Source organism: Motacilla alba, chromosome 9 (genome assembly GCF_015832195.1).
Source record: "Motacilla alba alba isolate MOTALB_02 chromosome 9, Motacilla_alba_V1.0_pri, whole genome shotgun sequence".
In the NCBI taxonomy this organism is placed as follows: Eukaryota; Metazoa; Chordata; class Aves; order Passeriformes; family Motacillidae; genus Motacilla; species Motacilla alba.
Window position 1 is genome coordinate 23,725,187 of NC_052024.1, and position 140,257 is coordinate 23,865,443.

Consider the following 140,257-nt stretch of genomic DNA (forward strand, 5'->3'; position numbering starts at 1 on the left):
CCCCATCTTTGTCTTGTTTTGTCCCTAGCTCACCTCTTCCCCAACAAACTTCCCTCCTTTAATTTGTTTGGGGATAACCTCAGCCATTAATTGGCTCTGGTGGAATTTCCAACGTGTGTCTGGGGCCCCGTGCTGTGAACAGGGGTTGGTAATAATTGCTTCAGTCGTTGCAGTGTGCACAGGCAGCGAGGGCAGAGTGCTGGCAGAGCCCTTGGGTGGTGATTCCATGGGAATGCTGGATCCTGGGCTGGAATGGCACAGCAGCAGTGGGGGAGCAGCTCCAGGCAGAGCTCAGTGAGTGGAGTTTGCCTTCCCTGTCCCCTTCACTCTTCCCCCCGTGCCTTCCCTGTCCCCTTCACTGTTCCCCTTGTGCCTTCCCTGTCCCATTCACTCTTCCCCCCGTGCCTTCCCTGTCCCATTCACTGTTCCCCTTGTGCCTTCCCTGTCCCCTTCACTGTTCCCCTTGTGCCTTCCCTGTCCCATTCACTGTTCCCCTTGTGCCTTCCCTGTTCCCTTCACTGTTCCCCTTGTGCCTTCCCTGTCCCCTTCACTCTTCCCCTTGTGCCTTCCCTGTCCCCTTCACTGTTCCCCTTGTGCCTTCCCTGTCCCCTTCACTCTTCCCCTTGTGCCTTCCCTGTCCCATTTACTGTTCCCCTTGTGCCTTCCCTGTCCCATTCACTGTTCCCCTTGTGCCTTCCCTTGGGAGGGCACAGCTGCTCTGGGGAAAGAGGAATTCCAGGCAGCAGCTCTGAAGGAGAGGGATGTTTGTGAGCAGAGGCACCCCACGACCCATCCCAGGCCCTGCAGAAGCTGGACCGACGGCCGTGCCCAGGAGAACAGCACAGATCCAACTGGGATGGGAGCTCCTGGCTGCAGGGAGCATCCCGAGGCCGGTGAGCATTGCTGAGGGATCCGTGAGCTCTGGGCACAGCCCTGGGGCAGGCAGGAACGCGAGCTGGCAGGATTGCAGCCAGCAGGGAGCCCTGGCAGGGCAGCTCACGCTGGCAGCCAGCCACTCCTCGGGGCTCGAGTGGTTTGCAGGTTTGCCTGGATCGTTCCAGGATCATTCCCTGTCCTTCAGGCAGCTCCCGACCAGCCCTGTGCCAACCTCCAAGGGGCTGCAGCTGCAGCAGGAACTGGCTCAGCACCTTCAGCTTCCTCCCCCCCTCCCTGGCAGGCCAGAGCCATCCATGCCAACAATCTCTGCTCAGCCCAGGGATTTTTGCTTTGATTGCTTTAAAAAAAGGAGCTTCAGCTGCTTCAGGTTTACAGAGGAAGGACTGATGGAGGTGAGAGGCTTTGTGTGGTCTCCCACCTCCGTGTGCAGTGCCTACCTGTGCTCCTGGCTGGAAAGGTCTGGAAGCTTTCCCTCCCAATGAAGGCATTTCCAGCTTTCCAGAGGTGCTGATTTGTGCCAAACTCTGTCGTGACACAGCTGGAGGCTGACAGGATGAACTCCTTGTACATATTGCTTATGCAACCTGACCAATGCAGGGCTCTCCCGCTGCCTTAACACTCCATCCTCCATCTGGGAAGGGCTGTGGCCAGGAATGTCCCTCTGGCTGTGGCAGCAGGGCTCCAGCCTTCCTGCTGCTCTCCTCCCAAAAGCAGGGAGCTGCCCTGGGCACCGCTGGAGCCTCGGGGCACGGGGAGTGGCTGCCAAGGAGCCCCTTCCGATGGCCCGAAGTGACAAATGGACCTCGAACCACGAGGCTGAGCCAGTGCTTGGGAATTGGGCTGTTCCCAGGGACATCCCAGCTCCCAGTGCCTGGGAATTGAGCTGTTCCCAGATTCAGCTGTTCCCAGGGATAGCCCAGCTCCCGGTGCTTGGGAATTCAGCTGTTCCCAGGGGTGTCCCAGTGCTCAGGAACTGGGCTGTTCCAGGGATGTCCCAGCTCCCAGCTCTGGGGAATTGGGCTGTTCCCAAATTTACCTGTTCCCAAATTTGCCTGTTCCCAAGGGTGTCCCAGCTCTAGGGAATTCAAGTGTTCCCAAATTGGGCTGTTCCCAAATCGGGCTGTTCCCAAATTTGCCTGTTCCCAAGGGTGTCCCAGCTCTAGGGAATGGGGCTGTTCCCAAATTTACCTGTTCCCAAATTTACCTGTTCCCAAGGGTGTCCCAGCTCCCAGCTCTGGGGAATTGGGCTGTTCCCAAATTGGGCTGTTCCCAGGGATGTCCCAGGTCACTCCCCTGCGATGCTCTGATGATTCCCTCACTGCAGCACGGATTGCTGTGGAGTTCACCCATCCCTCGGATCCTTCCTGGAATTCCTGGCAGGGCTGGAATGTCCCAGCCTGTCCCCAGCTTGGTGGCACCGTGGCTCCTTCTGCTGGCCTGAGACATTCCCACAAACCCCACAGCAGCCCCCGGGATAAAGGATTTCAGCTCCCGCTGCTGCTGTTGTTGCAGGGTTAAACCATTTCCAGAGGTGGAATTAAAAATGTCGTGAAGATTTTAGAATCCAGGAGTCAGAATTAAAGCGCTGCATCAGCTTGGCTGCAGAAACACCAATGCCACAGCCTCAAAAAAACAAAAAAAAAGGGAATTTTGTGTCTCAGGATACAGGACAGCCCTGCTTTAAATAATATGGATTTGTTGCTAATGTAGCTGATACTTGTTTTACACAGAGAAGTGTTTAGTGGGTGATTACACTACAGGAAAAACACCTCACCAGCCTTTCACCCCCCAAAGCAGGATTTTAAGCCTCTGAACAAAATTCCGAGTGAGAGTGTTCCGCTGGAGTTTGGCCTCTGCAGAGCCCAGAGCTGCTGCCCCTCGTGCCCAAGACATCAGAAATGGCCTTTCTGGAGCCCCCAGAGAAGCAGATCTGCTCAGACAGTTCCTAACCAGCCGAACTCTTGTTGCTGTTATTTCTCCAGGGCTGACTGGACGAGGCTTAGGGGAGCGGGTGGGCAAACACGGGTTTTCCCGAGGCAACTTCAAATCCCAGGGATCAGCTCTGGGGGATGACCTGGGTGCTCTGGGAAGCAAAACCTGGTGGGTGCAGCTGGAGCCTTGCCAGAACCACAGACAGAGGTGTGAGGGCAATTCTTGAGGGAGAAATGTGTGGATTTCATGGATCTGGGCAGCTCCTGTGCCTGCTCTGCTCAGCCCTGAGGGAGTTGGAGTGAGGGGGGGTTTTAAGGTCCCTTCCAGCCCAAACCAGTCTGGGATTCTGGGAATTGTCTCAGCAACAGGGAACTAAAGCACTTTTCCTCAAGCATATTTCATGGCCAATCCTGCATTTTTTGAAGCCTGTGGAGTCTCATCCATGGACACAGGCACCCTCTGTGACACCAGTCATCCATAAATGTGAGGCACAATTTAGGGAAATATCCCAAACATGCTGTTCCACGGAGCACAGGGAGTGCTGCCCCAGATCCTGGATGATTTGTGGGGAATTCCTTTGTGCCAGGGTGCACACAAAGCATTGCAGCATTTTAACTCCTCTGAAATAACATCCAGACTGGGAATTTCACCTTGGAACCCACTTCTGCTCCCCACCCAGCAGCAACTTCCAAACTTCTTTGCCCAATGAATTACCATTATTATTATTATTATTATTATTATTATTATTATTATTAGGCTTTTCAGGTCAGAAAATCCCAGTTTTCCTATCAAAATCACAAATATTTTGAATTCTGATTTAATACAGCTGCATGAGAAAAAAACAAACTCTTTTGGGGGGGATTTGGGAAACCTTCAGCCTGTGTTTTACATTTTGTTTTTAGTACAATATTCTAGGCAGATGCAATAAAATTTGGCCCCTCCCTACTTCAATACCCAGATTGTTTCATACTTTCAAGGTTTTTCACCTTTTGCCGGGCTGCTCACACTAAAAACTTCCCTAAGAATGGCTTTGAGCAGAAACAGGAGCTCAGTTAGGAATTCTACAGCCTTTTAAGCAATAATAAAGTCAGAGTCAAATACAAGCCAGACTTGGAAATGAGGTTTTTTTTTTAGGAAAACCAGGAGCGGGATGGATGCTTTTCCAATGCTGCTGGCACTGTAAATGACAGTTAACTTCAGGTGGCACAAAGAGATCACTGTGTATAAACCTAAGCCTTGGAACCTGTGAGCAGTGTCAACATTTGGGGCACAAAAACCCCGAATTCCTGCAGGTGACAGGAGAATTTCTGGCCATCCTCACCTCCCCAGGACTCTCATTCCTGCCTCACCACGAGCGCTCTCTGCTTCATCCATTTCCTGAAGGCAGCAGGGTCATAATTACGTTTTTATTTTGGAAAAAGCAATACAAGCTGTGCTGTAGTATCAGTGTTGTTGTGGTAAATAATTTATTTCCCAGCATTTCACATGGCAGGCTTAGAGAAGAACAGAGGGGCTCGGGGTTTGAGATGTGCAAACAATCACAGAACAAGGCAGTTCTCCCAGTACCTGCTCAGAGAACAATCAAATCCCAGCTCCTAAACCCACAGCACAGCTGGAATTTCACCTGGATCTAGGAATACAAGAGCATCATTCCCTCAGTTATGCAATACTGTATTTTCCCAAAAAAAAAAAAAAAGAAAACAAATATAGCCTTTATTTTTTACAAGCTTTGACCTTTTCACCATCAGAACACTGACATCTGAAACCCTTGTCTGGAGAGTGTTGTCCCCAAGACTTTTTCATCCCTAAAAAAAAAAGACACAAGCCCATCCTGAAATTCCACCCCAGCCCCAGGTGCAGCTGTGGAGCAGAGCCCAGGGCAGCAGTGCCTGCTGGGTGCTGGAGGCCCTGGTGACCCCTGAGCCCTGCTGCTGCAGCTCTGGGCAGCCCTGGGCTCTGCCAGGGCTTGGGGTGGTGCCAGCCCAGGGGGAAGCCCTGGGAGCGTGGCCAGGACGTCTCCGCAGTCCCTCCCCCGTGTAGTGGATGTGTCCAGGTTAATTCTGTTCATGCAATTGCAAACTCTGTATCGTTGTCCATTAGAAGTGTAAACTACTGAAAACTGGGCCTTGCTGATATGAATAAAGTGATTAAAAAGCGGTCTTTACACACGGGGAGGAGTTGGTCTTCTTGAAGGTAGCAATGGGGGGATTTCTTCCTTTTTTGCACTTTCGAACTGGAACTAAAAAGCTTATCTAGAAACAGGCGTAAATCACAGCAGAAATGGTTTTTCATCTTCCCCACAGGGTTCCAAAACTCCTGGGATGCGTGGCACACACACACAGGGCTGGGGGGATTGATGATCCCAGTGGTTCTGGGATGTCCAGATTGATCGTGAGCTCCACTCCATCCCCCTGGTCTGGGAACACCCGCGGAGGCACCAAAGTCATTCCATTTGATATGCACACACAAAGTGCAGCACATTTCCAGCATTTCTCACCAGCTCCTGCAGATCCCACGGGATGCCCAGGCTGGGAACACTCCTGGGAGCGTTGTGGAGATGACGCGTTTAAATAACAAGGTGTGACAGTCCCAGGAGGCTTACACAGAAAACAAGGCTGGGTTGGGTTAAATTCCACGCTGGGCAGAGAACAAATAAAGGAGAGTGGCAATAAAACAATAAAACCAATCCAGGCAGGATTGCAGGAAGCATCCTCCAAGCTGCTTTCTTGGCAGGAACATCTTTCCTCGATGGCATTTCGTACATTCCGGAAGATTCAGGGGGGAATCCCAAGGCTGCTGCGAGCACACGGAAAGGCAGCAGAGGCAGACGGGACAGAGCATTCCGAGGCAGCCTCTGGGTGTGGGATACACGCCTGGGAAAGCGCTTTGTGAATCCCCATTTGTGTTGAAAAGCACTGCAATGCCCTGGAGAAACGCTGCCCCAGCAGGCAGAGTCCTCTCTAGAGGCCACTCTTACAGCAAATTGAAGGTTCTAAAGAAATTCACAATCAAAGGAAGTGTTGGATGACAAATCCTGCCAAAACTGGATCAGTTCATTCGATGTAAGGCCATGAACTGCAATCAAATGTCTGTACTTGCAGATATCAAAGTCGATTTTATACAGAAAGAATTGTTCTGCGTCTTTTGGAATAGTGATGTTGACTTTGAGTAGATTTAAGCAGATTCCCACATAAACATCCTCGAATTTCAGAGGCTTGACGTGGCCCATCAGCTCGTAAGTCCTCAGAGCCAGTTTTCCATCCAGGATGTATCCCAGGCCGCTGCAGTAGGGAGGATACAGCTTGAAGGGATATTCCTGGTAGGAGATGTACCTTTTGCTGTCGAAGCCTCCTCTGTAGGCAAAGTTCTCGATGAGGGGGTACCCGGTGAAAACGTTCTCCGAGGAATTCAGCTGCAGCAGGAACTTCACCAGGTTGGGAGTGTTGATGAAGACATCGGCGTCGGTCTTCATGAAGAACCTGGCGTTGGAACAGAACTCGGAGAACCACTGGAAAGCCATGATGGTCTTCAGGGTGAGGTTGTCATAAGTGTCCACGAAGTCCTGGCGGATGATGTCCCCGTAGAGGATGCTCTCGTCCTCCACCGCCAGCGCTGCCGCCCTGTCCTCCCTCTGCGTGTCCTGCCCCAGCAGGAACAGCGTCAGGATGTGCTGGCCCCACCAGGAGTCCCGGGAGCCCCACGTGATCCTGATGGCCTGCCTGGCTTTCACGTCCCTGGGGCTGGAAGCCACCAGGATGACCAGGAAGGGGTGGAGGTGGGCGCAGCTGGGGCGCTCGCGCAGCGTGAACGGGCGCGGCTGCCGGTACACGGGCTCGTACTCGTAGAAGTACAGAGGGTTCGCGTCCTCCGGGCCAGCCCTGGGGGAGAAGGTTATGTACCACATGGTGATCAGGGAAAACACCAGCAGCAACAGGAAAATCCGTTTCAAAGGTCTCATGTACGAGGCATTGATCGGGACCGGGATCATGGTCGGGATCTGCTGGTGTCCCTCAATCTGTTCCATGAGTCTTGGAGCACCTTCCTTGCTGAGGAAGAAAGGAGAAAGTGGCATTCAGAGTGCTGTTAGTCAAACATTCCCTTTTCCTTGTGTTGGCTGAAGTGCCAGCTGGAGTTGTGAGGTGGTACCAGCCAAGGCAAGCATTCCTGATCCAGCTGTCACAGCCCTGATCCCAGGGATGGCAGCAGGGCACGGATCCCCTGCCCAGCAGGGTTTGATGAGCAGGGCACGGATCCCCTGCCCAGCAGGGTTTGATGAGCAGGGCACGGATCCCCTGCCCAGCAGGGTTTGCTGAGAGGGCACAGAGCCCGTGCCCAGCAGGGTTTGCAGGGTTTGCTGAGCAGGACACGGAGCCCGTGCCCAGCAGGGTTTGCAGGGTTTGATGAGCAGGACACGGAGCCCCTGCTCAGCAGGGTTTGATGAGCAGGGCTTGCATTGAAAGCTCGTGGCTTTCACCCTGCAGATCCCTCCCCGCACAGACCTGATCTCCAGCCAGGATCTGCTCCAAGGGCTGTGATCCAGGGATCTCAGCACCACGCCTTGACTCGACTCCACCTCAAGGACACAACACCGTGCACAAAACCCAGCCAACGCTCAGGAAATGGATGCCCAGACCCTCAGAATTTTGGTTTTTCTGTTAGACACAGGAAGTCTGATTGATCTTCATGAGCTGGAGCACAAGGGACAAGAAAGCAGAATTACGAGCAAGTATTTCATTCTCATTCAAGGCGTGAGCAGCTGCTTGTTCTGAGGGGGAGAGGGAAGGTAAAAATCAATTTCCTTAAATCAAGTGATGTACTAAAGCTGGTTTTGACCAAAATCATGACTGTTTTTACCATTAGCCAGGCAATTTTTGGATTTGAGGCGCACAAATCCACAGCAGGTCTTTCCAAACGCCTGTGGAATCCGTGCTGAAGCTGCTGTTCCAGTGTCAGGATTAGAGATTCCAATGGATAAATCTTCACAAAATTCAGTTTAAAACCAAAATTCAGTTCAAAACCAAACCCCTGTACCCTCATGTAGTTTTATTTCCTTAGAACTACACGTGCTCTATCATCTATTTTACACATCTTTAAGCCAAAATAACTCCAGTGCCTAACTGTGGGAATTCCAAATGGTTTCTGGTGTTTGCAGTAATAATATTTATCCTGCACGAGCACACACAAAGACACAGTCAGGATAATAGAAGGTTTGAATTCACAGCACAATTAATTACTCTTTATCTTCAAAAATATCACCACAGGGCTCAGAAATGTTTTAGGTTTGACAAATAAATCCGACACCCAGAACAGCACTGTGGAGTTCAGGGGAATTTGATTTTCCAGAGCCCACCTGCCTCGTGTTTCTGTGTGGGATCTGATTTTAAATGAATCATCCTTCAAAGGAAGCATTTGGAGAATATTTCACCAACAATGGCCTTAAAACGGATTAAAGCAATTTTATACAAAGCATTTAAATAGAAGAATTTTGGACTGATTCCTCTCAAAATCAGTAATTAACTAATAGGAATCTTCTCTTTTTATGCATCAACCTGACTTCCAGTGGACAGTAGGAGAATACATACTGGAAGAAAATAACCTAAGTTGTGTATCAGTGCTTATTATTTGATTTCAGATCAATAACATTTATTTTGATTATCAACTTTAAAGCTCATCATTTAAAACTGATCCGTTTGATCAATTCTTGGCTGCCTAATGGAAAAAAAATATTATAAATATTTTGATTTTTATAGGAAGAAAAGCCTGGTTTCATGACACTCTGAACAACAAAATTGGAGACAAGTCCTGATCTGCTACATAAGGAAAAATCTGTGAAAATAAACATCAGTTCAGGTCTTTCAGGAAACCCCAGCCACACAGGGACATTAATCCCCACCTTCTCCTATTTGCTTGAAGCAAAGTGAGGCAGCTGAGTCAGCGAGGTCTGAGCACTTCTGCTGGTCATGGTGCAGGCTCTGCCCTTCCAGCCCCTCCTCCACTTCCAGACTTCGTGCTGGCACTTTCTCCCTTCCAGCTGTGGATGGCAGCTCCTTCCCGGGCATTACTTTCATTTTCTTCCAAGCTGAGATTGTGCCAAAAGATAAAACTGGTGACTTTTCAAATAAACGTGAGGCAACACAAGGCTCAGAATGCTCCACAGGGATTTAGATCCATCTCCACCCAGGTAGGGGAATGTGGAATGTGGACATGCTTGGGCAGGAAAAAGGCAGGAAATTCTCATATTCATTAAATATTACTAATTATAAAAACCAATAATCCAATATGATCATTTTAAAATACCATCATAATAGGTGTATAGGAAAATAAATAATTTTTAAAGCTGCCAGAAGAAATAATTTGGAAATGTATTATTTAAGGCTGGCTTGGTCGCAGTCCGGACTGTGGGACGTGTCCTTGCACACGGCAGCAGGTGAACGAGATAATGTTTAAAGTCCTTCCAGCCCAAAGCAGCCACTGATTCCACGGTTTTAAACTCAAAACCAATCGAAACTAGAGGCAATTCTGCAAGACCCCGGACTGCCACGCTCTAATGTAACAAAACTTCAAGGGTTTTATTTTAAAAAATAAAAAACCCTTTAAAAGACCATTACCAGCGCCTCGCTGTCACTCGTTGCTGCCCGCTCCATCGCTGCTCCCGGTCCCGGGCGCCTTTCCGGAGCGCGGGGACCGGCGGGGCTGTGCGGCGGGGCAGGAGGGGATGCTGCGGGGCTGTGCGGGGCTGTGCCGCCCTCTGCCGAGCCCAGGCACCGCTTCAGCGCCTTCTCGGCTTTCCGAGCCGAGCCCAGGCACCCATCCCAGCCCTTTTCTCGGCTGTCTGACCCGAGCCCAGGCACCCATCCCAGCCCTTTTGAGCCCAGGCACCCATCCCAGCCCTTTTCTCGGCTTTCCGAGCCGCGCTCGCTCGCACTGCGCGCTTCCCCCGCACGCATCTCACCACCTTGGGCTGCCCGAGGGCTGCCTCCCCGCTCTCCATCCTCATTCCCATTCCCATCCCCATCCCATCCCCGTTACCGTGTCCCGCTCGGGGCGCTCCGGGCCGGGCGCGGCGGCCGCAGCGGGGAGGAGCCGCCTCCTTCTTCCGCCTCCCCGAGCGGTGCCCGCTCCTCCGCCCTCCCCGGCAGCCCAGACCGGCTCCCCGGCGTCCCTCCGGCAGCCCGGGCCGGGCAGAGCCAGCGGAGCCGCCTCCCCTTGGTGCCTCGGCCGCTGGAAGTGCCCCCAGTGAGGATGCGCTGCCTAATTAGCGCATCCATCACGCCCCGTGGCTTCGGGGACAGCTGGGATACCCTGCCTGGACGAGCAGGGTTTACGTTCAGCCGTTCGGTTTAGGAAAGGGTTACAGGGCAGAGCCGCAGCTCAGATTAGTCAGTGCTCAGTCAGCTGTCCCGGGTTTATGGCTCTGGTTCTGCAGGGGAACGAACGCAAGCTCAGCACAGGGGAGGTGGTCGCAGCCTGGCAGAGCCAGCCCACCCTCGGACCGAGCAGAGGCGGAGGTTCCGTCCGCTCCGGCTCCCGGGGCAGCGTGGAGGGCTCTGTCCTGCGCTTTGAGCTCGGCAGCAGCGCGGGGATCCCTTCCTGAGAGCGGCTCTGGCACGGTCAGAAACCTGCAGAGCCCCACACGAATTAGCTCATAAAAATCAGGCTCTGCTCCATCCCTGCTTTGAAGAGGCGGCTGATGGAGGAAATAACAGCTGTGATCATAAACACCCAGGGCACGTGGAGCACCCAGAGCAGAGAACTGTGAGTGATCTTCACATCGCAGCTGGGGACAGACCATCCATGCCTTGCCCAAGGTATCCATATTTTATTGGAATTGCACCAGGGAATTCTGATCCATTTGACATGTTAACCCTATGTTCTGCGGTTTGCTGCCTCTCCATCTTTCAATTCATTCGTGTCCGTTCATTCATAAAGAAATACAAACACTTTCCTCCCTGGTTTAACACATCCTGACCTGCTCCTGAAAAGCCCCACACGTAATCCATCCGTGTTATTAACTATGAAAAACGTGCAGTAGGGAGTGCATCACTGTCATCTCTCGTTGCCCCCAGTTAGTCCTGCTCTAACCCTTTTAGCCTCGAGAGGAACCAGATTATAACTTGTCTGTCAGGGCTGAGGTGGATTTTACGCAACCAGTGTCGTAATTATCGAAATGATTGCTCTATCAGTCAGCAGCTTGTTGCAAGACCTTTACGTCTTTTTGCTGATTCTGGACTTTCTGAAGCAAAGAGAAATGGTTTCCTGGGTGTAAGGGCAACTCCTGCAGTACTCAGGATGTGTCAGAGCAGCCCGACGTGCATCCACTATCAGGAAAATGAATGGTCAATAGGAACTCATTAATAGCTGACTACATTTTCTATCTCCTCTTGTTTTATTCTGCTACTCAGAGTGGTGGCCAAAATAAATGATCAAGACTTGGTTATTTCCTCTCTTCTTGACCCATTCCTGAAGGAAATCTTCATTGGGCAGCCACGGAGAAGAGCAAAATGAAGGTAACGGGAATTTTTAGTGCGAGGCAGCGGGATCTCAGCGATGAGCAGACCATAAGCTTTGTATTTAGGCTCCACCTTGTGGGGTGCAGTAGAACTCATTCACCAACACAAACAAACTCCCTGAGTTTACAGCCCTGGCAGGAGGAGCCAATGAGGCAGCTGCTTAGAGCAGAGCCCAGGTTTAGTGGAGTTCACTTAGGGTTTCATTGAGTCCATGGGTTGGAACTCACATTCGAGACCACCTAAGATCGGTTTGTGGGAGATGAGACGCACTGATAAATCAGCTGCCTGCTCATTTTGTGGCTATGGACAAATCTTAAATCTTAAATCTCCCCTCCTCACTGCTTGTGTTCATTTCTAGATGCCCTGTGCAGGCTGCCCTGGAGCAGAGGCTGGACAGAGCTCCAGAATAAAGCAGGGATTTATTCAAAGCATCTCCTCCATGGATCCACCTTGGGCAGCACAAGAGCCCAGCCAGGGCTGCCCCCAAGAGGAACCCAAATGGTCCCAAAATGCACGAGCGCTCCCGGGGTCTCTGCCTTGGCTCAGCTCTGCTCCATTTGCACCTTGCAGTTCATTGTCCAGTTCCAGCTTTAGCCCAGGCACTCCCACCCTGCTTGTTTTTCTCTCTGCAGCCCACGCTGTTTGTGCTCCTGGGCTGAGCTTTGGAGCATTTGTCCTTGGTGCCCAGCTGGAGCAGGAATTGTCTTGCCCACCTGCTCTGTGAAGAGCACTTACCAACACTTCACATGAACCTCAGAACTGCACAGAGTCCGAATATAAGATATCAGAATATAAAAGCTAAAGCTTAAGGCATCAATCTCATTTTTCTCCCAGATGGCTGTGGATGCTCAGGGGGATTCTCTCGGAGCCAGGACCTGGCCGTGGTCAGGGAATCCACGGATCAGGCTGCAGGTGCTGGGAATGTGGCTCTGTTCAAACAAGCTGTCAGCCTGTAACCTTTGTGCCTATGCCAGTGGGGCCGTGGTTACTCATCCCAGTCCCACCCACAGGCTTGGCACGGAGCTCCGCGCCTTCCGAAGCCTCGTGGCTCCTTATCACCTCGATAAAAGTGTGTTTGTGCAGAGCTCCGGCTGCTCCAGAGCTCACAGCTGCCTCTTCTCCCTCTCTGCTTGTGCCTCACCTCAGCAGGGGGAAAGGCAGCGGCACAAAGTGGCTCCAGGGAAGAGGGGGAATATCCCTGGAACAGAGGAGTCCCCGGGATAAATGGGCCTCCAGAATGCCAAGCCCTCGGTGAAGGGGGCCAACATCGTGATGCTGGGGCTGGACTCGGCGGGGAAATCCACGCTGCTCTACAAATTCAGGTATAAAGACGTTTTCATAACAATGCCAACGATCGGCTTCAATGTGGATATGATCGAAGCAGGGAAAGATTTCACGCTGACGTTTTGGGATGTTGGAGGACAGAAGAAAATGAGAGAGCTCTGGAGCAATTTCCTGGAAGACGCCGGCGGGCTGCTGTACGTGGTGGACAGCTCTGACAAGCGGCGGCTGGAGGAGTCCAGGAGGGAATTTGAGCTCATTTTAAAGAATGAATCCATAAAAAACGTCCCGGTGGTCGTGCTGGCGAACAAGCAGGATTTGCCTGGAGCTCTGAACGCCGAGGAGATCACCAGGAAGCTCAAGATGAAGAAGTACTGCAGTGACAGGAACTGGTACGTGCAGCCCTGCTGTGCCACCACGGGAGAGGGGCTGGCAGAAGCTCTGCAGAGGGTGGCCACGTTTGCCAGGCAGTACAAGAAGTCAAAGGAGACTTTCATCACCCTGAAGGAACTCAACTCCTTTTAAGGATTTCTATCATCCACTTCTGGTGACTCTTAACATATTTTGTTGGACAGATTGAATCTGGAAATACTGGATTCTGAAGAACTTTTATACATAAATATTTATAAAGGACTTCGACTATATTAAATTCTACTGTTATACCTGCAGATATTTGATATACCTGATGGGATATCTCGTACCTGAGATGGGACTCTGTAGCATTTTATTATTATTTTTTTATTTACTTAAGGCTATTCAAGTTGAATGATGAGAAAGTGGCAGTCGAGCACATGGAAATAAAATAGGTGAGCAGCGTTTAAGTGGCTTAAATCAAATGAGGATTCAATTTTTTGCAAGATGTACACCAGCCAAGTCATTTGGTCAGCAGTGATCAAATGCTGTTTTGTAATAAATGCTCTGTGGATGTGTTTCTTATTTGAAAACAGAGTGGGTGAGAGCTTCAGCTGTAGTTATGTCCAAGAGAATTTGGCTGTTTGTGCATTGTAGAAACAATTCCTGCAGAGAGGTGGTGACGAGCAGGAGGAGCTCCTCACCCAGCCCGGGACAGAGCCTGGCTCCAGTGCTGTCCCCAAGGTGCAGCTGTGACCTCCCATTGTCCCAGAGACCCACGTGCTGCTCCCCTTGTTCCTGCACTGCTGCACTGCCCTCCTCACAGGGGACCAGCCAGGGAACAGCTGGATCCCGTTGGTTTTGTGCTGATTTCCCAGACCTAAGCTCTGGAGAAGCCATGGCTCTCATTGTGCTCTCATTTTTTGTTTCAGGATAACACCAAGGAAGTAGGTGGGAAGTAAGAAGTTTACATGTCATTCTTACTAATAAACAGACAGGAATGTCAAGTTATAAAAGGGTGAAGCAGCAGTAAAATCACCCAGACATACCCTGGTGTCTCATGCACGGGTTATTCAAAGACAAAAAACATCAGCTGGGTTTGCTGAAACAGTAAACAAAGGGAAGTTTCCCAATAGTAGCTGTTATTAATACTGAGACTAATTAATTTCCAGGGGCTAAATCCTGAGTCATGCTGAGACTCTTGCTAAAAGCAGAGCAAATGTCTGGATTTCTCATTGCCCGCTCTGGTGATTTGGACTCAATAGGAAATATCATCTTCTGTCCCTAAAAAGATCTTTAAAAGTCATTAATGTTGGTTTTCCAGGCCAAAAAATTCAATGTTTAAAAGTGTGGTAGTGCATATTGATACATTTATAACTGTTTGCATGTGTATGGGGTGAATTCTCTTAATCTGATCACGCGTCTGTTATAGAGCAGAATTTACTTCTGTGGCCTCAGGACTTCCTCAGGGAGAAACACTCCTGAGAGATTTAATGAGGGTGTACCAGGGTCTCAAATTAGCCAAGAAGCAAGTTCTGAAAGGAGAAATAAAGTCATAAAATAGACCAGCTCATGCAGCTAGAAATGAGAATCAGCTCTCAGGCACACAGGCCCTTCTGCAGCTTATCAAATTACACTAAATGACACTCACATCAACTTGAAGAAATGTTTTACATTATGCTTCAAAGGAAAGGAATAAACTCAATTCCATTCACTTCACAGAATATCAAGTATTTTGAAATTGCATTTTTGAAGAGCTTGGTTTCCCAGAGAAGTGAAGGCAGGCCTGTTACATCTGCCCAAGGACACCCCAACCTTTTGGAATCATTTTAAAGGTTTAAAATAAATATCAGTGGGGCTGGCTTGGAGGCGCAGGTTCTCAGAGGAATAAGATACCTGAAAGCTTAATTAAAACCTCAGTGAGGCAGAGAAAAGTGACCATCCCTTAAAGGCAAGGCTGCTAAGGCACAAAAAGCTGATCCCCACGGAGATAAATGTTCCTTTGGCAAGGGACATCAATCCAGAGCCAGGGCTTCATGGGCTGCTCTGCTCTGGGAGCTCCAGGGCTGTTCCATCGAGCTTGGCTCAGCCGAGCACTCAGGGCTCCCTCAGGATGGGACAGAGATGGAGCGCACTGCTCCAAGCCTGGAGCAAAAACCTCCCTGGCACTCAGCACATCCTGGGAAGGTGCAGAGGAAGGGAACTGGGGCTCCGCTCTGAGCACAGGCTCAACCCAGCGCGCTGTGTGCTCCCACGGGAAGCCTGGGAATTGTTGGACATCTGATCCCATCACATGTTCCAGGGTGAAATTATAACACCCATGGACTTCCAGAGGTTCCAAAGTTTCCAGCTCCATGCCTCTTGCAGAGTTAGGACTGCTCGGCTGAACACCACGAGCAGAATTGTCTTGGTGTTTCAGGAATTCTGCCTGAATTCTTGGTGTTTCAGGAATTCTGCCTTGGTGTTTCAGGAATTCTGTGCTAGAATCCAACCCACAGCTCAGGGATAATTCATTCCTGGATGAGTTTGGCTTAATTTATTATTTCAGTTTTTTACCGATCACTCACTAGAAAACTTTTAGGATTTTTGAAGGGTTTGGGATGCTTTGAGATGGTGAGAAATCAGAATCTGAAGAGCCCTGCGGCAGTGGAGCTGAAGTCTGGGAAAAAGAAGGATGAAAGGCCTTGAAGAGTTGGGGTCAGATGTTTGTTGGGGTCAGATGTTTATTTTGCTCCAGATTTGGGAATTTTTTTCATCCGCTCACTGGCTGTTTTGCATTTTTAACTGCTGCGTTCTGGCAGTCTCCTGCAGGTGTTTTGTAGCTGAAGGGCTCAAACCCTTCAGTGTCTGCTCCTATTCCTTAAAGAGTTTGCTGTGCCTGATCCTTTGTGCCGGCAGAAAAGTCAAGGTGACAAAACGAGTGGGACACAGAATAGAAGGATCTGAACCCCAGGGCCTGCAGGACCCTGTGCCCTCTCAGGGAGATGTGTTTGGATGGCACCATTTAAAGCTGACAGACCCAGAAGATGGGCCCTGTCCTGTTGGCAGGATAAGATCCCTGTGGTTTGAAGTCACATTGAGGTTTCTGAGTTTAGGAATAACTCATGGAGCTCATTGAACATGGGTCCAGTGGGGTGAAATGGGGATGAAATGCCATTTTAAGGGAAGGTGTGGAGCAGCAGAATAATTTGGGTAGCAGCACTCCCTCCTGCTTTGCCTGGGAGACAACAGTCCCATAATTTAGAATCCGGGAGAAGCGTGGTGTCTAAGGGCTGCAGGACAAGGCTCCTCCAGTATCAGATGACTGGTGTCACTCAAAATGTCTCTGTGCCATCTCATTTCAGACAAGTAACTGAACCAAAGGAGAGACAAACAAGTGTCAAACAAGTTCTGAGTGCTGCAAAGGAGACAGCACCACTTTGAAGTGCTGTGTGGGCATTGAACAGGTTTTTTCCCCGAGTAAATGGGCCATGCTGAGTTCTGTGCTGCTGCAATCAGGCTTCCTCCACTTTAATCAGCTCAGGTATCCTGTTTGGATTCTGGACATCCATCTCCTCAGATCCCACAGCCTGGATGAGCCAGCTGGCTGCAATTTGGGATGTAAATTCTGGAGGGTGGAGGCCCTCAGCACACACCACACTGCAGGGGCCATTTGCAAATGGAAATTCATGGACAGTGGCGAGCCCAGACACATTCTGAAGGCAGGGGATTTTAGCAAACGGAGCATTCCTTGCGCTTCAGTTTCTCCAAGATTCCGTTCCACAGCTGTGCTCGGTGTTCCTGCTCATCCCTCATGTGTTTGTGGCACTTGGACTGACACACTTCCCCTCAGCCCTGTCACCTGTGTGTCCCCTCCCTGTCTGCACCCGGCTTTCTCCCTGTCCTTGTCCTTCCCCAGGAGTCCCAAGGGCAGCGCAGCTCCCATGGTCTCCTTATCAGATTTCCCCTGGGTTTTTGGGTTTGCTCTCAGCCCCTCCTCAGGCTTGGAGTGACCTACAGACGTTTACATTTACAGACGTTTACAGACATTTACAGCCCCATTTCATTGTTTTCTGCCAGCTCCTTCCTCCAAGCTCTCCTTTCCCACGATGTATGCAAACCTCCTGACAATGCTTTATGAGCCGTGCCTTTTGATGAATATTTTTTATTATTTCCTTGTTCTCCCCGCACTTATTCATCTGCTCCCTTTTCGTCTTACAGGGTGCTTTCATTGGTGCAAAGATCATCTTTTTGTTCTGTGTTTTTACTTGTGTTTTAACCTTTTGTGGACTTGTTTTTACTTCGTTTTACCCTTTTCACATGCCTGGCCAACGAGAAGTTTCTAGGCCTTGTATTACCCCGATTCTGGCAAAATACCTGCAAAAATAAGTAATTTTGTGAGTTTAATAACCCACCTGGCTCTGAAACCTGAGCCATGCATAATGTTTGGTTTCAGCAATTCTAGCTGGGAACAGCAGCAAGGATTTTATCGATCCAGACAAAGGCCAATCTCCTCTGCGATTCTGCTTGGCTGTTAAAGGGTAACTGTGCCTTAATCAATAGTTTTCAGTTACTTTATCTAAAGCACACACGTTTATCGCTGAAGAATGTGAGTCTCTCAACCTTCCCTCAAGAACTCAGAGAAGTTTTATTTCTTACAGGGCCGTGCCAGGCTGCTGTGAAAATACCTCGTATCATTGGGATGTAACACAAAACATAAAGGCATTCTGCAAACAGCTTCATTAACAGAGGATCAATTAATGCCTGGCTCCTCGTGGGGTGGCTCAGGGCTGGATGTCTTTCCCAGCACAAGGGAAAAATTTTGGATTGAATTCATGTGGATTTCCCTTTGCTGAGGATTAGCAATAAATGGAATAATTTTGGGTTGAATTCATGTGGATTTCCCTTTGCTGAAGATTAACAATAAAGGGAATAATTTTGGGTTGAATTCACGTGGATTTCCCTTTGCTGAGGATTAACAATAAAGGGAATAATTTTGGGTTGAATTCACATGGATTTCCCTTTGCTGAGGATTAACAATAAAGGGAATAATTTTGGGCTGAATTCATGTGGATTTCCCTTTGCTGAAGATTAACAATAAAGGGAATAATTTTGGGTTGAATTCCCGTGGATTTTCTTTGGTTGAGGATTAATAAAAAAGGTTTAATTTACCTAAAATGTCCATGGGTGGTCACACCATTTTTATGTGCCCATCAGTATTTACACATCTTGAATTCTCTGAAAAAGTGAAAAAAAAAAAAGAAATAATTACAGAAGAAGAATTTAAGGAGTTAACCTGGAGGGGTGGTGAGGGAAGATAAATGACAGCAGTACCATGAGAAAGGGAAGCGAAATGAAAAGTGAGAAAATTCTCAGGCCAAAGTACTGAGTGTTGAAGAAACACAAAGAAATAGAAAGGAAAAAAAAAAAAATCTTCCCAGCCGTTAACTTTGCACTCTGGTGCAAAAGCTGAGGCTGCTCCTCTTTTAAAATCAACATTTCGTGTGTGCAGTCCCTCCCGGGGCTCACAGGGGAACTTCCCTGCTCTCCCTGAACGGTCAAAGCTGAAGGCAGCAGTTCCACAGATAAATAATATCAGGCCATAAAGATAATGTAACTTTGGAGAAAACACTGCAAAGGACTGTCTGCTCGCAGCAGCTCTGATCAGTCGTCATCCTGAGTGTCAATAGTTTAAAATATTGAACATATTAAAGTCAAACGATGTGGAAATTAATTATAGTTTAACTCTTCCGTTTTACCTACACAGGAAAATTTACAATTTCTCAGCTGTCACCAACATTGAGCCTTTTCTTCTGACACTTAAGGTTTTCCACTGACTCATTTGGATCACTGATAGTTTAAAATATCCATTTGTTGCCCACGCTAACGGGTAAATTTGTACAGGCTTGGCTTCCTCGCGTGCTGCTGAAAGCCCCTGTCAAGCACGAAGGAAAACCCGAGGAAAACACCGGAAATTTGAGAAATATTATTTAAAAATACTTGTATCATGTGTGTTTCCTCGCTGAGACATCTTGTGGTGTGTGAGGCTTCCTGCAGCTCGTCAAAACGAAACCATCGGGCTGCAAATTCAAACGGAGACCAGGGGAGCCCGAGAGCTCTCCGAGAGGCTCAAAGCACACAGCTAAAAATCGCTTTTTTTGAACAAAAACTGCCTCATTGCAGCACTGATGGGCTTATTCTCAGAGATTATTTTCAATTTGATAAATTTAAATTTAAATATAAGAAATAGAAATAAATAGAAATAGAAATAGAAATAGAAATAGAAATAGAAATATACATGTATATAAATATAAATATTAATATTAATATTAAATATAACTATAGCTATATAACTAGAAATAGAAATAGAAATAGAAATAGAAATAACTATAACTATAACTGTATAACTAGAACTAGAACTAGAACTAGAAATAACTATAACTATAACTATAACTATAAATATAGATATAAATAAATATAAATATAAATATAAATATAAATATAAATATAAATATAAATATAAATATAAATATAAATATAAATATAAATATAAATATAAATATAAATATAAATATAAATATAAATATAAATATAAATATGTTGCTGCTCTTTGGGTAAAGCCCACATTTGTTTTCATCGTGCATTAAGATGAAGTTTTGTGGCACTGAAAATTCCTAACAGTGAGTGATGCCCAAAGTGCCCAAACAAGCAGGTTCCTAAGAGGGAATTCCCATTTTCCCCACGTTGGTTGTGATTTGGAAGAGCTCTGGTTCCCAGTTCACAGATGGGGTGGGATTTGAATATAAAGAGGAATAATGAGCATTCAAAGAAAGGGTTGATCTCAGTGATCTGACGGAGGCACAGATTCCTGAAGCTGCTGAAACGCTGCCTAATTCAGGAAAATTATGTGCCCATTCTTGCCCCTCAAAAGAAAAGCTGAACAGAAATATTACCATTTATCAGCCATCAGAAAATCAGGGAAATCTCAGCCCTGAGCCTTGGGAGAATGGGCCTCGTTAGTGCTGCTGCTCAGAGCACTCATTTTCTCCATTACAGCGGAACAAAGAGAGATGCAAACTTGGAGTATTTTCATTTCTCTGCTCAACACCAAGCCCTGCGCCTTTCAAAATCCCTTATTCAGCCATGGATTCGAGTTTCCTTTCAAAATGAGCCCGAGACACAGCACTGACAATAGCAATCTGCATCTGGACATTTACATTTTTGTTGCATCTTGGGTTTGGTGCTGTTTTATGAGCTAAACTCTGCTCCCTGGCAGTGTTAACAGCCAGGAATAAGAGCTGGAACCTGAGATGCTCCCCAAAATGTCTCTGTTTTCATGATCCTAGCAGTGGTTCTGTGTCCAACAAGAATCACATCACCTAACACCTCCCACCATTTAATTACCTGAGCATTTGTGTAGATTGATTTCTCAAACACAGCTCCCATGATCAGCCTTCCTTCTGGAAACCTGAGGAATTAAGGATGGAAAAGCAAATTCCCTTTCTGCAGTCAAGTAGAACAGGACCCAGAATACTGCAGCTCCCAGACCTGCCAGCAGATCAGAAGTTTTTCCTTTCCTTTTAGAAATATTACTGAACTCCCCCCAAACCAGAGACAGAAGCATTTTGTTGTCCCTGTCCCACCATCAGCACTGCTACAAGGATTTGTTTGAACATGGAAAGACCACATCCCTGGATCTCCCTGACATGGCTCATTTCAGTAACCATTGCTTCATTTTTATCTCAAATGAATTTTTTCCCTTTCCTTTAATAGGAAATCGTGCTGGAAAGGCAAAGCAGCTGGACACCAGCAGGGAAGTGCAGCTCCACAATCTGCTGATGGAGGATTGATTCCTCTTCTTCTTGGGCTATTTGCAGCTGATGGATTTTTGGGATCTACTCCAGCTCTGTACCAAGGAACATTTTTGTCACTGGTCACGTCATGACCCACAAATTTGTCTGCAAAAGCTGTGATTTAGCACATGAAAAACTGAACATTCACGGGCTGAATTGTAGCAAACACACCAATGCAAATGAAAGGCAATCCCCCAATGGAATGTTGTAGGAAATAAAAAGTGATTTAAAGCGGAGTGGCTGAGATCAGAGCAGGCTGTGCTCTTGCAGAGGCACTCTGGAGCTCTGCTGATGCATTTGGCTCCTGCTCGGTGTCATGTGGAGCCCTGGGCTGAGTTCTGCTCACAGGAGCAGATGTTGGGCTGATGTGGATCAGCAAAGGGCCGCTGGAGCCGGAGGAGCTCCCTCCAGCCTGCACCCTCTGGGAGCTGGGCTGCAGCCTCTCCCCTGGAGGACACAGAATGCTGCGAGTTATCCCTGAACTCATCCCACGGCAGCTTCCAAAAAAATGAGAATAAAAATATCTAGAGGCCTTTAACTAGGAAAAAAAAAGGCTCATTAGGGGTGTTAGACATTCAGAGGTCTCGTGGGAGGAGATCCCCGAGGCAGCTGTGAGGACACAGCAGAGCCCAGGGCCCGTGGGGATGAGGCAGAGATCCCAAATAAATCAGGGCCAGAGCAGGCCCTTGGCTGCCCTAACGCCTGAGAGGGGCCAGAGCAGCTCCAGGATTTCAGCGTCCCACACAACCAAAGGGCTAGAAAGGGAAAGGCATTGAATCCTGTCGTGCTGGCAGCACCTGAAGCTGATTTTCCTTTTCAAGCCTGTGCAGTCCATTGCTTTAGGAAGCTGATTTTAAAAAGAGAGTTTTTAAGGACCGCCCTGACTGAAGAGTATTTTTCTCAATGTGCAAATACTTTTTTCAGGTTGAAAAATAGATTAAAAAATAGGTAATGGGTAATAAAAAAAATAGGTAAAAAGAGCAGAATGCAGTGTAACCAGTGGCTCTAAATGAACAAAGCCAAGGGAAGCATGCACAGGAGCTCTACAGCTTAGGAATGAAAATGTTTCTCCACAAGGGAGCAAGCCCCGAGTGAGTGTGAGCCCAGCCTGGGGACAGCAGAGCTGTCCAAGTGTCCGTGGGCCAAACCTGTGATTCCTCCTCTCATCCAAAGCACTTTGGCCAACTCCCATCAAAAATCCCCTTCAAACCTGTCTCAGCACACCAGCTGAAAGATTATTATAAAATATCCTCCCCGCTTCTTTGTTAATACCAGCTATTCCATTTGGATAAACCCCGGGATTAATGGGTGTTTTTCTGTGTGCAACACAAATCTTGGCAGCTTTACATAACATTTTGTTCCTTATAGGAGGGAGATAGGGCTATGAAAAGCCATTTGCAGGAGCTCCTTTCACCTCAGTGTACATTTAGGAAACAAATTTTATCCATTTAATATATGTTTTACTGATAGATTAGCACAAGCATCCAGATCAATTCACATCATTGCTCAAAAGAAGTGTTTAGGATAAGCTGAGAATTAAACATTTTCTAATTGCATAATGAGGTGCAAAATTCACAAACTGTGAATTGTAAACAAAACGTAAGCCCTTTGTAAAACAAATCTATCTGTTGCTTGAAGGATAGGAAGGTGAGCAGAGCCTAATTCCCACCTTTATATTTGCATTATTATTTTCCAAGCTAAAAAAGATGCAAAAAAAAATCAAAGAAGCAGAGCTTTGTTCTGTAGCATCCCATGAAGTCTGAACAGCATCATACCACGAAAATTTGTGTTTTATGCATAATTTATCTTGTTGTGGGCACCTACAGTAAAAGAACTGTAAAAAATCTGATTAATAAAAAAACTGATTTAGTAAAAACCTCATTCAGAATCAAATTTGGGTTTGTTTTTTTTTTAAAGAAAGCCCAGTGACACAGGATGGAGGATCCAGAGGGAAACCGGTGTATCCTTCAAAATTGGTCTTCTGAGGGTTTTTGCACTGCGGACCTGAGGTAAAATCAAACAGAAATAACGTGGCAATAGTTCCTCTGAGAGCCAAGCAGCTTAATTAGATTACAGCTACACAAAATGCGCTTGATTCATCTCTGATTATGCCTACAGTGAAATCACAATATGAATTATGCTTTGGATGATACCAGATCAAAAGACCACGGAAGGATTGTCTTCCTTCATAACTCAGCAAGAGCAAAGCATGTTCTGGATGTTATTATATGGAGTTACACAGAAAGGAAATGGGGTGTTAGGAAATAAATTTTACATTTTTTACATATTTTTACTTATAAATATTAGTAAATACCAATATTAAATATTCAAGTTTACGTATTTTTTACTAATATATACATAGTAAAAGCAGAAAAGTGGTGCAGCAAGGTGATTTTTGGGCAGGGCTGGATTTGGAGGAAGACTCTCCAGGGTGATTCTGTTATTTTCAGGTGGTTACTCATCCAGGAACGGGGTTGCTGCTCAGGTCAGTCTCTTTCCAGGAGCACAGAGGGAAGGGCAGCAGAGGGATGATTTCCCTGCGAGGTCACTGGCACTGCTTGGGGCACTGAGTCAGGCCAGGGTGTGCTGCCTTTCCCATTCCATCCTTCCCAGACCACAGCAAGCGGTGGGATGAGCATGTCTGGGGAAACAAAACGTGGAAAAGGTGGTGATGAAAAGGGAACTGATGGAATAAAAGGGTTTTCTTTCCTTTCATAAATTCCAGGCTGGGTCTTACACAGGGGTATTTTTTAGCATCATATTCTGACTAGTTCTGAGCACTGGGCAGGAATGGGACATGCAGTACCAGAGCCCAGTTTCATTATTCATTAGGATTTCTGCCTAATATCTAATCTAAACCTATCTCCTTTCAGTTCAAAGCCATTCCCTGTGTCCTGTCCCTCCATCCTTTGTCCAAAGTCTCTCTCCAGCTCTCCTGGAGCCCCTTTAGGCTCTGGAAGGGGCTCCAGGATCTCCCCAGAGCCTTCTCTTCCCTAGGCTGAACAATCCTAACTCTCTCAGCCTGTAAATGACACAAAGCACTAACTAAAGATACTATTTTTTAAAAAAATTATCTCTATGTAGTCTTCTACAACATTACTACATGGAAAATCCGCATTACATTTTAAAAAGTAAATAGCTGTATTTAGAAAAGGTCGTTTTTGTCCATCTAGACTGGGATGTGAAAGGGCTGCTGTCCCACAGCAGGTCTGGAGAAAAGCTTTGGATGCTGTGAGACAAGCCATGCCTGTATGGAATACCAGCGGCACTAATTAGCCCCGACTAATTTACCTTCCTCTTTTTTTATTGCAGTGACATCGCTGCTACATTTGTGCCACAGATGGGGCTGCGGTGACTCAGCTCCTGTCACTTTTGGGGTTTTTTTGGAGAACCGTCTAGAGCCAAGCCTCATTCTCTGGGAAATGTCCAGAGATAAAACACAAACAGTCTGAAAAATCATTGTGTTTTCCCCAGGAAATAAACCAAGTTCTCTTTCCTCAGTCTCTGGGGGAACTTGGTGACTTCATTTTCACACTTGGGAAAAGCATCTCCTGTCATAACTTTGACTTTTCTCAGCGAGTATCATGGAAAATGATAATGAGAGCTATCAACAGTGAAGACTTCACAGAGTTCATTTCCAATCATTTAAAAATGAGTAGAGATTACAGCAGGATCCGTGCAGTATTTATTTATTTATTTATTTATTTATTTATTTATTTATTTATTTATTTATTTATTTACATACCCTAGAGAATTCTCCTAGTAACGGCACAAAGGCCATTATTTTCCGGGTAAAATTTCAGACGTAGAAACAAAATTACCATCCCCTCTGCTCTGCAAGTGTATCTCTCTATTGCTTTCAATACTCTTTATCTTTTTTCATTAAAAATTTTAAAGTTTCTGTAGCAGCTTGTTTGTTTTGGTTTTTTTTTCTTCTTTCACTAAAAAATTCTGGGAGATTGGGAGGAAGGGGGATTACTCTTAGCGAATGCAAAGCGTAGTGAGAGGAAAGATGAAGCGTAATTTTCAGCTCCATGATGCAAAGTGTAATGAGGGGAAGGATTAAACTTAATTTTTGACTCCATGATAGAGGCAACGCAAACTTTAGCGAGGAGAAGGATTAAACTATTAACTTTGGGCTCTATGAGGGGACTGATTGTAACGTGTACTGGGGAGAGCGATTCAAGTGCCAACTATCGGCTCCATGAGGGGAGTGAACGCCAAGCGTAGCAAGCGGAAGGATTAAACTGCTAACTGTCGGCTCCACGAGGGGAACGAAGGCAAAGCGCAGTTAGGGGGAAGGATTAAAACATTAACTTCGGTCCGTTCCCGGCCGTGCCGGCAGCAGCGCAGGCGCGGGGAGCTCCCGTCCCGCCGCCCCTCCCCTCAGCCCGCAGCGCCCAAGATGGCGGCGGCGCTGAGGCGGCCCCTCCTTCCCCGCCCGCGCGCGCGCTGCGTCACCGCTCCCGCCCTCTCCCTCCCCGCCGCCATTGGCCGCGGGGCGCGCGCGGCGCAGCCAATGGGCGGCGGCGCCCAGAGCGAGGCTGGCCCCGCTCCCCCCCTCCCCTCCCTCCCCGCCTGCCTCGCTCGCCCCGTCCCTTCCCCCGCTCGGCGGCACCGGCACCGGCCCGGGCCCGCTCCGAACCGCCCGCGCCGGGCCCCGCTCCCTGCGCACCGCGCCCGGCCCCGCTCCGGGCCCCGCCACCCCGCCCCGCAGCGGCTCCCCCTCGCCCCGGCCCTTTCCGGCTCGCCGAGGCCGAGAGCGGGCCCGCCGGGCCCCCGGCGCGCTCGGGCCCGGGCGGAGGCGGAGGGGCCGCGCTCCTCCCTGGCCGCCCCCGCCATGGCCGACAACGAGAAGCTGGACAACCAGCGCCTCAAGAACTTCAAGAACAAAGGCCGCGACCTGGAGGTGAGCGCGGCGGGGCCCGGCCTGAGCCGCGGGGAGGCGGGAGCGGCGCTGCCGGGCGGGGAGGGAGGAGGGAGGGAGGGAGGAAGGAGCCGCCGAGGCCGCGCTGCGGGCCGGGCGCGGCCGGGCCCGGGGGCTCCCGGCGAGGGGCAGCGGCCGGGCCCGGGGGCTCCCGGCGAGGGGCAGCGGCCGGGCCCGGGGGCTCCCGGCGAGGGGCAGCGGCCGGGCCCGGGGGCTCCCGGCGAGGGGCAGCGGCCGGCTCGCTCCGGGGCTCCGCGGCCCCTCGGGCCCGGCGGCGGCCGCGGCTCCTCCCGGGCTCGGGCCGGCCCTGCCCCAGCGGCCCCGCTGCGGCGTGGGCCCGCCGGAATTGCTGCGGGAACAATCGCTCCGAGCGGCCCCTAAAAGCCTGAGTCAGGATTAGGGCCCGGTTGGGTGTTCTGCTGCGTGTCTCCAGGATACCCGGTGGAATAAATAACGCCCGAACTTTCATAGCAAGAGTATTTTATTTTAAAATATACTTTTTCTCTCTCTCTTTTTTTTTTCTTTATATTTCTGCTTTCTCAGATAGTTGAGAAGCCGTTCTGGTCTGTAGTGCAGAGCCCCTGAACTTTTTGGTGGTTCAATTATTTGAGCTGCGAAGGTGCTTCCTAAACACAGCAGGATACATAATTAACTTGGGGTTTCCTTAGGAAATAGTCAAATTTTAAACTAGGTATCAATCCTCGCCTTTAAACACTCGGCCAGGAGTGCTGGTCGGAGCTAAAAATTGTCTGTTCAGGGTTCTGGACAATAATTTTTGGTGTTCTCATGGCTGCTTTTTACGGGCCTCAAATCGTCCCTTGTGTTTTCCGTGATATTCCAGTGTTATATATGAATACATTACAATGTTTCAAAAGTAAAAACTCCTTTATGTTCCCTGTATTAATTTAAACGTCAGCCAAGTTTCCCAGAAGTCTGTAACACCTGGCTTTTTAACCTGTCCAGTTAGATTGATAAAACAGTTTATTACTCAGTTACGTCCAAACTTTTGGCAAAAAAATATTGGGAGTGGGAATAATTAATTGCTCTGTTTGCTAGCAGGGTTCTGAGGTAAGCCCTTGCCTTCGATACTAATTTGTTTGAATATAAATTTTGTTACCACCGAATTATAGGAAGGCATCTTTAGGACTGCACGCAGAATGTGCCAGTGCAGTGAAAAATGGGATTCGGGAGTGGGCACAGGTGGAATTCAGGTGCTTTGGTGCAGCGTTGTGAGGGAAGAGGGCAGAAGTAGGGAAGGTTCAAGATGGACACGCAGGTAGCAGCACGTGGGAGTGTGTCAGAAGGCAGGCAGGCTCTTCAGTCGTTCTTTTTTTTAATTTGCTGCAGCACTGAAATGCCTTTTTCCACAGCCCAAACCCACTGCCGGGCCGTGTTAAATTTTAGAGAGTGACATTTATCCAGCAAATCCTGGAGCACATGCCTGCTCCCTAAAATAACCGCGGTGCAGGGCTATTTTTCATACAATAGCTCAGGCTTCTGGCTGTCCCTGCTGCTCATTAACTGCTTACACATCACCCTGGCCGTCAGGCTGGGGGAATTGCTGCTGCCCACTCCCAGCCCAGCTCCAAAATCCAGCTTGCAGGGCTGCTTGGGCAGAAAGTTGTGTATTTATTTGGCAGAGGAAGCCAACATTTGATCTTTATCTCCTTCACTCCTCCCCCTTTTTTATCTGCGCTGAAATTCTCGTTGGCCCTGGGTTGTTTTTACAAAGCCATCATTTTTTTTAACATTTTCCATGACAGTTTACCCCTAGAGAAATGAGAAATCACCCTAATTTTGGTGAGTGCCAAATGGAGAGGTTTCTAGAGGTTGTGAAAGGTTGCCATGTTGTGAATTGCAAACTTCCTAAAAATGTTATCTCTTAATTCCATGTGCTCACATCAGTCCATTGACAGTTACAGTTCCTGTCACATTGTCCTTCCCTTCCAGGTTTTACATATTCACAGGAAGTTCTTGTATTTCTGACCAAAATCAGGGAATTTCCTACTTTTTATCCCCTAAAGCCCCAAACATTATTCACCTTTTTGGATACTCTAATTGTTTGATTTCTTTCCCTCAATACGCTTCTAAAAACACAAATTCTGGCCAGGAAAAAAGAGGGGGGAAAAAGAAAACAAACCCCAACAGGAGCACCTGTTTTACATAAGATGTTTGACAAAATTCCTTCGTATGCTGAAGTCTTGGGCAAACATTTCCTGCACGGGCACGTTGTGAATAATTGCTGCCGTGCGTTTGGAGGTGACAGATTGCTGGTGACACTGGGAATCCAGGGAGATTCCTTGTCCTGTCCCTGCTTTCTGCTCCTGCCCAAAGGAATACAAAGGTGTAATAAAGTTTGTGGTAGTAATTTGGAGCTGAGGCAGCACCTCTGGGGGGATTGAAGATTCCTGGTTAGTGCTTGCAATGGTTTTTTTTAGGGTCTTCAAGATTTTAGAGCTGTGGGGGGAAAATAGAATTGGTTCAGCACAAAGAGGAGCCTTCAAAAGTGCAGAAGTGGCCACAGGTTTTAACCTCCAGCCCAGAGTCTGACTTGGAGAAGGGCTTATCTGGTCTCTGAAATGAAATTATGCAAATAGTGATCCATTAGGGAGTGGGGCAAGGTGACTTTTTTCATCTTGTCTTCAGTGAGGAACAGGTTTTCCTTGGGCTTTGTTGTTCCCCTTGGATGAGAAAGGTTGAGCTGGTTTTTACTGGTTTTTGTGGGGATGGCTGTGCTGACACATCCAACCTTTGCTGTTAATGGTGACACCACAGATCTTGGAATTAAATACCAGATCTTCACTATGCAAAGGCCAGATAAGTCCAAACTGATCATTGTGGCCGGGCTAGAGTTTTATGGACAAATAGAGTTTAAATAACACCTCTTTAGCCCTGCATTTAGGGGTCTTGATTTGGGGAGGTTTGCAGAGCTTTGGGGTGTTTTATTTGCTTCATTTTCTTTCATCTGGTGATTGAACATTTCATTTTCTCTTGGTGATTGTTGCCTGCTGCAGCGTTGCAATCTGACTGACATTTAGAGGTTTTTTTTAAAATGAAATAAAAAATATTTCCTGCATTTTATTTCTCTGGAAATCCTGGAAGAATCTGCTGAATCTTTTCTCCCCTGCCTCACCTGTGTTGCTGGGCAGGAGATTAAGGATTGCTTGAACAGGGCCAGCACAGGAGAGGTGTTAAATCGAGATTTCTGCTCTGCAATTGAGAGATGCATGAAGGGAAATGATGATAATTCTGTGATGCAGAGCACTTCAAAACTAATTTTGGAGCAGCCATTGCATCAAGATGCTTGAAGATCAGTAATGTCAGGATTTTAAGAGTTGCCAGCATCATTCACTGGACTTCAAAAATGCCAATATTTTTTGAGAACACCAAGGAAGCTCTAGGGGAGTGAAGGAAAGGTGGTGGTGTGAGATATATTGAATATTGCAGGTACTTTGGAGCTTTTCAGCCCTTCCTGTATCCCACACAAAATAGTCTGCTTGGGATTAAATATGGAAGAACTGAAGGAGAGCAGGAATTTCACTCAGTGAGATAAAAATAGGTTCCTTTAAGCTGACTTGGAGTTCTGTGGTGAAGCTCATCCATCTTGTCACTTTCAAACGATACTGAGATATTTGTTTAAGGCATTTTCTCTGCCATGCACAGCATCTCCAGGAAAAATGGGCCTGGTGGCACACGTGATGCCATATTGATTTTTATTTTTTCATCTGGAACTCAGGCTCCCATTTTCATTCTGAAGGTGCTCTGTGACTTCTGGGGGCATCTTGGGTTGGCTTTATGATCCCAAAGCATTTTTATCAGTGGTCCCTAGAGCAGATTTCACTGCTCCACTTTGGAATTGAGATAGGATTTGTATAGGAGGGGAATAATGGATGGGGGAGGGCCTGCATCACTGGCTGTAACTGAGGAAAAAGAGTCTGTTTTCACTAGTCTGTTCCCTGTGGGGTGTGTTTTGTTTTTATTTGGAGTCCCAGACCTCACTGGTGCTGGTAGCAACTTCCTGGGAAGGAAGGAAGGAAGGATGGCACAACCAGCTCATTTTTTATTTACAATAACTGTTGACTTTGCAGTTCCCCAGCAGAAACAATGTGCCCTTGGAGAGCATTCCCTGGGATGAGAGCAGCAGCCGGAGTTCTACAGTTACTCCTGCGCTGTCAGACCTCCCTGGTGGAAGCCTAGAAACGGAGGGGAACATTTTAGAACAGCAAAAAAACCCCACCCCAGGCAGAAGTGAGCACAGGCTGAGTTCCTGACCCCTTCGGGGAAGGGATCCCATTCCAGGATCCCATTCCAGGTGTGTTCAGGAAGGGCTGGTGCATCCCAGCTGCTTGAAAACCCCCAGAATGTCCCAGGATCCTGCAGGCATCACCACCAGGAGATTTTAGTGATAAGCTGAAGGGCTCAGTCATGACTAATGGTCAGAAATAGCCCTTATGATAAATCTGAAGCTAAATATAATTGAAAAAAGGAGGATGGAGGGGTGGCCGTGGCAGGCCGACAGAAATAGATCGGATCATTTGATTTTTGATGTAGCAAATGACAAACAGGACCCAGTGCCTGAGAGAGCCACGTGAATTCCTGACAGAGTGGGGCATGCTTTTCAACTGGAGCCCTTCCCTGGCCTCTCTGGGCTCTGCTGTAAAGCCCTTTCTGGTCAGAGTGGTTTCCTGTGCTGGTGTGAGCTGGGAGCTGATTCAGATAGCTCAGCTCTCCCCCAGAGCAGGAGTAACTCCCCACGTGCCAGGGCACCCCCATCCCTCGTCTCTGCCCTTTCAGCTGCTCTCCAAAAGGCTGCACGAGTCCATCCTGGCTCTGCTTGGCATTTTGCTCTCTCCAGACTCTTCCATCTCTAGCTGGGGTGGTGGCATTGGGAAATCCCGAGGCAGAGCTGACTTCAGTTCTCATTTGTTGAGCTTTTCCTGCTCCTCAGAGGATGAGCAGTGCCAGGTTGCCCTGTAACTATTCTGTCAACAGACTCTGTTTACACAGAGAGTGATTTTAGTGGAGCCAGGCTTTGGTAAATCGTGCTTCAGAGTGACTTCACTGGTGGCTTGTCTTTCATGTGAAGGCTTTTGTGATTCCAAGGTGTGCAGGCAGGAATTCAGGCAAGGCCTGTCAGCTTGTGGCAGGAGGGAGAACTTTCTTCCTGTCCCAGCAGAGAATCCTTTAAAGTCTGATCACCTGCAGATAGTTTTTTGAGTAAAGAATTTTCTAAATGACACATCTGAGGATTTTCTTGTTGTGGTATTTGTTCTGGTCCCTCTCAGTTCTCTCTTGGTGAGCAGCAGCTTTGCTCTGAGCAGCAGTGTCACCCCTGGGGTCTGGGAAGAGCCACCCCTCTCCCAGGCGGCTTTTGGGTGGGAATGCTGATTTTGCTGGCCTGTGCTTTGGGAAGGTGTTAAAGCCCCGTGAGATCATCAGGGGCGTGGTACAGTTCTGCAATCTGATTATCTGAGGCTCTCCTCACATTATTTTATCTTGGACGTGCCAGATCAGTGGAGTTTGGAGAGAACCCGGAGTACCCGAGCCAGGCGGGAAGCTGCAGCATCTTTGCAAAGCCTGGAAGTGCTGGGAGGGATCCAGCAGTGGATCAGCTTCTCCTGGAGCTCAGAGAAACATCCCCGCAGTGGTTCCTGCCTTCCCTCTGCTCTTCAGAGCTGCAGCCACTGTCCTGGGGGTTGGGCATTGCTGGGGGATCCCAGGCTGTGGCATGTTCCCACATCCCTGAGGATCGCAGGCCTTTAACACCTTCCCGAAGCACAGGCCAGCAAAATCAGCATTCCCACCCAAAGGCTGCCCGGGAGAGGGGTGGCTCTTCCCAGACCCCAGGGGTGACGCTGCTGCTCGCAGCAAAGCTGCTGCTGCCACAGAGACAATTGAGTGGGACCAGAACAAATATTACAACAACAACAAAAAAGCCTCAGCTCCTCTGTTGAGGCTCTCCCGGGTTGCTGCAGCTGCCCCTGGCGCTTTGCCTTTTCCAGAGCAGGAAGCTGTCATGGGGGAGGTTGGGTTTTCCCCTCAGCCCCTGTAAAGTTCTGCCCCCAAGCAGCAGGGAACCATCCCTGCTTTGCCACTTGTTCCTCTCCTTAACCTTTTTCTTCGGGGAGTGCAGTGCCGTGCTCAACTGAAATTTGATTTGATCAACTGCACCTTCTTTTTAATAATAAGAAGAATAATGAAGAAAAATGCTTTGAAAGTGAGGTTTTAAGGCTTATCTTCAGATCTTGCTGTTCAGGAGGTTCCTTTTCCTTCTGTCCTGTGCTTGGGGACTTCCAGCTTTCCCTGGGCTTGTCACAATAAAAATGGAGTTGTTTGGAATTTTGCTGTTCTCATTCTCTGCGGAGTTCAAGGTGTAGAATAAAATCATTCCCGACTGATTTATTTCTGTTTTCACTGCACTAGCACAAGCAGCAATAAACCAATTTATGTGTATTTACAATTGATGTTTTACCCCGAGTACTGTCAATGGCAGCTGTAGAGAAAATGACAAAAAATACTGCTCTTAGAATGTCAAAGGTTCTAATTTATAAATAATAGCTCTGGAACTCAGCTTTGCTTGCAGGTCTCTTAATCTGAGCTTCTTTGTAAAGTCATTTTACTGTTAGATTGCCATGGTCCTTTTAGTGCTTATGGTGTTGTTTCATGCTTTCCTTTCCATTTTGCCCTTTGAAAAATATGATTTTATTCCTAATTGCTTTTTTCCTCAACTTGAAGACTTAGGAGAATGTTTTACTATGAAATAACAGAAATATTGTAGTTATTTCCATTTCCTGTAGGATTTCTACTTTTATAATGAAAGTTAAACCCTGTGTGTAAAAGTTTTGTTAAAAGTGCATGAACTGAAATAGTTGTACAGGAACTTTTTTAATTGATCTAAATTCAGATTATAATTGTTTTTTATCTTTATTCTTTCCAGACTATGAGAAGACAAAGAAATGAAGTTGTCGTGGAGTTGAGAAAGGTGAGATGAGCCGGAGATTTTATCCTTTTATTTTATAAAATTATTCTCACCAAGTGGGATTTGACTTGGTTGTTCCTCTGATGAAATGTAAGAGTTTTCATTGAAGACTCCAAAGTTCTGAAGTTATGGGAGTTCCACAGCTTTTGTCCTGAAAACCAGGAGTTTATTTGTAACCTAATTAAGGGAATCATTCTGGCACCTCAAGAGGTTTTTAAAGATTTGGTTTTTCCTTTGAAAATCAGCTGTTCCTGCTCATCTGCAGGCAGAAAATTACTGCCTTACAATCAAGTGTGGAAGAGTGTGAAGGTAAAACTGGAATTGTTGGAAAAAAGGAATCACAACTGGAATTCTTTTTCTTCTGAGCTGAACAGAAAACCTCTGGGAATTCCCGTGTCTTGTTGGAAATGATGACAAATAAACTGGAATGTTGATGGATGTGTGCACATCAAGCTTCCAGCACAAGCTGGGTGCAGGATTTTTAAGGAAGAATTCCCCAAATGTGCTTCTCTGGGCAGTCCTTCCCAACTGTTTTTGGGAAATTTAAGTGTCAGTGATGGTGTGTTTGTGATTGTTTAAAACAGAAGCTTCTCTTCCTTTGTTAACCCCCCCACATCCATCCCCTAAATCGAGGTTTTAAAGGCATTCCACCATTTTTTCTTTCAGAACAAACGAGATGAGCATCTCCTAAAGAGAAGGAATGTTCCCCATGAAGATATCTGTGAGGATTCTGATGTGGATGGGGACTTCAGAGTGGTAAGAATAAACTTGAAGTAATTTCTTCTTTTTGCATCCTTAAGAGACATCTGGAATTTCTGACTGCTTCTTGTCTCTGTTTTCTAGCAAAACACTTCATTGGAGGCAATAGTACAGGTAAGAACTATTACATTCTTGGAATATTCTTCATGGCATGATGCCAGATGGGTGTAAAATCTATTTTCTCTTATTTTAGAATGCTTCAAGTGACAACCAGGGTATTCAGTTAAGTGCTGTGCAGGCAGCAAGGTAAGAACACGCTTTGCTCAAATATCCTGATTTTATTCTTATTTTGTCACGCTCTTAATGTCAGAAAATGTGTTCTAGCTTAACTGAAATTGTATTAATTAAGAGATTTTTAAAAGGAAAATCGAACTTTAAAGAAACACAGAACTTTAAGGAACACACAGACCTTTTCAGTAGTGTGGATTTCCTTTACACATAAATACCTGCATTTATTTTGGTGCAAGCTTGATGCTTCTCCCAGAGTAAAATACAAACTTTAAAGGACTGTAAAATCCTTGGCTCTAAGTGCAGACAGAGCTGAGTGTCTCCTTTGCTGGGTGCAGAAGGAAGAAGCTGGAGGGGTTGGAACTGAACAACTCTTATCTTTTATTTTCCTGGCTGGTGATAAACTTCCAGAGGGGAGAAAGCACGGAATGAGGTGACCCATGGATGTAATGGCTTTGCTTTTCCAGTGGCTCAGTAATTTCACTTTGGGGGATTATTTTCACTTAAAGAGGAGGAAACAAATCCTGTGGGTCTGTGGGAGGAGGAGAGAAGCCCTTGGGAAGGAATTCCCAGCCCAGCAGCCTTGCCAGGAGCAGTTGGGTTGTTGGGGCTCCACTGGAGATTCCCAAACTCAACCACAGGGAGCCTTTACTGAGCTGCTCCAGTGGCAGCACTATCCCTGTTTGAGGGGAAGCTGGATTTAACGATTCCCTGCTCTTTTCCAGGCGGGATTTGTCAGTGATTTGGTTTTTTGTCCATTTTTGCAGGAAGCTGCTGTCCAGTGACCGCAATCCACCCATTGACGACCTAATAAAATCAGGAATATTACCTATCTTAGTGCACTGTCTTGAAAGAGATGACAAGTGAGTGCTGCCCAGACTCACACGCTGCCCCGGTTCCTGCTGTTCAGCTGGTGTGCCCCTGAGCTGGGTGATAACCACTGTGGTTTTTCTTTGTCTGCAGTCCTTCCTTACAGTTTGAGGCTGCGTGGGCTCTGACAAACATTGCCTCTGGAACCTCGGAGCAAACCCAGGCTGTAGTTCAATCCAGTGAGTCCTGCAGGGGCATCTGCTTCATCCACCCTGGGGTTTGGTTGGGATCAGGGTGGGATCAGGCTGTCAGTCCTCCCTGAAGGAGCTGCTGCCAGGTGTTTACCTCACACACCTGGTTTTGCCTTCATTTCCTCAGGGGTTAAACCCACTTGGGTTTCCTAATGCTGAGCAACAGCTGGAAACTCAACATATCTTAGCAGAGTTGGTATCTGCTGGCTTCCAGCTTTCAAACTTGAAAAAAACCTCACCCAAAAACTGGGAATAAAACCAAAGAACCCCTCTGAAAAGCTCCCTGTGGTGAAGAGGGAAGAATATTCACGGACCGGGGGTGCCTGACACTGAACTCTGCCAAAACCAAGATGAATTACAAAACCTGTCCTTCCTATTTTGGGGCATCTGAAACGTGGGAAGGAATTGTTGTTGGAATCTGAACTACCAGGCAGAGCAGACTTTGTTCTGGACTCCAAGCAGGTCCTGAAGCAGAGCTTCTGTTGCTAAATCAGAACGAAGTGGGGCAGGGTTTTTAACTGAGTGAACAAACCAGAGCTTCTTGAAGAATCAAAGATACAGTGAAATGAGTTCTTCCTAAAGTTTAAGAAAAAAATACACAAAATTTACGTTGTCTGCAAGATCAGTTGCTTCTGTTTCTGCAAACTTGGTGTTAAGAGCCTGTGAACTTTGATATAATTTGATTTTCACTCTCACAGGATGTACCTTTGGTAATACTTTTATCTTTTTCTCCATCCTCTTCCTTTCCCAGCTGCAACCTGAGTTTTCTTTGGGAAATGTAATTAATAGATAATCTATCCCATCCCTGATCTAGGACACTTTAAATCTAATTTACCAGTGGATTGAGCACTTTTCCAGTGGTTTCTATAGGTCTGTGTTGCACTCTGTTAGTCAATTTAATAGCTGTGATATATGAAATTATGATTTATTTCCATTTAAATGATGCTTTTTTGTAATTTCTCCATGAGAAATTGTTAATCTGCTTGCTGGAGATATTTTTTCTCCTTGCATACAGGCACTGTAAATACCTTTATTTAGCAGGAAATCCGAATCCTGCTGATTAGTTGTTTCTCTAGTAAACACATTTTACATTAAGCAAAAAATTGAACTAAAAATTTGAAATTTCTCTTGAAATTCATGAAATAAATGGGTTCCTTACAGACTGGGCTGTTGTGTAAGCAAGCACCAAGTGCTGGGGGAGAATAAAACAGAATCAATCCTGTACATGTGGATTTCTTTCCTGCCCTCTTCCTACATTCCCCCTCCATCCCTGCTTATTCTGCAGTTGCTCCATTGGAGTGCCCGAGTTTGGTCTCTGTTGTTCCTTTGCGCTTGGGGCTGCTGCATAACTTAGCAGAGAATTTCTGAATTCAGTCAATGGAACTAAATTTGGATCCTGACAAGCTTCAGTAAACTTGAGACCTGCAAACAGATGAAATGTCAGGGGTTTAATGCTCTCAAGTGCAGCAGAGGAAGGATCATTGCAGTGTTTTATTTGAGTATCGCCTGGGAAATTAGCGAAGCTTTGGCCAGTTCCTAACAGGAGAAAAGTCTCACGTGAGGGTTAATTCTGTGCATCATTTGCTCTTTGGAGATGCATTTTTAACCATTTCCCTGGGTTATGCTTGTGCCTTTCAGATGCTGTGCCGCTCTTCCTGAGACTGCTGCATTCACCTCATCAAAATGTTTGTGAGCAAGCAGTGTGGGCTCTAGGAAATATCATAGGTGGGTCTCCTCCTGCCAGCACCTCCCTCTGGGGGTGTTTTATTAATTATTGTTACTCCTGCCACCTCCAAATTCTGGGGGTGTTTTATTAATTATTGTTACTCCTGCCACCATCACCCTCTGGGGGTGTTTTATTAATTATTGTTACTCCTGCCACCTCCAAATTCTGGGGGTGTTTTATTAATTATTGTTACTCCTGCCACCATCACCCTCTGGGGGTGTTTTATTAATTATTGTTACTCCTGCCACCATCACCCTCTGGGGGTGTTTTATTAATTATTGTTACTCCTGCCACTGTCACCCTCTGGGGATGTTTTATTAATTATTGTTACTCCTGCCACCATCACCCTCTGGGGGTGTTTTATTAATTATTGTTACTCCTGCCACCTCCAAATTCTGGGGGTGTTTTATTAATTATTGTTACTCCTGCCACCTTCACCCTCTGGGGATGTTTTATTAATTATTGTTACTCCTGCCACCATCACATTCTGGGGATGTTTTATTAATTATTGTTACTCCTGCCACCTTCACCCTCTGGGGATGTTTTATTAATTATTGTTACTCCTGCCACCATCACATTCTGGGGATGTTTTATTAATTATTGTTACTCCTGCCATCACCAAATTCTGGGGGTGTTTTATTAATTATTGTTACTCCTGCCACCTCCAAATTCTGGGGGTATTTTATTAATTATTGTTACTCCTGCCACCATCACATTCTGGGGGTGTTTTATTAATTATTGTTACTCCTGCCATCACCAAATTCTGGGGGTGTTTTATTAATTATTGTTACTCCTGCCACCTCCAAATTCTGGGGGTGTTTTATTAATTATTGTTACTCCTGCCACCATCACCCTCTGGGGGTGTTTTATTAATTATTGTTACTCCTGCCACCATCACCCTCTGGGGGTGTTTTATTAATTATTGTTACTCCTGCCATCACCAAATTCTGGGGGTGTTTTATTAATTATTGTTACTCCTGCCACCTCCAAATTCTGGGGGTGTTTTATTAATTATTGTTACTCCTGCCACCATCACCCTCTGGGGGTGTTTTATTAATTATTGTTACTCCTGCCACCTCCAGCCTCTGGGGATGTTTTATTATTGTTTGGAAATTGTGTCTGGGAGTTTTCAGGAATATGTTTGGCTCTCGCTGTTCTTGGTGGTCTGGTGTTGTCTGCCACCCCTTTCCCTTACCCACCACCATAAATCTGTAAACGATGGGATGGATGTTTTCTGTTAAACTCTGTAAACGATGGGATGTTTTCTGTTAAACTCTGTAAACGATGGGATGTTTTCTGTTAAACTCTGTAAACGATGGGATGTTTTCTTTCCAACACCCCTGCTTGTGTCCCGCAGGTGACGGACCCCAGTGTAGAGATTATGTCATTAGCCTTGGAGTAGTGAAGCCCCTGCTGTCCTTCATCAGCCCCTCCATCCCCATCACCTTCCTCAGGAACGTCACCTGGGTGATGGTGAACCTGTGCCGCCACAAAGACCCCCCTCCACCGATGGAGACCATCCAGGAGGTGATGGCAGGGCTCTGCAGGGGCTGGGCTCCAGCTGGGCTTTGCCTGCTCCCAGAATAACCCTCAGGTGTTTCTCTCCCCCTCAGATCCTGCCAGCGCTCTGCGTTTTAATTCACCACACGGATGTAAATGTGAGTGACCCCTCTTGAAGCCCCTTCCAGCTTCTGCTGTGGTTTTTGAGCTGAAATGTAAAATAAAATGAAAATCTGTGATGTTCCCTTTGGTTAGGAGAAGCTTCTGGGGATGTCTATTAACTGCTTCTTTTAAAACACTGGTGTTATTTTTAAATAGTGATGTTTTGTCCCTGGTATTTCTGTCTTTGCAAGTGTTTATTTGCATGTACTTTCCCTGCACTTGTAACTGCAACCGCTTTCTATTTTTATTTCTGTGAGCGTTCATTCACAGAGAAATACAGGAATTTTTTGCCTGGCACTATAATTTGTAATTAAAATCTGTGAATGGAATAAAAAGCAGTGTGTGCTGCACATGTCAAGTGGCAGGGTTAGCTGTAACTTCTGAGGTGTCAAATATGAAATCGTTACTTAAGAGTGAAGTAAATGAGCAAAACTTCGTTGAAATTATGGAATGAGTCAGCTTTTTGTCTGAACATAAATCAGAATTTAAGATTAATTCTTTGCTTCCAAAAGAAGCTGTAGCTGAGTTAATGGCAACAGTGCTCTGCAAAAAATATGTCTGTATAAACTTTACAATTCCTGTAGTAATTATGTGACTTCATTTCTTGTCTCTGAGGAGGTGAAATGAAGTTTATTAGGATTTTGGAAATTCCTGTATTGGTGAGCCAGTCAAGAGCTGCCAGCTGAAACAACACTCGCTCAATATTTTTGCCAGCTGTAGTTGGAATGTTCACATTTGCTGCTGCTTGAACCCGCTGCTCTGCACGTGAATGCGCTCAGATATTAATTGCAATTAGCTGTCAGCGTGTCCATCCACGTGCCTCATTCTGGAGCTGTGTCTGTGCTGCTTTGTGTCCTGCAGATATTGGTAGATACAGTCTGGGCCCTCTCCTATCTCACGGATGCTGGCAACGAGCAGATCCAGATGGTGATAGACTCTGGAATTGTCCCTCACTTGGTTCCTCTGCTCAGCCACCAGGAGGTCAAAGTCCAGGTGAGTTTGGAGCACGCAGAGCGAGCGACCCCAAACTGTGCTACTGCCCAAAATGCTTCCTTTTTACAGCTCACGTCGAAATGTAAGAAATATTTTTTCCCTGTGTGCTGGGGCATTTGCATAGAACCCTTTCTTTGCCGAGGAGTTTGTTTTGAAAGGAAATGTTTTGTTTTCAGACGGCTGCACTGAGAGCCGTGGGGAACATCGTCACTGGCACCGATGAGCAGACACAGGTGGTTCTCAACTGTGAAGCTCTCTCACATTTCCCAGCACTTCTGACACATCCCAAAGAAAAAATTAATAAGGTGAGCAACACCAGGGATTGTACCTGATGGAGAACTTTTATATCTGGCTGAGCTGGGGTTCCACGTTGTGTAGTGCCACAAAGAGGTGAATAATCGACTCCTTCCACCAGCTTGTGGCAAATTTCAGCAAATACTGGTTTTTATCTGGAAATTAATATCACAGGGAAGTCTCCTAGGAGCTGCAGACTCGTGCTTGACAGGAATGTCAATGTTTGTTGGAATCAAAGCTTTCTCTTGTCAATCTGGCTGTTGACTTGTGTAGGAGTGCTCAGCACACACAATGTCACCCTCGTGAGTGACCCTGACTCTCTCAGAAGTGATGACACGGAGATGGTTGGCTGTGTTTGGATGGAGTGTGTGTGAGAGGGGATTGAGGCAGGGCTGGGGGGCTGTGTGGGGTGTGTGTGGGTGTGTGGGGGCTCTCGTGGGGGCACTGATGGCAGTGCTGAGCCAGGAGTGCATCTGAGGCGTGTTGGGCACCTCGGGGCCCCTCTGCAACACAGCCTGTGATTAAAGCCCCAGAAGAGCCCACCAGGAGAGCCCCAGGCAGCCCAGATGTCTCCAGGGTCACCAGTGATCCTGTGATCTGATCTCAGAGAGTCAGTGAGGGAGGCTGAACCCTGCTGAAGCTTGTTTTGAAATCCTCAGCTGTAAAGTTCTCATTCAGGGAGGCTGAGAAGGGAATTGAATGGTGGAGGATTGCTAGGAAGGGAGAAATCTGTCTGCTGGAGGATTTTAAAAGGTTGGTACTCTGAATATACTTAAAATTCTATTTAAAAGTGTTACTTGTTGATTAAAGTTTGGATTCCCACTCGGAAAGGGAGGTGAGGGAGGGGCTGTGGGGGAGAGACCTGTTCTTGGGGAGCAGAGTCCTGGGCTCGTGGACAGAATGAGCACAAAGAGTCATAAACTTCAGAGTATTGTTAAAAACCAAGTGTTTAATTCATAGTGCTGCATTTTCCTGGAGCTAAGAGGAGCCATTAGGAAGGAGGTAAAGATCTGTCTTGTCTGGAATACAGGAATTGTCAGGCATCAGCTGAGACCTGCTGATGGCAGTGCTGGAAGCAATCAGAAATGCTCATTTGGCATTTTCTGTCTCCAAATAATTTCTCCTTTTAATTGGAAGTATTTGGTTGAAGCTGGTAACAGTGAAAGGCTGAGGAGTCTTGTGGAGCCTCCTGAGGTGAGATTGTCCCCTTGGTTTGTCTCAGCAAGAATTCAGCTCTGCACAATCGAGCTGATGGGATGCTGGGTGCTGTTCAAGTGGCCAGTGGCAGTGGACATGAGTGATGCAGAATCCTCCTGTGCATTAATTCCCGGTGTTTTATTTTGCAGGAAGCAGTGTGGTTCCTGTCTAACATCACTGCAGGAAACCAGCAGCAAGTTCAGGCAGTAATAGATGCAAACCTTGTTCCAATGATAATCCATCTTCTAGATAAGGTCAGATCCCAAGCCTTGGTGGTGGGCTTCAAACCCTGCATTCCTTTCCAGCTCCTGGTGTCTTTTGAAAAGTGACTTCCCAAACCACTCTGTGCTCCCCAGGATCTGCTGTGGCAGAAGGACAGCAAAAGCAGGCGGGAGTTATTTAAGGGAAAAGACAAATAACCCAGGGCTGGTCACAAATGGCTCTGTTAATTGCCAATTTATTGATCTGTGAGAAACAATTGGAGACTTTTCCCTGCAATCCCAGCCTGAGTGCTGCAGCAGCCCAGCTGCAGCCTGTGCAGGGCTTTATCACAGCTCGCCCTGGGCTCAGCTGCCCTGCAGGGTGTGACAGCTGCTGATAAGGGCTGGCAGAGTGCAGGGCTGCAGCTCTTGTCTGCCTTGATGTAAACAGCTTCCCTTCCCTGGCAGTTGTGGGGAAGGGATGAGCACGGGGAGGAACAGGACAGGATGGATTTGTTACCTCCCACTAAAGGCTGCGGTGGCACCTTGCAGAGGGCTCTGTAACCAATGCAGCTTTGGTGGGAATCCTGCCTGACACAAACCCTGCGATGACTCCTCCTGTCTCTGGTTGTGCTTCCAGGGGGATTTTGGGACTCAGAAAGAAGCTGCTTGGGCAATAAGCAACTTAACAATCAGTGGGAGAAAAGACCAGGTGAGTGCAGCTCTGGGAAAACTTCCATTGCCTCTCTGGGGAGGTGCTGGGGTTACGGGTGTCTCTGTTCCTTCTCTGTTCAGTACTTTCCCTTCTCATGGGATTTAAGAGTGACCTCCCCTTGTTTTGGGGTGACCTGAGGTCAGGAGCATCCCTGGGGTTTGTTGGGATGAGTGATTTCAGTCAGGCTCTGATGGGATTCTCAAGCATTCCACATTTCCTTTTACCTTTTCCCCCACACCATCGGCGTGTGATCATTAAAGGGTCAGTAACCCATGAGCAGGACACACAACCCCTCGTAAGCCCAGAGTAAGAGATTTGTAGCAGGGTTGGGGTGGTGCTGTCACTCTTCAGAGGTGAGGCTGAAACTCCTTATCTACACTGAAAAATTCACAATATTTGCTCCTTGAGTGTTGTAAATCTCAAATCTGTTTGTTAATACCCAAATGTTTCCCAGAAAGGGGTCCTGGGGTGGCCACTGCAGAGAGCTCTGGGCTGGGTGGGTGCTTTGGGTGCTGGGGCTGGCTGGGATGTGCTTGCCCGTGCTGCTGCCACGTTCCTGCTGTAACTCTTGGCTTTCCCCCCTCAGGTGGCTTACTTGATTCAACAAAATGTAATTCCTCCCTTTTGCAATTTGCTGACAGTAAAAGATGCACAAGTTGTGCAAGTGGTTCTGGATGGACTAAGTAATATATTAAAAATGGCTGAAGAGGAAGCAGAAACCATAGCCAATCTTATAGAAGAGTGTGGAGGTAGGAGCTGCAAGATTTTAAATAACTTTTCCAGGGATTGCTGCTTTGGCATCCTGCTTCTGTTGGGTTTGTTGTTGGCACAGATCTTTTAAGCAAACCTGTTTCAAAGCACCCTTTCTGTGCCTATCAGGTGAATATCCACAGCTTTTCCTAAGTTCATGATCAAATGAAATGTGGAGGAGCAGGATGATGGCAGTAAAGTTCATTAGGTGCTAACTTTGTAACAGTCTGCACATTAGACAAATTAGTCTAATTAACAGAAACTGAATTAGTCAGAGTGGGGGTGATGTGCTTACCTTGATCATGCACGAGTCATGTCCAGGTGAACTTGGAAAAAGTAGTTCTACATACAGTGGTTGTGAAAATGTAATAACTTTAATTTCCTGGTGCATTTGAGACTTTCTCCATATTCTTTGTGGTTTAAGTTGACTGAAACTTTCCAGGGATGAAAGAACAGTGATATTGAACTTGGGCACGGGTAAAAACTGTGGGATTTGTTAACATGGAGTAGAATAACCCTTAAAATACCAAACCTATGTACTGAGCTTCTGTGTTTATATGTATAAAATACATATAAACGTGCCAGGTGGGTTTAACAGCATTTTATTCATAACCAGATCATTCATAACTCTGTTCCCAATGCATCTTTTAATTTCTTTGTGTCTGGATTTGGCGTTCTGAGATCTCTTGTGTGTCGGTTGCAGGCCTGGAGAAAATTGAACAGCTACAAAACCATGAAAATGAAGACATCTACAAACTGGCTTATGAGATCATTGACCAGTTCTTCTCCTCAGATGATGTGAGTGTGCAGTTCCCTGCCGTGGGCTCATTGTTTTCATGTACAAATCTGCAGGAGAAAGGCAGCAGCCCCGGGCTGGGCTCAGGGAACAGTTTGAGCCCTCGTGTGAACCCCCTGCAGCTCCTGCCATTGCTGCTGAGGACGCATCTAAAGAAGATCTGATGCCTAATTTAAGCCTCATCTCTAGGGATTAAAATCCCAGGCTGTGAATAGTTCCCTGAACTCTCAGCTTGACATTTCCCATTTGATAAGCTCCCTGCTGACTCCAGGGCTGAGGCTGCTGCTCCAGAAACAAAGCAGCTGGAATATCTGAATGACTCCAGGGTGGAACGTGCTGATCGGGAACGTCGTTCCCATGTCAGGCACGGAACTGAAATCAAAGGCAGGGCTGGTTTGTGAGCACTTCCAGGCAGGAAGTTGATTGCAGAGAGGGGAAGGACAGCCCTGGCAGTCTGTGCCATGCAGGGAGGGTTTCCTGCTGGCTCCAGCACTGCAGAAATACTGGGGTTCAGCTGCATCCGTGGCCTGTTGTCTCTCGGAAGGTTACATTTTGTGCTGGATTTCACTTGATGTGAGCAGTAAGAGCCAAGTCTTGTGTTGCAACTCAACCTTGGCATTTACAGCTGGACTTGGAATTTAATCCAACGTCAGTTTGGGCTTAGTCCTGCCTTGGCTTATTGGTGCTGGTCTCCTGAGAGCTGGGACAGTTTCTGAGACTGCCAGAAGGTTTTCCAGGAGAGACAATTGTGTCAGCGAGAGGGTTTGGGGTGCCACGCAGCACTCCCTGCCAAATGCAAGCCAAAACATTTGGGTTTAAATCACTTCATTTTAGTGCTGTCGCTGGATGAGGGGAGGGATGGCAGGAGGTGAAGAGAGAGCTGCTTTTGGGATGGGGCAGCTGCTGTGTGGGGAGGCTGTGTGGTGTCCCCGCTCACCGTGTCCCCGTTGCGTTCCAGATTGATGAAGATCCAAGCCTCGTTCCAGAAGCGATCCAAGGCGGAACGTTCGGTTTCAATTCATCTGCCAACGTGCCAGCAGAAGGGTTCCAGTTTTAGAGTGGTATTTTGGAAGTTTAGGTACAATGCAGCACTGAATAAAAAAAAAAAAAAGGTTTGATCCATCAATCTTGGCTCGTGGGATCCGCTGCTGCATTAAATCGGGAAAGTAAATGTGAAGATTTCATTTGGAATCACAGAAAAGCCCAAATGAAGTCAAGATGGCGAGTGGGTGCGAGTGAGAATGAGTGGCAAAATGTAACGACAAACTTCACACTGAATGCTTCTTTAGATTGTTCAAAGAAAAAAGGGCTACAGGTCACAGATCTTCAGTGCCTGAGAAGGAACACCGCCCTCCCGGAGCGGCGGGGGGCCGCAGTACTCTCATCATCAGCCTCGTAAGCATCAGAGAGCAGGATGCCCACAGCGCAGGGAGAGGAGCCAGGCCTTGCTCTGCAGCCCCGTGTGAATGGCAGCGTGCAGTGCGTGTCTGCAGCAGCGTGGAGTGTGTGTCTGCAGCAGCGTGTCTGCAGCAGCGTGCAGTGCGTGTCTGCAGCAGCGTGGAGTGTGTGTCTGCAGCAGCGTGTCTGCAGCAGCGTGCAGTGCGTGTCTGCAGCAGCGTGGAGTGTGTGTCTGCAGCAGCGTGCAGTGCGTGTCTGCAGCAGCGTGGAGTGTGTGTCTGCAGCAGCGTGCAGTGCGTGTCTGCAGCAGCGTGCAGTGCGTGTCTGCAGCCGCGGCCCCGGCGCCGGCCCCGCTGCCCAGCCGGGGCCGTGCGAGAGGAGCGTGCCTGTGATGTGTCTGTGAGCGTGCGAGCTTGAGTCGCCTCCAGGGGCTGAGAAACCTAAAATCATCCAATGAGTTCACAAGTGTTGACTTACACTGGACACACCAAGACCGGTTTAGCAGCAGACTCTGGTTTACTCCTGCAGCCTGTGTTTTCCTCTTTTTTTTGGTTTTTTTTGTTTTGTTTTATTTTAATTTTTTTCCCCTCTTCTCTTTTTTTTTTTTTTCTTTCAGTTGTTTTTAATTTCTTTTTCCTGTTACGGCTTCTTAGTTGTTTGTAAAGTCAGAATTTCAGGAAGGCTTCCCTGTGCATTTGCACCAGATGAATGTTTGATGTTATGAAAAGCTTTTCCATATCATCAAAACTAATTTGTAGATTTTTGCATGGAAAAACAAACAAAAAAAAAAATCATCCATTTCCCTTCAAACTAGACTGTGTTGCAGTACACAAGTTGCCATAATAGTAGAAAGCAGTAAAATGTGGTAATAAAACCTCATCCTTTTCATTTTCAAAGATAACATGAAGACCTTTGCATGTGGTAATCTCCAGCATAGTTCATTTTTAGATTTCGTTGAGTCCTGTAACCAAAATGTTTCTGTTGTGGTAGGATACCGTGCTGTGTTTCAATGTTACTTGTTTTCAAACTTTGTTTTCTATGAAAATGATATGGAAACGTCTAAAAATGAAATTTGGTGCATATGTACTGCTGAATAAAGAGCGAAAAAAGAGGTGTGAATAGATGTACAAATCAAGTCATGGTTTGAACACCTTTAATATGCCTAATCCAATTGTTTTAGACTCTTTTTATCTTAGATGTAGGCAGCCATGAACAATCTATTTTGAGCCACTTTAGAGAGAAAAAAACAAAAAACCAAACACTTTGTATTTTTAAAACTTGCAGAAAAAGGATGCAAGTGTTTTTATAATTGGAGGAATGCCTCAGTGTTGAGGTGGCGCACACTAAATTCAAGGTGACGTTACAAATTTGTACAAACTGAACTCTTGATAAGGTGGCTCATTGTAGGAAATGCTGTGCCTTCCCCTTTGAGCACAAGTGTTGCATGAACAACAGTTTGCTATAATAAAACATCCCGGGTTAGCCACCATTAGCATCTATACCTACCTTGTGTTTTCAAATCAGCTGGTAATTCTGAAACACTGTAGAATGGATAAAGATTATTTTGTGATCATAACTCTTTGTTGGACTAGAGTATTTTTGCAGCATTCCTTGTCATCAGAAACATGGTTAAAAGTTTAAAACTAGAAGCAGCAGAAAACTAGCTTGTGAATTTATCCAAGTAGAGTGCAGGCTAGGCTGTCTTGGGGAAATAAACATTAAAACTTGCAACTCTGCTGCTCTGCCTGTTTCTTTATAGAATATTCACGTTTTTCAGCATTGAAGCACAGAGATTATTTGAAGAAAGTGACTTTTAAAGGCTCTGGGTCGAGGTTCTTACCTGTTAAATGTGTGCAGGCTGGAACCATGGGGTTACTTTGCTGTAAATGTTTAAAAAAATAACAATTTTATTTCAGTTTTACTTAATTACCTCTGTGTATGCACTGACTGAAGCAGGGCTGTTTTCATGGGAAACAGGGAATCCATGGAGGAGGGAAATGCAACCCTTTTTATGGAGGTTGCAATGTTCTAAGGAACATTCTAACCAGTAAATCTGAATTTTCACCCCCGAACACCTTTGGGAGGGATGTTCCACAGAAAATGGAACAAAGTGTTTTGCAAACCTTTCTTGTTGGGGTAAGGGAACAGCTGTTTGTGGCAACTTCTGTTTTTCTAAAGAAGTACCCCAAAGCTTCCTATTTAATGCCAAAAAGTGCCTGGGTACAACATAATTCCAGAACATTCCCTTCAGCTGGTGCTGCTCCAGCTTTTTCCCTTTTTTTGGTGGATTTGGGGCTTCGGGGGGAATTTTTAACAGGGAAATTCTCTTCCCCTGCTTCAATCCTGTCCCTGTATTCACCGGAACGGGAATCTGAAATATTCCCGAATCTCCACGGGGTGGCAGCCGCGGAGCTCGGGGCGCGCCCGGAGCCGCTTTGGGCGATGCCTTTTCTCCCAAAATTTGCATTTTGAGGCGATGCCGTTGATTCCCTGGTGGGGAAAGGGGAAATGTGTTCGGGAATCTCGGGGTACGAACAAGAGGCAATTTGGGAATTGCCTCTGGGAATGCTGATCACTGGGTTTGGGTGTTGTATCCATATTTATTTGTTATATATATTAGAAATAGCCTGAATTTTGGAGTAGGAAATTATCTTTTCACCTGAGTTTAGGATAGCAAATAGAAAAATATTTACAATATTAAAAGGACAAAAATGAATCCACAAATCAGCCGTGCCAAGAGGGAACTTTTATTTTAAGGGGGGAAAAAATCACGTAGCTACCCTGGAATTTTAGGATCTGGGAAGAAGAATAAGCTGGGAGGAAAGGGGTTTGTGAGAGAAGTTGATCCTTTCTCCGCTGGAAGTGGAATTATCCCTGGCTGTTTCAGCACTCCCTGGACAGAGCTCATCCCCTCCTCCTTCCCCCTAAGTTGTGAATTTCTGCTTTGGGAGTGGGACAGGCTGGAAGAAATCCCGATTTCTGCACAGAACAGTCGGATAACGAGCAATGCAAAGGATTGCGAGGCAAAGGAAACCCTGGCAGAGTCGCTTCAGAACTCCAGGATAGCTGCAGATTAAAACTCAAGACTTTTTGCCACTTTTAACTATAAATGTTTCCTCAGCTCTGCGTGTCACCCAAGTCTGGCAGGAGAGCTGCTCCCGGGGCTGGAAGCATTTAGAGGAATTCTGCATCTGGATCAAATACGGGGAGAGGAAACTTAGTAGCTGCAAACGTGTCAAGTTTACAAACTCGCTCGGGGTAAGTTGTAGCTACTGCTCCAGTGAAACTCGGGGGGCACAGAAATCCTTGGGAAATAATAATAATTATTAATATTGCTGCATTATCCACAAAAACTGGCTGGAAGCTTCATTTCCATCCAATAATTCCCATTTTTGCCCCTGGATCCATGATAAATCCTCTATTCACCCTGCTGGTCTGGTGTGCCCCAAAGCTGAGGAAGACTTTTCCTTAAGTTGTCATTAAAATGTCAATAGTTTCGAGTTTAAATTTCTATAAAACACTAAAAGCTGCTCTTGCTAGAAAAGGGCCAATTTTGGGAAACTTTAAAAGGCAATTATTGGTGAATGTGTTCCGGGAGTTTTGTAATTTGATGGAAAGGCAGGTGAGGGTCAGACTCCCATCAGCAACACAGACCATGGGTTTAATCACTGGTTTAATTCCTGGAGTGGCAGTTTGCACTCGAAATGCTGCTTCTCTTGAATTCTGAATTTAAGTACATCAAATAGATGAAAACCAACACATGTTCTTACTCTCAGTATTGTGAATTATCGTCAAAAGCTCCCTTATTTCCTGCTCCTGTAGTTTTCCCCTTAAGGTTTTCCTGATGCGTTGGGTAATTTGTCATTAGATCTTGAGGGTTTTATTATTTGAAAAGTAATTCTTGCTGTTTCCCAGATATTTGTACAATATTCTCTACACAGTAGTTTTAAGACATGCTGAAGTTTGGAATGATGGTGCATTATGATTTACATCACAACACTGAGTTTCATTTCTCTTTCAAATGCACTTTGTAACAGCTGAGAGTAACTTCAGTGAAGTGTAAATTAATAGAGAATAATGTGGAACATGAGGAAAGCCTTCATCGGGCACTCCTCTGGGCCTGCCCACCCTCCCAGGGCGGAATTCCTTCCCAAAATCCCACAGCCCTGCCCTGTGTCCTGGCACGACCTACAAACCCCTCAGCTGTCCTCGGCAGCCGAGGCAGATAAATGAGCTTCAAAGAAAAGGCCAAATAATTTCAATTTCCGCGGTCAGCAGCTGGCACAAGCTGCGGTTCCGTGTCTCCCGTTTTCCACCTTCAGGGTGAATTTTTCCGTGGGTTATGGAGAGGAATGAGGTTGAGATGGTGGATGCAGAGCGGGGGTGAACGCGCGGCTCCCCCTCCGTGTCCCTCCTGCCCCGGAGCGGGGTCAGCTCCGCTTCTCCATCCCCCCCATGCCCCCGAGCGGGGTCAGCTCCTCTGCTCCATCCCCCCTGCCCCGGAGCGGGGTCAGCTCCCCTGTTCCATCTCCCCCTGCCCCCGGAGCGGGGTCAGCTCCTCTGCTCCATCCCCTCCGTGTCCCTCCTGCCCCGGAGCGGGGTCAGCTCCTCTGCTCCATCCCCCCTGCCCCGGAGCGGGGTCAGCTCCTCTGTTCCATCCCCCCCTGCCCCGGAGCGGGGTCAGCTCCTCTGTTCCATCCCCCCCTGCCCCGGAGCGGGGTCAGCTCCTCTGTTCCATCCCCCCCTGCCCCCGAGCGGGGTCAGCTCCTCTGCTCCATCCCCTCTGTGTCCCTCCTGCCCGGAGCGGGGTCAGCTCCTCTGCTCCATCCCCTCCGTGTCCCTCCTGCCCGGAGCGGGGTCAGCTCCTCTGCTCCATCCCCTCCGTGTCCCCCCCTGCCCCGGAGCGGGGTCAGCTCCTCTGCTCCATCCCCCCCTGCCCCGGAGCGGGGTCAGCTCCTCTGCTCCATCCCCCCCTGCCCCGGAGCGGGGTCAGCTCCTCTGCTCCATCCCCCCCTGCCCCGGAGCGGGGTCAGCTCCTCTGCTCCATCCCCTGAGCCCCGCAGCGATTCCTGCCGCTGGCACCGAGTTTCCTTCCCCGCCGAGCTCCGCCATCGCAGCGCCACACAGCGCGCTCCTGCCGGCCGGGGGAGGGACTCTGCGGGCCCGGCTCTGCCCTGCCCTCCCTCCATCCCTTCCCTCGGTTCCGTCGCTGCTCTCCCTCCCTTCCCTCGGCTCCATCCCCTCCCTCAGCTCCGCCTGTCCCCGCCCCCGCTCCCGCCATTGCCCTTCGAGGGCCGCGGCCGTTTCCGAGCGGAGGCGAGAGCGGCTCCATCGTCCGGCGGAGCTCCCCGGGAGCGGCTCCATCGCCGGGCGGAGCTCCCCGGGAGCGGCTCCATCGCCCATCGGAGCTCCCCCACAGCGGCTCCATCGCCCGGCGGAGCTCCCCGGAGCGGCTCCATCGCCGGGCGGAGCTCCCCGGGAGCGGCTCCATCGCCGGGCGGAGCTCCCCGGAGCGGCTCCATCGCCGGGCGGAGCTCCCCGGGAGCGGCTCCATGGCCGGGCGGAGCTCGCCGGAGCGGCTCCATCGTCCGGCGGAGCTCCCCGGGAGCGGTTCCATGGCCGGGCGGCTCCATCGCGCGGCGGAGCTCCCCGGGAGGGCCCAGGCGGGTGCTGAGGGTCCCCGCAGCCTGAGGGGCCGGGCCCGGTGAGCGCCGTCCTCCCGGGACACGGCGGGGGCCGGTCGAGGGGCGCTCCCCGCTCTGGCTCCGCTGCCCGGGGCTGTGCGGGAGGGCCAGGGAGGCTTCGGGGCAGCTCCTGGGGCTGACGGATCCGTCCCGCTCCGAGGGGCTGCGGCAGCAGAAGGCCCGGTGCCAGAAAGCCCTGCAGGGGGACAGGGAAGCTGTGCTGCAGTGTTTGGAGGAACTTGGAGCACAAAAAGCAGCTCTGCTGAGCGCACCGGATAAACTCGACGGCCGCATTTCAAGGAGGTGGAAAAACTGAAGCTAGAAGAGAGTGAGCGAAAGGAGCTGCACTCAGCTCTTCACAAGGACGAGTCCCCGCCTTTTCCTGGAGAAGATGAACGAGCTGCAGCTGTGGCTCCTCGCTCTCAGACTGAGGCAATTCCCGGAGCCTGAACCCGTGGAGATCCACGCTAGGCTGGAGAAGGTGCTGCAGGACGCGTGGTCTGCAACTGCCATGGGGCAGGTGCACGAGATCCACAGCCCAAAGCTGCACCTGGCTCACAAAAGCCAACGCTGGAAAGCAAACTGCAGCATCTGCTCTCTGGGCTGCCCTCACTGAACCACGGGCTCTTCTGCTGATCCCGATTTCACCTGTGTCCTTATGGCACAGGGAGATCTCCTCTGGCACCATCCCGGCTCCTCTGGCACGGCTCTGGGAATTCCTGCTGTGGATTTACCAGGAATCCTGCACCTGCCTGCAGGCCAGAGTGCAGGAGCTGTGCCACTCTTCTGGCCTGCCACTGGAGCTGTGCAGGAGAATCCTTCTTGATTAGATTGAAAACCTCGTGCAGCAATCCAGCATTATTTTCAATTTCTACTTAAAAGCTCGATTGTTAAAGCTCTACACTTGCTGTTTCTGTATCCTTCCTTTTCTGTATTGCATGGATTTCCTCTGAAGTCCTGATCCACTTCAGCTGAGGAGAGGCGAGCTTTGCTTTGATCCACAACTGCAAAATTCAGTCCTTAACATCCTCCTGGAATTCTGTGCCAGAGACCAGGGCACTGCTGAGCTTCCCCTGCTGGAATTCTGTGCCAGAGACCAGGGCACTGCTGAGCTTCCCCTGCTGGAATTCTCTGCCAGAGATCAGGGCACTGCTGAGCTTCTCCCGCTGGAATTCTGTGCCAGAGATCAGGGCACTGCTGAGCTTCCCTGCTGGAATTCAGAGAACAGGGCATTGCTGAGCTTCCCTGCTGGAATTCAAAGATCAGGGCACTGCTGAGCTTCCCCGCTGGAATTCTCTGCCAGAGATCAGGGCACTGCTGAGTTTCTCCCACTGGAATTCTGTGCCAGAGATCAGGGCACTGCTGAGCTTCCCCCGCTGGAATTCTGTGCCAGAGATCAGGGCACTGCTGAGTTTCTCCCACTGGAATTCTCTGCCAGAGATCAGGGCACTGCTGAGTTTCTCCCACTGGAATTCTTTGCCAGAGATCAGGGCACTGCTGAGTTTCTCCCATAACTCTTGGCAGTTTTGCATTACAGTAAATTACACTGATTCCTTAAATTGCTGTGTGTCTTTGGTGCTGCCCCTGCCCAAGCTGATGCATTCTCTGTTTTCATCAATTTACATCTCCCTTCCCTCGATTCTTACCTGAGATTCAAAACCTGGAATTTACCGATGCTTTGTTTTACTAAAGCAGGTTGTATTAACAAGATCAAATTTTTACAACATTTATTCAAAATTTACAAAACAAAGTCTATGATACAAAATGAGATCAGGCAAAAATAAACAGCAGCCATGGGGCTGGGAGTTGCTTCCTCCCTATTTCTGGGCTGCAGTGCACACAGAGAGACCAAGTTCCTCCAGTCCTTTCACAGCCAGGATTTTGGGGTTGGTGGCCACACTTTTGGTGGTGTTCTGGGTTTTATAAATCCCGATTAATCTGTCTGCAATCTCAAACATGTTGTTCCGCAGGCTGATGATGATGAACTGGGCGTTTTTGGTTTGTTCCTGAAACAGAAGAGATTTGTGTTAGTGCCCAGCATTCCCAAAATCCCCTCTGTCCTGGTGTGGCACACAAAGCCAGGTTTAAAACCGCAGCTGCAGGCAGGGAACTTCCAAGGGCTTCCCTAAGCTGAAGCAGCTGCTCCTAATCTCTGTCAGTTAATAATAACTCTGAATATTCAGTGTTTAATTACCTGAACTGGAGCTGTGTTAGGGGTTTGCTTTGATTAAATACGCTGAGGGCACAAGTTTTAAAGGCATGAAAAAAATTAATTACTACTAATTAAGACCTAGATCAAAGACACTGATGGGAATGACATGGAACCTTGGGAAATCACGAGGAGACATCGGGAACAGCTAAAGTTGTGTATTCTGCCAGTAGTTTGGGGGAAGTCTGTGTGTTCCAGAGGGAGCAGTAAAACTGCAGCAGCCCAGGCCTTCAATCTGCCTGGAATTGTGTGGCCACTTTGTCCCTTCTGGAGGAGGAGGGCACCCGTCAGGAAGCCGAGCCACGAGGAACTCACGTAGATGTAAAATGCCACGATGGAGACGTTCTTGAAGTCGAGGGCGGCGTCGATCTCGTCCATGAAGTACAGCGGGGTGGGTTTGTAGTGGTGCAGGGCAAACACCAGCGCCAGCGAGCTCAGGGTCTTCTCTCCTCCCGACAGGTTGAAGATTTTCTTCCAGCTTTTCTTGGGAGGCCGGACACTGGAACAGAGCAAGAGTTGGGGCTGTCGGGAATTCTGCCCTGTGTCTGAGCTCAGCTGGGTAACTCGGGGCTGTGCCTCGCTGCCTTGCCCAGCTGAACTCCCAGCTCATGGATTTACCCTGGGAACATTCCTGCCATCATTCCCTAGGCAGGATGAAGTGACCTAGGAATTAAGAAGTGCTGGGAAATGAGTTCAAAGCCTTCCAACTGCTTTAGCTCCCGATTTCTCCAGGAGAAAGAAATGAATCTGAGAGCTAAAAACGTGTGGTTTCTGTCACTATTTGCCCACACTGAGCCTTTCTTGGTTCACTGATGATCAGTGAGCATTCACTTTAAAAACAGGTTGAAAAAAGGACTATGATGATTAAAAATTAATGGAATATAAAGTGTTTTGAAAACCTGAACATGATTCCCTCTGAGAAGGGATCCAGACTGTCCACGAGCTCCAGCTCAGCATCCCCTCCCAGCGTGAGCATCTGGTAGTTCTCCTTCAGCTTGTTGGTGATGACATTAAATCCCGCCATGAATTCATTCAGCCTCTGTTTCCTCAGCCCTTCAAAGGCCTCTCTGAATCTGTCCCTCTCACTGGTGATGTTGTCCAGTTCCTCCACGTGCTTCAGGTACAGCTCTTCCTGCAGGGGAAAACAACCAAGCCCAAGGGCCCTTGGAGCAGCTGCAGTTTGGTGTTTAAACCTCAACACTTTTCCTACCATTTGAACATTCCTTCTCCCCAGCCTGGCTAACAGCCCTGAAACAAAACCCCCAAACTGTCTCTCTTTTGCCATCTCTGCTGCTGAGGGAAAACAAAAAACCAAACCTGTGTCAAAATAAAACTACTTCATCTGCTGAATGGTTCACTGTTACTGATGTGAGGAGGGAAAAATCCGGCTACTGTGTGTCTGTCTGGGCTCTGAAGACTTGACTCTGTTAAATAAACATTCCCAGGAGAATCATGGAATTATTTAGATTGGCAAAGACTTCAAGATCACCCGGGAAGTTGTTGTCACCTGACACTGATGGTGTGGGAAACAAAAGGCGCAGGAAGCTCCTAGAAACAACTTTAGCTGCTAGCATCAGGAACGGGTAAATTCCAGGCTCCCAAAGGAAGGAGGGGGCTCAGGCCGGGTTCTCCTGGAATGCCCCGGGCTGGGCTATCCCCCCGGGCATCCCTGGGCCATACCTTGCTCCGGTACTCGGCGATGGCGCCCAGGTTGGGGCGCAGCTGGTGGCGCTGTGCCTCCAGCAGCGCGATTCTCTTGCTGAGCACGTCGGGCTCCGGCAGCGCCTCCAGCTCCTCCTCGCTCAGCGCCCGCAGCTCCTCGGGGGCCTCGCCCTCGATGGCGTGCAGGGACAGCTTGGAGATCTGCAAGCACAGCAGGCAAGTTTAACACACACGTGGAGCTGTTTCTAACAGGAGGGTTTTCTGGGTTAGTACAGGGAAGCTTCTAATCTCCAAATGCTCCAAGATTCTTCCCACGGGTCCCTTTAAAATGGGAAGTGAAAAAGAGAATAAATTCCCTTTATCCTATTAGCCTGCTCCTGCACATACAGCAGGGATCTGAGGAGGAATTTCCCAAGTGCTCTGTTTTCTAAGGGGATGCTGATGGTTCATCCCGTGAGATCCACGGAGAAGCTGTGGCTGCCCCTGGATCCCTGGAAGTGCCCAAGGCCAAGACAGGGCCTGGAGCAAGCAGGGACAATGGAAGGTGTTCCTGAGGGTGGATCTGGATGAGCTTTAAGGTCCCTCCCAGCCCAAACCATTCCACAACTCCCTGATATAAGTTTTTGGAACAAAACCATTTCCTACCTCTTTCTGCCAGTATTTAACCTTTCCCTGGTGGTTGGAAATGTGGCTGTCAATTTGTTCAATTTTCAGCTTGATGCTCAGAGCTTCACCTTGAAGGGCGTGTTCAGCATCCCGAATTGTTGCCATCTCCTGCAGTAAATTCTTCTGCTCCTCCTGCACTGCTGGCAAAGCTTCCTGAATAGAAGAATGGCAAATACCCCCAAAAAGGGCATTAATCAATCACCTACAAAAATGCTACCCCCTTTTTGGGTGAAAAGTCTGTTTTCACTTAATTTCCTCACAGCTATGGATGGAAACAAATAAGTATTCTTAGATTTATAACTGATTATAACTGATCCCTGAATTCTGGATTGACTGAGAAGATGCTGCAGTTTGTATTTTCATTCCACATCTGGGTCAAATGGATCCTACACTAATTCTCAGCTCATTAGAGAAAGACATCAAATCTTAGATTTATTTAACAGCATTTCAGCCATCCTGGTTTTCCCTTTCTCACAGAAATCTAGATGGGGAAACTAAAATCCCACATAACTGGAAAAGTTTTATGTTTAAGAAAGTTTTTGTGTGTAAGAAAAATTTTATGCTTAAGAAACCCAATTTCTTTGGGGAGACCTGGAGTAAGTTTTTTCCTAAACTGGGTCAGGATAAATTTCCAGGTGAGTACAAAAAATGAAAATACACCATTGCCAGAGCCTGGCTGCTCTGCAGAGAGAAGGGGATGTCAGTGGGGCACAGGGAGGATTTAACTCCTCTCCCTGATTTCCCTGGAGCCCAGAGTGGTGCCAGGACTCACCTCAGCCTGCTTGCACTCGTTCATCACCTCGGTGGCTTTCTCCTCCAGCACTGTCATCTCTGCTGTCAATTTCTTCATTTCCTTCTCATTTTCCTCCATCTCCTGCTCCGTGCGCTGCAGAGCCTCCTCGGATTTCTTCAGGTTCCTGCCCAGGGACAGGGAGCTTTGTGCACCTCACAGAAAATAAAGCAGGAGCACAATCTCACTGGCAACAAGGAGGAAGTGCTGGTTTAGGCACCGACTCCCAAACTCCAGAGAGATCCAAGGAAAACAAAGCTGTCTTCCTCAGCAGCCAGACCTCACTAAATGACTTCGTTTCTTCTTTCAGAGTTTGGAATCTCTGTGGAGCGGTGAGCTCCCATAAAAAATAGATCCCATTTTATTTCCTGACAGAGCTCCTAATAAAATCAGTCCCTTCAGATTTGAGCTGCTCCAGCACATCCAACCGAGTGCTATTTTGGACTTGATCCTGAATGTTGCAGTTTAGGCAATATTAAAGAAATAATTCAGGCAAATACTAGAGTAATGCTGATTAAATGTGACTTTTAAACTATTAGAAATGACAAAATGTGACTTCCCTTTCCCTCCCTGAGCTCCACAGAGCACAGCCACTGCGTGAGCACAGCTCCAGCCTGAGGCTCCCCGTGCTGTACCTGTCTGCAGTCCTGGCTGCCACCTGGGCCTTGGTGATGGCTGAGGAGTATTCATCAATTTCCTTGTCAATCTCATCGATTTTGTCCTGCTGAGCCTTCAGTTTCTGGTTGTTGGTGTCCATGATGAGCTGGTGCAGCCGTTTCACTTCCTCCTCCATCTTGGCAGCCTTCTCAGCCAAGCGCTGATACTCTGTGTGTGCAGAAGGGCAGTCAGGGCCCGTGCCAGCCTGGCCCTGCTCCTGGGCACCAGCGTTGGGGGGATAAATGATGCGAGTGACTTCACATGGAAGCTCTGCTCTGCTCCTCTACTGAGAAGTGCACATATTCTCTAGGCTGTGATAAATGATCAGTTGAACTGTGGCAAGCTTCAAAACACACCCACTTCTTTGTGCCACTGCTCTACCAAAGCTCTCCTGCCACGAAACCCACTCAACGTGGATTACTTAATGCACACAGAGTACTTAAATGCAGGAGGTGGTGCATTAGAAATACTCCAAGCTCATTCTTTGCATTTAATTAATGGGAAGATGCTCAAAAGGTACATTTTAAGAACTGGCCAGCAGCATTTCCCAGGAGCTGGTGTGAATGTGTGGTTCCTGCCCCTGCTGAACAGCATCACTGCACAAAAGGGATGTGTTCCCACAAACAATACAGGGATTTATCTTATAGACTCATGGCAGAGCCTCGTTAGAAAGCAAAAACCTTCACTTGACTTTTATATCATTGCCTCCTCATTAACAATTCTTAGCCCTAATTAAACTAAGTTTCCCTATGAATGTGTGATACAGCCACAAAAATCTAAGTTAAGAAACAAAATACTGAAATTATGTTTACTTTAGCTTGACTAAAACATGAACTTGAGCAATTACAAAGAAAAGGGGTTTTACTTTCTGATCTCTAGAAACACTTCAGAAAAATGAGGTCACAAACCAAGACAGGGAACTGAAGCACAAACCCAAACCCATTGCTTCCTCTATTGCTACAAGTGATTACTCCATCTTTTATCTCAAATCCCCTCTCCACAAAATGTACCTTTTTTATAACCATCAAGGACTTTTTCCAGCTCCTTCTGCTTGGTTTTGTCTGGAGCAGCAGCAGCGACTTTGGCTTCGAGTTCCTTGATTTGATTTTTGAGATCAACTTCTTGCTCAGAAAATCCCTGTAGAGAACACAAAACTGGGCTGCAACCTTGTCCTAGAAAAGTCCTTGAGAGCAGCCAGGCCTGTGTGGGGCTGAGGCTGGGAAGTGCTCAGGGGTTCTCACCTGGATACTGGCTGTGTACCTCTCCGAGGTGTTCCTCATGTCCCGGATGTCCTTCTGCAGTTTAACAATGGCTTCCTCGAGCTGGGATTTCTCCTCCTCGCACTGCACGGCTCTCTTGGAATCCCTCTGCAGCTGGGATTCCATTTTGCTGATCTACACAGAATGAGAGGATTATTTACTGATGTCACCATGACAAAACCAAGCCAGGGCTCATCCCTTGTGCTCTTAAAACACAGGAGAAAGTGGAGTAAAAACTTCAGCTTGGGGAGTCTGGAGTGCTGGGAACATCAGCTGTGCCAGTGAGAAACAAGAGGAGCAGCTCCAGATTAAAACCCAAATGGGATTCAGAAGGAAAAGCAAACTGCATCCTGCTCTGCCAAAATGGTGTCCAAACTATCCACGGGAGCACTGAGAGACTGAATTCCATAATGGGCAGGGCTGTGAACACACACAGAATCCCAGAATCCCTGAGGCTGGAAAAGCCTCCAGGACCACAGAGTCACCTGTGCCTGGTCGTCACCTTGTCCCCAGCCCAGAGCACTGAGTGCCACCTCCAGGGACGGGGACTCCAAAGCTCCCTGGGCAGCCCCTGCCAGTGACAACCCTTTTACCCCCGATGCACTTCACAGCATTCTAACCTCTGCTAGCACTGGGAGTTTTGGCTTTGTGACCCTTTGTAATTAGCTCCCATCCCAGAGTGCTCCTGCTCGTGGTGCTTTGAAAGGCACGCGTGTGTCAGAACTGCCCAAACGAAGGAATTCTGCTGGAATTGCATTTCCATGATGTACTCACCTCTTCTTCTGAGATATCCATCACGACTGAGGAGCCCATTCTGCCCTTCATGACTTTTCCTCCCCCACCCGTCATGGTTCCTACGGAAAAAGGGATGGAAAGAGCTCAGAGAACTCCTTGGGCTCCGACAACACCCACAAAGGCTTCCAATTGAGCTCCAGCTGGGGCTGCAGTACCTGACACCTCGATGATTTGTCCTTGCAGGGTTACCACCCTCCACCTTTTCTCCTTTTGGAATGCTATTCTGGTGGCTTCTTCCAGGTTTTTGGCCACCAGAGTGTCCCTGAGAGCGAAGTAGAACACCGGGCGAACCTTCGGGTCCTTCACCTGGATCAGGTCAAAGAGCCGCGGCACGTTCTCAGGAGTTGGGATTTTCTGCATTTTCTTTTCCCACACAGCCATCTACATCCACAGAGGAAATCAAGGAGTCAATCTTTGGGATAAATGTTGAGGTCATCCTGTTATTCTGTGGGATGGTAAGGCTTTAAAAGAAATGCAATCAGACTGCAATTAATAGTAAAATGATTTGTTTTCCCAAGGGTGGGACTCACCTTGTCCAGGGCTATAAAGGTGGCAACTCCAATCCCTCCAGCCTTCAGGAAGTTCACACAGGCCTGGGCAGTGTCGATGGTGTCCACAACAATGTGATCCAAGGATCCACACGAGGAGGAAATGGCCACGTCGTACTTGTCATCGATGGCTCCCAGGTCTCCCTGAGGATGGAGGGACGAGGGGCAAACACTGATTAGTTGGCACCTGGGCTGCTCTTTGAGTTGTGTCCCAGTAAACCCATGAATGCACTTTTTAAAATCTGAATAAACTGATTTTTCTGAAGCAGAGATAATTCTCCTTGGACAAAAAAACTCCAGAACTACAAAACCAGCACTTTTACAATTACACTGATGTGCACCAGGAATGAAAAATTCAGCTCTGAGTTTTCAGAACTTTAAACCAATATTGCTTGGAAAGAAGTGAAAAATGTTTGATTTTACAGCACATCCATGGGATTTACAGCTCTGCTCTCCAAATTCCTAATGCCAGGGAAGTGAGGCAACCCTCTCCAAATTCCTAATGCCAGGGAAGTGAGGCATCCCACACTTCATCACAGGAACACCACACTCAGCTCCTCTGAAGTTCAACACTAGAATTGTAAGAGCCTTCTAACACTTACCAGCCTTCCATAGAGGCCAGGAATATTCCCACATTTCTTCTGCTGGAGCAGAGCCTCGAGCACTTTTCCTCGGCTGCGACTCTGTGCTAAAGAACTTTTGGCTTCCTCCACTTTTTGGCGCAGGTTTCGCACGAGATCCTTGGCCCCGGATTCCTCCCTTTCCAGCTTCTCCAGAGCATTCTCTTTCTGGGGGTTCAAAGACATTGGCTCAGCCTCCCAAAATCTACTGGATTCAGGGAGCCTTCAATGCATGCCTTTGTTCTTTGAGGAATGATTGAGGAGCAGGAAATGAAATTCAAAGAATGGTTTGGGTTGGGAGGGACATTAAAGCTCATCCAGTGCCACCCCTCCATGGCAGGGACACCTGCCACTGTCCCAGGTGCTCCAAGCCCCATCCAGCCTGGCCTGAGGCACTGCCAGGGATCCAGGGGCACCCACAACTGCTCTGGGCACCCTGTGCCAGGGCCTCAGCACCCTGAAGAAGGCTCAGAAATGCAGCCACGTCTCAGTGTCAGATTAAATCTGTTCCCTTGCAGGTATATATAGGATTTAAGTGAAGTCAACACTGGCTTTATAGAGTAAGTCTGAAATCCAGTATTTGTTCCATCAGTAATTATCAGAAAACAGCTTTTCAGTGGTGTTTTAGAGGAGTTAGGTCCTGGTTTATTTTCACCACAATTATTGCCAAAGAGAAGAGTGGACCTTTGGTTTGTGTGTGACTCAGAATGAAATGGGAAAGTCAAGTCTCACCTCCCTGAGCTGCTGCTCAGCCTGGGGTAGTTTCTCAGCGATGTCTTTGATGGCAGCTTTCCTTTCCTTCAGGGTGTTGGAGGTGCTCTCCAGGGCCTCCTGGGCCTCCCTGAGCTGGGCCAGGGCAGAGTTGTACTTGGTCAGGTAGAGGTCCAGCTCTGCCTGCGCTATCTCCATGTTGGAGCGGCTCTCGGTCACCTCGTTGCTGAACTCCATCAGCTCCTTCTCCTTGCCCTGCAGAAACACCAGGAACAGCTCAGCCCCTCAGCTGGGCACAGGGGAACAGGACACGGGATGTGCCTTTCCAGCCCTGGCAGCAGGAAACACTTCTGCTCTCCGGGAGAAGCAGCCTTTCTTCACTAATCAGCAGAATGGCTGGGGATTCATTAACGAGGCCTTCCTAATTATGAAGGATGTCAGGGAGTAATCACAGAGCACTTCCATACAAGCTTTGGAAGGGTTCTCAAAGGTGGGAGGAGCCCTACACATTGAGCTAAATTACAGCTCAAATCCATGGAGAAGCCACTTTCTCGAGGACAGAAAATAACCCTGCAAATTTACAGGATAAATTTCCAGCCTCCAGGCACTGAACACCACCACCACTAACCAAATATTAAAGTAGTTGTTCATTAATTCACAGACCATTCCAGAATATCTTTATTTATTTAAGCAACACCATTGGCTTAAATGTTTTGGTGGCAGAAAATCAGAGTGTATTATTTATATTAAATCTATGAATGAGCTACTTGATGATGTTTGAGCACTCAAAAAGCAGCCAAGGGTTTAGCTGTAATTATTAATTTAAGATTAATTTGCCACCGAGGCTCCTCTGATCTACCACGAGGAACGGTGGAATCGTCAATAAATGGAATTTTACAAGTGCCTGGTGCTGGTTTCCTTCAGAAGAGTGAAGTTACAGCAGGTGGGTAATTCCTGCCTGTGCAAACCTCTTTTTCCTTCTGGATTCCCTTGGTCTCCTCCTGCAGGCTGAACAGGACCTGCCTGAGCTTGGCCTCCTCTTTGTCCTTGGCCTTTGCCAGCAGCTCCTTCTTGGCCGTGGCGTCCTCGATGGCCTTGGCGCTCACGGAGGGGATGTTCTTCAGCTCCTCCACCTGCACAGAAAGGACTTTGAGCCTCCTCTGCCACAGGACAGGAATTCCTGAATCCCTCCTGCATCCAAAGGCAGCCCGAGGGGGGCCAGGTGGATGACACAGCTCCATGAATTAACTCCACTCACGGGGTGATCACTGCAGCGAGGGATTAGCAAATGAACCCTCAGGCTGACTTAAGGACTTCCAAAATCTAATGAAAACAATTCCGACCCCATTTTCCCACCTTCTTTGTGCCCTTCCCATTTTCTCCACAATTTACTGCACTTTCCCAAGCCAATCCAGCTGACCCAACCCCCCACCTTCTCCTTGTCCTTTTGAAACTGCTTCTCCAGTTTTTTAGCCTTGCTCTTGGCGTGTTTGAGTTTCTCCCTCACTTTCACATCCTCCAAATCCAACTGAGTGAATTTTTCTTTATTTTCCTCGATGAACTTTGCAATTTTATTGGATTTTCTGGAGGAAAAAAAAAAAAGAAAAAAGAATGATTTCATGTAGTATAAAAATAAGGCTTACTAAGGTTGCTTTAATAAGTCAACATGGAGAATTTAAGCTAATATTACTCAGGTTTTGTGATTACCAACATCCAATATTTACTATATTCCCAGTATTTTCCCTGGGAAAATGATGTTCCACCAGAAAAAAATCAACGACCCAAGCAATATTAAACATCTTTTCAGAAATTTTCATTTTTTCCTCGACAGAATTAACAATTCCCATCTCTCCCCACTATCCCCTGAGGATGAGCAGGCCAATATTGCAGCTGGATTGGGGATCAGCACCCAGGCAAAGCAATTTTAAGAAACACAATTTCTGCATAAATGATTCATGAGGAAACCAGGGGAAAATTCCCAAATCCGTGTCCCTAAGCGTTAGGGTTGTAAATCTAAAAAGCATTTACTAATTCTTGTTTTGTACAGTCAATATAAAGAAATATTTTAAATCTATTTAGAAGATCAGACATTTCCTTATTGTAATTGTGTGTCTTACCCAGAACCAAATCAAACCTATGTGAATTTGCTTTCATTTATATTAATTTTTTTTGTGCATTAATTTAAATGCCTCTTTGTGTATTTAGATGTACCAGAAGTGACTGTGGTCATCAGATAATTGAATTTTTTGGTGGGAAACATGTAAAACACAGTACTACACATCCCTAAAGTACTCACTTTTCAAGTTCTTTCAAAGCTTTATTCTTGGTTTTTGTTTCCTCTGCAAGTTTACTGCTTTTCTCATTAATACTTTTAGTTTCTTCACTAATTTTCTCCTTCTGCATTTCCAGGTCATTTATTCGTTTCTTTAGGTCATGGCTAGGGAAATAAAAGAACAAATCCTCACTTTTCTCCATCTTCACAATAAATTTCTAGTTCTGATTCTCAGTAACAACAGAACTACGTAAAATATCAAAAATTAACAATAATTTGGAGTTAGAAATGGAAACTATTTCTAATTAGAGATACTGAAGCAAAGTTTAACAGCAGCCCCACCACATTAAAGCCAACCCAAATTGTGAGAATTGCTTACATGTAATATTGACAGATCTGATTCTTTTCCTTAAATATCTGGTTTTCCAAGCGGAGGAACTCAATGGCTTTATTCTTGTCCTCTTCCAAGGCATCTTTTTCTTTCTCCACCAGTTTAACTCTATTTAACTGGAGAAAACAGAGGGGCAGAGCTGAGGCAGGGCCAGCACAACAGGAGGAAACCATGAGGAGAAAATTCCAAACCCTTTGTAGGACATGAATCCTCTGGAAAAATGCTATCAGGAATTACCTCTGCAATGCAATTTTATGGTGATTTCCTTTATCTCAGCCTTCTGACTGGCCATTTTTAGTTTAATTCCTACAACTACAGGTGATGTGTATTTTTAAAACAAGTCTGCTGTAGGATTTACCATGGACACATCAAGGAAAACAAGCTGATTTTATTTGGAGCTTAGTCCTTTTAGTGCTCAATGCACCAATAAAATGTCACAAAAGTAGGATTTTTAGGGGCAGCAGTGATATCTTGTGCAGGCTGCCCTGGAGCAGAGGCTGGGCAGAGTCACAGAATAAAGCAGGGATTTATTGAAAGCATCTCCTCCATGGATCCACCTTGGGCAGCACAAGAGCCCAGCCAGGGCTGCCCCCAAGAGGAACCCAAATGGTCCCAAAATGCACGAGCGCTCCCGGGGTCTCTGCCTTGGCTCAGCTCTGCTCCATTTGCACCTTGCAGTTCATTGTCCAGTTCCAGCTTTAGCCCAGGCACTCCCACCCTGCTTGTTTTTCTCTCTGCAGCCCACGCTGTTTGTGCTCCTGGGCTGAGCTTTGGATCATTTGTCCTTGGTGCCCAGCTGGAGCAGGAATTGTTTTGCCCACCTGCTCTGTGCAGAGCTCAGCATCCCCTGATGTGAAGCCCAGACCCACACACTAAAGCAGCACAGAACCTGAAACCTATAAAGCTGAAACCTGAGGCATCAGTAGTAATTCTGTGTATTTTGAATTCCCCACAGGGCTCTGTGCAGAAATGCTGGGATTGTTTGGGATGCCCCAGGAGTTCACAGAACCACTGGGTTAGAGGAGACCTTCAAGATCATCGAGTCCATCCCAACCCCAACCCCTCAGCTCAACCCTGGCACCCAGTGCCACATCCAGGCTGTTCAACACATCCAGGGATGGTGACTCCTGGGCAGAACATTCCAGAACTTTATCACCCTTTCTGTAAAAACTTTTCCCTATCATCCAGCCTGTATTTGCCTTGGTGCAGCTCGAGGCTGTGTGCTCTGGTTCTGTCAGTTCCTGCAGACAGAGCCCAGCCCAGCTGAGCACAGGCACCTTTCGGGAGCTGTGAGTGATGAGGCCACCCCGAGTCTCCCTTTCTGGGTTGCCCCAGGGTGGTGCTGCAGCCCCAGCCCCCGCTGACCTTCTCCCCGCGGCGCTCGTTGAGCAGCTCCACCCTGCGGCACAGCGTCTGGATGGGCTCCTTGAGCCGCGCCGAGCCGATCAGATCCTCCAGGTACTCCAGCATGCCCTCGTCGTGCTCCGTCTGCCCCTTGGGCTTCATCATGGCAATCTGCTCCACCTCCCCCTTGGGAAACAAAAGTTGGGTGGGTCTTTTAGTGTTGGTTTTTTTTTTTTCTGGGATAGGGAAAGAATTCTGAAAAAAAAAAATCTATGGAATGAGTATGAGATGTTATAAAAAAAAAGAATAAAATAAGGCAGTAATTAGAATTATTCAAACTGGAATATCACAGAATCGTTAGGGTGAAAATATCTCTAAGATCAAGTCCAACCTTCACATTTATTTGGGAAAACAAAGACCAGAATGAGAAGATATTTCCTCTCCAGGTCTGACCGTTCCTTTATTCTCTAAAGATTCAAAATGTGTTTCCCCACCCTAAAAAAGAAGAAGAGAATAAAGCAGGCCCTTGGCAAGAGAGTTTAATCGGGACTGAAGTCCCTGAACAGTCTCTTTAGAAAGAGTCCATAAAATCCTGGCTGATGGATGAACTGGAATTTGAATTAATTTAATTGAGGCTTCCTTGGTGGAGAAAGAAAAGATTCTTTAGGTATGAGGGTTCCTTTGTGTAATTTCCCTTTATGTACCACATTAATTTTAAGTGATTTAGGCAGCATTAAAAATAATTTCAGTTTTCAGAAATAAGATTTAGAAAGGATTAAACAGAGCCAGTGACAAGGACAGTTTGGGTTACTGACAACTCAAAAAACCCCAACCCAACTGTAATTTTTATTTCTTGCACATCTCAAAAAGCAAAACAATTTGTGAATACCTGCTGCTGGTTTGCATAAAACCCCAGTTATCCGTTTGCTCCCTTGTCACAAAAGTGTGGATTCTGTCCCCAGAACTGCCTGTCAGCCCTTGGGGGAGGAATCTGTGCAAGCTCCCCGGTGATTCTGGGATTGTCAGGAGTCTCCCTCCTTGCATTTCAGCGTTTCCTCTGTTTACATCCACGAGGAAACAATCACAGGAAAGATTGTGCTGATCAGGACTGACAGGTTTCCACACTGGGTTCACAGCCCTCATGCTCAGTGTGGGAAATCACAAACCCACCCTGGATTTAACAGGGAAAAATGGCAATTATGGACAAGCAAGGAATGAATCAAATTTCTATTATTTGGCTAAATAGAATTAACCACCTCTAAGAAGGATGATGGTGCAGTTGTGGAGTTTCTCTGTAGCTCACTAATGTGAGTTCTGGAATTACTTTCTTATTGAGAGCAAAAATAAGTACATTTATAAATTATTAATTAAATAATAAGAGTATTAGTTAATATTTAAAATTAAAATAGATTTTTCCAGAAAAGAAATTAAAGGTTCCCTTGAATGGATAAAGGAGAGTGAAAAGGCTGTACCTGCTCTTCTTGACAATGATTAACAGAGCAAACAGATTTTACAACTGCTAAAACTCCACTGAAGTGTTTCCTAATTAATTAGCAGCGCTCATTACTTGATCTCTTCCTTGAATTGTGAATTTAAAAGCCCCAAACCTCCTTGCTCTCGATGAAGGTTGAGCTGCCCGAGGTTGTGAAAGTGAAAGCAAGGCGGGGCAGGCAGACATTTCTTGAGCCCAGGGGAAGGAGCTCGGGAGCTCCTGAGAGCTGGCACCCCCAGCTCGGCCAAGGCTCCAGCAAAACCCCTGGAATTCTGCAATCCCTTCCCTCAGCTGTCCCCCTGTGGCTCGGGGATCCAGGACAGGGAGCAATGTGTAAAACAGAAAGGAAACGCAGCTCTGCTGCTCTGCTCAGACAATCAAAATGGATGTCAACACCCAGCCATGGGTGATGCCAACAAGGAACAAACATCCACACGAGGGAAGAAATTCCTGGGGAAAACCAGCCTTGGATCTGTGCTGGAGAAGCTCCAGGGAAGATGGAGAGCCTGATTCCAAGGGCAGGAGGGACAGGACACAGGGAGCCAGAGGGCAGGGCTGGATGGGACACTGGGCAGGAATTGTGCCCGGGCAGGGTGGGCAGGCCCTGGCACAGGTGCCCAGAGCAGCTGGGGCTGCCCCTGGATCCCTGGCAGTGCCCAAGGCCAGGCTGGACACTGGGGCTGGAGCAGCCTGGGATGGTGGAAGGTGTCCCTGTCCAAGGCTGGGGTGGGGCTGGATGGGATTTAAGGTCCCTTCCCACCCAAGCCATGCCAGGATTCCACATTTCCATACCCACCAAGCCCTTTGGGAAGGTTCTGCACTCAGTGCAAGAGCTCTGAATGGAATTACAACCCCAATTCCAGCTCCTGCAGCGTGTGAAGCCTCCCCCATCCACGCGGATCCATGTGGCCAGCTGCAGCTCTGCTCCATGCACACACATCCCAGCAACAGTTCAGCTCCCACAGAACTCCCCAGGGAACGAGCACTGGGAATCCTACACCACCACCTCATCTATTCACGTTTCCAAGCAATCAGCTGAGCCCCGGGGCAAATCAGGACAAACCTGCCTGGAGCCCATGCTGTAAAATAAGGGAAGAGCCCTTCTCAGCTGCAAGTGGCTTCTCTGGTGAAAAGCAAGAGGAATAAATTCCTGCAATTTGGAACCTGTGTTTCTTTGCACATCTAAACAATTCACAGCTGTGATGTTTAAGATACTTCCTCCATTTAAGAATTTAATTTTCTGTTGTATCTAAGTAAAGAGGAAAATTTTAAAAGAAGTTTCAGGACTGGCAACACCAGCAGCCTGTTCCAGCACTGGTTTAAAATGCTGGATTTGCCCACAACCACAGGAACACGGTTGATCCTCTCAGCACAGCTCTAACCTGAGGTTTTCTGGCACATATGGATTGGAATTTTTAACAAGGTTTTTAACTGCCTGATAAAGGCAAGGTCTGATCTACTCATGAGGCTTTTCCTGCAGTTGTGCTCTAGACACAAGATCCTGCAGAGGTAACTCCCATTTGCTGACTGTGCTCCAGAACATTCCCTGTGGGAATGAGTCCTGTTCCCCAAGGCTATGGAGTGTGAGTGGCACAAAGTGCTGATCCCAGCAGGGATCCCAGCCCCCAGAGGTGTGACTGGGATTGTGGGGCACTGGGACAGTGCTGAACAGGAATTCTGGGATCCAGCCACCTCATCTCTTCCGTGGAAGAGACAGGGATGGCAGAAAGCCTCTGGCATTGAAAAATGACTGACAGCAAGCTGAGAACTCTTCCTGAAGAGCAAACACCATTTTTTGGGTCAGAAGGGGCCTTAAGGGACACTTAGGGTACCCTGGGCACTGCCAGGGATCCAGGGGCAGCCACAGCTGCTCTGGGAATCCCATCCCAGCCCCTCCTCAGCCTGCCAGGCAGGAATTCCTCCCCAGAATCCCATCCAGCCCTGCCCTTGGGCAGGAGGAGCTGTTGGTGGAGAACCTAGGCAGATGTTTGTTTTCATCCCTGAGTATTTGGGATAAAGCTTTGGGAAGGCAGTGCCTTGAACACCCCGAGTTGTGTCCAGCCCATCACTGCAGCATTCCCAGAGCTCTCTGTCAATGTCCCACAGAATAATTATGGCACCAAGCAGGTAAAAACAGCTTTCCAGGATTTTGGAGTCTCAATTTCTGCTGTCTTCAGCTCAGCTTTGAACAGCTGAGAACCTTGGGAGAGCGTGGAGTTCAGCAGCTGGGAATGCACCGAGCCCTGGGCAGGAGCTCAGGGCACTGTGGGTGGTTTTTGAGGGGAATTTTGTGGCGCACTTGTGCTGGTTTAGGTTTTGGGTTTGTGGGGGTTTTTTTAGGGGAGCTCTCCACCACTAATCAGAGCTAGAGAAATGTGACATCCGACTGAAGTGAAAATCCCAGTTGTGCTCAGAAGAAATGGCTTTAGAGAAAATATTTTCTGGAAAATGCAACACAGTGGATCAGGAAAACCTTCCCTGGCTAGGGACAGGTCAAAATACATAAATTTGTTTCAAAACCCCATGAAACCACCAGAAAATTTAATGTATGACAACTTTGACTGGGATACTTAGTAGTTTTAGGAATATTTAGTATTTTTAAGACAATTTTTTAAAATTCAGAACCTTATTTTAGTAGTTTCATTGTAGCAGCAACATATTTTTATAATAGCAAAGCTTTTAAAATGCTTTTTAAAGCACCATAAGAGGAAGTTTTCTTATTGAGACCAAAATCTTTGAGTCTCAGCAAACTTTACTGTAATCCAACCATAATACCTGTTCCAGCAGAATTCCAATTATCCTGTAAATTAATATTTAACAATAATCATACCTTAGTATTGTAACCTCTCAATAGATACAATTTGCTTTCTAAATCGAGTATTACATAAATTATTTTGCAATTTTATGATATTGCACAATGAAATGGAATTAATGTCTGAATGCAGTGTTTGGGACATAATTGAATTTATCAAGCATCACAAGATGAAGGGGTATTTGGGATGAAATAGTCCTATAAATGCATGGGTAATTAAAATTCAATGTAAGCAGTGTAAAAAGCACCTTGATTTGCACTTTTGTGGAGGATTAGAGCAGCCAGAGCTAAAATCTGCTATTTGTTTGTCCAAATGTTAAAAACCCATCTTAATTCAAATTACACCCCAATTTCAATCATGTTCTGAACTTTTTACCATGGAACTGAGACAGAAGTGACCCAGCACAGGGCAAAGCTCTGTTCATCAAAGTCAAGTTGTATTTGACTCTGTTGTCCAGAGCACAGCAATGTTTCACTTCTCTCAAGCACTGAAGCCAACGGAGATGAGGAGATTTTGGAAGAGCTTCTCCAGGAGCTGAAAACTCCTCAGCATCACAAGGGAGTGACCCGGGATTTGTTCAAAGGAAAACTCCCATTAAAACATCTGGAATGTTTGTTACAAAGCTGAATTTCTAGAGATTTAGAAGAGAAAATCCAAGCCTAACTCCTGGATTTCCTCTGCCTCCTTACCCCCCTCCTGCACACAGAGCAGAACCAGCCTAGAACAGTTCCTGCTGCTGAGATCAGCTTTTGGCTCTTTCAGCTCAGTTCCACCTGTCTGACACCGCCTGGAACTGCAGCAAAAGCCAAGGTGAGGAACATTCAGGGGAAAAGCAGCCTGGATGGTGTGGAATTTTGTTTTCTCACTACATTGTGCCATCAATTTCTTGCTAACAAGGCACCAAAAGTGCATTTTGCTCTTCAAAAAGCCTTTAGGCAGCAAGATGAGACAAGTGTCTCCCTTTCTCTGGCTGCAGCTTCCACTGATTTCACCCTCTCTCCCAGATTTCAATTTTTAATTTTTTATGTGCTCACACTTGACTTTGGGTTTTTTTCCCCACTTGACCACTGTGGTAGCTCTCATTTTTAAGCAGGATTACAATAAAGAATGGCAAAATTAAGTCCTAAATTTCTGTGTCTTTAATTTATTTATTTATTTTATCTCATCTCACAGAGCTTTGCCCATGAATTGCAATTCTGCACCCATGGATTTTGGAGTATGTATGGAGAGCCAATATTCCCATAACCTCATTATCCCCCTGCAGTAACACAGCTCTGGGAAGTTACAACAGATTGTTTGGAGATTTTTTTCCCTGTAATTCCAAGTTATTGTTGCTATTACTTAATGCTTGCAGTCTTATCTCATTTTTACACTTCAATTTTACCACATGGTGAATACACAGAAGGGGAAAAAAATCACCAAAAGCTCCTTTCCAGGAAAACTCAGTGGGAAATAAAGTCAAATACAAAATAAAAGTACTTATAAAAATCTGCAGTGTCACCACTGGCCAGAGATGAGGAAAATCTCAGTCTGAGCCTTTATACAACACTCAGCTGTGTGCACAGAACTACAATCCTGCATGCTGGAAAGAAGTTTACAAGTTTTAAGGACATTGCTGTGTTCAATATCAGAGCACAAAGTGAGTGCAAATCCAGAGTCACTTTGGAATTTAAATCAGGAATTGGCAAACCCAACCTGCAGCGTTTGATTTGTTATTGGGGTGTTCTAAAGAAAATATTCAATCAGCACTTATTTTCTCCTCCCATTTTTCCGTGGCTTTCTGCAGAATTTCCTACAGGAACAACCCTCTCTTCACCCCCCACGCTGGCAGCAGGTATTTTCTAATCCCATTTATAACCCCGTTTAGAGCCTCAGCTCCAGTGTCCCATCAGGAGCACAGAGCTCAACAATTGGGAATTTCTGGTTTATCTCAAAGGAGAAGAAAATCTCTCCCTCATTTCCTCCCCACTCCCCTGGAAGTGACTCCCACATTGTTTCCACAGGAGCAGGTGAAAAACCTGACAGAATTTCCTTCCTGGCAGCCTCATCTTGCCACAGGACAAAACTGAGCTCCAAAATACAAATTACACCAAATAAAACCAGTTACAAAATACACCAAATAAAACCAGTTACAAAATGCACAGAATAAAACCAGTTACAAAATACACCAAATAAAACCAGTTACAAAATACACCAAATAAAATCCCTGCAGTTGTTTCGACCTAAGATGACAAGAGAATATTTCAATTGAGTTTATCAAATATATTCAAGTGAAAATCACTGTAAATAGGACAAAATTGACTTAAACCAGTTCTACTTTGTTTTTAAGACCCTGAAATAAACTCAAATCCACTCAGAAGTTTGTTGCCATGAGTGCAGAATGAATTCTGCACTGCTGATGTGCAGAGGGGCTGCTGGGGGTTACCTGGGCAGCTCCACTTGGCTTTTCCATCCTTTTTGGTGACTCTGCTTCTCACCCTGCCCATCCCAGGGGTGGCCACAGATCCCAAATATTCCCCCTGCACTTCCAAGGCTCCCATTGTCTCCTCATTCCTTAGAGGAAAGCACAGAAGGCTGAGATGTCTGAGCCCTTCAGAGGAGTTCAGGAACAGCACAAACACTCGGAGTCTGTCAGCCTGGCCAGAGCAGGCCTCCAAGGCTTTCAGTCAACGCTCAGTGATTTTATTTGTTGTTTTTTACACCTTTCCAAGCTCCTGCAAGGTGTGGAAGACAGAAAAGCAGCAGCAAGGTGCCAGATTCTCCCCCAAACTCTCTTTTTTTAAGTGACAAGATGTACTTTCTTCCCGCCGCAGTTTCAGGCTGTGGCAAGCTCATTAAAAATGCAACATATTGGTGATTATTTTAAATAATAATTATTATAATAATGCAAAAGAATTATCTATTCCTGAAGTACTACAAGCACAGGGCAATTTATTAAAAACATGCCCTGTGGAGTGGTGGAGTTCAGGATCCCAGAAGTGACAAACTCCTCCTGTTCTGTGCTGGCAGCCTCCCACTGGAGCCAGAAGAATTCTGCAGCCAGATTTATTGCAATTTGCAAGTTCAGGCACAGAATTTGTCATTTTTCTAGAACTACTCAATTGCTGTCACATTTTCTGTTTTCCCACAGGTGGTTTTTTTTGTGATTTTACTCAGCAGTAGTTTGATTTGAATATTTGCAGTCTGGCATCAGCAGAAACACCTATACCAAAACTCAGCTTTCAAATTTTACCCTAAAAAGCACCAAAATCAGCAGAAAAACACTGCAGAATAGGGAGGGAAAGGGGGAAAAGGAAGCAAAAAAACCTGAAGCAGTCTTCTAAAAAGTAAATATTTTCCATTGAGTAATGGCAATTATGTGAGCAAGATAAAATCAAAGCTCTGAAGGTGTTGGTACTACATGCAGGACATGTTCTCCTACAACATTTTCTTAGTACTGACAGCAAATGTTCTGCCACACACCCAAACCAGCACTTGATAATCCTTCATTAATATTTTTCCCCAAAATCCAGAGTATAAATGAAATATTTTAATTACACCCTATTGATACAGCCAAAAATCAGAGATTTAGAACTTATTTAAAAATTTAAAATTCAACTCACTTTAATTAAACTCTTAGTTTTGCTGCTAAAAAAAATGTAAAAGCCAAATAAACCTGTTACTTATCCCTTCAATTTTAAATTATTTGAAAAACATTAGGGGGGCAAAATGCAATCCTTGTGATAACAATCCACAGCCTTAGATGGTTTTATTTCCTTCTAACTATAAATTTCAGGATTTTGGGGTTGAAGTTCTGCTGTCATTCTGTGGAAAATATTGCTCCATTTCCCAAGTGGAAGCAGTGAATTTTGGACAGTCAGATCAGTGGATTTCACTTTAAAAAGGCAAAGAGAAAGGCCCTGCCCTGTCAGAAAAGCTAAACAAGGCAGAAAATCTCAGTGCAGTTTGAGACAAAGCCTGGTGTGATGAAATATGAAAATTATGGTGGGAAAGCTTTGGTTTATGCTTAATATTTGCTCTACTTCCCCTTATTTCCCTTCGTGGGGTGGAAAGCCTGAAATTCCAGCTTTTAGGAAAAAAAGGATGCTCCCCTCATTGAAACAATTTGTGGGAGAAGAAAACAAATCTCATTTTGGGGAAAAAATATAAAATAAATGAAGCTAACAATATCCTCTTCCAAATGCTCCCTCCCCTGCTCCCAGGGTTCTCCAACTGAGCTTTGGGATCTCTGGCCCAGCACTCCCACCCTGCTTCATCTTTCACTTCACATTTCTCCCTTCTGGAAATTCTGGCAAAATGAGATTGCAGAACAACTGTATTTAAATTAAAAAAAAGGATGTATTTACTCCAAGTTGTTTTCTTGGAGGTGCTTCTCACTCCATCCTGGAGCAGAAAATACAGGAATAAAGTGTTGGAGGAAATAATTAATTGGCATGGAGACTTGCAAACAGAGATATCCTCTTTTTGTGGGTGTAGCTGTGAAAAAGGACTGCACAGAAAGCCTGGAGGAAGTGAAGCAAGCACAGCCACCCAGCTACAAGTTCTTTAAATATTTTGGTTTTTTAGAGGGGAACTGGAAGCTCCTTTGACGGAACCAGGCCTAAAATAAACTCTATTAAACATTTCAGACCTTGGGAAGCTCCCACTGCTCACTGATTTCTAGGACAGAGCAGATTTGGGAGTTATTAGTAATTACAGGTAATGGCAGAAATAGTTATTTAATGGAATTAATATTTAAATACTTGTAGCTTAATTTACATTTTAATTGGCTGGCAGATAGCAAAATTCTCATTATTTAAAAACTAGGAAAACAAAATAATGTTGCTCCCTTCAGCCTGACTTTAAACCAGCAAACAGATGCAAGCAAGCCTCAGAATCTGAAGGCCAAACATGAACATAAATGATATTCTACTGACAAATTGTGATTCATTTTACGGAACTGTAATTGGTTATAAATGTTGGTTAAAACTCTTTCTGGAGCTGGTAAAGAAGTGTAAACAACACACACAGTTCAGGGGATTTTTCATGCACAATTCATTGTCTCAGTAAAACCCTGTGTCCATGAGAGCAGCAGGCAGCAGCAGATGAAAGAATGAAACAATTCTGATTTCAGTAATACTGATGGAGCTCAGAGATCAAGCCCCCAGGTGCTGAGGCTCTGCCACGCTGAAGCAGCACAATAATATTGGGGTTGAAGGTTTCTTTGACACTCCAATATTTACGTGCTGCTAGGGCGGAACGAGCACGAGTCCTGCAGGCAGAACACAAAATCCCCTCCTGGAAAAAGGGACAGAGTGCTTCTGTCCTTCTGTCCTTCCCAGCGCTTCTGAGCCTTCAATTCCTGCAGCAGCAAATAATGATTTGCACCCTGAGCAGAGCATGCAAACCATGATGTGCTGCTACAGCACTTCAAGGCCTCCAAGGCAACTTTTCAAACGTGCATTGTTTAGAGTTTTACCTGGAAATACAACTTTCAAACGGGTGTTACTCACACACCAACCTGTAAAATTAAGAACCTGTTATGATCCAGATCAATCCCGTGGCTTCGGAGCAGCATCCCAACATCTCTGAATGTCTTTTTCTTGCCATTGATGTAGTAGGTGGAGGAATTGTCTCTATAGGCAGTTCTAGAGACACAGAATTTGCTGTCAGGAATGACTTCGTAATCGTCTCCTTCCTGCTTTGAGGACACACAAAGCCAGAGAAACAATTACTGTAGATGGGAATTTACCTCCTATTTCACAATGAACCAGATAAGTTTCATCACGAGCTGTTTTTATCATGGACTCTGAGTTGTACAAGTGGGAGCCGTTTTAAAATTGCATCTCTCAAAAAAGAGAGAAAAACAACAACACAACAATCCTTGGAGAGGGGGACAGAAATGCCCTGAGCTGCCTTCCTGGGGTGCCTTCCCCCTGGAACTGCCAGGGGCTGTGCTGGCCCAGCCTGGAGCACCTCTGGGAGCCCTGCACAGCTCCCTGCACTCACAGCTCCTCCAGAGCTGCTCTCAGCTCCACTGAGAAGCTGCACAAGATAAAAAAGCCAAACATTAAAGATGTGACAAATGTGACATCAGCAGCTTCAAAAGAGAGCTTCCATTTACCTCCAGAGCAGCAGCCAAAATAAAGCTGGTGCCAGGCTTCAAGAAGTTAAAACTCACCCAGATTAACCCCCAAGAGCTCTCAAATTGCTCTCTGGTTTTGAATCAAACTCAGCTTCTGGATGTTCACACAAAGTCAAAAAAAATTTTAAAAATTCATCTATTTAAATTTTTAAATCTGGTTATTATGAACACAAAAAGAAAAAAAAAATAAGTGTCTATTCAAACAGTTCCTAAAAAAGGCTGTAAATGCTGCCACTTTATTAACACTATTTTTGGAATTTCAGTGTACACTTCCCACTTTTTTGGTTGACCCTAAATTTAAAAGTTTGGATGTGTGCACAAAAAAGAAATTTAAATTAGGAGAAATAAATTCTTTGCACCACGATTGCAATAAATCAACAAAAAAATGCTAAAGTTTTTATCAATACACAAAGCAGCAAGCAAAATAAATATTTTTTTAATTTGCCAACACTTTCTATTTCATTCAAACAAAATATCAGTTTCAAAAAATTTTAGTGGTAGAATGTGGGGTCCAGAATTTTTGCTGGAAAATCTGTTATAAAATTACAGGCATGTTTGCAGTACATAAAGTGTAAATAAGTTTCAGATTCATTATATATTTTTCTAAATTTTGATAACCCAAAATAATTTCTAATTGGTTTGAAAAGTTTTTCTTAAATAGGTTTTAAGAAGTAAAACATGTATTTGTGTAATACATTTAAGAATATCTGATATGTCCAAATACAGATTTATAAATTCCCATTAATTCTTTTAGTTGCAGAAAGAAATTTATTTACTTGAGGTAAACAAGATTACAAATTAAAACGAGTTCTTCTTAAAATAATGATTAAAAATGTCTAAATTGTTTTCAAACAGAAATCTACCACATATTAGTCCTGCAGCAAATTACAGAATCCTTACTGAGATTTTAAGAGCTGCACTACTCAACAGAGGATTTTTAAAGTTAATTAACACTGATGGTTTATATCCCAAAGGTAAACTAATCCTGCTAGGAAGTTTTCCCCAGCTCCAACGAAAATAAGCAAATATTAAAAGTTTTTCAGCTCCTTAAGGGAAAAAAGCTGGGCTCATACATACCTTGTCAGTGATCTTTTGGAAGTGAACTTCCACAGAGCAGCTGGGGATGTCCTTGTGCTCATCAGAATTGTGGATCAGCACCGAGAGCTTTTTGGATCGGATTTTTTGGGCTCGATAGCCGAACACAAAAAGCAGGGAATCGATGATATTGGATTTGCCGCTGCCGTTTGGCCCGATAATGCACGAGAAACGCTGCACAGAGAGGGGGAAGAGTGATCTTCAAAGGGAAAGGAGTCCTGCCCGGCGTCCCTCACCCATTTCAAGCACGATTATTCCTCGTGCGTGCAAGTGTCTGAGAGCTGAGCTCCTGCTGCCAAGGTAGAAGTGAATAAAAGCCCCAGAGCTCAGCTCAGCTTTCCCAGCTGCACCGGTTAACCCAAAGCCCTGCACTTCGCAGCCTTCACCAGCAAAGTTTCATGCTCAGCCACGTAAGTCTCTTGTGGGCACAAAAAAATATTCTCTTTCTTCAAACACGGCCCTAAAAGTTCCCCAGCAAACGAAATCAAGAGAAAAGAGAGTTTTTCTAAGCTGTGCTGACAAATTAAAATTGCACAGCATTGGAAAGTTGCACTTAACTGTTTTCTCTACTTAATTTAGAATATTACTATCAAAATATTTCTAAACCTTAAATATTTTTTCAGTTATTTTGAGGTCAGCTTAGATGAAAATGCAGGAAGGAATAATAGCACCCAGTGAAGTCTTACCTTCAGTTCAAAACTACCAAAGGAAAAAGAAAGATACCTTGTGAAAAGGTCCCAGAGTTTGCTCCCCTGCATAGGATTTGAAGTTCTGGTTTACAATGTGAGTGATCATGAGGCGAGGAGCACCAGGTTCACTGGTCATTGCTGGAGGTGGGGGAGGAGGGATGCTACCCAAAATCTCTTCTAAACTTCGATTATCCACCACCTCATCTGAGGCTGCTAAAACCCATCCAAACAAACAGAAAGATAAAAAAAAAACAACAAAAAAAAAGCAATTGTAAGCTCTCAGTGATTTGACACCTTTTAAAATGTTGAACCGAAAAAGCAAACATCATTTCTGTCTGAACCAAACTACATTTTGGCCTGTAGTTATTAATATGAGCTGAGTGGAATTAAAATTCTTCTTTCCACAAACAAAATGTTTTTTAAGAGCTACTTAAGATGTCCCATCGCTGGGTTTGTTCTTTCATTATGTAATTCTTATTCCAACACACTTTAACAGGCCCCCTGCAATTCCAACAGCTCCAACCATCACAATAAATCTGCAAATCCGAAGCAGGCAAAGCCTTGCTGATGAATAAGTGCAAAGCCACATTTCAGAGTCACTGTGCAAGATTTGGGGATCTCTCACGAGGCTCTGAAAGCTGCAATGACAGCACGGCTGCTCTGCAAAGACAGGAAGTTTGTTACGAAAACAAACTGGCCCCCTGGATATCAGCAGAGCAGCTTTTCCCCAGGCACCAGCTACTCCTCCTTCCAACAGGCAGCAGTTTGTGCCACCAGTTTCAAGGTATTTGTCAAATACCTGCCTTTAAGGACTGCACATCTGGCTCCCTAAAAAGTTACACAGCTGCTGGTTTTGCAGATTTTTTTCTGCGAAAGCTCAGCTTAAGGAACTCGAGAAAATACACTGCTTCGTGAAAAAGAAAGTCAAATCATTTTAAGAGTTAAGTAAATAAACTTGACATTTATTCCATTCCAAGAAATCCCATACCATTGGCCGCCTATAAATTTGAAAAATCCTGCTGCTGTACCACAATCTTAAGTACAATGTTCCAGATCAGAGCTCCGAAATAGGCTTTATTAGGAGAAAGTCTACAAATCGCTTTTGCACTTGTACTGGGCCAAACCCTTTAACTCTTTGCAAGCTCTTTTGAGCATTTTAAAAACAGTTTTAAATTGCCAGGGGTTTCAGCGTTGCTTTGTAGGGGGGAAAAGAGCAAATCCCATCGGGAAGGGTTGGGAAATTCAAGTTGCTGCTGAGGAGGCTCAAGGAGCACCAGGACAGGCGGCCCAGACCTACCTTGGGGAGGTTCTTTGTCAGGCTCCCTGGTGCCTTGGTTTTCCACTTCCATGTCCATGGAGGACTCCTCCAAGGGCTCCCTGCCCTTCCCACGGGCTGCATTGGAGGTTTTGGTGCTCTTGCCCGGCACGGTCCCTGTCGGCTGCTCCCCTTCCATTCCAAGCAATCAAACAACTGAAGGGCTCTATCTCCTTTGCTAACACAAACAAGAGAACCCCGTGATCTCAGCACCGAGCTACAGCCCCGCAAGGAATTCACCTACACCTCTGCCCAGATGCTTGACTCATTTAGAAACTTAAGACTGGAGGCATTTAGAAGACAAAAATCCAAATTTGAAACAAAATATCGAGGTTAGCTTCATAATGATATATTTTAAGATACATCACCCCCAAAAACGAGGGGCAGAGCCTGATCTGTTCTAACAGCATGGATCTACCTGCTGCCAGCTCATGGGGACATGTTAGGGCAGTGACTTTGCTCCCTGAAAGCCACCCTGGTGCTGGGGGCAGAAGAGTTAAAGACACATTGAATAACAAGCCCAGGAGCCACATGTCCCTACTCTCCTGGAAGAACTCGTTATATTTCAGACCTGACACTCGTTTTACTTTCAATAATCCGTGCTAAATATTGTATGGCTATAGAGAGATTGATAAACAGACAGAGAAACAAAAGCCCTGCATGATCATAGCGAAGATTTGACTCTTAAATAATTTAAATCGACACACTCTGCTCCCAAAATACAACACAGCCCCTCCTGCCAGCATTCAGCATTTCAGAGAGAAAGCAAAAACGAAATACCTTCATCTAGCCGGGATGTTAAAGTGATCTGAGCAAGGACGAGCATTACAAAAGCCATCAGCTGGCACTCAGCACAGCTCCCCAAACGGGTGAAGAGAAAGCACCCGATGAGAAGAAAAGGAGCGAAACTCTCCCCAAAGAGTTGAAATCGCAGCAAGTGGCGAAGTGAGTTCGCAGAAAAACAGACATGAGAAAGTTTACTTCTCACAAGATAAAAAACTGACGTGGTTAGAAAGTCATCTTACAATTGGTGCCAATCATTTGACGTTTTCAGACCTACCCCCAGCCCACACTCTCATGAGAGTCCTTCATTGGGGACAATGGGGGAGGGGGAAAATGAGAGACAGAACTCATTTTCAGGCAATTTCAGTCTATGACCCCGTTCAGAACTGTTCCGCAATGGCTGTCGCGGACAATTACAGCCTCTCAAAGCACATTTATTTATTTTTTTTTCCCCGAACTGCTCCACTCCAACAGAATTGTGCAATATAGACCTATTTACCTTCCCAACCCTTCCCCCCCCCACGCCGGACACTTCACCAGAATGAACAAGTCGAACTACTTGACCTCAGCTTTTAAATCGCGATAAATCAGCTGCCACATAGTCTCTAACAAATTTAACAAACTCGTGCCCAGCCCCTCCCCCGAGGCAGCTCGAAGGTGTTCGGTAAAAGCATCTCTCCTGCCAAGCGCCGTTCTCCTCACGGGGATGGCCAAAAAGAAGAGCCGAGACGGACAGAAAAGCTTCCTTATTAACAACCGATTAAACCTGATAGAGACAAGCCCTGTCAGTGACAAACCTGGGGCTTTCTTAAAGCCTAAGGAGCCAGGCTGCACCCTTGTCACGCTCTTTCCAAGTCACAGAATCCCAGAATATTCCGAGTTGGAAAGGACCCACGGGGATCATCGAGTCCAGCTCGTTTAAGCGAATGGCCAATCATTAAGAGCTTTCTTGGGATTTTTCTCTCACCCTTCAAGCATCAAAGCAGCAGGCAGAGCCGGGGCTAGAAGGCTCCCTGCTCCAAGCAGATTAAAATCGGGTCTCTTCGCTACCCAAAGGCGTCTCTGAACTTCCCCGTCCTCGGGGTCCGCGGGGGTCCCTCAGGGCACAGCGGGAGCCCTTGGGCTGCACAGCCCCTCGGGGAGCCGCTCCTCAAAGCCCTGTGCCGACAGCAGCCGGCCCGGAGCCGCCGGGCCCGGAGCCCTCAGGGGAGCCCTCAGCGGGGCAGCCCGGCCCGGGAAGAGGCGCTACCGCCGCTCCTGCTCCCTCCGGGCCGGGAGGGAAGTGGGGAAATGAGGCGCGGGGCAGAACCCGCCGATCCCCCAGCACCTCCTGCCATCATCCCCTCAGCACCCCTCGCCTTCCCCCTCAGCGCCTTCCCTTCGACACCACTTGTCTCCCCCTTAGCACCTTCCCCTCAGAAGTCCTAATCTCCACCTCAGCATCCCTTGTCTGCCCTCAACTCCCCCAGCATCTCTTTTTTTCCGCATCAGCACCGTCCCCTCAGCACCCCCTGAGGGCACCTCCTCCGCCGCGAAGCCCCCCCACCCCACCGCCCTGAGGCGAACCGCCATCGCTTCCTCCCGCCGAGCTCGTACCTGCTCGTCCCGGCGGCTCCGTGCCCCAGCGAGGCGGCGGCAGCGCGGGCAGCTCCGGCTGCTGTAGAAGCTCGGCCGCTTCCACACTCGAAAATGGCGCCGAAACGGCGAACTCGAACCGAAATTCGTTAGAAAAGCGCGGGGCAGGCTGGGACGGGAGGGGCCGGGCCCGCGGGTTTGAACGGCACCGCCGCCCCCGCCCGCCATCTTGTGTTCGTTACAGCAGGGAGGGGAAAGCGCCCAGAAATCCGCCGGGAGCGGCTTTTTCGGGGCAGAGACGGAGGGGTGGCAGACAGTAGGGGGTGAGGGCGGCGCGGTAGCGCAGTCTCGAGGCCGTGCCGGCGGAGAAAAGGGTTAATTTAAATTTTAGAAGTAGGTCAGTGGGCGGCGCTTGGTTGCTGGGCGACGCGCGCCGGTTTAAAATTAATTTTAAAAATATTTTAAAAATCCTTTTACAAGTGAAAAAAAATTAAAAATTGTGAGAGCGCGGCGATTTTGAAGCGGGTTTAATTAATTAACGGGCGGCGCCGTGGCACCTTGGGGGGGCCGGAGGGGGACCCGTGAGGTGGCGGAGGAGGAGGAGGATGAAGAGGATGCGTTCTCGCGAGAAGTCGCCATAGCGACGGCGGCGCTTGGCGGCTGGGGGGAGCGGGAGCCGCCGCTCCTGAGGCGACGGGAGCGGGACAGGGAGGCGGGATCATCCCGGGATCGGCCGGGAGCAGCAGGCGGGATCATCCCGGGATCGGCCGGGAGCAGCCGGCGGGATCATCCCGGGATCCGGCGGGAGCAGCAGGCGGGACCGTCCCGCGTTCCCCCGGGAGCGGGCTCCGCCGGGAGCGGGCTCCGGCCGCCGCTCTGCGCGCTCCCCCGCTGCCCGCGCAGGTAAAGGCGCGCTGGGGCGGCGGCGGCGCCGGCCCCCTCCCCTCGGCTGAGTCACCGCCGCGGTGGGCGAGAGGGTCGGGAGCCGTGACCCCCGGCCGGGCGTGGGACGGGCGGATGGAGAGGAGGGAGAGCTCCGGGGGACAGCTGAGGGCAGGGCGGGGGAGCCCCGAGCCTCGGAGGGGTTGGATAATTGCTTCTTGGAAAGCTGGAAGCGGAGGGAACAGGCGCGGGCGGTGGTGGCCGAGGCTGCCCCGAGGGTTCGGTGTCTCCTTCTCCCTGCCCCGCATTCCGGCTGCTTTTCCTTCTCGGCATTCCCCCCATCCTGCTGTGGCATTCTTTCCCCTTCCTGCTCTGCCCCTATCCCTTCCCGTTGCCTTCCCTATGCCGCCCGCTAGTTTTCCCTCCCGGCGCTGCCCCATCCTTTCCTCTGGCATTCCATCCCGCTCTCCTCCGCCGGCCCCGATCCTCAGCTCCGGATGGGAAAGGGAGGAGGCGTGAGGAGGCACTTTGGCTTCTCCGACCCCCGGTAATTCCTGTTTATAATTCCTGCTTGTAATTCCTGGCTATTGCCACATCTCTCCTAAAACCCCCAGCGGAGCCCTGCTGGATTCCTTGGGACGGAGGGAATACGTGGGCTGGCAGTGATGGATGTACCTGTGCACGGCCCAGGGTGGGCGTTCAGCCTGTCAGCGGCACATACAGAGCGATTGAAATGCTTTTAAAATGATAATAAAGTTCTGGGCTTGGAAAGGAAAATATCACGTTTTCCCTTCCTGGCTGTGTGTCAGCACAAGGGATCTCCAGTGCTCCAAGCTCTGATGTTTCAGGCTGGATCTTAAAGGTCTTTCCAACCTTAAGGATTCACTGTCCACAGCACCATTTTTTCTTCAAGTTGTCCATACTCAGTTGGATAATGTGAAAACAGAATTCTCTTTAAACTCAGGTATTTCTTGGTGCTTGTTTTTCCCCTGTAGTGATGTAATATTACTTCAGAACTTTTCATTTTAGTGTGTTTTCCTCTTTAATTTTGGCTGCTTGTGTATGCAGATATATTATGTTAATTACCCATACTTATATATGTTTTTGTTTTCATTTATTACAGTTATAACACATGGTTTTAATGCTCCATCTGAACAACTAAGATGAGACTGAAGACTTCCCTTTTGAAGGAGCCAAAACATATCCTTTGTCACAGAAGAAAACATGGAACATCGTGTTCATTCTGAACAGACTCTTCCAGAAAACATTTTTTTTTGCTGTTGAAGTTTCAGTAAAATATTAGTAAATTGCAGATGGCTTTTTTCCCCTGTTTTTCTTTTGTTCCCCTTGTCATTGAGTGCAGCCTTTAAGGACAATATTTTAGGAGATATTGAACACTTACTGATGATGTAGTGTGAATAAACCAACACTTTTGAATGATAGCTGGATGCTTTGCACTTGTATTTTGCACTAAGACCCTTCACTAACCCAACATTTTAGCCATGTTTCCATAATTTTACATCATTATAAGAATTTTATTTTTATGAAATATTTCCCTTTTATGAAATGAAAATTGGCTTCATTTGGGACTGATTTTTTGCCAGCTCTTCTTGGCACATAGGAGCAAAAAAATGATGATTTTTTTTTTTTTAGTATTAAACATCCCACGCAATCTTATCAAAATAATCTTCCTGTATTGTCCCTTCAGTTCTGAGCAGTCGAGATGGGGTGTTTGATTGTTTTTAGCAGCTAAACTTTTCAGATTCCTTAACTGATTGCCACATAAGGACTTGGTGAGCTGTGTGGGCTGGACCACAGCTGATGAGCTCTACTCGTGCAGCGATGACCACCAGATCATGAAATGGAACCCAGTGACCAGCGAGACCACTCGGGTGCTGAAGCTGCCAGAGGATGTTTATCCCTTAGATCTGCACTGGTTTCCCAGAGCCGTTGGTGGCAAGAAGCAATCCCAGGCTGAGAGCTTTGTTCTGACGAGCTCTGATGGTGAGGCAACTTAAAACATTTAAAATAATAAAATTAAAAATTAATAAATTTAAAATACTTATTGTTTCGTACCCTTGAGTGTCAGTGAAATACAAGGCATTATTTGAGGAGCAAGAAGCTTCGAGGATTGCTTGGGCTTTTTTTCCCTTCTCCCCAAAAAGATTTTTCCCTTGGGTTTTTTTTTTTTTTGCCCCTTCTCCCCAAAAAGATTTTGCCCCCAGCCATATTTTTCTTCCTAAATGAGTTTTCCTGCACCAGCCAAGTCCCCTCTGTGATAAGGATTCCTGGAACCTTGCTGAATGCAATGGAGAAGCAGCATAGTGTCTTTACAGGGCTGCATTCATTCCTGGTTGAACTGCAGATGTTTGAAATCAGAGCAAATGTAAATTTAGTCCCCTTGGGTTTTCTTCTGAAATGCATCTCCTGGGGGATATTGTTCTTTTATTTCCTACTGACATTGGTCTTGTTGCTATTTTTAATAAAAAATAAGATTATTTTTGGCTTTAACCTTCAAATTAAGGACAAATCATAAGTGATTTGACCTTTTTTTAAATTTTTTTAATTGACAATTTTGTATTAGGTCAGCATTTAAGAGTTAAGTTAATGAACAAAACATACATGTTTTATATTCTGTGCAAAACATACATGTTTTATATTCTGTGTTTGGATAGGCTGGGAGTCTCCCACTGGAAATTCCTTCAAAAACTGGGAGTCATTTTCAGGTTGAGCACAGTTCTGGTTTCAGTACTAAATAAAAACAAAGGACCAGAGATTAAGGTGAATCACTTCTACCTGCTCCAGGCATTTTGGCTAAAATTTTCTCCTTTTTTTTTGTGGAATAAGTTGTAATTTGAAAGTCTCTGTTGCCTCAGTTGAACAGAAATCCAAGGAAATGGAGAAACCTCCCAGTGGGAATGCCATGGAAAAAGCATTTGACTGGCAGCAGTTGTGAATTCCCCTGCTGGAAGAGCCAAGAAGTTGCAGAAGTAAAGCTGCTGTCCATGAAAACTTGATCTCCCCTGTTCTGCAGAAGGATTAGGATACAGTTTTAAGTGATGATCACATTTTTTCCAGAGGAATTCTGGAAAGTTGATCCTGCTTTTACATGTAACCATGTTCTTCCCTGCTCAGCTACAATTTCCTCTTTCCCTCTTTGGAAGGGGCCTTGGGAGAGAATAGGAGCTTGTGGAGTAGGAGAGGATGCAGAAGATTGGGGAAATAGTGGAGTTTTCCCTGGATAATTCCCTGGATATTCCCTGAATATTTCCCTGGATAACAGGCTTTTAGCTGAAACTTTGACGTTGCCCATTTCCCTGGTAGTTTGACTTCACCACATCTGGAATTTCCTTTGTCTCTTATGAGCTGAGGAATTGCTCACAGAAATATTCCGGGGTTCTGCTTAGATCAGTGGGGGCTGTTTCAAGATGGAATTCCCATGGAATTCTGTATATCCTGATAAAAGTGATGGCTCTGAAGAGCTCAGCCGCTTCATGCTGAGTCCTGTAGGTGATGGCATGGCAATATTCCTGCTCCTGGGAGAGTGGCTTAAAGGATTCTCCAGTGAAAAGGGTCTTGGATACGGGTGGAATAAAACCACTGCATGGAAAAAGGTGCAGAAAATAAAATAGATATTTCTCAGAAGATAAAAGTTGGTTTTCATGCAAAAGCAGAAAAGGCAATTTTGGCAATTGACTTGGAGAAATTAACATTGACTTCCTCTAAATCCAGCTTCTGTTTACACATGAGACATGAAAATCTCAGACCTGAGAGACGTTCTATACAATAAGGGATACATTCGTGAGATAAATTCCATTTTATAATTACAAAAGAATGGAATGCATTAAATCAACACCCTGTAAGTGTTGGAGGGGGTTTGCAGCAGCTGGGTCTGTGAAAGGTGTCCCTGCCCATTGGGATTTAAGGTCCCTCCCAACCCAAACCAGTCTGGGATTCCATGGAATTTTAAATGATCTGCTCAAATAAACTGATTTATCCAAACCATAGTTTTTTATCAGTGTTAGAAGTCTTTTCCTTGGAAATCTTGCACTGGCAGAGATTTGGCTGGGTGATTGTGCCACTCGGGAACTTCCTTGCAGTGCTTCAGTCCGGCAGCTTAGATCAAATAATACTAAAAAGAATTTGATTTTAAAGAAGTTAATTTCAATTACTGCACTGCTCATTTTTCCAAGCTCTCCATTGTCTGCTCTTTGCTCCAGTTTAAATTTGATCTTCCTGGGTTTAAGCAGCATCCCTTATTTGGGAAGAAAAACTTCCCGATCCCTCTGTTGAAGTCATTACAAACTTTGGGGTTGGCTGCTGTGGGATTCCATCCCAGCTCCAGCCTGGGAGCAGGAATAGCTCTGATTTGAGCTGTGAAAAGCAACTGGATGTTCTCTTTGTGTTGTTGCTGCCTTGGTTTCTCTGCTTTCCACAGAAGGTACCAGCACTGCTGTAATAATGTATAATGTAATTAATAATATAATAATTATTATATAATTAATTATCTATCACAATGTGAATTCTATACACTGTATCTTTTTTTTTTTAGGGAAATTCCACTTGATTTCCAAGCTGGGAAGAGTGGAGAAAAGTGTAGAAGCACATTGTGGAGCTGTCCTTGCAGGAAGGTGGAATTATGAGGGAACAGCTCTGGTTACAGGTGAGCATTCCTAAATTAATAAAGTGCTTTGAAAACTTAAATAATAATATGCTTTTTTTTGAGTCTTATTTATCACAGAGGTTGTTATCACCTTGTTTACTAGGAGTTCATTTTGCACTATTTAATTAATGCTATTTTAACTTAGTGTTGTCCATTTTAATTAACAGATCTAGTAAAAATATTTCTCTTTTCATTTAAATCATCCAATCCAACTGAAAGTGTTTTAATATCAGAGTGCTTAGATGGTTTTGTGGCTGTTCTGAACTTCAGAAAGGAGAATATTTGATTTCTTTCTTTTCTGTCTGTTGCAAGAAAGAGTGGCTAAGTTGGTCCATTTATATCCCTGCACATTTGGGGTTTTTTAGCCCAAAAGGCTCATTGATCTTGAATCTTCCTGTGCTTTATTCCTTAATTATCAGTAATTATCCCCTACAGCCTGTTGATATTAATGCTAGGGGGGTGAGCCCACAATTTCTTCATTTCTACACCATTTTTTGTCCCAAATCTTTAGTTAATGAGTTGCTTTTGGCAGTTCTTGTCCCAGATTCCATCTGGGTTTTAGGGGAGCTGCTGAAGTTGCCTGGGCTCCTTGCTGGGGTTTCTGGTGGTGTCAGCCTCCTGCTGATGGAGCACAGCTGATTCCCCTGGACAGGTTCCAGCTCAGGCCACAAGAACTGAAGATAATTTTGGATCTGCTCATTTCCAGACTCTGAAATGCTGCTTCAAGGAACTCTGTCTGGCCTGCTCCTCTGAAATCCCAGAGGGATGGAAATATTGTTCTTTTTAAAGACAGCTTTGCCTCAGGAACTTCTCCAAAGACAAAGTCAAAATTGTCTTTTGAATCCCTTTCTTTTTTTTATGAGACTGCATGACACTGACACTTTTTGGGGAGTGTGGGAATTCATCACCACTTCCAGTTTATTCTGAGGAGATCAACTCCTCTTCTACCACAGCTGTACTTGGAGGAAGAGGAAATAAATCATTGCTACTGCACCACTTCAAATATTTTTATAGTTTTATTTCAACAGCATCAAATGTGCACAAATAAGATTTTTAATTTTGAGTGGGGTTTTTTGGCATTTTGAAAGCATTTAAAACAACATTGACCAGATATAAAAACCCGAAATGTGGCAAATAAATTATATTTGAATGGAAGAATCCAGTAATTTCTTTTTCCTCATTAATTGCAGCTGGGAGGCCTAAACTGAAGGACCAGAGCATTTTAAAAATGACACCACACCAGGAACTGTGTGCTGCTAAAACAGCCCTAACTGTGCTGTGCAGTGTTTAGCAATGAATTCTTCAATAAATAAACTGAGTTATTTGGTAACACACAGTTATGGTAGAAAATTGAAGCCATCCAAACAGAGTTATCTTCACTTCCACCATTTATCAGCTGTGAAATCTCCAGTTTAATCCATCAAATCTGCTCCTGCTCCCCCGGGCCTTCTCAGACTCCTCTCAGCAGCTTCTGGGCCATTGAAGGAATCAAAAATACAGAATTAGGGACGCTTAAATAATGGTGGATTTTCCCTTCCTAGGACCAGCTTCAGAAAAGAGTTCAGGGATTTTCAGGAAAGGAGCATTTCTTGATAATAACAAAAAAACTATATTAAATATTTTTTCCTTCCTATTGCATGTTTGGAAGGCTAAACAAAAGGAATTCACCTGTAAGAAAAGCTGGGTTTATTTTAACTCCGGTGTTTCCCGAGCAAATACAAATACATTTATTAGACTGAATATTGCATAGCATTTGCTGATTTCTGTGCTCATTTGCAGCTGGGGAAGACGGCCAAGTGAAAATCTGGTCTAAAAGTGGAATGCTGAGATCCACCTTGGCTCAGCAAGGTGAGTTCTTTGCTCAAAGCTCCATCAGAACCTGTTCATTTGGGTTATTCTGAAATACAGCTAAACAGCAGACCCTAAATATGGCAGTGATGGTTTGTTCAAGGGTGTTAAAGCCTTCATTAAGCTTAAATATAAATCAGAGTTGCATTTTAATAAGATTTTTAAACAGTATTTAATTTTTCAAATTCAAAGTGCTGCAATATTTTTAGGCGGCAGTCTCATCCCACGCTGAGGATTTGGTGCCATTTCAGTGAAGATCCTCAGCTAAATTTTGTTTTTCAGACTTCATAGATGGAGCCCGTGTGACCTTGTGACATTTTTGAAGAAACCACATGCACCTGGGCTTGGGTTAAATGTCAGGCCCTTATCTCTGTCTGAAACAAATGATCTGAATGCTTTCAACCTGGGGAAGGCATTTTAACCACAGCACTGAATGTAAAATGCATTGCACTTCTTTTAAGGAAGTTCTGGTGCTCATGCAATGTTTGTCAGGTAAAAAGATAAACCAACTGAAGTAGAATTTAAAAGAAATATTCAAACTGAAGCACACATTCTTTAACATTTCTCAGTTTTTGTTGTCAGGTTTCTTATGCGTTAATTTGCTTATTTGAGGTTTGAAAAAGCACATCAAGTAAATTCCGTGCTGTCGTTTGAAACATGAATTTCATTGGTTTCTGCAACTTTCTGGTGCAGCACAAAAGCACAGTTGAGTCCCCATGGAGCAACTGTCACCTTGTGTTGGTGTTTTCAACTGAAAATCTTGTGAGGCCCTGAGATCCTTTAAATTCAGAGTCAGAGCCCCACAGTCCCTGTGGAGAGCATGGCCATAGCTGGGGTCAGGATTCTGCAGGAATGCTGCATCATGTTCAACCAATTTTTCCCTTCCTTTAATAAGAGCTGAAAAAATCCCTGCTGCCAGCATTCCTCTGCCTCATTCCACTCTTTGTGTTAGAAATAAACTTCCAGGCTGGCGTTTTGGGATGATGAGCCACGTGCCTGTTCTGTCTTTGGCCTTTATTCCTCCTTCGATTCCCTTCAAATTCTTCCTTTTGTTCCTTCTCCTTTCACTGAAATGTTGTATTTGGGCTTCCACTGATCCATTTTGATGAGGAGACCTTTTTTTCCATGGATTTCTTAGACAATGTGTTGGGAACCCACAAGATTATCATGGAATCCTGGAATGGTTTGGCTTGGAAGGACCTTAGAGCTCATCCCCTCCATGGCAGGGACACCTCCCTCTGTCCCAAACCTGTCTTGGGCACTTCCAGGGATCCAGGGGCAGCCACAGCTGCTCTGGGAATCCCATCCCAGCCCTCCCCAGGGAGGAATTCATTCCTGATACCTATATCCTTTTGGAAACACCCTCCCAAGATCTAAAATTATTTAAATTGATGTTTCTCCTCCTGTGACAATCCAAACCCCCACGAAACTCTTGCTGTTACCAAGCGTGCTGTGGGATAAGCCAGACCTTCCTTCCTCAAATCCCAATTTTCTGCCTTTTTTCCCGGAATATTCCTGTTTCTCCCCGCAGTGGGGCTGTTCCTCTGGGTTTTCCAGGGTGTTGGCAGCGTTTTCCCAAGGCAGCCCTTGTTAAGTGCAGGAGGAAATGAGTTAACTCAGCTCCTGCTGTTAAGCCCTGGAAATTGTGGTTAAGTCCTCAGCCATCATAAAAAAGGCAAACATTTGGTTTAAATAGAAAACTCCTCTGATTGTTAGATCAGCATTGGGAAAGGACAAAAAAACCCCCGAGTTTATTTAGAATTTCTGCTCCAGCTGGGGACAGAATTTATGGCATTTTCACCAGGAATTGCCAGGAGGAAAACAGCCAGAGCCACATTTCTTTAATATATGTTGTGTTTCTGGGACTTGTCTGCTCTGATGGTTGGCAAGTTAAAAAAGTCTGCCATCATTCTGGGTTTTCAAGGGATAAAATTCCCTGAAAGAAAATCTCTGAAACACAGAAATCTTCAGGAGCAGCCACACCAGGGCTCAGTTTGGAGGGTGAATATTTGGGAGCTCACATGGAGTTTAACCATAATAAAATCAGCTTTTTGCACAGGGAGAAGTGGGGAGATGCTGGATGATTTTAGGGCAGCTCAATCACTTAATTATCTAAATCTCATCCAAATATTCCCATGCAAAAATATTCCTGAGTCATTTTTGGAAATAGAATTTAATATGCCAAAATTGTCACTGAGAATTTTACCCTGTAAGAGCATTTTTAAGCCTCTTGGGGTTTTTAATTACCATAAAGTCACATTAAAAATATTTTATTTGAACAATTTTAATTCAGTTGCTGAGTTTAATACTTGGAGAAGCTTTTTACTTAACTTTCTTAGTTTTGTTTCAAGGAATCAAGTAGCAAAATCCTTTGATTTTTCTGCAGAGGAGACAAATCTTGTCAAATAATATGGAAAATATTTGCATGGTTGGCAAGTCTGACTTTTTTTAAATTCTTTTTTTTCCTTGGATCTTTTTCCATGTAATTTTTGCTTTATTCTGTTTTCAAAAAATCTAATTTGAAAAACTGGAACATGATTTTCAAATGGAACAGTCAGCTTTAGTCCAGATACAAAATTCTGAGAGTTTCAGTCTAAGAAAGTTGCAGTTAATTGGGAAAAATCTGTCCAGCCTGTGGCCAGCTGGATTTATTGTCATTTATTTTGGAAGTTGCTTGTGAATGGGATGTTTGTGCAGCAAAACAAAAATCTGTGTTAATTATGGTACCCAAAAATCTGAAAAAGAACAATTTAGGTGCAACACAAAACTTTTTCCACCCATTTTTGTGTCCAGCCTCATAATTTGGGGTGAAAAGATTGATTTTCTGATGAATCTTGGTGAGAATTATTTTGATTTTCTGTGTTTCTGGAGTGACACTTGGGACTAAATTGTATCCGTGGATAAAATCTGAATAGATCAGTGAATAAAATCTGTATTTATCTGAATAATGCAGTGATTCCCTGTTGGTTTTCTGTGCTTTTCTGGATTTAAAACCTTTCACTTGTGAAAGTTTTAGAAATTGATAATGTGGTAAATGGCAATAGATAAAGAGGCTTGAGGAATGTGTAAAGTACATTTCTATAATACACTGTTATCTACATAGATATTTATGTAATAGAAATCTATTTTATGGATTTATATTAATATATTTAATTTTATATATATTAAATATATTTAATTACATATACTGTGTTATATTTTATGTACTAAAATCTATATCTATATATTATATATAATTAAATCTATATCTATATATCATATATAATTATATATTTTATTTATTATTCATGATTGTATCTTACCATCAATATTATTTATTATTATTATTGTAATAAATATTAAAAATAGAGTATTTTTCCCTTGCCACAGGAACTCCAGTGTACTCAGTGTCCTGGGCCCCTGACTCTGACAAAGTTCTCTACACCTCAGGGCAGCAGCTGATTATTAAACCCCTCCAGCCAAATGCCAAAGTTCTGCAGGTACCATCAACACTCTGATCAATTAATAAGATTTATTTACAGAAATAAAGCTACAGAAGCCTTTTCCCTTTTCCCTTCTTGAGAAGCAGTTGCTGAATTTTAATTTTTTGGATTAAAATTTTGTAAAGGATTTTAATGCAGATTTTTCTGCTTTGATTCTGCCTCGTTCAGGCATTATTTAATTTATTTTTCTAAATCATAAAATCATTAAGGTTGGAAGAAAACCTCCAAGATCATCAAGTCCAAGGAGGGGTGAATAAGGAAAGCAGGAGTTGTAGAATGGTTGAGTTGATGTTTTCCCTTTCAGTGGAAGGCCCACGACGGGCTGGTTTTGAAAACGGACTGGAATTCCGTGAATGATCTGATCCTCTCTGCGGGGGAGGATTGCAGGTACAAGGTGAGTCCTGTTCCCCTTAACTCAGGCCCACAAACTCACTCGAAAGCCTGAAAGGTTTGAATCTTACCCTGGGAGCCCAACATGAAAGGAGAAATCTTTCACTGTTCATGAGAAAAAAAGTGTATTTATAAATACACCTCGCTCTGTGGAGGAAGATAAAATTCCAAATCTTTCTGAAATACAGCAGGATGAAAGCTGGTAAAATGGGGGTGAAACAAAAAGGAAAATATGTACAAATACAGAATTGATTATTTTCATTAATCAAAGCTGACACACCAAATTAGAGGAGATTAAAGTGCTGCTTTCTACTACAGGGACATCAGTGAGTCCCTCAGTAAATTTGAAATATATTAGTTTATATTTGGGTGCAGGAAATACAATCATATAATCTGCATCCAAAATACAGAGCACCTTTTGAGTATCTTCCCTTAAATAAAAACTGATTTTTGAATGTATCATCTGTTGGTTCTGTCATTTAATTGTGTAATGGCTGGGATAGAAAATATACAATTAAGACATTTTAAAAATCCAATAAATTATTACATTGTTTTGTGGATTGATTTCCATTGAAAAAAATCTCACTTTTTTTTTTTTTTGGAAATTTGCAGAGGGTTCTTTGATAGGCTTGGGGTAATTTACAGGAAATAAAACTCAGGGGTGCAAAAGATTTTATACAAAATATTTAATCCAGAATTATGTGACATTTGCCATGGGAAAAAGCAAGTCTGCTGCATTAAATAAACAGTAATTAAATTAAATAAACAATAATTATATATATATAATTATTTAATTATATATATAATTAAATAATTTTATATATATATACATATATATATCTGTATTTATTTATATTTATATAGATGTATTTATGTGTATAGTTACACCTAATTAACTTGGGCAGTTATTTCTAAAATTTCTGTGTCATGAGGGAAAATTATGCTTCTGGAATAATGAAAGTGTAACAAGTGTATTTATAAAATATAAGTGAGGTGTTATATAAGTGATTTTTCCAGTTACACTTCATCGTGAGGGGAAATGATAGTTCTGAAATGATAAAAATACAAAAAAAACCCAAAAAACCAAAAAACCAAAAGTTAGATATGTATTAAAACATATATTATTAATAAATATAATATCAATATATATATCACAGGTGATTTTTAAGTTACACTGGAAACATGAGGGGAAGTTACACTTCTGCAGTAAGAAAAATACAAAAAAAAATATATAAAGCAAAACTGAACCATAATATAGGTGATTTTTCAAATTACATTAAAACATGAGGGAAAATCATTCTTCTGGAATAAGAAAAATACAGAATATGTCTATAAAACAAAAGTGAGATGTATGTTGAAATGTATATATTCTTTATACATAAATATATATAAATATATATAAATATATAAATATATAAATATAGTGCAGGTGATTTTTCAAATTGCACTGAAAACATGAGGGGAAATTACATTTCTAGAGTAACAAAAACATGAAAAACATCTATATAAAACAAAGGCAAGACATATTAAATACCTATATCATTTATATATTTATATTTATATATATGTATATATGTATATATATTACATATATATATGTATATATGTATTGTATATATGTATATATATTACATATATATGTGTGTGTGTGTATATATATATATGTGTGTGTGTATGTATGTAATTCTGGTGAATTTTCAAATAACCCTGAAAACATGAAGGAAAATTACACTTATTCAGTAACAAAAATACAAAAAAAATATATAAAAAAATATAAAATTAAAATATATATATAAATATATAAAGATATATATGTAAACCAAAAATGAACTGTCATATAGTGATTTTTCAAATGGCACTAAAGCATGAGGGGAACTGATTCTTGTGGAATAATGACAGTGCACCCAAAGGTGGTGCCGTGGATGGAAATTGGAATTTCGCTGCAGGTTTGGGACAGTTTTGGCCGTGTCCTGTACAATTCCCAGCCCCACGAGTATCCCATCACTGCCATCGCCTGGGCTCTGGATGGAGAATTATTTGCTGTGGGGTCTTTCAACACTCTGCGTCTCTGTGATAAAACTGGGGTGAGTAAAACTCTGCTGATTTATTTTTTATAGATAAAAATATATAAAATGTAATAAAAATATTTTAAAATATTTTATTTTAATTTTTTTCAATTATTTAAAAATATTTTCCGGAGTAAAACTCTGCAGATTTATTTTATAGACATGAAAAAATTATTAAATATAATACAAATAGAAAATCCCAGAGTAAAACTCTGGAAATTGTCCAAATTTATTGATAATACAGCAAATATTCCTCAGGGTATCAGTGTGCAGGTGAGTCTTTCATTAGCAAAAAATGCTTGTGATTGCCAGCACCTTTTTGACCAGAATATTTTATTTTTAATAATATATTTTAGTATTTTAAAAATATTTTAATATTTTAATATTTTAATAATATTTTATTTTTAATAATATTTTGCTTTTGGGGACATGAAATTCTTTACCTGAAAAGCACAGAGCTCACAGGCATCTGTTGTGATCAGAACTCATCATAAATTGCTATTTTTAACCATAAAAAGGAGTGTATAACAATAACCTGATAGAAAAGGAAGTGGAAGAGCCATTTATTATTATTTTATTTTATTTTATTATAACCACTTTTATTATTTAATTTTTTTCCCTTGAAGGTTTGTTCCTGAATCATTATTTTATAGAGTTTTTGCAGCTTTGTCTCCCATTAAAATCAATTTCCTGCAGTTTCACCTCCAGTCTTTGTGAGCACAGATTGTCCTCGTTGTCTCTGTGGCTTTCCTGTGGTTCTGCACATTTTTACTCTGATTTTTTGCAGGAAAATTTTATTTTTTGGGACTTTTATTGCCCTGGTTTCTTGTTGTGTTTATTGCTCTTTTCTGGGAAGAAGTGCTGCGGCGTTGTGGGTGTGTTCAAACCATGAATTTGTGGTGTGTATTTCAAATAGTTTAAATTCACGAAGAGGAACCTTTAAAGATTATTTGAGAAAAGGTATAAGGTTAAAGGTACACGGTTATAATAATAGGTTATAAGGTTGTAATGAGGTTATAAAAGATACAAGGTTAAAATTAAAGATTATTTGAGAAAAGGTATAAGGATAAAATCTGAATTTTCCCATTTCACCTTCTGTGGTGATTCTGATTTCACTGATTTTCACTGACAGTGTATAAATAGAATTTAATAGAATTTAGAATTTAATTACAAGTTTGTAAGTAAAATTTAATTACATTTATGTAGAAGGAAAAAATTCTCAAATGCAGTTTTCCTTTGCGAGGTGTCAGTTTGCTGATTTAAAAATGATTTCTTTTGATCTCCACAGATCTGTAATTTAATTTACTGCCAAGTCTGGCTCAGACTCCTGGAATGTTTTAATCAGCCTTGAACACTGAACAGGTCACTGGGAATTTTAACGCAGACAGGTGTAGAAAATTAAGATCATTTCACCTGAGTTTATGAGGAATTATTTCTTTCTTTATTATTATTTTATACCTGAGTTTATTATTTATCAAGAGTTTATTACTCACCTCTCAAACACAAGGGAGCAGCAGGTGCTGTGTGTGTTGAGCAGCTTTTATCCAGGTTTTATTCCCTGCAGGTTTGGATGTAAATGAAGGCCCTGGGTGTGAGTTTTGCCCGAGGAGGTGCCTGGGATGGAGGGAAGGCAGGCAGGGATTCCCATGGAGCTGAGGGGAAGCCGAGCTGCCTCTTGCTGCTCTGCACAGACCCTTTTATTGTGGCTGATGGAACGGAGCTGCCCTGGCAAATTGCTCCCCAGGGAGCCATCGGGACAATAAATATTTACCATGAGCTCCTCTCCGGCATGTGTGTTCACTTTGGGCCATAATTCAATTCAATTCTTGCACTCAGTGCTCTTTTTTCTCATTTTTTCCTCCCTCCCTGGGATGTCAGGCAGCTTCATGGGAAAGACCAAAGTTACAAATTTAATATTAAATTGTATTTCTTCCATTAAAAATCATGAAAAGAAATGTTGTATTTATATGTAAAATAAATGATTGCAGCTGTCCTGCAGGCAGCTCGTGTTCCCAGGGCCTTGGGGGTGCAGAGGGATCAGTGCTAAAAAAATAGTAAAAATCAAACACTGGTCAAATTAATCATTTTAATTAGTCAATAGGGGCATCCAATGTATATTTAAATAATGCTGAATATATTTCTGCATCTTCTCTTAATGATTTACTTACTCTAAATTAAACTGATCAATCCCATTCAATGTTTTTGTTTCTTTTCCAAATTGTTTGTGTTCTTCTTGTTGAACATTTACTTTCTGCTGATGTTTATCTGTAAATTGATGTTTATTTGTCTGGTAAATCCTGCCCTTTGCTTTACTCCTGCCTTCAACACTCTGCTGAGAAAATTCTGTGTAATACAAGCAATTATTTCCATTAATCCATACATTTTAAAATTATTTTGTGCATTCTTCAAACTTTTTCTTGTGTCACAGAGTGAGTTTTGGCCATTTTACTACACTGGCAGTTTGCACATTTGACTGATCCCCTTCTATTTTTCTATTCTATGAAATTTTGCTAGAAATTCTACTAAAAATATGGAATATTGTCTGATATCTTTGGAAAATAGAGGAACACATCCTGCAAACTTTTGCTGCATTTTTCAATCAGAAAAGGGAAGCTCAAGTTGCTGCTTTTATGGATTTATTTCATGAAACAAAACTTTCAGAACTCCTGGGTTTGTTCTTGAGAGAATTCAGTGAAAAATTGATTATTGCACAGGAAAAGCAGGACCCAAACTATTGAATTAATGTTGGACCAGCATTCATTCCTGGAGTCACAGTCAGACCTTTCCTAATTTTAAAAAAAGATCTAATTTAGGAATTCCACAGCAACTTTTCCAGGTTTTAAATTGTTTCTATTTCAAAACGAGGAGCTGAAATGATTGTTCTGATAACATTTTGTGGCCATGATGAACGCCCCAGCCATCTGCAGGGAGCATGAATCACTGCAGTGCTCTGAGTTACACAGAGCCTTCAAAACAGCTGGAAATTAAAGCTTGGAAATGGCTTTTTCTGGGATTTTTAAAAACGTAGGATATGATCTGGAAATATTTGAGTGTTTTTCAATGGCTTGAGGAAAAAAAATTATTAAAAAAAGGAGTTTTGGTGATGGATCCCATCAGAGCTGCAATATCTCTGCTTTCCATGGAAAAGGAGCTCCAAAAACATTCCTGGAGCTCCTTAAAGTGGTTTTTAGTTCTGGTTTGTGGCCTTTGGTTCTCCTGGGGGGATCCTGGAACAGCTCCTGAAAGGGATCCCAGGCAGATTCCAGCTGGGAAACACATCTGGAGGGAGCTCCTGGGGCTGCAGGCAGCCTTTAATTACTGGGGTTAATTAATGGGGAGGGTCTGGGGCTGAGCTCCTCCTGGCCAGGCACAGCAGCACTCAGGGACTGGGCAAAAATGGGAATTTCCTTCACTGGAATTCAAAAGTGGGAATTTCCTTCACTGGAATTCAAAAGTGGGAATTTCCTTCACTGGAATTCCAAAATGGGAATTTCCTTCCCTGGAATTCAAAAATGGGAATTTCCTTCCCTGGAATTCAAAAGTGGGAATTTCCTTCCCTGGAATTCCAAAATGGGAATTTCCTTCACTGGAATTCAAAAATGGGGATTTCCTTCCCTGGAATTCAAAAGTGGGAATTTCCTTCCTTGGAATTTCAAAATGGGAATTTCCTTCCCTGGAATTCAAAATTGGGAATTTCCTTCCCTGGAATTCCAAAATGGGGATTTCCTTCCAAAAATGAGAATTTCCGTCCTTGGAATTCAAAATTTGATCTTTCCTCCCTTGGAATTCAAAAATTAAAATTGCCTTCCTTGGAATTCCAGAATGGGAATTTCCTTCCTTGGAATCCAAAAATTGGATTTTCCTTCCTTGGAACACAAAAATGGGAATTTCCTTCCTGGAATTCAAAGATGGGAATTTCCTTGCCAAGTGCAGCTCACACAGACAGGAGATGATTTGTGTTTCTGATACACAGGAAATTTTTAGAAGTGTCTTGGTCTGAGAATTCTAATTTTTGACAAGAATTTATTAATAAGGATCTAAACCTCCGAGGAGTCTCATGGCTAAGGCTGGGGGAATTAACAGTTAAGGTATTTGCTGGAGGAAATTTTTAATGAATCCTTCACTCGGACACTAACAGAGTGGAGAAAATGTAATTATTTCTTTAGCAGCTTAATTGTATGTAGTGATTGCCTGGATTCATGAATGAGAGCACACTTGGAATGAATCATGAGTGCAAAACTGATACCCGATGTACTTCCAGCATTGTGACTTTCTAATCCCTGCTTTACCTGCTGCTTTTCCTTTTATTTCTTTCCCAGACTCTGACTTAAACATCCAGCCCCACCTCAACAAAAACTTCATTTATTGTCGCTGCTTGAAAAATCCCAACCCTGCAAACGTATTTCTGACAGGAAACGATTCCTAGAAGCACAGAGTAACTGAAATTATTATTTTTTTTTCTTGTTTTCAGTGGTCTTATGCCCTGGAGAAGCCCAACACTGGCAGCATTTTTGCCATTTCCTGGTCCATCGATGGCACGCAGCTGGCAGGAGCCTGTGGCAATGGCCAGGTCATCTTTGCCCACGTGGTGGAGCAGCACTGGGAGTGGCAAAACTTCCAAATTACCTTAATTAAGAGGAGAACCATGAAGGTAAAACCCCCTCAGAGCTGGGCAGCCCCGTCACAAAGCTTGCTTTAATGCAAAATGGGAATTTTGGATGTCATTTGTGTTCCCAGACATTGACTCACAAGGTTTGTTCTCTGGGATAATCAAGATTTCCATCCTTCCACATTTTCCAAATTGCACATTTGGGGCTTTTCAGCGTCGAGTTCCTGCATTCCTAATGAGAGCCATCAATGGTTTTTTTTTCATTTTCAGGTTGGGTTTGGAATTGGGAAGGGCTGGAGCAGCGGCAGGGCTGGATTTGGGGTTGGGGCCGTGGGTGGGATGCTGTGAGTCAGTGTCTGGGAACACACAGCACAAATCAGCTCAAAATTCCCAATTTTCCCCTCATTCCCAGACATCGACTCGTTCCAGATGCGCTTGGGAATGATCTCCATGGGTTTGAATTCTCTTTCTGAATATGAGGAACCCTGACTCATCTTTAATTTTCATTCTTTTACAGTGATTGTATTCCTATATAATTTGTAGGAAAATCCTACAAAATCCTACAAAAACCTTGCAGATGGATTTTTTTTCCCTGAGTATTACAATGGCAAAGTTAATTAGTGATGCTGTGGTGGGCATAGCAATTAACATATCCTTGGAAATGGTTTCCAGGCTGGTGGAATAATTGAGGTCAGTCCATGTTTTGCAGTTGGTGCATAATGGAGAACATCAGAAGGAAGTTACCACCCTCAGAACGGTGACATCTTCAAAAAAAAACCAAAAACCCCCAAAAAATCAGGACACTTTTTTTGTTTGAGGTCCCCCCACCTTGGATTTTTAGCTCCTTAAAATCTCTGAGCTGAAAAATCTCTTTGGGACAAATTCTGATTTTCTTGAGGAAATTTTGAGCAGAATAACGAAAGCCCAGCTGCTCCCCCAGCCTGACTCCTGAATTTCCCGTGCTTCCAGCTGTGGAATCCAAACCTCAGAGCTCTGCAGCCTCTTCACCCCAGCGCTGGGTAGTGCTGCAGTGCTTGGGGGAAGTGTTTATTGAAATAGCACCGACATTTATTCCAATAACAGTGAAATAAACATTGGCGTGTTCATCTCAAATCCTCCATTTATCAAAGCTGAGCAGTCTTCAAATGGGAATTTTCAGACCTCCCCTGGTTAAGAGTATAACCAAACTCAAAATGAAAAAAAAAAATCATAAATTATGTATTTAATTAACTAAACCTTACACCATTATAAAAAAAAATTAAAATAAACATATGTGTATTAATTATATATAATAAAGTCTATTTTATGTATTTAGTATGTATAATATATCATATGCAGTATATAATATATAATATGCACTATATAATATATAGTATCTAATATATAATACATTGTAATTATAGTATAGCTAATGTATTATTATAATATAATAATTAATATTATATTTTATACTTTATATATTAAATTATACAATAAATTAATAAATTATATGAATTTTATTTTAATATTAGAGTTATATATTATATATCACATAATATTTCATAATACATATTATATAATTATAGAATTACATATTTTATATTAATATTTATATTATACAATATATATTTTCTATTCTATGTATTACAATATAATTATATAATACATATTATACAATATTATATAATTAGATAATATTGTATAATATGATTTAATATATATTATATTGGTATATATAATATATATAATAAAATATTGTACAATATTATATCATATATATAATAATATATTGCAATATATAATATAATATATATTATGTGTATTATAGTACATAATACAGTATATTAGTTATCATATTTATCATACATATGTATAATTATATTATGATATAGAAGGTATAAACCTTATCTACTTCAACAGATCCAGCAAATTTAACAAAAGAGTCAGAACAATATTGCGAGTTGGAGCCCTCGTCCCTCTGGGATTATTTTCTCAGCAGGAATATTTTGTGAATAATTTTGTTCTCAGCTGTGCTGTCTCGTTCCCTGCTCAGGTGCACAACGTCACCGACGACGCCGTGGATCTGCTGGAGTTCCGGGACAGGGTCATCAAAGCCTCCCTCAGTTCTGGGTATTTGGTGGTCTCCACTTCCCTGCAGTGCTACGTGTTCTCGTGAGTGAAGAGAATTCCTCTTGCTCACTTTGCCTGGAAAACTGGCAGGAACTTCATGGGAAGCACAACAATTAATTTATTTTTAATTTATTTTTTATTTCTTTAATTAATTGGAGTATCTGCTCAGTGAACACTAGTGCAGTTCACTGTAAAAGAATCAGAAATATTTAAAATATTTTAAAAATAAAGTAATCCATATAAACCTATTTTTGCTAATTTTTCCCTGCACTGTTATGTGTTCTCGTGAGTAAAGCAAATTCCTCTTCCTCACATTGCCTGGAAAACTGGCAGGAACTTAATTGGAAGCACGAAAATAAATTCATTTTAAATTTTTTTTAAATGTTATTTTTAATTAATTGAAATATTCGGTGGAATATCTGCTCAGTGAATGCTGGTCCAGTTCACTGTAAAAGAATCAGAAATATTTTTAAGTATTTTAGAAATAAAATAATCCATATAAACCTATTTTTGCTAATTTTTCCCTGCAGTGTTATGTGTTCTCATGAGTAAATCAAATTCCTCTTCCTCACATTGCTTGGAAAAGTGGCAGAAACTCCATTGAAAGCACAAAAATAAATTCATTTAAAATATTTTTATCTTTTATTTATTTATTTTTAAAATTTTACTTTTAATTAGTTGATATATTCAATGGAATATCTGCTCAGTGAATGCTAGAGCAGATCACTGTAAAAGAGGCAGAAATATTTTTAAAATAAAATAATCCATATAAACATAATTTTGCCAATTTTTCCCTGCAATGTTAATTTTCACGAGTAAAGCAAATTCCTCCCCCTCAAATTGCTTGGAAAAGAGTGGCAGAAACTTGACTGGAAGCACAAGAATTAATTTATTTTCCATTAATTGGTGTATTCAGTGGAGTATCTGCTCAGTGAACGCTAGTGCAGATCACTGTAAAAGAGTCAGGTATATTTTTAAAATATTCTAAAACTGAAATAATCCATAGAAATAGAATTTTGCTATATTTGCTATTATTTTTTTTGCTATTTTATTATTTTATTTGCTATTATTTTTGCTATATTTGCTATTATTTTTGCTATAATCCACAGAAATAGAATTCTGCTTTTCAGACTCTGCAGCAGCTGCTGCTGGTGTGAGGGGTGCAGCAATGAATCCCAAGTGTTCCTCCATCCTATTTTGTGCTCATCGCTGCTCCTGGGCTTCCTCGGTGCTGCTGGAAGCTGGAAAACCTCCCTTTTATTAATATTCTGATTCAAAATGTGTGCTGCGTTTGAAAGATGTGGGAATTGCTGATTGTAATGCTGATCTTTATGTTTGCAGGACGAGGAACTGGAACACTCCGCTGATTTTTGACCTGAAGGAAGGAACTGTGAGTTTGATTCTCCAAGCAGAAAGGTGCCTGACCTCTTAAAATGCTCATTAGGAACAAATAAACAAATGTAATCATTTATTGTCTGTATAATTTATTTATATAATGTATGTATACATATATTATATACATATACATGCAATTAATTAATTAAATACAAACATATACATGTATATAATTAATTAATTATATGCATTTATGCATACAATTTAATGTGTGTATAAATTTATATATTAAAATGCTCAGTAGGAACAGGATGTAACTATGAAATAAACAAATGTAATCATTTATTGTATGTATAATTTATTTATATAATGTATGTATACATATATACATATACATACAATTAATTAATTAAATACAAACATATACATGTATATAGTTAATTAATTATATACATTTATACATACAATTTAATGTGTGTATAAATGTATATATTAAAATGCTCATTAGGAACAGGATGTAACTAAATAAACAAATATAATCATTTATTGTATGTATAATTTATTTATATAATGTATGTATACATATATACATATACATGCAATTAATTAATTAAATACAAACATATACATGTATATAGTTAATTAATTATATACATTTATACATACAATTTAATGTGTGTATAAATTTATATATTAAAATGCTCATTAGGAACAGGATGTAACTAAATAAACAAATGTAATCATTTATTGTATGTATAATTTATTTATATAATGTATGCATACATATATATATATATACAATTAATTAATTAATTAAATACAAACATATACATGTATATAGTTAAATAATTATATACATTTATACATACAATTTAATGTGTGTATAAATTTATATATTAAAATGCTCATTAGGAACAGGATGTAACTATGAAATAAACAAATGTAATCATTTATTGTATGTATAATTTCTTTATATAATGTATGTATACATATATACATATACATACAATTAATTAATTAAATACAAACATATACATGTATATAATTAATTAATTATATACATTTATACATACAATTTAATGTGTGTATAAATTTATATATTATCTATATTAGAAATAAATATTTGCATGTATTATATTTAGAATAAATTTATTTATATATGCATAAATATATAAAATGAAAAAAATAAGCTCAAATTGAAATGTCAGAAATAAACAAAAAATAGCCAGGTAAAATCATAAATATTTGACATAATAAATATTTTTCCTGGAAAATATATTACATTAAAAAACCAAACTTTTCCATACAGAACTTCCAGAATGTCTTGAAAATGTAAAGCTTAGGAGTGGTGGAAACTGGAAGAACAGTTGCAGGATGTTAAACAAAGACTTTCCCATTGTGGAAAATACCAATTTTTTATTATTTACCGATTTAATTCTTTGGTTTTGGGGGTTTTTTAAATTTTTTTAGGCATTTTCTTCTCGTGGATGGTGGAGGACTTTATTTATATTCCTATGAGGGCAGATTGATTTCCTCTCCAAAATACCCAGGCATGAGGACAGACATTCTAAATGCCCTGACCGTGTCCCTGAGCAATGACACCCTGGCAGTGAAGGACAAGGCTGATGAGAAGGGTAAATCCTGCTTTATTCAGCATAAAATACATATATTTACTATAAAAATCAATTCAAGTGATGGGTCTTGCTTAAAATTCATTTAGAAACTTCATGAGAATGGTTTGGCTGTGGATTTCCAGTTGATCCATGGAATATTTACAGAAAATAACTGAAGAAGTTTTTACTCCCTGATGGGATTTTTAAATTTTCTCTCTTTCTGAACATTCCCATTGGTGAAACTGTGGGTTAAGATTGAGTCAATCTGATACTGGAAATGTGGATTTATGTCAGTTATGGGTGCAGGCTTTTATCACAGTTTGGTGTCATTTCTGGAGAGCCCCATTTGAGACAGGAAATGAAAAACAGGGATAGGAAGTGAAAATTCAGGTTTTTATAAGATAGTTTTTACCACCATGTGAAAATCACTGGTAAAACTCACCTGGAATATTTTATCCATAAAATATCCAATATTTTATCATGCACAAAATTACACTGAAAAAATAATGGAACCCCTGGAAAAAAATCCATTAAGAACTTCTGCTTTTATTAATAAAGTATATCATTATTTTTTTCAGTTATCTACATCTTTGAAGCTTTATCTGGGAAGCCACTGGGTGATGGAAAACCTCTGACCCACAAGGTAAAGTGAAGGCTCTAATGTCTTTATTTCACTCAGAAATTAAGAGTCACTAATGGTTTTCCTCAATAATGGGACTAAAAACACATTAAAGGATTTAAAATCTTAATAGAAAGGAGCTTTTCAGCTCACTTCTAATGCTTTGTGTTGTCTTCAGAATTGTTTTAATCTTCCTGAAATTCAGTTTATAAAGTCACAGAATCATGGAATGAGTTGGGTTGGAAAGGACTTTAAAATAATCTTAATTTTAAACCCATGGAGTGATTTATTCCACAGAGAAATCACACACAAAATGTTTTTCCAAGCCACTTTATCCAAGAGTTTTGGTGCCTTGTTTTTAGGAAAAAAAATCAATTTGAATGTCCAAATATAAAATCTCCAAAATAAGAATCAGAGATTCTCTTTTGCCCTTTCAGACAGAGATTGTGGAGATTGCATTGGACCAGAAAGGACTGACAAGTGAGAGGAAAATAGCTTTTATTGATAAGAACAGAGATCTTTTCATCACCTCAGTGAAGAGGTTTGGGAAAGAGCAGAAGATTGTCAAAATAGGTGAGAAAAATTCAAACTGGTGTTTGGAAAGATGCTGGGAGGGAAATAAATTTGTATTCAATACAAGGGACAACATTTTCCTTAATTAATAGCGAAATTGAATTTGGAAAAAAAAACTTTGGCTTTTACATGATAGAAACAATTTCAGTAAATTTTATCTAAATGCTGTTGATTTTTCTATCATTTCCGTCCAAATCCGCTTTTAAAATGCTACAAATTTGGGGTTAAAACCTTAAAAAAGCAACCAAAAATGCTGAATAACCGCCCTGTTATAATTCCCTTTATTTTGACGTTTCTCCTGGAAATCTCTTATTTCTTTCTTGATCTGTTTATTCATTGATTATGGTTATTTGTTGTCTGTAAATGAAGGGACAATGGTGCAGAGTTTGGCCTGGAATGACAGCTGCAACATCCTCTGTGGCATCCAGGACTCCAGGTTCACAGTCTGGTACTATCCCAACACAGTCTACGTGGATAAAGACCTCCTCCCAAAAACCCTGTACGAAAAAGATGCCAGGTAAGAAATCCTTTTGAATCCAAATATGATTTATTTTAATTATTTTTAAATTTTTATTTTATTTATTTAATTCTTTTATTTAAATTTATTTAATTTATTCCCCTCCTTTCTTAACAAACTGTGCTCGGGAGGAGGAAAAGCTGGCCTTGCAACTTGGAAAATTCTCCCGTTTCTTGCTTGGGAAATGAGGGAAAAGTGGTTTATTAAGAAAGTTGTAAAGTTTAGGGTTGAAGTTATAATGCAAGGTTGGAAAGCAGAGCAGCATCTTGAGGTAAAAGCAAAATTTGAATTTTTTCTTCTAAAATTTTACCTCAGGTTTTGTAAAAAAAAAAAAAAAAAAAGAAAATATTTGTTCTGATGACATCGGCAATTAAAAATAGCAAAATAGGTCACAAATAATCAATCTTAAATCCTTTCCCTATAAAAACAACTCAATACTAACTTCTTTTTCTTTCTGTGCGCAGTGAGTTCAGCAAGAGCCCGCAGATAGTGAGTTTTGTGGGGAGCCAGGTGACAATCAGGAGGGCAGACGGGTCCCTGGTGCACCTGCACATCTCCCCGTACCCCGCCATCCTCCACGGCCACGTCAGCTCCTCCCGCTGGGAGGACGGGCTCAGGCTCTGCAGGTTTGTCAAGGTACACCCGATTTTTGGGAATATTCACAGCCGTTTGTATGGTTTTCATAGTGATCTCTCCATATCATCTGGTTTTGTGGGGAGCCAGGTGACAATCAGGAGGGCAGACGGCTCTCTGCCATCCTCTATGGCCACGTCAGCTCCTCCCGCTGGGAGGACGGGCTCTGGCTCTGCAGGTTCCAAATTTTTGGGAATATTCACAGCCATTTGTATGGTTTTCAGTGTTATTCAGTGCTGATCTCTCCGTATCCCCTGGTTTTGTGGGGAGCCAGGTGACAATCAGGAGGGCAGATGAGTCTGCCATCCTCCACGGCCACGTCAGCTCCTCCCGCTGGGAGGATGGGCTCATACTCTGCAGGTTCCAAATTTTTGGGAATATTCACAGCCATTTGTATGGTTTTCACTGTTCTTCCATAGTGATCTCTCCGTATCACCTGGTTTTGTGGGGAGCCAGGTGACAATCAGGAGGGCAGACGGCTCTCTGCCATCCTCCATGGCCACATCAGCTCCTCCCGCTGGGAGGACGGGCTCAGGCTCTGCAGGTTCCAAATTTTTGGGAATATTCACAGCCATTTGTATGGTTTTCAGTGTTCTTCCATAGTGATCTCTCCGTATCCCCTGGTTTTGTGGGGGGCCAGGTGACAATCAGGAGAGCAGATGAGTCTCTGCCATCCTCCACGGCCACGTCAGCTCCTCCCGCTGGGAGGACGGGCTCAGGCTCTGCAGGTTCCCAATTTTTGGGAATATTCACAGCCATTTGCATGGTTTTCAGTGTTATTCAGTGCTGATCTCTCCGTATCACCTGGTTTTGTGGGGGGCCAGGTGACAATCAGGAGGGCAGATGAGTCTCTGCCATCCTCCACGGCCACATCAGCTCCTCCCGCTGGGAGGACGGGCTCAGGCTCTGCAGGTTTGTCAAGGTACACCTGATTTTTGGGAATATTCACAGCCATTTGTATGGTTTTAGGTGTTCTTCAGTAGTGATCTCTCCGTATCAAATGGTACAGCTCATTTCCAGCCTGCTTTGTCACTCGTTTTTGTCACTTGTGGAAAATGAGGTGGTTTTCTTCATTCCATGACATCATCATTCCAGAAGTTCCATGATAAATAATAATTCTTATTTTCTAGCCACACCAGAATCCAGGTGGATTGAGCACAGGTGCTCACAAATTTCAGTTCTAAATTTAAATTTTTTTAAAGTTTTTAAACTTAAGGTCTGGGCCTTAATATAACCAACCTTTAACTTTAAGGTCTGGGCCTGAGTATAACCAATGAAAAGTGACATTTCCACAATTTCCTGTTAATTTCCATATTTTATTTCACTTCTTTTTATTTTTTCCTTTTCCATTGCTTTCTTTTGTATTTATTTAGACAACAGCAACAGATGAGGTGAGTGTGGTAGTTTGTAAAACAACAAAATCCCTTCAAACCTTCCTTCCCATTTATTCCTAGAAGAGTTTAGTATCTTAAATGTGTATTTCAGATATTTGTGTAACCAATTATTAAATTACTGCACATCCAGATAATTTGGGTTGCATAATTAGGATTATTTGTAACAGAATCTGTATTTGCAGGGTCCACATCACCTGATTTAAGCATCCAAGTCAGGATATTTTGATTTTGGCAGCCCAGGTAGAGAGTAAAAAGTATTTCCAATCAGGAATAAGAAAATGAGCCTTTTTTTTTTGAGGGCAGAAAAGCAGCAAGAAACAAGTTGGAACCATCAAAATAATAATTTCATCTCCTGGATAATTCCAGGCTGAGCTTTCAGCATTTTATCACCTGATTCTCTAAATAAAAGGGAAGTGGGAAGAGAATGTGACAAAGACTTCGGGAGCTTTTGATTCTCTGAACAATCTTAATTTTTCCAAATTCTGGGCTTCCTGCAGGAAGGTTTTTCCTGATGGAAAAGTCACTTTGGGAAATCTGGGAATGTGTTTAGAACGTCCTCAGTGCAGCTGCTCATTCTGATTTCAATCGAGTGCTTCTTCTAAAACCTTCACAGTGCAAAGTCTTCATTTCCAGATTTGTTACTGAACACGCTCAACAAAATTCTCCTCAATTCCTGGAGCAGCAAGTCCAAAATTACATTTTTCCTGTCTGAATAGAGTTTTAGATGTTGTAGCTTAAACTGTATTAAAATGTGGTTTATTAGTGTGCCTTTGTCATAATGTTGACACTTGAAAATCCATCATAATGTCATTTAGGATCTTCCTAGGTTCTGAGTTCATGGGGTTTCCTCAAAGTTGTGTAAAATACCCCCAAAAATCCTCACAGAAACAATAAAAGTAATATTCCAAATAATAATAAAAGGGTAAAAAAGTAATGTATATAAATATAGGAAAATAAATAAAATAAATAAATGAAATATATCAATGTATGTATTTCTTTATAAATTTATAAATAAATAAAATACAAATATATCATTTAAAGTAATATATAAAGTAATAAAAAGGTGTAATATTATTATTGCCATGAAGTTTTTCTAATTCCTGGTTCTGCGAAATAATTAATCATTTCCTAATGAGACCTTAGAGCACAGTGCCATAAATGACACACAGAAATGTAATATTACACACATTTTTTAAGCCTTGTCTTGGTGCTTTGAGGAGTCATTTGCAGCATGATAATGAACATACAAAGGAATCCAAGTTGTTTATAAATTTATAAATAAATAAATTAAATGTATCATTTAAAGTAGTATATAAAATAATAATTAAAAGGTCATATTATTATTATTGCCATGAAGTTTTTCTAATTCCTGGTCCTGAGAAATAATTAATCATTTCCTAATAAGAGACCTTAGAGCACAGTGCCATAAATGACACACAGAAATGTAATATTACAAACAATTTTTAAGCCTCGTGGAGGTGCTTTGAGGAGTCATTTGCAGCATGATAATGAACATTTGAAGGTTTCCAAGTTGTTTATAAATTTATAAATAAATTAAATATATCATTTAAAGTAGTATATAAAATAATAATTAAAAGGTCATATTATTATTATTGCCATGAAGTTTTTCTAATTCCTGGTCCTGAGAAATAATTAATCATTTCCTAATAAGAGACCTTAGAGCACAGTGCCATAAATGACACACAGAAATGTAATATTACACACAATTTTTAAGCCTCGTGGAGGTGCTTTGAGGAGTCATTTGCAGCATGATAATGAACATTTGAAGGTTTCCAAGTTGTTTTTATTTTGAATTTCAGGACCAGACCCTGTGGGCTTGCTTGGCTGCCATGGCAGTGGCCAACAAGGACATGAGCACGGCTGAAATTGCCTACGCAGCGATCGGCGAGGTGAGGAAGCCCAGTTAGAAAATGCAATTCAACCCCAGTGAAATGCTTGCAAAGCCAAGCTGATGAGTGAATCTCCCTGCTGTCCCCTCCTGAGCAGATTGACAAGGTGCAGTACATCAATGCCATCAAGGAGCTGCCCTCCAAGGAGTCCAGGCTGGCTCACATGCTGCTCTTCAGCGGCAACAGCCAGGAGGCTGAAACCCTCCTGCTCCAGGCAGGCCTGGTCTACCAAGCCATCCAAATCAACATTAACCTTTACAACTGGGAAAGGTAGGAGTCGTTTCCCATTAAAACACATTTTCCTAATTATTTCCATCAGTTGTTTTATTGCTGACTCATTTTTTATCTTTTAATCACCCAAACTTCAAAAAAACCTAATTAAATCATAGCCAAGAAAACCAGCATTTTTGTATTTGGAAAATACAAATATTTGGTGATAAAAGCCCAAAATATTCCTGGAAGCATTTTGAAATAGCATTTTGCTTTCTCATCACTGCTAGCGCAGAGGAGCCCTCAGTGATGCCCCAGACTGGCTGTGGAATTTGGGCTGCCTGGAAATGTCTTGCTGCTAAAAATAAAATTGTGGCTACCCAGACTCCCAGCATTGTGTAGGTGGAGAAAATATGAATTAAGGCTGAGAAAACAAAGGAGGAATTTCTCATTTAAACAAAACCCCCACATTTTGTGACAGAATCCTCTGAGTTGTTTACTCCTAATTCCTCTGCTGTTACATTGATATGTTCAGGCAAAAGGTTGATTTTCCCCCACAAATCTGTAATTTTGTTTTGTTGTGAAGCTGTGTCAGGGGAGGCTTAAGCTGGATATCAGGAAAAGAATATTCCTTTATTCTATCCTCTAAAAACCCTCTGTAGATCAAATATCAGTGCTGGTAAGCCATAGAGAAGAAACCAAGTGTGAGTGATGGATTAAATTAATCCAGTCTCTGACCTTTTCCACCTATACAATATTTATAAATATTATATAGAATATATCATGAATGTGTATTTTGAGTGTTCTGAACCTATTTCTGACTAGAAAAAAGTTTTAAATATTATTATTTTCGTGCTAAACTCTGAAATATTCTGCATTTCCTTGAAATAAAAAGCCTCCTGGGCTCAAATTAATGATGGGATGAGGTTGTCAGTGGGAATAATTGTTGGGTTTTTTTCATCACTGGTTACTTTGAACCCCCTGATGCTGCTGTGGGGTTGGATTTGGGATCTCTGCCCTCATCCTCAGAGTTTCTGCAGATCCTGGGTGGTTGTGGTGGTGCCAGAGCATTTCCCCAACCCTTTCCTGCTCTGTTGCAGAGCCCTGGAGCTGGCAGTGAAGCACAAGACGCACGTGGACACGGTCCTGGCTTACAGGCAGAAATTCTTGGAGGATTTTGGGAAAAAAGAAACCAACCAAAGGTTTTTGCAATATGCAGAAGGTGTAAGTGTCCCTCGGGGTTGTTCCTGCTGGGGGGTGGGGTGGGTTTGCACCTCTGGTATCTTTCTGGGGTTCAAATGTGAGCAGAAATGTGGGATTTTTACAGGTTTTGGCCTAATATTGGCCAGGAATAGCTGGGCATGGGTTTTATTTGAAGATTCACTGTATATATATTTAATATCTGGTAAGGATCACATGAATGAAGGCACAGTTGTTTTCTATAGACAGGGAGTTAAACTTCACCATGGCTCAGCGAGTCTCTCAAATATTTCCAACATTTTTTGTGGCATTTTCTGGATAGGAGCAGTGACAGGCTTTGAAGGAATCTGGATATTTATGGATATCTGCAAACCATTCTGATTTTAAATACGAGCCACAGTTCAATACACATTTATTGGAAACCCTCTGCATCCCCAGGAAATCAATTTATTAGTGTTTCACACATCCTGAGGGCACATCCTGGAGTTAGCAGCTGGATCTTGGATTCCACTGGAATATTTCCACACAGGAGAGACACAATTCCCTCCTGTCCTTCCTGCTGTTCCCCTGCTTGTTCCTCAGCATTCTGAGGCAGAAATGATCCAAAGCCACCTTTCTTTTGTGTGGGATCCTTTGATCCCCTGCAGCTGAAGGGTCAGGGAGCACCTGGGCTGGGAATTCACAGCCTTCCATGGACACTGCCCAGGACACTTGGAATAAAGTGGATTTCCAATGGAAGGCATTAGCTTTTAGCACTTGAAGGAGTCTCATTTCCTAAACAAAATCAGCCCCTAATGAACCATTCCACAGTAATTTACCTGGGAAATAAAGCACAGACTCCAGGCAGTTTTATCCTGCAGCTTTTCCAGCTCTGTGTGTTCTGTAAAGCCCATTACAGAGCAAAAACCACAGAAATTCCCTGATGCTTCTGATGGACAGTGGAGATAATCCTGATTTTCTTAAAATCCTGGAGGAAGCTGTAGATTCCATCAGGGTTCCTAAGGAATTCCTCCTTGGCAGTGACAAGGTGTGAGCAGGATGATTTTTCAGCTTATTCAGTCTTGAAATTTAGAGATTTTGAAGCTTTCTAAAATTCGATTTGGAAACTTGGAGATTTTCTTGACAGTTGAATTTCCCACTCAGGAGATTTCTGGAGGGAAAAAGTCCTTTTCCACATGCAGGTGCTGGAGGCCTTTGCTGGATCTGTGCATAGGAGGGATCCACATAACGTGAATTTTAAGCTGTGATTAAATTTTGCATGGCACCTGTCAGACTCATAAGGCACAATCTGAAAGAAATTGAAAAGAAAAGCAAGATTTTGTGCTGCTGTTCCTTCTCAGGGATAAAAAAGGGTCTCAGTTTCCCCCTCACAACCCAAAACCTCTTCAGGCTTAAATAAGGAGTTTTTCCCCTCTCTTTTCTGCAGCCAGGCAGGATCTAAAATTGTGCTTATTTTACATACCAGGTTCTCAATGCCTTACACATATCCTGAGCATCCTGGGCCCAGTCGAAGCCTCTAGAACTGAGGCATTATTATTACATTTTCACCTGAGAATGTGGGTGTTTAATTTCCCTTTGCCTCTTGGAGAATCTCCCCTGTTATTCCATTACCTGATTCCAGAGGAAAATTCCCTGTGCAGCCCTTGAAGTTCATCTCCCATCCCACCTTTGCCAGTGTCAGTTCTCCAGCAATAAACTGAGCTGCACAGTGACATTTCTGGAGGTGTTTTTATCCATCAAACGCACCCTGATCCATTTTTTATTTCCTTGTCAAGCAGTTTTTGGGGAAGAAGCAACTTTTCTACCTGCATTTGTGCTGCGATACTGTGCTGTGTGTGCTGCCTGGGGTTTCAGTGGCACAAAACACAGGCAGAAAATGCCAGTTCTGTGCAGCTGGACAAGCTCCAGGGTTAAAACCAAACCGTGGGTTGATGCAGAAGGGCATCAGGCAGGAATCTGATTGCTGTTGGAGCAGATAACTGGTTTAACATCCTCTCAGCTCCTTGGAGGAGACATCACTCCTAAATTAATGATGCAGGGCTGCATTTTCAGTAACAGGACACTGATGTCATGCTCTTGAATTAGAAGCAGGTTATTATTCTTGTGTTTTATTGCCAGACACAATGAGGTTTATTAAAATAGCTCAGGCTTGGTTTGTTTTAAAGGTGAAGCTTGATTAGAGCTCAGCTGTGCCTTCCTACCTTCCTTCAGTTTGGGTACCCAACAGCTGATAATTGTATTTTTAAATGGAATAGCTGACCTGGCTCTCTCTGATGTTGAGCTCTGTGTGTTTCATTTTTTCTCTTCTTGCAGCTGGAAGTGGATTGGAATAAAATCAAAGCCAAAATAGAGATGGAAATTGCTAAAGAAAGGGAGCGGGCAGCAGCCAGTGCTGCAGGGAGGAGCAGTGTGACTGTGCAGCAGTAATTCACATTTTGGGCACCTTCAAAGTGCTGCTTCAATGTTTGGTACTGCTTTGTTGTAAAAAAAAAGCCACAGCAAACATTTTGTGGGTCACAGCAGTGGGAATTTCTGTGGATTTGAATCCTTGGGTGACACACAGGATTAATTATTTCATTTTGAGCTGGGTTTATATTCTGGTGCCAGTGCTGACAACATAAATGAGAAAAAAGGGAATTAACAGTTCCTCTCTTAGTGATTTTAAACTTTCATTGCCATTAATATTCTTTAACCTGGGTTGCCTCTACTGAAATCACAATTTGAGCCCCACGTTAAGCAGTTGGGTTATTTCTGCAACCTCAGGGACCTCTCCAGACTCATTTCAATTGCCCTAAAACAAATTGAGCAAACTGAAAGTGCTGAAAATGCAAAAAAAAAAAAAAGGAGCTTGAGCCTCTAAAATTATTCCCTCACCGTTGTGGGCATAAAAATTTGTTAGTGAGTTATTTAATAGATTATTTCAGATCATTTCAGCAGCTCAGGTTTGTCACTGAGCAAAACATTCAGCAGTAAAAGGATTTTTTTTTGTTTAAAATACTTTGGAATGTGCTTTCAGGGTTGTTGGAAGTAGCAAACAGCATTTGTAGCATCTGACACGTAAAATCGACAAGAATATTTAAAATAAGAGAATATTTCATGTCTTTTCTCTGCCCAAAGCACTTGATTTGTAAATAATTTTTTTTTGAATTTATGTTACTTCATCAAGATACACTTTTATTTATTTGACACCCAAAGCTGGCTTCATTCTCTTCATGTTATAAAGATATTACCAGTTTATTCATCACTGACAAGGTTTATAATGTATCCTTCAAATGTTACCAGCGAAATGTTAAATATCTGTACATGGAGCAAATTTGTAAACCACTGTCTGGCCCTTTCCTGCACAGTTCATACATTTCTTAATAAAACCAAATCAAACTGGAGGCTTTTAATGTGCCTGAGAGCTGCTGCATGCGGGGATCTCCACTGGGTGCTAAAAAAAGAATATTTGGGGTGTTTTAATTACATTTGGAGGGGATGGGAGAAGTGTTTAATTCCATTTTTTTATCACACACATCCAGTCCTGAGCATCCTGGTGGTAAAGAGAAAACAAAGGAAAATGTTTTGCAAAAGCACTTTTGTTCCCAGGTTCTAATTGCAGTTATGGCCCTGGGTTTGAAAGCTGAATTTCAGGGTATTCTCAGGAGAAGGTGTTCCTGTGTGGCTTTTCTGGCATTGTGGCAGGATTTTGGGGGTTGTAATTCCAAGGGAAGTGCCGTCCATCCGTTCCAGGGGAATTTGGAGCTGGTTTTCCTGGGGTTTCCAAAGTTTTGCATTGTATTTTTACCTGGTTTCAGTTATTTCAGTATTGAGTAAAAATAAACAGCAGAAGGATACAGATGTTTCAGGTACATTTTCATTGCATTATTGCCCAGAACAAGAAATCCTTTTAAAAATAAATACCTCTTATTTAATTACTGACTACTTGATTTAAACCATCATAAACCAATTTAAGAAACAGAGATTAATTAACTTGATTAAAATTCAGTTGTTTAGGTACTGCTGTGATGGATGAATAATCAAAAAAAACCCCCAAATTTTACCATTGCAGGGTGGGAGTTGAGTTCATTCACTTCATTTATTCTTGGCCACAGTAAATCCTCTCTGATTATAAAAAGTGAGGTTGAAAAACACATCTTTAGGTGAAAAATAAAGTCCTCGAGTGAGGCAACAGTAAAAGCTCAGGTGGGTGTTTAAAAACCTACTGCATATTTGTAATAGTTGAGAGGGAAAATTAAAAATAGCTTTTGTTTTCTGGTTTTTAAGGCAATAAAATTTGAGATCTGGATTTGTCTGTGGGATTTTACCCTTTGGGACTGGAGCAGGAGGAAGGTTTGAATCATCTGACGTGAAAATCTGATTTTACAGATTATGTGGAACTGTTTCCTGCAGAAAAACTGGTGATTGTTGCAGAACAGTCACAGTTATAAATGAGCAACTGTGGAAAAGCTTGAAGCTTTCTAAAATTTAATTTGAAATTTTACTAGGCATTTACAGAAATACAAAGTTTGTATTACCTACAGCTGGGGGGAGGTTGGAGAGAAGCTATTTACTATTTTTATATTAGAGATATGCTTTTTATATTGGTTTTTCCATGTTTTTAGTTAAACATTTCAAGACCTCCATCTCTTTATTTTCAGGGTAACAGATGAGATTTTACTCTGCAGGGGGTGGGGAGGAGCCAGGGAGAAACAAGGTTTTTGTGAATTGATCCCGTGTGAAAATCTCTACTTCCAAAGTTGATTTTTATTGATCCAAACCAATCAGGGGCTGCCTTGTGCTATAAAGTTTCCAATCCTGGAATTTAATTTTATTTTTAGTTCAGGTGCCTTTGCCCTCCTGTAAAATTTGGGAAAACAGGATGGGCTGGTGCCTTCAGGGAAAGCCAGGGACGAGTCTGCCAGAGCTTGGGTGTACGAAGCAATAAAATGTTTCACTGTTTCTGGGTTTTTCATGAAGGCTCTGCAAGAATTGTTTCACTTTATAGAAAAATGAAATGACTGTGCCAGTTGGAGCCCTGCAGGTTTGAAAATCTAATCTGTATTTCAAATAAATAGGGTTATTTATGCAGGTTTGCTTTGCCATTAGAGAGGCGGGAAGGGAAGGGAAGGGAAGGGAAAGGAAAGGAAAGGAAAGGAAAGGAAAGGAAAGGAAAGGAAAGGAAAGGAAAGGAAAGGAAAGGAAAGGAAAGGAAAGGAAAGGAAAGGAAAGGAAAGGAAAGGAAAGGAGAAAGGAGAAAGGAGAAAGGAGAAAGGAGGAGAAAGGAAAGGAGAAGGAGAAAGGAGAAAGAAAGGAGAGGGAAAGAAGAAAGGAGAGGGAAAGGAGAAAGGAGAGGGAAAGGAGAAAGGAAAGGGAAAGGAGTGCTCATGGCTGCTGCTGCTGCTGCACTGAGCACATCCTCAGCTCCGAGTGCTAAAGTCAAGCCAGGAAAGGACAATAAAAGGTATTTAATGCAAGCTTTGGGCTTGAGCAGTTCCGCTGTCAGAGAGCCGGGCCGGGCTGGAGCTGCAGGAAGCATTCAGCAGTGAAGGAGGCACTCCCAGCTCCTCAGGTGTGGCAGCACCGGGGGTGGAGGAGGCTCCTGCCTGTCCTTGGCCTCTGGTGTTTGTGGTGTTCACGGAGGAGCTGCCAGCTGTGGCAGCAGCTGTGACATTCATCTCCCTTGGAGCAGGAGGGGTCCCAGCTCCCCGCAGTGAGCAGTAGGTGCTGGTATTTCATTTACAGCTTTTGGAGGGGTTCCCTCCTTCCCCTGCTGCCCCGGCCAGGGGCACAGCCTGGTCCTGCTGTCCCAAAAGCTGCCTCTGGCACCCGTGGGGGTCAGCATCACCCACTCGTGTCCACACAGCAAAATCCCACAGCCGAGCCATCCCAAAAATTCCCGGGGAACGCGGGCCCGGGTGTGGGCAGCGGGGAATGCTGAACGAAACCGCAGCCGGGGCTTCCCATCACTCCGTGTCCTTGCGCTGGAGGAGATGTCCCCGAGTCACCTTCCTCCCTTCCAGGGCTGTGCCGTGTCCCTGCGAGGCGCCCCGGTGTCCTGCCGGCTGTCCCAGCGGCTCCGGGCAGCGTGTCCCACTCCTCCACGGTCCTTAGGAGTCCCTGTGAGGTCCCTTTGCAGAGCCGGGTGTCCAGCGGGTGAGGAGCATTCCCGGGGATCCCCGGTGTCCCTGTGAGGTCCCTTTGCAGAGCCGGGTGTCCAGCCGGTGAGGAGCATTCCCGGGGATCCCCAGTGTCCCTGTGAGGTCCCTTTGCAGAGCCGGGTGTCCGGGAGGTGAGGAGCATTCCCGGGGATCCCCAGTGTCCCTGTGAGGTCCCTTTGCAGAGCCGGGTGTCCAGCGGGTGAGGAGCATTCCCGGGGATCCCCAGTGTCCCTGTGAGGTCCCTTTGCAGAGCCGGGTGTCCAGCGAGTGAGGAGCATTCCCGGGGATCCCCAGTGTCCCTGTGAGGTCCCTTTGCAGAGCCGGGTGTCCAGCGGGTCACCCTGCGCTGTGGAGCGTTCCCGGGGCTCCTCACCGTCCCACCAGAGATCGCTGCTGGATCCTGCCCTCGCGTCCCTCCTGCGACACCTGGGGCTGTCCGCTGTCCCTGCGGGGGATCCGGAGGAGGATGAGGATGAGGATGGGGATGAGGATGGTCCATCCCGCAGGTCCATCGCTGCGGTGCCCGCGGGTCCGGCCGGGGCGCTCATCCCCGCATCCCCGCGGCCGCGCCCCGTTCCGCGGGCGGGCAGCGCTGCGCCTCCTCGTAGCTGGGCAGGTGCTTCACCTCCTCGTAGCTGGGCAGGTGCGGCAGCCGCACGCCCGGGGCCGGTGCCGGGGGGCTGGCGGTGCCCGCGGTGCCCGGGGCCGCGGGCGGGCCGCGGCGGGGCGCGGGGCGCGGCCGGCGGGGCGCGGGGCAGGCGCGGCGGCGGAGCGCGCAGCCCGCGGCCACCAGCGCCAGCAGCACCAGCAGCGCCGCCAGCCTCCGCGCCAGCCACCGCGCCCGCGGCACCCACGGCGGTCCCGCCGCGGCCCCCGGAGCCGCCGCCGCCGCCCCCGGCCCCGCGCAGCCCGCCCGGCCGCAGCCGCCGCCCGCCATCCCCGCGGCGAGCCCGCCCGCGGCGCCGCGCTTTATCCGCGCCCGGCCCGGCCCGGCCCGGCCCGGCCCGCTGAAATATTGATGGGGACGTTTGGCCGCCGTGCTCAGCCCGATGCGGCCGGGGCGCGCCGCCAGGCGCGGCTCAGCCCGGGGCAGCGGAGAGTCGCGGCCGAGCCCGGGTGACAGGGACAGGCTGTGCGCGAGGACACGGGGACAGCGGCACCCGGGACGGGGAGGAACGCAAGGATGTGGGGATGAGTGACACCCGAGGATGGAGGGTGAAGCTGAGCACGCAGGGGTGAGCAGGAGCCGAGGACACGGGGATGAGTGGCACATCAGGATGTGGGAATGAGTGGTACCCAAGGATGGAAGGTGAAGCTGAGCACACGGGGATGAGTGGCACATCAAGATGTGGGGATGGGCAGTGCCTGAGCTTGTTAAACCCGAGGGTACAGGGGTGAGCAGAACCCAAGGACACGGGGATGAGTGGTACCCGAGGATGGAGGGTGAAGCTGAGCACGCAGGGGTCAGCAGGAGCCGAGGACACGGGGATGAGTGGCACCTCAGGACGTGGGGATGGGCAGTGCCTGAGCTTGCGGGTTAAACCCAAGGATGCAGGGGTGAGCAGAACCCAAGGACATCAGGGTAGGTGACACCTGAGCCATGAGCAACTCAGGGTGCAGAGCCCAGCAGGGATTTTGCAGCTTAAGAAGGGAGGCAACAGCAGAGTCAGAGCAGGCACTGACAGACTGGGGCCCTGGTGCCTGTGCAGGTACAGTGAGATCTTCTTTCTTCTTTTTTGTTGGCCTTTATTCCTGTCACTAAGCTTTCACAGGCCCCTGTGTCACGCAGTCCCAACCCACCCCCACGAGCACAGCCCCTCATCCATGTGGTTTGCTGATTATCTTCATCCCAATTGCAAAACTCCAGCAAAAGGGAGAGGACAGGGAGCTCCCATCACGGAAAAACTGACTAACACCAAAGCGAGGAACACGGCAAAAGCTGACCGGACCTTTTCTGCTTGGTTTCCTCTCGGGTGACCCTGCCAAATCTGATGGGCAGCTGCTGACCCGCCTACGCGAGCCTCACGTGGGGTGAATTTGTTTCCTTTGCCCTGTTTACCCACCTGGGGCTGATGTCACTGCCGATAGCTGCAAGCCATCCCCCTGCTGCCAGCCCCTCTTTTGGGTAATTGTGTTTACGACACATTTTAGAGTGCTCAGGGGCAAAAATGAGGGGGAAAATTCTCAGCTGCGATACGGAGTTTGAGGAAGGAGGTGTTGGTGGTGCTGGGCTTCAGGCAAACCAGGAGAAATTGCTGTTTCTTTCTGAATTTCAGGGGTTTCTTCCGCATCTGTGTCCTCATTTTGGGGGCATTTCCCCCTGCAGAAGGGAGCAGGGGCTGGGAGAGGAGGGCAGGAGGTGCCAGCAGTGGGTGCAGCCCCAGCTGCTTTAGGAGCTGCTGCCTCACCCGGGGGTGCCTTCGCTTTGGGGGCTCGTCCTGCCCGTGGCCAGCGGGATTTGGGATGCTGTGCAGCAGCTCCAGCAGCAGCTCCAGGGGCCCCACTCCCCGCAGAGCTGACAATAACTGAGGTGGAGCTTTGGAGGCAAACTGGGAGCAAACAGCAGGCGCCTGGTGCAGCCTGCCTGGCTGTTAACAGAGCTCAGCCTTTTAACAGCATTTCTGATCTGCTGGGGCTCCCTCCGAGCCCCATGAAATATTAAAGCCTGTTGATAGCTCGTGAAAGGCAGCGTTTTGGCCGGCCCTGTGTGCTGCGAGCTGGGCTCAGCCTGCAGCAGTGGCTCAGGAGCAGCTCCGTGTCCCACCACGCAAGGAAAATTGTGGCTGGGGTGAGCAGGGCACAGGAAGGAATGAAAATTCCAACGCTGGCGTGCAGCTGTGCTCTGCAGCAGCCCCAGCCCCGTGCCTGGCTTGGGAAAACGCAGGAATACAGGCTCGGGAGGAAGCAGGGCCAGAGGATTGATCCTGGGGTGGCTGTGGGTGGAGGGGCTGCAGGAACCCTCTGTGGGTTTGGGGAGGTGCAGCTGCCTCATTTTGGGAATCTGTGGAGCGGGAGTGTGGTGGCAGGCAGGGATCTTGGATTCCATCAGGATCCCACCAGGATTCTGCGGGCAGGCACACCTTCCACTAGAGCAGCTCCGTCCAAGCTGGAATTTCTCCGTCCCCAAGCTCAGCAGAGCACTGGGGCAGGAGCTGTGAGCAGGAATAAACTCCTCCTGAGCGGCCACATCCTGCCTCCCCCATCCCAAAACCTGTAGGAAAGCCACTTTGAGGCTCCCTGGAGCCAGGCAGAACCCGGAGCTGCCGTGCTGTTTCTGGGAAGCAGCTCTCAAGCTGATTTTCTCCAGTTTTGCAGGGGATGGACAACTATTGATCCTGCAAATGACCCCTGCAGAAATCCATCGATCCCTTTGGAGCAGCAGATCATTAAGGCTCGACTTCCAGACCTCTCAGGTGGTGCCAAAGTGCTGACACAGCACAATGACCAATTGATGGTGTCCTTGTCCCTGGGACTGCTGGCGCTTGGGGAGCTCCAAACTCTTCCCCAGGGGAAGCTGCCCCGTAAAATGCTCTTTGCTTCACATCTGAATTTCCCTTGATGGTGTTTTTCCCTCAAATGTGGGAAAACCGCTCAGGGAAAAAAACGTCAGGATGACCTGAGGTTTGTTTTTTTGGGAAGACTCTGAAAGCCTCACGTGTTTGGTAGCTGGAAAAATCCCATGGATGGATGGAGGGAAGCACAGCTTTGGGTGTTGGTGGGAACAAGTCCAGCACTCTCAGCTTCAACGATATTTCATTATCTGAGAGATCCAAACCTTGTGATAATCGAGGCTTTTACAGGAATTGTGGAGCTGCTGCACTGGAGGTTGGACAGGAAATCCGTGCCTGCCACGTCCCTGGAAGTGCCCAAGGCCAGCTTGGAGCACCCTGGCATGGTGGGAGCTGTCCCTGCCCATGGCAGGCTGGAATGGGATGAGCTTGAAGGTCCCTTCCCGGCCAAACCATTCCAGGACTCCATGAAAATCAAACACGGCCTGGTGGGCACCTCCTCCAAGGCCAAAATAATCCTTAAATCCTTCTTAATAGAACAAAATCGTTCTCAATATTCCTGAAAAATCCCAGGGCAGCTGCTAAGGAAGCCCATCCACCAGCAGGGAGCTCGGAGCTGCTGGAATCAAAGCCCAAAGCTGAGCTCCAGCGCCTCCCCCTTCTCAAGCACATCTGTAACTGCAATGAGCCCAAAACCCGAGGAGATGACTCTGCAAATGTAAAAAAAACTCCACCAGCCATTACCTCACAGCTCAGAAATCTCCTCTGCCAGCAAATATTTGCTGTTGGACTGCCTAAAACCCAGGGAAAGTGAGAGAGGGAGGCTGAAACCCTCCTGGACAGCCCCGATTCCTCCCCAGGCTGTTAACAAGCTTGGGTGTCCTCCCGAAATGAAACGTGTTTGCTGTAATAAATCAGTCAGATCGAAGAAATAAATAAAATTCATTCATTGCTATCTGTTCTGTATTTATTTCTGTATTTTATCTATAAAGTGTTTATTTATTTAACACAATTTCATCCAATAAATAAGGGATGGAAATATGAGGGCAATGATATTGATACCAATGGGTTTTCAGGCTTCCATGTGAGACTTTAAGTGTTCTTCTTTCTCCTTCTGCTGCACAGAAGCGTTGGAAAGGCTGGCTTAGACTGGTTTTCCCTTTGCAACAATTCCTCATAATTGGGATTTTAATCCCTTGACTCCCTGGGAAGGCTCCCACTCATGCAAGGACTTTGGCCGAGGCTTTTAGAGCTGCAAACAACGATCATCTCTTCCTATAGGGGATGATTTGCTGCTTTCCCTTGGGATCAAAGCATCTTAACCCCTAAAAGCGACCGCAGGACGAAGCCTCGACCCCACTCCATCCACATGGAATCCCCGAGTGCCCGCAGGGCTGCGCACCAGCGCTGAAACATCCTGAAAGGCGCTACAGACAGCTTCCTTGGAAGGATCCCCGCGCGGGTCTGGAATCACCGAACCCCTCTTTCATTGGGAAATCCTCTGTGTTTTCCAGGGAGCGGCGTTTTTCCCCGTTAGCCGCTCTGGTCCTCCGGAGGCTGCCGGGATCCAGGCGCGGATCCGAGCCGCCGAGCTCATCCTCGGCCTCTCCCCGCTCCCCGGGGTTAAATTTAGCAGCGGATTCTTTCCCAGCCCCGCCGCTCTCCCACGCGGCTCTCATGAGTCAGGAGCAGCGATTCCCGGGGGATGATCCCGCCCCGGCTGCCCTGGAGCATCCCGAGCCGCCCGGGGCACGGAGGGGAAGGGGTCGGTGCGGCACAGCCGGGCTGCGCAGCGTTCCCTGCCGGCATCCCAGGAATTCCCGGCGATCCCAGTTCTCCTGCCGGCATCCCGGCGATTCCCGGCCATCCCACACCTCCTAGGAATTCCCGGCGATCCCAACCTCCCAGGAATTCCCGGCCATCCCAGTTCCCCTGCCTGCATCCCGCTGATTCCCGGCCATCCCACACCTCCCAGGAATTCCAAGTGATCCCAGTTCTCCTGCCTGCATCCCGGCGATTCCCGGCCATCCCACACCTCCTAGGAATTCCCGGCGATCCCAACCTCCCAGGAATTCCCGGCCATCCCACACCTCCCAGGAATTCCCGTAATCCCAGTTCTCCTGCCTGCATCCCGGTGATTCCCGGCCATCCCACACCTCCCAGGAATTCCCGGTGATCCCAGTTCTCCTGCCGGCAATTCCAGGTGATTCCCGGCCATCCCACACCTCCCAGGAATTCCCGGTGATCCCAGTTCTCCTGCCGGCAATTCCAGGTGATTCCCGGCCATCCCACACCTCCCAGGAATTCCAGGTGATCCCAGTTTTTCCTGGAGGTCACCCTGGCTGCATCCCAGCCGCTTCCCTGCCATTGCACAGGCAATTCCAGGTGATCCCGGGAATTCCAGGTGATCCCGGGAACACCAGGTGATCCTGGCAATTCCAGGTCATCCTAGCTGGTGATTCCCGGCCCTTCCACCAGGAATTCCAGGTAATCCCAGGTCTCCTGCCTGCATCCCGTCTGCTTCCCGGCCATTGCACCGGCCATTCCAGGTGATCCCAGCTGGTGATTCCCGGCCACTCTTCCGGGAATTCCGGGTGATCCCGGCAATTCCAGGTGATCCCAGTTTTCCTGGCTGCATCCCGGCTGCTTCCCGGGCATTCCTCCGGGAATTCTGGGTGATCCTGGGAATTCCAGGTGATTCCGGCTGTTTCCCGGCCATTCCTCTGGGAATTCCAGATGATCTCGGGAATTCCAGGTGGTCCCACTTTTCCTGGCTGCATCCCAGCTGCATCCTGGCCATTCCTCTGGGAATTCCAGGTAATCCCAATTTTCCTGGAGTCACCCTGGCTACATCCTTGCTGCTTCCCTGCCAATCCACCAGGAATTCCAGGTAATCCCACTTTTCCTGCCTGCATCCCTGCTGCTTCCCTGCCATTCCTCCAGGAATTCCAGGTGATCCCAGTTTTTGTGGATGTCACCCTGGCTGCTCCCTGCTGTCCCATGCATCCCAGGAATTTCAGGGATCCCAGTTTTTTGGGGTCAGTAGAGCAGGGCAGGGAGTGAGCACCAAACCCTTCCCCATTTCCCTCCCGTTCCCCCCTTTCCTTCTGAAGGATTTCATTTTCACCAAGCTCAGCGTTTCCCACCCCGGTTTGCCCACGGGAGCCTGAATTCCCTGGATTCCGGTGCAGCCAGAGACTTTTCCTGGGTGGGGGGGAATCCAGGGCCCCAGGTGAGGCTGCTCAGGGCATCACCCGGGCAGGAGGCTGTTAAAAAACGGGAAAAAAGGGAGAAAATGGGGAAAAACAAAAGGCAGGAAACCCTTCCAGCCGTTTTCCAGGCGGGCCCAGGGAGGATCCTCAGGGAAGGATGCAGATGCGAGCAGGGCTGGTGAGGATGCTGAGGGGGCAGGGAGCTTTGACCCTGCTGTTTTTACTCTCCTCAAACAACCGTGTCGGCCTGGGGGCGGCGTGGAAAACCGGGAAAAGCTCTGGAATGGCCCCTCCTGGATCCACCGCGGGCCCGGGGGTGCTGCTGGCGCTGCCGCGTCCCCCGTGGGCAGCACGAAGCGGGGCATGGCTGGGAAAGGCGAATTCCCGGCTGGAAAAGGAGGGGGGCGGCTCCTGTGGAGCCCCAGAGCGGATCCGCCGCGTCCAGCCCCGGCTTCCCCTCGGGATGGGTTTGCTGCTCCACTCAGAGACCTTCAAAGCCTGAACATCGGGGTGGGGACCGGGGGAGCGCTGCTGGTGACACCGAGGGGCGGCTCTGGAGCTCCCCGGGCCGGGATCAGGGGACTGAGCTCGGGGACAGGGGCAGAAGGGGCTGGGGGTGGCTGATGATGGCCTCGGAGCCTCTTGCTCCACATAAATCCAGCCCGGCCACCAAAAACCAGCAAATGATAAATGCTCTGCACTGGCTGAGCCCAAAACCAGCAAATGATAAATGCTCTGCACTGGCTGAGCCCAAAAAATAGAAAATAATAAATGCTCTGCAGTGGCTGAGCCCAAAAACCAGCAAATGATCAATACTCTGCAGTGGCTGAGCCCCAAAAAGAGCAAATAAATGCTCTGCAGTGGCTGAGCCCAAAAAATAGCAAATTATAAATACTGTGCAGTGGCTGAGCCCCAATAAATAGCAAATAATAAATACTGTGCAGTGGCTGAGCCCCAAAAGAGCAAATTATAAATACTCTGCAGTGGCTGAGCCCAAAAAATAGCAAATTATAAATACTGTGCAGTGACTGAACCCCAAAAAAACAAATAATAAATACCGCGCAGTGACTGAGCCCCAAAAAGAGCAAATTATAAATACTCTGCAGGGGTTGAGCCCAAAAACCAGCAAATGATAAATGCTCTGCAGTGACTGAGCCCCAAAAAGAGCAAATAATAAATACTCTGCAGTGACTGAACCCCAAAAAATAGCAAATGATAAATACTGTGCAGTGACTGAGCCCCAAAACCAGCAAATAAATACTGTGCAGTGGCTGAGCTCAAAAAATAGCAAATAATAAATATTCTGTAGTGACTGAACCCCAAAAAACCAGCAAATGATAAATACTGTGCAGTGGCTGAGCCCCAAAAGAGCAAATGATCAATGCTCTGCAGTGACTGAGCCCCAAAAAGAGCAAATAATAAATACTCTGCAGTGGCAGAGCCCCAAAACCAACAAATGATAAATACTGTGCAGTGGCTGAGCCCCAAACCCAGCAGATGATCAATGCTCTGCAGGGGCTGAGCCCAGGACTCCAAGCTCTGCTCCTCCAGAGCATCCTTCCCCTCCCTGTGCCACTCCAGGAGTTCCAAGAGAACATTTGGTGCAATTCCTGCAGGTCCTGTCACGTTTTGGGCTCTGGGATGGCACAGCCTGGAGCAGTGTAAAAAATGGGGTAAAATCAGTGAAAATCCTGCAAAACCCCCGGCATGATCAGCAGAGCCAGGCTGGGCCCCTTTTCTGCACAGCAGGAGCTGCAGGGACACAATTCTGGCTCTTTCAGCCCAAAGGAGATGTTGGATTTTTGGAATGACAATTTTTGATATTAGTGTTTCTTTTTAATAATAAATTTATTGCTACAAATAAGATTCATTTATTTAAATTGTATTTCAAATAAAATTAATGATTAAATTATTAAATCCATTTATTTATCAAACAATAAATTATTTATTATATTATTTATTTATTTATTTATTTATTTATTTATTTATTTATTTATTTATTTATTTTGGTTTCTGATGGGCCGGGAGGGATCCAGGGTGGGGAGCTGTTGCCATCTGCAGGCAGCTCCGGGACAGATCCCTGTGGAAACCGGGGAGGGAATCAGCGGGTAATGGTGGGATCCAGGAGCAGCCGGGAGAAAAAAATCCCGCTTTTTAACCCCATTATCCCAAACCCAGGCACATCTCGGTTGTCCCAGCACCAGTATTGTTTATTATAGATATTGTTATTATATATTATTTTATTTATGTTTATTATTTATTTATTTAGTTTATTTCTATTTACTGTTTTATTTTATTATTTTTTTAAATTTATTATATACTGTTATTGTATGTTGTTCGTTTATTTATTGATTATTCTTTTTATTTTTGTTTATTTATTGAATTTTTCATTATTTCATTTATCATCCATATTGTTGCAATGCTATCTATATACCCATAAAATATTTGCATTGGGTACACATATTAAATCATTTTAGAGCTATTTAACGTGTGTCCCTAATAAAATATTCCAACAGAAAACACCTAATGCCCCAGGCTGGGGCTGTGATTGTCCCCTGTGCTGAGGCTCCCCCAGCCCTGGGGCACTTTTGGGTTCCTCACAAGGAGCTGGAGGGGCTGGAGCGTGTCCAGGGAAGGGAATGGGGTTGGGAAAGGGGCTGGAGAATCCTGAGGGAGCTGGGAAGGGGCTCAGCCTGGAGAAAAGGGGGATCAGGGGGGACCCTGTGGCTCTGCACAGCTCCTGCCAGGAGGGGACAGCCGGGGGGATTTGGGATCCCAGGGAACAGGGACAGGAGGAGAGGGAACGGCCTCGAGTGGAACCAGAGAGAGTTTAGGGTGGATTTGGGGGAATTCCTTCCTGGAAAGGGGTGTGCAGTCCCATCCCTGGAGGGGCTTCACAGCCCTGGGGAGGTGGCACTTGGGGACACGGGCAGTGTGGCCCTGGCAGGGCTGGGAATGCTCGGCCTGGATGCTCCTAAAAACCCGAGAGTGATTTTCTGTCTCTGTGCTCAGGGACTGACACGAACACCAGTTCTCTGAAGCCGTGAGTAACAGTTTCACCATCCTCTCTCAGGCGAGCTGGGGCAGAAACTCCACCCTGGAGCCCGGCCCAAAGGGCTCTGTGGTTGTGATATTTTATGAAAATCCCTTTGCTGGGATTTTCTTCTCCTGAGAAGCTGAAGGGCCTCAGCTTCAAGTGTGAACAATTTGTGATCTGCTGCTGTGGGATGCAGCAGGTGCTTCCTCCATTGCTCAGTGTGGGATGTTTCTGCTTGGTGGCCAATCCAGGGGGCAGCAGCTCTGGGACTCTCTGGAGTCACAGAACTTTGTTATTCATTCCTTTCTATTCCTGCCTCGCCTTCTGATGAATCTTTCTCTCTGTTCTTTGTAGTCTAGTTACAGTGTGGTCTTTTTAATGTAATATATATCATAATATAATAAACCAGCCTTCTGAAATGGAGTCAAGATCTCTCCTTCCCTTCACCAAGTCCTGACTGCCCTGAAGACCCACGGCAATAAAGCCCCACAGTGGCTGTCCCGTGGTCCCACCCTGGGATGTGTGAGGTGAGGTGAGGTGCCCTGTGGTTGTGATATTTTATGAAAATCCCTTTGCTAGGATTTTCTTCTCCTGAGAAGCTGAAGGGCCTCATCTTCCAGTGTAACCAATTTGTGATCTGCTGCTGTGGGATGCAGCAGGTGCTTCCTCCATTGCTCAGTGTGGGATGTTTCTGCTTGGTGGCCAGTCCAGGAGGCAGCAGCTCTCGGGCTCTCTGGGAGTCACAGAACTTTGTTATTCATTCCTTTCTGTTCCTGCCTCGCCTTCTGATGAATCTTTCTCTCTGTTCTTTGTAGTACAGTTATAGTGTCTTTTTAATATAATATATAGTCTTTTATATATAATTTATAATATTATTTATTATAAATTTATAATATATTATAAATTTATTATATTATAAATGGTTATATTATTATAACATTATAATTATATAAATTATAATATTATAATTATTATAAATTATTATATTATAATATAATATAATATTTATAATTTATATACAATGTATAGTCTTTTTAATGTAATATATATCATGATATAATAAACCAGCCTTCTGAAATGGAGTCAAGATCTCTCCTTCACTTCACCAAGTCCTGACTGCCCAAAAGCCCCACGGCAGCAGGGCTCTGTGTGAATCCTGGGGCTGGGCTGGGGCTGCCACGAGAATTCCCCATTTCCCGACCGAGGGCCTGGGTGCCCAGCTGGGCACGCAATGCCAGCCCTCCCTGCCAGCCTGGCACAGGGAATTCCTCGGGGAATTGCCACAGGAGCCCTCAGGGCTTCCCGCAGCGCTCAGGCAAGAGCTGCTCTTCACGCTGAAATTCCTTTAAAAATGGGAATCCCTGGAAGAGCTGAACAATCCATCCCAGCCCGCAAACCCTCCTCGACCTCCTGAGAAAAGAGAAATAGCTGGGATCAGGAAAGGGGGGGTTCCGGGAGTTTGCAGCAATTTTTTGGCGCCTCTTTCTTATTTTGTGTTTAGTGCTCTGGTAAATGCATGAATTGCTCAAATAGCACCCAAAAAGTGAATGGATACCTGCTGAAAGCAGGGATAATCACAATAATAGTGATGATGGAGGAAAGATTAGTGAAGATTAACAGGAGAGGGAGGAAAAGAAGGAGAGGAGGAAAAGAAGATTCAAAGAAAGGAAGGAGAAGAGGAAGAAAGAAGAAGGAAGAAGAAAAGGGAAAAAGAGGAAAAGGAGGAAAAGAAGAAGAGGAGGAAAAGAAGATTCAAAGAAAGAGGAAGAAGAAGAGGAAGGAAGAAGGAGGAGAAGAAAAGGAAGAAAGAGAAAAAGGAGGAAAGGGAAAGGGAGAAGAAGAAGTGTCATGAACTCCTGTGCTGAAAAACCTCTGGAAAACCCCGATCCAGCCTGCCAGGGAAGAAGGAAGGCTGTCTCTTCTCAGCTCCTCAGACACTCCTGCCACCCTCCACAAATCTGCTTCGGGCTCTGGATTCTGGGATTTACCCCGTTTTTAATCCTGGGATGGGTGTGGGGCTCAGGGCACGGAGCTGCAGACGCAGAGGGGCTGTGGGAGGCTGGCCCTGCCCCGGGTGTCCCCAGAGCCTGGCTTTAGGTGACAAACGCCCGGGCACCCCAGGCCGTGCCTCCCGGCCCTGCAGGGATGCTCGGGTGCCGGGGCTGGGAGCTCCGGGAGCAGCAGGAATTCCGTCCCCTGCAGCTGCAGCCTCACGCTGCTTCCTTTGCCACACAAAGCCTGGCTTGTGAGTGCCAGCAAAGCCGGGCCCCGATCCGTCCCTGTCCTTGGGATAAAAAACCCAAGGGACTCCTGGGGCGGGAAATCCAGCAGCACGAGACCGGGTAAACTGGGAACGGCTCTGGGGGGAACTGGGACGGGTTTGCCGGGGGGTCAGACCCTCGGAGGAAAACCGGGAACTGGGATTTCTCAGAGAAAACTGGGATTTCTTAGAGGAAAACTGGGAACTGGGATTTCTCAGAGGAAAAGTGGGAATTGGGATTTGTCAGAGAAAACTGGGAATTGGGATTTCTCAGAGGAAAACTGGGGAACTGGGAGTTATCAGAGGAAAATTGGGATTTCTCAGAGGAAAAGTGGGAATTGGGATTTCTCAGAGATAAACTCAGAACTGGGATTTCTCAGAGGAAAACGGGAACTGGAGAGGTTTGGGCTGAGCTGCCCCGGGCTGTGACAGTTCACGGGATGTTTATGGCATCGTGCTCGGCCTGGGGACGCCTGGAGAAGCTGGAAAACATGGCTCGGCCGCGCTTGGGAAGCTCCCAGCAGCATCCCAGGGATGGAGCTGGGAAAACCAAACCGCTGTGAGTAACCCCACCTTCCCCTCCTGCCCTCTCTCCTGCCCTTTCCTCGTTCATTCTCTGTCCCGGGTGATTATTTACTCCCAACTGTCGTTGTGCCGTGAACTTTTCCCACTTCCTTCAGTTTGTTCCAGGCTGGATTTGCGAGTTGTTTACTCGCAAAGGGGATTTCCTTCCCTGGCACTCCCAGCCCTCCCCAAACCGGCCCCTCCGCTCCCTTTTCCAGGGTCTCCCATCCAAAGCTGGGTTGGTTTTTTGGGTTCCCATCAGTCTGACACCCCCCCTTTGCAGCCCGGCTCGTTCCTGAGAGCTCTGCACACGGAGCTCCCTGGGAAGATGGATTTTCCAGAACTCTTCTGGGGCTCCAGAGGGTGGGATTTGGGGTGAAGGGCAGAACTGAGGGGGCTCCCAGTCTGGAATATTCCCAGGAGCTGGGAGCTGAGCGCTCGGAAGGCGCCGGGAGCAGCGTCCTGTGTTTGCTCAAACACTTAGCTTTGTTTATGGAGTGTGGGGTTTCCTGCCCACCCAGGGATGCCAGATGTTGGGTCTTCACGTCCCGGATTGGGGTGACCCCCAAAGATGGAAAAGTCTCTCCTCCAACCCATGCCCTCTAAGAAAGACTCAGCAGTCCTCTGTTGTCCGTTCTCAAGGTAGTTTATTGTTGGTTATCTAAAAGATTCTTCTCCTGAGCTGCTGTGGCCCGTTCAGCAGCTCAGACAAAGGCACACTGCCCTCCCAGGGGGCTGGTGCCATCTTTGATATCACACATTACGTACTACATCTTTATACTTTTCCTCCAATGCCTGCTATCCATATTGAATGGTGACTTTCTACTCTAGACCAATCTGCGAGTGCCAACATCACCAAAGACATGGAGGCTGGGAAGGAGAAAGGAAGTGGACAGGGCACACCCAAATCCCTCCATCTTAGAACCCGTGTACAAAACTTGGAGCCCTGCGTACAAGGCTTAAACCCCTCCTGTACAGCACTCAAAAATCCAACCCTTCACTTCGTGACTATCTCTACTATGCTATCTAACTTGTGTGTGTGACTTGTAATTCTTCATACAGAGTTGGTAATTTGCTCCACGGGCTAAGATCAAAACCCCACGTGTGTCTTTGGCTGCTGCCAGGGTCTCAGAGCCCCCTGCCAGCGGCTCTGGCCATCCAAGGCACCCAGAGGAGAGTCCTGGGTTCCGACAATGGAGATGATTTTCCTTTCTGCTCTGGGCCCTGGGCAGGCGCACGGAAGGGTCCCCCCTGCACCCCGAGCTGCTCTGGGCTCAGCGCGGGGGTACAGGACGGTGCTGAGGCGTGGATGGGGCTGGACCAGCTCTTGGGGTGGGGGAAACACCCCAAAGCAGCAGCCGAGCCCCCTGCCCGAGGGGCACAGCCCAGGCGGCCTTGGGTGCTCCCAGCCCGGGAGAGCCGGGTGAGCGGAGCCGGGGGAGCGGAGCCGGGGGAGCGGAGCCGGGGGAGCGGGGCTTTCCCTGCCTGCGGCTCCGGAATTCCCCCGGCCAGGGACTGCAGGGGGTGCCCCCGCGGCTGGGGACCCGGGATTCATTGCTCTGCTGAGATGCCCCACGAGCATCAAAACGCTTCTGGTTAAAAGGCTTTTATTCCCTTTCTATTCCCTTTTAATTGCCCTTTTTATCCCCTTTTTGTTTCGTTTTGTTTTGTTAAAAAGGTAAAAAAAAAAGTCTGAATACACTGCAGGTTTGGGCTAGTTTTCTTTTTCTTTTTCTTTTTCTTTTTCTTTTTCTTTTTCTTTTTCTTTTTCTTTTTCTTTTTCTTTTTCTTTTTCTTTTTCTTTTTTTCCCCCCTAAGCAGCTCTGCCAGCAGCCGGCAGATCCCGACGCGTCCAAGGCCGGGTTGGACATGGCTTGGAGCAGCCCGACCCACGGAAATTGTCCCTGCCCGTGGCACGGGGGGTGACACCAGACGAGCTTTGCGGTCCCTTCCCACCCAAACCATTGTGGCATTTTAGCACGACACGTGTAACAACACAAACATCTCAATAAGCGACACGGAATGCGCCCAGAACATGAAAATTATCTTTATATTTATGAAAAATATATAAATATTATAGAATATTATATATAAAATATAAATATTTTATACAAATATTATAGAAAATATATACATATATAAGACATAATATCTATTAAATACATAAATATTATAAAAATATATAAATATATAGAGAAATATTATCTACAAAAATATTATATAATATATAAATATAGAATATACGATATCTATAAAATATATAAATATTATAAAATATTATATATAATATATAGAAATATTTTATATATAAACATTATATAAATAGATAAATATATCATATATAACATCCACAAAATACATAAATATTAGATATAAAATATAAAAATATTTTATATATAATATTATATAAAATATAAAATATATAATAGATTTATATTATATTTATATTTATGAATTACACCGGCTGTGTCCGTACCTACGCCGAGGAGCGACAAGGAGGGGGGCGAGCCGGGACCCCGGGGGCGCGTCCGGGGCGTGTCCGGGGAGTGTCCGGGGCGTGTCCGGGGCGTGTCCGGGGCGTGTCCCGCCGGCCCCGCCCCCCACGCGAGCAGGACGCGGCCGTTCCCGCTCGGTGCCGCTGCGATGTCCGGCCCGGCGCTGGAGCCCGACAGGTGAGCGGGGCTGGGCCGGGCTCCCCGCGTCCCCCGCGTCCCCCGCCATCCCCCGGTGTCCCCCCCGTGCCTCCCCGCCATCCCCGCGCGGCTGCGCGCCGTCCCCCGCCACCCTCCCCGCTCTTGTCGCCTCCCTCTCTCCCCGTGCACCCCCTGCACCCTCCCGCTGTCCCCCTGCACCCTCCCGCTGTCCCCCTGCACCCTCCCGCTGTCCCCCTGCCCCTCCCGGTGTCCCCCTGCCCCTCCCGGTGTCCCCCTGCCCCTCCCGGTGTCCCCCCAGCCCCGCCCCCGCATCCTCCCATCCCCCACCCACCTGCATCTCCCGCATCCTCCCGCTCCTCCATCCCCTCCCGGCCCCCCCCCGTTCCCGGGCACCGAGCCCGGAGGGTCCGTGCCGTGCCCAGAGCCCCTCCCGGTGGCCGGGGGTGCCCGAGCCCCGCCGTGCACCTGCAGCGGGGGCTGCGAGCCCCGGGCCGCGCCGGCGCTGCAGACAAAGCGCGGCTCCCGCTCCGCCCCGGGCTCCCGCCGCCTCCCCCCGGGCTCCCCCCGGGCTCCCCCCGGGCTCCCCCCGGCTCTCCCCGGGCTCCCGCTCCGCCCCGGGCTCCCCCCGGCTCTCCCCGGGCTCCCGCCGTGGCTCCGGTGCTGCCCAGCCCGGTGTTTATCTGCCGTGCCGTTATCGCGCTCGGGGAGCGCGGTGCCCGTTCCTGGCCGCGGTGGATGGTTGAAGTTCGTGGCCGCGGTGGATGGTTGCCGTTCGTGGCCGCGGTGGATGGTTGCAGTTCGTGACCGCAGTGTATGGTCGCCGCTCGCTGCCCGCCCGCCTGGGCGCTGCTGTTGTTGTTTCTTTTTCCCCCCCGCTCCTCCCCGCCCCGTGTGTGCGCTCCCTGCCAGCGCGGGAGGAGGGAAATGCAGCTGGAGGGCTTGGAGAGAAGCGGGTTAGCAAGCCAGCACTTGGTGGAAGGGTTGAAGGGTTGCACAAACACTGCCGGCCCTGGAGAGCATCCAGGCTTCGTCCGAATCCTCCAGATAAATACATTTACTCTTTTTTTTCTTTTTTTTTTTTCTCCAAGATACGCTTTGCAAGAGCAAACTGTTGTGTAATTCCTTGTGGGGGAAAAGCTTTCCCACTTCTTCCTGCCCTTGGCCCAGAAAGTTTTGCAGCCCCTTTGCTTTGCCAGGACCCCGCAGCTGGCGTCGCTTCCCTGAGCTCCTCAGGAATCCTCACTCTTTGATTTTCCTGCCTCTGCCATTCCCATCGATTTATTCCTTTTCCGATGCCGTGGCTGAGGGCCCTGGTGTGGCCCCCCTGGTGATGCCCGCTCATCCCAGACGTGCTCCAGGAGCTCCCAGGGTGGCCAAAATCAGCCCCCAGAGCCGAGCAGCTCCCGCACCTCGGCCCCACCACCCCCAGCATCTCTGGGACTGCACTGCCACCTTCACACCTCCGTAAGAAAGGGCTGGATGCTCCTTCCCTGGATTTTTTTCCTTCCCTGCCTGCTCCTGCAGCTGCCCCCGGGCAGGGTGGAGGTTCTGGGATGTTCCCTGGTGCCACCACGGGCGCAGCAGAGCTGGATGTCACCTGCTGCTTTATGGTGGCTGCACCCAGGGCCATTCCCTTCCTCAGGGCAGCTTCCCTCGGCTGCCTCTGCCTGCCTGATGCTGTGGAGCTCCTGGGAAAGGTTTCCAAACAGGATTTTGATCCGTGGGTGATGCACACAGCAGGTTTCCCCTCTCCAGGGGTGGATGGAGGTTGGTGTGGGTTGGCCACAGATGGGTCTGCTGGGGAGCAGAGTTTATCTGAGTTTATCCCTGCCTGCCTGCCTGCCTGGAGATTGGTTGGATTGCTCCCAAATCCAACGGGCACTTGGCACGGGGTGCTGCTGCTTGGCAGCAGGGGCTGGAAGCAGGAGCTGGTGCCAGTGGGAACTGTGTCCAGGTGTCCCCAAGGGGGCCAGCAGGGAGCCAGGGCAGGGCTGATGCTGCAGGAGGTGGATCCCCAGCCCCCATCCCAAGGCAGCTCCCGGATTCCCGAGCCTGGGAGCGGTGCCAGGGGAGGGAGCTGGCAGTGGGAGTGTGGGAAAGGGCTGGCAGAGCTCTCACGTGTGCCTGCTTTTGTCTTCCAGCGGGGCAGAGTCCCTCTCCTCCGACGAAAAAGGTACAGGGGTTTTGGGAAAACTGGGAGTGGGAATTCTGGGACTGGCTTTAAAAACCAGTTGAAAAAGTACAGGGATTTTGGGAAATGCCCATCCTTGGGAGTGGGAATTCTGGAACTGGCTTTAAAAACCAGTTGAAAAGGTACAGGGATCTTGGGGAGTGCCCATCTTGAGAATGGGAATTCTAACACTGGTTTTAAATCCAGTTGGAAAGGTACAGGGATTTTGGGAAATGCCCATCTTTTGGAATGGGAATTTTAAAACTGGCTTTAAAAAACCATTGAAAAGTATGCTGATTTTGGGAAATGTCCATCCTTGGGAATGGGAATTTTAAAACTGGCTCTAAAAGCCAGTTGAAAAGGTTTTTGGGAAGTGCCTATCTTTGGGAATGGGAATGGGAATTCCAAAACTGGCTTTAAAAACCAGTTGAAAAAGTACAGGGATTTTGGGAAATGTCCATCACTGGGAGTGGGAGTTCTGGAACTGGCTTTAAAAACCAGTTGACAATGTACAGAGATTTTAGGAAATGCCCATCCTTTGGAATGGGAATTCTATAATGGGCTTTAAAACCTTGGAGTAAACCCTTTCTTTATGGATTCCTTTGGTTTTTATGCTGGGTTTCAAAATGCCTGTCCTTTTGCTATTTATTCCCTTTCTCTGAGTACAGAACTGGCAAGAGAAGAGTTCAATTCCTCTCCAACTTTTACTCCCTGCCTTTCCCTTGCAGAGGTGACCCCCAATGGCATGGAGGGATCGGGATCGGGATCGGGATCGGCCGAGGAGCAGCCCGAGGGTGAGCCCACCATGGCTCAGGGATTTCCTCACTCCTGGGGTGGTGTACCTGCTCCTGCCTCCCACATTCCACATCCCAAAACACGTCCCTGGCTTTCCAGTGCTGGTTTCTCTTCAGATGATGTTTGTGAGGATAATTAATTAATTGATTGGTGCCTCCACACACGGCTCCCACCAAGGCTGCTCCCACCTGCCTTGGAAAGCCATAATTTGACTGGGATGTGCCATGGGTGGAGCTCCAAAACGATCCCAGGTTGTATAAAACATGGGAATTCGGTATTCTGAGCACCCTTCAGAAGGGCCTGGGTGACCCCAAGGTCTCCCCTGCTGCTGGATTTGATGCTCTGATGTTTTTCTCTGCCTCAGTAGTTCTTTTTTTTCTGTTCCATTACCTAACCTGCTGCCTGGCCTGATGGATCCAAACCTCTGGGTGGATCCTGGACTCACGTTCCACCTGTGCCTGTTTTTAAGGAGAAGCCAGTTCTGAGGACAGCTCCAGCAGCAGCTCGGAAGAGGAGTCAGGTGAGCAGGACATTGTGATTTATTTACCTTTTTTAAAACTGATGTTCAGTTTAAACCAGCTGCTTCTCCTGGGTATAATCTCACAGTTATTAGGGAATGCCAACTCTGATTGCTTTCCCAATAAATTTTTTGGGAGCCAATGATTTTCTGTCAATGATCAAAGGGCGGCAGCTCGGAAGAGGAGTCAGGTGAGCAGAACATTATGATTTATTTTTCTGTTTGCTTTTGAAAAACTGATGTTCAGTTTAAACCAGCTGCTTCCCCTGGGTATAGTCTCACAGTTATTAGGGAATGCTAGCTCTAATTGCTTTCCCAGTAATTTTTTTGGGATCTGGTGTTTTCCTATCACTGATCAAAGGGCAGCAGCCTGTGCTGCTTTCACCTTGCAGACACTGCACCCCAGACACAATGCCCACGGATATTTTTACACCACAGCAGTTGTCCAAACACCAAGAGGCCATAAATTTCCTCAAAAGTTGGCAACAGAAGTGGCCCAACAGGATGGACAGGAAAATAATGAAAGGAAGCGTTTGCTGCTGGTGGGTTTGCGCTTCATGGGATTTGCTGCCAGCAGTAATGCTGGCTTTATGTAACACTGATCATTTAACAATCCCAGGGGTTTTTTCTGGGCAGCTGCAGAGGAGTGGGGTGGAGGAAGGCTGGGTGAGTGTGGTTTGTTGTCCCTGTTTTCCCCAGGAAGGCAGCTCGATGGCAGGAAGGATTCCAGGCTGGCCCAGGCAGCAGCTCCATCTCTTTTGGGGAAAGGAGCTGCTGGAGAGCATCCCTAGGAAATGAGGGTGGAGGCCAGGAGCTCCCAGAGCTGGGAGTGTCCTGGTGCTGCTCCAGCCCTGCTGAGCTGGGGGCTGGGCCAGCAGGGCTGGGGCACACAGCCAGGGCTGCCTCTGCCTTCCTGCCTCTCCCAGCCCAGGGGGGCTTGGGGTTCCAGGATAGCCTGGGACAGCCTCCAGGCTGCCTTTGTCCTGGCAGGGAGCTGGGATGGGGAAGCAGCTGATCCTAGCAGCTCCCACATCACCCCTCAGGACACAGCCTTTGGCCTCTGCTGGAATCCCATCCTGTTGGGTTCAGCCAGGAGAATCCAGGCGCTTTTAGGTCATTTCAGGGGCAAACACCCTGCAGACAATGTGGTGGTTTTTTGGGAAAGCTGTTCCCAGTTTCCACTCTGGGGGCTGAACTTTGTCCTTGGCACCACGAGGCTCATCCCAGGATACATCTTTTTTTATCCCTGTGAAAATTCCCAGGAGTTTGGGCAATTTAGGAGCTTTTGGCAAATTTGTGTCCTGATGTTCAGCTTCACCCCCAGGCTGGGCAAAGCCTGCAAGGACTCTCAGGAATGCTCTCCTAAGGTGAATTTGAGCAGATGGAATTGTGGGGTTGTCCTGGGTGAATGTGGGAGCGGAAACCCCCTGGACACTGAGATATTTACTCCAAACTCCTTTTCCCTAGATGAAGAACAGGAGGAGAAGGAGCCCCCACCTTACTGCAATGAGTCAGGTAGGAACAGATCTCCTGAGGGTTTTTTTTTAATTTCTGGCTGTTTAATTACTTGGTTTTTCATGAGCTCATCTTCCTCTTTTCCCACTAGGAGGGAGCTGCTTGCCACCCTGTGAGCACTGCAGGAATGAAAATGTAGGTTTGTGGGGGAAAACAACACCCACTTACTTTGCATGAGATCATTTGCAAACTGCAGTTCTGCTCTCTCCTCACCTTTTTAAAGATAATTTTCTTTTAAATCTATTTCCAGGACCAGAAGGAGCAAGTGACCCCCAGGAGACTTGCTGGAGGACAATTCATGTATGCATTTTTTTGGTGTAATGGGTTTGAGTTTGCACTGTTCTCACCAAGGTGCTTTTGGTTGGGCAAACAGCTCATTTGCTGCACAAATGCATTTGGATCCATACTGGGAGGCGCACCCAAATCCTTAAAAATCACAGTTTAGAGCCTGTGCTGCCTCCAGATCCTGGTCCAAGAGAGCTCCTGGGAGGGTTTTCAGAATGCTGCCGTGTCCTGCTGCAGAAATGACCAGAGGCAAATTTTCATGTGCTTGTTTCAGCCTGGCTGCACAGGAGGCATCGTGCCCTGCTTCACCCTCCCCTTCAGCCCTGCCTTTTCCTGGGATGCAGCCCTGTCCTCCCTCTGCCTGCCCTGCGGGATGTCCATGCAGGACGTGTCTGCTGCTGTTGGTGTTATCCACACGAAACCTTGGCCCTGACCCGAGCCCTGCGCGTGAGAGCAGCTCCTGGCAGCTCCTGGCACTGGAGGTTTTATGCCAAACTCTCCTTTCCAGCTGCCTTGCACGGGCTGGCTGAGCCCTCGCCCGTTTTCAACAGCACCAAACCAGCCTGTGGGGTCTTTGCAGGGCAGCCAGGATGAGGGAAGAGATGAGAATCCTGACTCCATGTTTCAGAAGGCTGATTTATTATGTTGTCATATATATTATATTAAAAATGCCAAACGAAAACCATACTGAAAGAATAGAGGAAAAAAAATATCAGAAAACTAGATGAAAATAGAATAGAATAGAATAGAATAGAATAGAATAGAATAGAATAGAATAGAATAGAATAGAATGAATAACGAGGTCCTGTAACTGACCAGAGAGTCTGAAGAGCTGGACTGTGGTTGGCCATTAATTAAAACAACCACACCAGACCAACCCCAGATCCACCTGCTGCGTTTCACAGCAGCAGATAATCATTATTTGCACTTTGTTCCTGAGGCCTCTCAGCTTCTCAGGAGAGGAAAATCCTCGCAAAAGGATTTTCATCAAACATGTCAGTGACGAGGCTGGAGCAGGCTGTGTGCCCCAGCTGGAGCGGGAGGGAGCCCCTGGGCAGCCCTGGCAGCTGGGGGTGCCGAGCGCTGGTGACTCAGAATCACAGAATGACAGGAAATGAGGTTGGAAGAGAACTCCAGGATCATCGAGTCCACCCCATGCCCCAACACCTCAACTAGGCTACAGCACCAAGTGCCATGTCCAGTCTTTTTTTAAGCACATCCAGAGATGGTGATTCTACCACCTCCCTGGGAAGACAATTCCGGTATTTTATTATTCTTTCGGTAAAATTTCTTTTCCTTTTATCCAATCTGTACCTTCCCTGGCTGTCATGGTTTGGCGCTGGCGCCAACGCCATGAAAACACACTCCCCCTGGTATCTGCTGTGAGATGTGACCAGAAATAGAGCAAAGCAGGCCTCACCCTGGGAATAAAGGAGAAAAAACTTCATTAACTTACAACTGTATGCGCACAGAATTCAACATGGAAACCTTTCAAAAACCAGGAGAGAGTTCCCCTGGGAGCCCTCTGCTTTTACCCCCCGTGCCCTCAGAGGCGTATCCGTATCCTCCTGGCCACACCAGGTGCCAATATTCGCATCCGAGCACCCATGGGTTTGACCACCGCCTCCCAAAAATCTCACTCCCTTCCCAAACCGCGCCCCTGGCGCGGCTCGGGGCCGCGTCCCGGCGTGCTGCCAGCGGCTGCCTGTCCCTGCAGGGTGCAGCTGGACGCCGAGGGCTCCTACCAGTGCAGCAGCACCGGGCTGATTTTCGAGGTGACGGGCGCCGCCAGGATCACCTACTCGCTGCTCTCCTGGAGCAAGTACGCGCGGCTGGTGCAGCGGCCCTGGATCGTGGGGGGGCCCCTGTTCGACGTGCGCTGCTCGGCGCCCGCCGCGCTGCTCTCCATCCACTTCCCGCACTGCCTCTGCCTGGGGGGTGAGTCCCTGCGGCCGGGGGGACAGGGGGTTCAGAGGGCAGGAGGCTGCTGAGGAAGGCAGCAATTATTATAATAATTATTGTAATTATATATTATATATATACATTATATATTATATATTATATATATAACCTGTAATATATATTATATAATTATATATAATATATATATTTCAATATATATTATATTTATTTTAAAAATATATTGTATATATATTAATATATATTGTATATATATTTTAATATTTATTTCATATATATTGAATAAATATATATTTTTATATATTATTAAATATATTTTTAATATATATAATTTTTTGCAACAGCGAAACTTTCTTAATTCCTTAACTTAGAACAAATAATATATATATTATAGATTGTAATTTATAATATATATTGTACATAATATATATAATATATTATAATAGATTATATATTATATATATGATATTATATACTATAATATAATATATAATTCTATTATATATAGTATATAATATATATGATAAAATTATCATAATATAATTATATACTGTATATATGATATGTATTGAATATATAATACATAATATAATATATAATATAATATAGTATCTATAATATATTCTATATATTATATAGAATATAGATATAATATATAATATATATCTATTATATAATTATATTATTATAATTATTGTTATATTATATAATATATAATATCTATTTTACATAATAGCTAAAATAATATAGTATATAATTATCATAAAAAGTAATTATAATTATTATATATTATTGTTATAATTCTCCTCCCTCCAAATTATTACAGTTTTGAAATTTAGGGGCTCTCAGGCAAAGATATGGGAGTAGGAATAACAGTCCTTTATTAGTAAAAAGATTAAAAAAATAGACAGATATTGTTGAGAGGGGAATGGAACTGAAAACAAGTTTCAAAAGGTGGCGTTACAAAAAAGACTGAGGGCTTTAGAGAAACGGAATTATGAAAGATACATTGTAGTAAAACCCACGAAAAGTAATTTTAAATGATTGGCTTTAAAACATTTACAGTCCAGTGTAACAAAAGCTAATAAACCAAAACCATTTATAATATATCATAATTTAAATATAATTAACTTCTAATCATAATAACTTAAACTATAAATTATCTCACCCTTCACATAAAATAAAAAGTTTTTGAAAGACCTCTCAGTTACCCCATCTCTAAGTAAAAAAAGAAACCTAATCCAGCAGCAGTAGTGCAAAAAACACTGCCAGAGTCAGAACAGGCCCTGGCCCCCTGTGTGTCAGGGTGGTGGCAGCAGTGCCATTCCATGGGGGCTCAGCCCTCCTGCAGTGCCAGCTGTGGCTCTGCTGGAGCAGGGATCCTGCACAAGGGGGGAGTTTCCTCTGGAGCTCCAGGGCTGCTGGAGATGGGCCTGGGCTTCCTCCCCTGGGAATGCAGGGCAGGAGAAAGCTGCTCCTCTGGGAATGCAGGGCAGGAGAAAGCTGCTCCTCTGGGAATGCAGGGCAGGAGAAAGCTGCTCCTCTGGGAATGCGGGGCAGGAGAAAGCTGCTCCCCTGGGAATGCAGGGCAGGAGAAAGCTGCTCCTCTGGGAATGCGGGGCAGGAGAAAGCTGCTCCTCTGGG

At 45.5% G+C, this 140,257-nt stretch overlaps 6 protein-coding genes and 1 non-coding gene across 13 annotated transcripts in view; 5 read left to right on the plus strand and 2 right to left on the minus strand.

The window, feature by feature from the left end:
* Positions 1–4,669: 4,669 nt before the first annotated feature.
* B3GALNT1 (beta-1,3-N-acetylgalactosaminyltransferase 1 (globoside blood group)) lies at positions 4,670–10,901 on the minus strand. Of its 4 annotated transcripts, XM_038145667.1 has the most exons (4): positions 9,859–10,900; positions 8,723–8,908; positions 7,329–7,517; positions 4,670–6,875 (listed from the first exon to the last, which is right to left on the minus strand). In XM_038145667.1, exon 4 carries the CDS (start codon positions 6,851–6,853, stop codon positions 5,822–5,824), a length of 1,032 nt encoding a protein of 343 aa, XP_038001595.1. In that variant the 5' UTR covers positions 6,854–6,875; positions 7,329–7,517; positions 8,723–8,908; positions 9,859–10,900; the 3' UTR covers positions 4,670–5,821. The 4 variants fall into 4 exon arrangements, with proteins under 4 accessions (XP_038001595.1, XP_038001596.1, XP_038001593.1 ...); XM_038145668.1 differs by lacking the exon at positions 7,329–7,517 and having other exon boundaries at positions 4,670–6,871; positions 9,859–10,901; XM_038145665.1 differs by lacking the exon at positions 7,329–7,517 and having other exon boundaries at positions 9,859–10,899.
* A 1,128-nt stretch (positions 10,902–12,029) lies between these two features.
* On the plus strand, positions 12,030–14,523 carry ARL14 (ADP ribosylation factor like GTPase 14). The gene has a single exon (XM_038145910.1). It carries the CDS (start codon positions 12,564–12,566, stop codon positions 13,143–13,145), a length of 582 nt encoding a protein of 193 aa, XP_038001838.1. The 5' UTR covers positions 12,030–12,563; the 3' UTR covers positions 13,146–14,523.
* Positions 14,524–25,378: 10,855 nt separating this feature from the next.
* On the plus strand, positions 25,379–44,216 carry KPNA4 (karyopherin subunit alpha 4). Its single transcript, XM_038145946.1, has 17 exons — positions 25,379–25,712; positions 32,668–32,712; positions 33,376–33,465; positions 33,553–33,582; positions 33,662–33,714; positions 34,464–34,559; positions 34,660–34,745; positions 36,396–36,482; positions 37,841–38,010; positions 38,097–38,141; positions 39,007–39,138; positions 39,315–39,443; positions 40,779–40,883; positions 41,470–41,541; positions 42,131–42,293; positions 42,998–43,092; positions 44,049–44,216. Exons 1-17 carry the CDS (start codon positions 25,644–25,646, stop codon positions 44,145–44,147), a joined length of 1,566 nt encoding a protein of 521 aa, XP_038001874.1. The 5' UTR covers positions 25,379–25,643; the 3' UTR covers positions 44,148–44,216.
* LOC119704824 lies at positions 39,755–40,038 on the plus strand. Its single transcript, XR_005258046.1, has one exon.
* A 7,345-nt stretch (positions 44,217–51,561) lies between the features above and the next one.
* SMC4 (structural maintenance of chromosomes 4) lies at positions 51,562–78,910 on the minus strand. Its single transcript, XM_038145894.1, has 24 exons — positions 78,405–78,910; positions 77,607–77,802; positions 76,344–76,522; positions 75,603–75,794; positions 73,902–74,078; positions 64,118–64,282; positions 62,741–62,868; positions 62,386–62,526; positions 61,522–61,672; positions 61,058–61,222; positions 60,111–60,344; positions 59,361–59,546; positions 58,741–58,902; positions 58,366–58,591; positions 58,190–58,269; positions 57,398–57,550; positions 57,167–57,293; positions 56,135–56,324; positions 55,482–55,626; positions 54,689–54,862; positions 54,062–54,244; positions 53,281–53,513; positions 52,697–52,880; positions 51,562–52,178 (listed from the first exon to the last, which is right to left on the minus strand). Exons 2-24 carry the CDS (start codon positions 77,761–77,763, stop codon positions 51,990–51,992), a joined length of 3,921 nt encoding a protein of 1,306 aa, XP_038001822.1. The 5' UTR covers positions 77,764–77,802; positions 78,405–78,910; the 3' UTR covers positions 51,562–51,989.
* Positions 78,911–80,068: 1,158 nt separating this feature from the next.
* IFT80 (intraflagellar transport 80) lies at positions 80,069–113,418 on the plus strand. 3 transcript variants are annotated; one of them, XM_038145896.1, is made up of 22 exons: positions 80,069–80,885; positions 81,778–81,828; positions 81,988–82,064; positions 82,647–82,868; positions 85,417–85,527; positions 87,307–87,375; positions 90,745–90,854; positions 91,162–91,251; positions 93,194–93,331; positions 97,785–97,964; positions 99,955–100,073; positions 101,373–101,447; positions 102,837–103,000; positions 103,558–103,622; positions 104,036–104,171; positions 104,541–104,688; positions 105,153–105,324; positions 106,695–106,712; positions 108,536–108,625; positions 108,723–108,895; positions 109,936–110,059; positions 112,349–113,418. In XM_038145896.1, the coding sequence occupies exons 3-22, from the start codon at positions 82,028–82,030 to the stop codon at positions 112,460–112,462; spliced, it is 2,355 nt and encodes a 784-aa protein (XP_038001824.1). In that variant the 5' UTR covers positions 80,069–80,885; positions 81,778–81,828; positions 81,988–82,027; the 3' UTR covers positions 112,463–113,418. The 3 variants fall into 3 exon arrangements, with proteins under 3 accessions (XP_038001824.1, XP_038001823.1, XP_038001825.1); XM_038145895.1 differs by lacking the exon at positions 81,778–81,828 and having other exon boundaries at positions 80,070–80,885; XM_038145897.1 differs by lacking the exons at positions 81,778–81,828; positions 106,695–106,712 and having other exon boundaries at positions 80,140–80,885.
* A 17,903-nt stretch (positions 113,419–131,321) lies between these two features.
* Positions 131,322–140,257, plus strand: part of CARD8 (caspase recruitment domain family member 8) — a 15,747-nt gene continuing 6,811 nt past the window's right edge. The window contains exons 1-8 of one of the 2 annotated variants that reach the window (XM_038146465.1): positions 131,322–131,429; positions 133,553–133,584; positions 134,310–134,375; positions 134,846–134,896; positions 136,361–136,408; positions 136,500–136,543; positions 136,659–136,708; positions 138,411–138,631. In XM_038146465.1, coding sequence (XP_038002393.1) covers positions 131,401–131,429; positions 133,553–133,584; positions 134,310–134,375; positions 134,846–134,896; positions 136,361–136,408; positions 136,500–136,543; positions 136,659–136,708; positions 138,411–138,631 — 541 coding nt within the window. In that variant the 5' untranslated portion in view covers positions 131,322–131,400. Of the gene's footprint in view, positions 131,430–132,065; positions 132,876–133,552; positions 133,585–134,309; positions 134,376–134,845; positions 134,897–136,360; positions 136,409–136,499; positions 136,544–136,658; positions 136,709–138,410; positions 138,632–140,257 lie in introns of those variants that run through there. The other variant, XM_038146464.1, reaches the window with a different exon arrangement.

Bases quoted from the DNA above. Each gene is read 5' to 3' on its own strand.
- B3GALNT1 (XM_038145668.1), bottom strand. From the start codon at position 6,853: ATGGAACAGATTGAGGGACACCAGCAGATCCCGACCATGATCCCGGTC.
- ARL14 (XM_038145910.1), top strand. From the start codon at position 12,564: ATGGGCCTCCAGAATGCCAAGCCCTCGGTGAAGGGGGCCAACATCGTG.
- KPNA4 (XM_038145946.1), top strand. From the start codon at position 25,644: ATGGCCGACAACGAGAAGCTGGACAACCAGCGCCTCAAGAACTTCAAG. The intron at 34,560-34,659 runs GTGAGTGCTGCC...CTTTGTCTGCAG, and splicing joins TGTCTTGAAAGAGATGACAA to TCCTTCCTTACAGTTTGAGG. The intron at 43,093-44,048 runs GTGAGTGTGCAG...GTTGCGTTCCAG, and splicing joins AGTTCTTCTCCTCAGATGAT to ATTGATGAAGATCCAAGCCT.
- SMC4 (XM_038145894.1), bottom strand. From the start codon at position 77,763: ATGGAAGGGGAGCAGCCGACAGGGACCGTGCCGGGCAAGAGCACCAAA. The intron at 61,673-62,385 runs GTGAGTACTTTA...TTTTTCCTCCAG, and splicing joins GCTTTGAAAGAACTTGAAAA to AAAATCCAATAAAATTGCAA. The intron at 58,903-59,360 runs GTAAGTGTTAGA...CTCCATCCTCAG, and splicing joins CTGGCCTCTATGGAAGGCTG to GGAGACCTGGGAGCCATCGA.
- IFT80 (XM_038145896.1), top strand. From the start codon at position 82,028: ATGAGACTGAAGACTTCCCTTTTGAAGGAGCCAAAAC. The intron at 82,869-85,416 runs GTGAGGCAACTT...TTTTTTTTTTAG, and splicing joins TGTTCTGACGAGCTCTGATG to GGAAATTCCACTTGATTTCC. The intron at 101,448-102,836 runs GTGCCTGACCTC...AAATTTTTTTAG, and splicing joins TTGATTCTCCAAGCAGAAAG to GCATTTTCTTCTCGTGGATG.